General features: G+C 47.6%; 2 protein-coding genes across 2 annotated transcripts; both read left to right on the top strand.

The window, feature by feature from the left end:
• The first annotated feature begins 59,824 nt into the window (after positions 1 to 59,824).
• Positions 59,825 to 78,221, top strand: LOC144279965 (kallikrein-14-like). The gene is made up of 6 exons (XM_077841668.1): positions 59,825 to 59,870; positions 71,355 to 71,444; positions 74,414 to 74,579; positions 76,539 to 76,792; positions 77,466 to 77,602; positions 78,054 to 78,221. Exons 1-6 carry the CDS (start codon positions 59,825 to 59,827, stop codon positions 78,219 to 78,221), a joined length of 861 nt encoding a protein of 286 aa, XP_077697794.1.
• A 5,464-nt stretch (positions 78,222 to 83,685) lies between these two features.
• On the top strand, positions 83,686 to 102,085 carry LOC144279964 (kallikrein-14-like). The gene is made up of 6 exons (XM_077841667.1): positions 83,686 to 83,731; positions 95,220 to 95,309; positions 98,278 to 98,443; positions 100,403 to 100,656; positions 101,330 to 101,466; positions 101,918 to 102,085. The coding sequence occupies exons 1-6, from the start codon at positions 83,686 to 83,688 to the stop codon at positions 102,083 to 102,085; spliced, it is 861 nt and encodes a 286-aa protein (XP_077697793.1).
• Positions 102,086 to 130,386: the final 28,301 nt, after the last annotated feature.

Here is a 130,386-nt window from a genome sequence, read left to right as displayed (position 1 = left end):
GGTCCACACCCCCAAAGCTGCAGACTTAACTGAAAACAGCTCAGCAAGTGCTCCTGTCTCCAACACCCAGACGCCCAGCTCCCATTGGGATCCAAACCCCAAATAAATCCGTTTTACTCTGCATGAAGCTTATACTGGGTAAACTCATAAATTGCCGGCCCTCTATAACACTGATAGAAAGGTATGCACCATTGTTTGCTCCCCCAGGTATTAATCACTTACTCTGGGTCAATAAACAACAGTGATTTTTTTAAAAAAAGAACAGGAGGACTTGTGGCACCTTAGAGACTAACCAATTTATTTGAGCATGAGCTTTCGTGAGCTACAGCTTCATCGGATGAAGTGAGCTGTAGCTCACGAAAGCTCATGCTCAAATAAATTGGTTAGTCTCCTTTTCTTTTTGCGAATACAGACTAACACGGCTGTTACTCTGAAACCAGTGATTTTTTTAAGTATAAAAAGTAGGATTTAAGTGGTTCCAAGTAATAACAGACAGAACAAAGTAAATTACCAAGCAAAATAAAATAAAACCTTTACCTTTATCTCTGTCTTTCCTAAACAGCACATACCCTTCAATACCTGTAGTCCAGTCATGACTACTATTCCACCGTGTTTCTGTTATCCCTATAATATCCGGTTTCACTTCCTCCACCATTGCTCTAGTTCCTCCATTTTGTTACCTAGGCTCCTCGCATTAGTGTACAAACATTTTAATTTTCGCTGTTTGGCTTCTCTCACGTTCTTTACCCGATTAGGCACAGACATTCTACCACTAGTATCACCTATTGGACTGGTATGTACACTACCCTTCCTCATGTCCATTCTCCTACCCATGGCTGTATCCTTTCTTACTTTGTTTTCTTCCCTCTCAATGTTAAAATCCGGTGTGGACATTACCTGTACATGTCCCCCAAATTCCTAGTTTAAAGCTCTCTTAATCAGTTGTGCCAGACTCCATCCTAGAAGTCTATTTCCCTCCCTACTCACATGACTTATGAGGAGAGGCTGAGGGAACTGGGATTGTTCAGTCTGCAGAAGAGAAGAATGAGGGGGGATTTGATAGCTGCTTTCAACTACCTGAAAGGGGGTTCCAAAGAGGATGGATCTAGACTGTTCTCAGTGGTACCAAATGACAGAACAAGGAGTAATGGTCTCAAGTTGCAGTGGGGGAGGTTTAGTTGGATATTAGGAAAAACTTTTTCACTAGGAGGATGGTGAAACACTGGAATGCGTTACCTAGGGAGGTGGTGGAATCTCCTTCCTTTGAGGTTTTTAAGGTCAGGCTTGACAAAGCCCTGGCTGGGATGATTTAATTGGGGATTGGTCCTATTTTGAGCAGGGGGTTGGACTAGATGATCTCCTGAGGTCCCTTCCAACCCTGATATTCTATGATTCTATGAAGTCCATCTCGAGAGAACAGTCCCCTGTCCATGAATGCTTCCCAGTGGCCATACATTCCAAAGCCCTCCTTATAAGCAAAGGTGGTGGAGTAGCATTGTATATCAATGATGAGGTAGACTGTAAAGAAATAAGAAGGACGGAATGGATAAGACAGAGTCTGTCTGGGCAAAAATCACATTGGGGAAGAAAGCTACTAGAGCCTCCGCTGGGATAGTGCTTGGGGTGTGCTATAGACCGCCGGGATCCGATGTGGATGGATAGAGACCTCTTTAATGTTTTTAAAGAAGTAAATACTAATGGTAATTGCATGATCATGGGAGACTTTAACTTCCCAGATATAGACTGGAGGACAAGTGCTCGTAATGATAACAGGGCTCAGATTTTCCTGGATGTGATAGTTGATGGATTCCTTCACCAAGTAGTTGCTGAACCAACAAGAGGGGATGCCATTTTAGATTTAGTTTTGGTGAGTAGTGAGGACCTCATAGAAGAAATGGTTGTAGGGGACAACCGTGGTTCAAGTGATCATGAGCTAATTCAGTTCAAACTAAATGGAAGGATAAACAAAAATAGATCTGCGACTAGGGTTTTTGATTTCAAAAGGGCTAACTTTAAAAAATTAAGGAAATTAGATAAGGAAATTAGGATAGAGTGGAGGTTAAGGATAATTTAGTCATGGCCCAATATCTAAACAAATACTTTGCCTCAGTCTTTAATAAGACTAAAGAGAATCTTAGGGATAATGGTAGCATGACAAATGGGAATGAGGATATGGAGGTAAATATTAACACATCCAAGGTAGAAGCCAAACTCGAACAGCTTAATGGGAACGGGGGTCCCAGATTATCTTCATCCAAGAATATGAAAAGGAACTGGCACATGAAATTGCAAGCCCATTAGCAAGAATTTTTAATGAATCTGTAAACTTAGGGCTTGTATGTATGACTGGAGAATTGCTAACAATTAAGAAAGGAAAAAAAATGATCCGGGTAACTACAGGCCTGTTAGTTTGACATCTGTAGTATGCAATTCAAAAAATTTTTGAAGGAGAAAGTAGTTAAGGACATTGAGGTCAGTGGTAACTGGGACAAAATACAACATGGTTTTACAAAAGGTAGATTGTGCCAAACCAACCTGATCTCCTCCTTTGAGAAGGTAGCAGATTTTTTAGACAAAGGAAATGCAGTGGATCTAAATTACCTCAGTTTCAGTAAGGCGTCTGATACAGTTCCACATGGGGAATTATTAGTTAAATTGGATAAGATGGGGATCAATATGAAAATTGAAAGGTGGATAAGGAACTGGTTAAAGGGGAGACTGCAAAGGGTCACACTGAAAGGTGAACTGTCAGGCTGGAAGGAGGTTACTAGTGGAGTTCCTCAGGGATCGGTTTTGGGACCAATCTTGTTTAATCTTTTTATGACTGACCTTGGCACAGAAAGCGGGAATGTGCTAGTAAAGTTTGCAGATGACACAAAGCTGGGAGGCATTGCCAATACAGAGAAGGATGGGGATATCATACAGGAGGATCTGGATGACCTTGTAAACTGGAGTAATAGTAATAGGACGAAATTTAATAGTGAAAAGTGCAAGGTCATGCATTTAGGGATTAATAACAAGAATTTTTGTTATAAACTGGGGATGCATCAATTGGAAGTAACGGAGGAGGAGAAGGACCTCGGAGTATTAGTTGATCATAAGATGACTATGAGCCGCCAATGTGATATGGCCGTGAAAAAAGCTAATGTGGTCTTGGGATGCATCAGGCGAGGTATTTCCAGTAGAGATAAGGAGGTGTTAGTACCATTATACAAGGCCCTGGTGAGACCTCATCTGGAATATTGTGAGCAGTTCTGGTGTCCCATGTTTAAGAAGGATAAATTCAAACTGGAACAGATACAGAGAAGGGCTACGAGGATGATCTGAGGGAACGGAAAACCTGTCTTATGAAAGGAGACTCAAGGAGCTTGGCTTGTTTAGCCTAACCAAAAGAAGGCTGAGGGGAGATATGATTGCTTTCTCTAAATGTATCAGAGGGATAAATACCAGGGAGGGAGAGGAATTATTTAAGCTTAGTACCAATGTGGACACAAGAACAAATGGATATAAACTGGCCATCAGGAAGTTTAGACTTGAAATTAGGTGAAGGTTTCTAACCATCAGAGGAGTGAAGTTCTGGAACAGCCTTACAAGGGGAGCAGTGGGAGCAAAGGACATATCTGGCTTCAAGACTAAGCTTGATAAGTTTATGGAGGGGATGGTATGATGGGATAGCTTAAGTCTGGCAATTAATTGACCTTTGACTATTAGCAGTAAATATGCCCAATGGCCTATGATGGGACACTAGATAGGGTGGGATCTGAGTTACTACAGAGAATTCTTTCCTGGGTTTCTGGCTGGTGAGTCTTGTCCACATGCTCAGGGCTTAGCTGATCGCCATATTTGGGGTCGGGAAGGAATTTTCCTCCAAGGCAGATTGGCAGAGGCCCTGGGGATTCTTCACCTTCCTCTGCAGCATGGGGCATGGGTCACTTGCTGGAGGATTCTCTGCACCTTGAAGTTGTTAAACCACGAGTTGAGGACTTTAATAGCTCAGACATAGGTCAGGGGTTTGTTCCAGGAGTGGGTGGGTGAGATTCTCTGGCCTGCATTGTGCAGGTGGTCAGACTACATGATCATAATGGTCCCTTCTGACCTTAAAGTCTATGAGTCTAAAACACGCAAGTCTAAGCCTAATGTGTTAAGAAACTGAATACAAGTAAATCTCACCCTTATGTCTACACTTACGAAATTAGGTCGAAATTATAGAAGTCAGTTTTTTAGAAAGTGATTTTATACAGTCAATTGTGTGTGTCCCCACTAAGCATATTAAGTCGGCGGAGTGCGTCCACAGTGCTGTGGCTAACATCGACTTTCAGAGCGTTGCACTGTGGGTAGCTGTCCCACAGTTCCCGCAGTCTGAGCCGCCCATTGGAATTCTGGGTTAAGCTCCCAATGCCTGATGGGGCAAAAAACATTGTCACGGGTGGTTTTGGATACATGTCATCAGTCGCCCCTCCCGCCGTGAAAGCAACGGCAGACAATCGTTTCGCGCCTTTTTTCCGTGCAGGCGCCATATTGCTTTCAGCAAACAGTGCAATAGGGCTGCAAACCGTCATCATCGAATGACTGCTTCTGCGGGCACTCTGCTCTCCTGGTCATCTCACAGGTCCTCTATAAGACCATCGTCATCTGCGCTTCTGCTGCAACTCTGCTCGACTGCTCTTGTCTCACCATACCACGGCAAGCGTGCAGCCCTCTCAGCTGTTGTGTCCTGGCAGCAGACGGTGCAGAAGGTCTGCAAAACTGGTCATCCAACCACCGCTTCCCCTGCAACTCTGCTCTCCTGCAGACACCATACCACGGCAAGCGTGGAGCCCGCTCAGATCACCGTGGAAGTTATGAGCATTGTAAACACCTCACGCATTATCCTGCAGTATATACAGAACCAGAACCTGAAAAAGCAGGCGAGGAGGCGATGGCAGCACGGTGACAAGAGTGATGAGGACACAGACACAGACTTCTCTCAAAGTACAGGCCCCGGGAATTTAGCCATCCTGGTGGCAATGGGGCAGGCTCATGCCATGGAATGCTGATTCTTGGCCTGGGAAACAAGCACAGACTGGTGGGACAGCATAATGTTGCAGGTCTGGGATGATTCCCAGTGGCTGCAGAACTTTTGCATGTGTAAGGTTACTTTCATGGAACTTTGTGACTTGCTTTCCCCTGCCCTGAAGTGCAAGAATACCAAGATGAGAGCAGCCCTCACAGTTCACTTGCAAGTGGCGATAGCCCTCTGGCAGCTTGCAACGCCAGACAGCTACTGGTCAGCTGGGAATCAATTTGGAGTGGGCAAATCTGCTGTGGGGGCTGCTGTGATGCAAGTAGCCAACGCAATCACTGAGCTGCTGCTATCAAGAGTAGTGACTCTGGGAAATGTGCAGATCATAGTGGATGGCTTTGCTGCAATGGGATTCCCTAACTGTGGTGGGGCGATAGATGGAACGCATATCTCTATCTTGGGACCAGACCACCAAACCAGCCAGTACATAAACCGCAAGGAGTACTTTTCAATGGTGCTGCAAGCACTGGTGGATCACAAGGGACGTTTCACCAACATCAACGTGGGATGGCCGGGAAAGGTACATGACGCTCGCATCTTCAGGAACTCTGGTCTGTATGAACAGCTGCAGCAAGGGACTTACTTTCCAGACCAGAAAATAACTGTTGGGGATGTTGAAATGCCTATAGTTACCCTTGGGGACCCAGCCTACCCCATAATGCCATGGCTCATGAAGCCGTACACAGGCACACTGGACAGTAGTTAGGAGCTGTTCAACTATAGGCTGAGCAAGTGCGGAATGTGCATTTGGACGTTTAAAGGCGCGCTGGCGCAGTTTACTGACTCTGTTAGACCTCAGCGAACCCAATGTTCCCATTGTTATTACTGCTTGCTGTGTGCTCCACAATATCTGTGAGAGTAAAGGGGAGATGTTTATGGCGGGGTGGGAAGTTGAGGCAAATCGCCTGGCCGCTGATTATGTGCAGCCAGACACCAGGGTGATGAGAAGAGCACAGCAAGGCGCGCTGTGCATCAGGGAAGCTTTGAAAACCAGTTTCATGACTGGCCAAGCTACAGTGTGAAAGTTCTGTTTTTTTCTCCTTGATGAAAACCCACCCCCTTGGTTCATTCTACTTCCCAGTAAGCCAATTGCCCTCCCCTCCCCCCTTTGATCACTGCTTGTTTTTTCAAATTGTTGTTTCAAATTCATGCATTCTTTATTAATTCATCACACAAATAGGGGGATAACTGCCAAGGTAGCCTGGGAGGGGTGGATGAGGGGAGGAAGGAAGGACAAGGACACACTGCACTTCAAAACTTATTGAATGCCGGCCTTCTGTTGCTTGGGCAGTCCTCTGGGGTGGAGTGGTTGGGTGCCCGGAGGGCCCTCTCCGCTTTCTTGGGCATCTGAGAGAGGAGGCTATGGAACTTGGGGAGGAGGGCAGTTGATTACACAGGGGCTGCAGCGGCAGTCTGTGCTCCTGCTGCCTTTCCTTGCACCTCAACCATTCGCCAGAGCATATCAGTTTGATCCCCCAGTAGCCTCAGCATTGCATCCTGCCTCCTCTCATAACGCTGCTGCCACCTCTCCTGTTGCTCCAGCCACCTGTCCTCATGTTCATTTTGTGCATTCCTGGACTCTGCCATTGTCTGCCTCCACGCATTCTGCTGGGCTCTTTCAGTTTGGGAGGACTGTATGAGCCCCGAGAACATTTCATCGTGTGTGCGTTTTTTTCACCTTCTTATCTGCGCTAGCCTCTGGGATGGAGATACTAATGGCAGCGTTGAAACATTTGCAGCTGCAGGAGGAAAAAAAGGGAGAGTAAAATTGAAAAAGACACATTGGCCATTTAAAAGGAGGGGCTGATGTTTTCGGGTTAACGTGCAGCACAAACCCAACTAAACTCCCCCACATACCCAATTCTCTGGGATGATCGCTTCACCCCTCCCCCCACCACATGGCTAACAGCAGGGATGATTTCTTTTCAGCCAAAGGCAAACAGCCCAGCAGGAACGGCCATCTCTGAATGTCCCCTTAATAAAATTCCCCTATTTCAACCAGGTGACCATGAATGATAGCACTCTCCTGAGGATAACACAGAGAGATAAAGAACAGATGTTGCTTGAATGCCAGCAAATACTGGGACCACACGCTGCCATGCTTTCTTATGCAATGATTCCAGACTACCTGCTACTGGCCTGGTGTGGTAAAGTGTCCTACCATGGAGGACGCAATAAGGCTGCCCTCCCCAGAAACCTTTTGCAAAGGCTTTGGGAGTACATCCAGGAGAGCTTCATTAAGATGTCCCTGGAGGATTTCTCCTCCATCCCCAGACTTTTCCAGTAGCTGTACTGGCCGCGAATGCATCCCAAGTCTTCAAGGCAAATTAATCATTAAACATGCTTGCTTTTAAACCGTGTATTATATTTACAAAGGTACACTCACCAGAGCTGCCTTCTCTGCCTTCAAGGTCCAGGAGCCCAGGTTGGGAGGGTATTGGATCCAGGGTGATAAACAGTTCCTGGCTGTCAGGGAAAATGGTTTCTCCACTTGCCTGGTGTGCACTATCATCTTCCTGGTCCCCAAAATCCTCATCCCTGTTGCATGAGACTCCCCCTTGAAGGAGTCCACATACAGGTGAGGGGTAGTTGTAGGGGCACCCCCTAGAATTGCATGCAGCTCATCATAGAAGCATCATGTCTGGGGCTCTGACCCCGAGCGGGCATTTGCCTCTTTGGCTTTTTGAGCTCCTTAAGTTTCATGCGGCACTGCTGCAGGTCCCTGTTATAGCCTCTGTCATTCATGCCCTTGGAGCTTTTTGCAAATATTTTGGCCTTTTGTCTTTTGGAACGGAGTTCTGATAGCACGGATTCTTCTCCCCATACAGCAATCAGATCCAGTACCTCCCGTTCGGTCCATGCTGGAGCTCTTTTGAGATTCTGGGACTCCACAGTCACCTCTGCCGATGAGCTCTGCATGGTCATGCCACACTGGCCAAACAGGAAATGAAATTCAAAAGTTTGTGGGGCTTTTCCTGTCCACCAGGCCAGTGTATTCAAGTTGAGAGTGCTGTCCAGAGTGGTCACAATGGAGCACTCTCAGATAGCTCCCATAGGCCAATACCATCGAATTGCGTCCACACTACCCCAAATTTGACCCGGCAATGTTGATTTCAGTGCTAATCCCCTCATCAGGGAGGAGTATAGAAATCGATTTTAAGAGCCCATTAAGTCGACAAAAATGGCTTCATTGTGTGGACGGGTGCAGGGTTAAATCGATCTAACCCTGCTAAATTCGACCTAAACTTGTAGTGTAGACGTTAGAGATGTTCCAATAAGCTTCTTTCATAGACTAGACTCCTTCCTAGTCTGGGCCCAATCCTTTCCCAGGTACAATTCTTGTTAGTTCCAGCTCATGACTGGCAGCCCCCTTTGTTCTGTTCCACCCCCTTTTATAGATTTGGCACAAGGTGGGAATCCTTTGTCTCTCTCTGGGTTCCCACCCCTCCTTCTAAATGGAAAAGCACCACTGAATGCATCCGATGAAGTGAGCTGTAGCTCACGAAAGCATATGCTCAAATAAACGTGTTAGTCTCTAAGGTGCCACGAGTACTCCTTTTCTTTTTGCGAATACAGACTAACACGGCTGCTACTCTGAAACAGGTTAAAGATGGATTCCAGTATCGTGTGACAAGTTCACATGTTCTGTGAGCCTTTCTCCATTCTTTCAGGACTGGCCTGCAGCACGTATGCAGTGGAGGCTTGCAGGTAAACAGAGCCATCTACAGTCAATTGTCCTAGTCAATGGGAGCCATCAAGATTCCAAGCCACCATTAATGACCCACACTTTTCATAATTACAATAGGACCTCAGAGTTATACCTTATATTTCTATAGTTTCAGATCCAAGAATGATACATTCATACAAATAGGATGACCACACTCAGTAGATTATAAGCTTTGTAATGTTACCTTACAAAAGACCTTTTGCATGAAGCAGATTCCAGTTACATTATATTCATACTCATTAGCATATTTCCAAAGCAATGGCCCCTCCCTCTCCCTGTCGCACCTGGATGCACCCCCTTGGTGTTGGCTGCTGGGGCTGCAAGCAGGGGTTGAGCCCTGTCCCCTCTGGAGACAGCTGGGGCACAATGAGGGAGGATCAGGCGGACGGTGAGTTCCCCACCTTCCTAGGGATGGTTTGGCTCAGGCTTTGTGCTTCACCCCTGGGGTGACGGGGTGGCAGGTTCCGGCTGCATGGCAGCAGGCCCCAGGCTCCAGCCGCATGGCTTTGGGCTCCCTCCCCGTTCCAAGGCCATGGGCTCTGGCTGCGGGGCTTTGGGCTCTGCCCCCCTACCCCCACTCAGCCCTTGGCCCTGCAGCCTCCCCAGACCCCGCCATCCAGGTCTTGATTCGTCCCCTGGCTTGTCGGGGCTGAGGAAATCTGCTGTGAAAAGTGATACCTGTATGTTTGTTAAGAGCACTTTTCACAGCAGACTTACCAGCTAGTAGGGTTGCCAGGCGTCCGGTTTTCGACTGGAATGCCCGGTCGAAAAGGGACCCTGGAGGCGCCGGTTTGCACCGCCAACTGGGCCTTTAAAAGACCGGTCGACGGCGCAGCAGGGGCACGGGGCTAAGGCAGACTCCCTGCCTGCCCTAGCTCTGAGCGGCTCCTGGAAGTGGCCACCAGGTCCCTGCAGCCCCTGGGCAGCCAGGGAGGCTCCGGCTGCTGCCCCCATCCTGTGTGCCAGATCCGCAGCTCCCATTGGCTGGGAACCATGACCAATGGGAGCTGAGGGGGTGGTGCCTGCGGGTGCGGGGGCAGCGCGCTGCCAGGACCCCGCACCCCTAACCCCCTCTCGCACCCCAACCCCCTGCCCCAGCCCCCTCCTGTACCCCAAACTCCTCATCCCTGGCCCCACCCCGACCCCACCCCGACCCCACACCTCCAGTCGTAGCCATCACCCCATCCCACACCCCAACCCCCTGCCCCAGTCCGGAGCCCTCTCCTGCACTCTGAACCCCTCATTTCTTGGCCCACCCAGAGCCTGCACCCCCAGCCCAGAGCCCATACCCCTCACACCCCAACCCCCTGCCCCAGCCCAGAGTCCTCTCCTGCACCCCAAACCCCTCATCCCCAGCCCCACCCCGGAGCCTGCACCCCCAACTGGAGCCCTCACCCCCATCCTACACCCCAACCACCTGCCCCAGCCCAGTGAAAGTGAGGGTGGGGGAGAGTGAGCGATGGAGAGGGGGGGAATGCAGCGAGCTGGGCCTCGGAGAAGAGGTGGGGCAGGGGAGCCTCAGGGACGGGCTGGGGCAGGGGTGTCTGGTTTTGTGCAATTAGAAAGTTGGCAACCCTACTAGCTAGCAATAAATAAATTACAGTGATTTGGACGTGTCTATGCGCATAGTTATTTGTTTTTCCTAAAGCAAATAAAGTATTTTAGGGAAAAGTGCGAGAGTGGCCACCAGCAAGAGTCGGTGGCTCCACTCTGAGGCCACCACAAAACATGTCCTGAGAACCCCTGATCTGGACCATCCCGGGCAGGTGTTTGTCTAAGCGGCTCTTAAAAATTCCACAACCTCCTTAGACAATTTATTCCAGTGCTTAACTACCCTGACAGCTGGGAAGTTTTTCCTAATGTTCAACCTGCACCTCCCTCGCTGCAAATTAAGCCCATTGCTTCTTGTCCTCGTCTCAGAGGTTAAGGAGGACAACTTATTACCCTCCTCTTTATGACCACCTTTCACGTACTTGAAAACTGTTACCATGTCCCCTCTCACTCTTCTCTAGATTAAACAAACCCAATTTTTTCCAATCTTCCCTCCTCCGTCATGTTTTCTAGACCTTTAATTATTTCTGGTGCTCTCCTCTGGACTTTCTGCAATTTGTCCACATCTTTCCCGCAGTGCAGAAGACACAATACTGCAGCCGAGGCCACTTCTGCGCTGTGAGAACAGAAGAGTTACTTTTTGTGTCTTGCTTAAACCACTCCTGATAATACATCCCAGAACGGGGCGTTCGCCTTTTATGCAACAGTGTTACATCGTTGACTCTTACTCAGCTTGTGGTCCACTCTGACCCCCAGATCCCTTTCTGCCGGACTCCTTCCTAGACAGGCCTTTCCCATTTTGTATCTGCGCAATGGATTGTTCCTTCCTAACTATTGTACTTTGTATTTGTCCTTCTTGGATTTCGTCCTATTATTGCGGACCATTTCTCCAGTTTGTCCAGATCATTTTGAATTCTAATCCTGTGCTCCAAAGTACTCGTAACCCCTCCCCGGTTGGTATCGTCCGCAAACTTTATCTGTGTTCTCCCTATGCCATTATTCAAGTCAAATTCAAATCTGCTGGAGATATTGAACAGAACCAAACCCAGGACTGATCCCTGTCGTGATGCCCTTCCAGCAGGACTGTGAACCACTGATAACGACTCTCTGAGTCAGCTTTTCCTACCAGTCATGCTCCCACCTAATAACAGGTTGGTCTCGGCTGTGTTTCCCTGTAATGAATGGTGATGTTGGACAATTGGAGATGCGTAGAATAATTGCCACAAAAACAATTCAAGGGCTGGAGAAATGGTCCGACAGTGAAAGACGTAAAGAGCTCGGTCTGTTTAGCTCAGTGTGTTTCTCAATGACCGATCCGTGGCAGCCGCCTTTCCAGTCACTGAGATCTCCCTGACACAGGTTGGGAAGGCAGCAAGCCGGTCCCTAGTATCAGAGGTGCTGAATTCCCCAGCTCCTGGGGGGGTGCTCGACCCCCGCTCTGCCCCAGGCCCCACCCCCCTCCACCCCTTCCCCAAACCCTCACCTCCGCCCTGCCTCTTCCCGTCCCTGCCCCACCCCCACCCTATCCCATTCTTTCCCCTCCCCCACCTCTTCCTGCCCCCACTGAACAGCTGATTGCAGTGGGCCGGAGGCACTTGGAGGGTAAGGGAGAAGCTGATCCAATCCACGGGGCTGCTGGTGGGTGATGAGCACCCGCTCCCCCCCCCATGGGTGCTCAGCTCTGGTTAGCTGATCACAAAAATCAAAAGGTGACGATTATGGTAACGAGGCACCTTCAGGGGGGTAATACAGGTTACTGGAGTGATAGATGACAGGAGTTCAATCTGTTTAGCTTCACAAAGGGAAGGTTCAGGAGTGACATGATCCCCGTCTATAAGTACCTACATGGGGAACAAATATTTAATAACTGGTTCTTTGCTCTAGCCAAGAAAGGCCAGACACCATCCCATGACTGGAAGCTGAAGCCAGACTGTGGCAGATCGCTGACTCACCACCACAGCGCCTCCTGCCGGTCAGTCCAGGAATTAGCTCTTTTCCAACATTTGGAGCACCTTCTGCTAGCCGGTGTCTCACCTGCCACAAGCCCCGTGTCCCTCCCAGACCCCGGTGCCCCTTTCCCTTGGGGTTCTGCCCACAGCAGTACCCCCACACTCCAGGTCTCCCCTCCCAGGGAAACCCCCAACCTCTCACCCACCTTGCCTCTGTGGCTACCTCCAGCCGTCATCTAGCCCCCTTTCTCTGGGCAGACCGCAGTCTGTAATAGCTGCTCATCATTGGCAAGGGGGTTGGACCAGCTGCCTCTGCCCATCTCTGGGCTGCACCTCTGCAGCCCCAGTATCTCTTTAGCCTTAACAAGTTGCCTGGCTGGCACTCCCCAGCCCTGCTCTGTGTCCGGTACCCTGTGCTCCCGGGCAGCTAGATCCTTCCCACTCCAAGGCTGGAGTGAGACTGACTAGCCCCGCAGCTCTTTTATAGGGCCCAGCCTGGCCCTGATTGGCTGCCTCCCAGCCTTTTCCTATTGGCTCTCAGCCCCAGCCCTCTCCCAGGGCTCGCCTTTAACCCCCTCAGGGCCGGAGCGGGGTGACTGCCCCGCTCCACAGACATATTCAACTTAGAAATAAATTTCAAAATTTAACAGCACAGATCAATCACTGGAACAAACGCCGTGTGGAAGTAGTGGCTTGTCCATTTCTTGGTGTCTTCCACTGCAGACTGGATGACTTTCCGAAAGATACTGTAGCCAAATATAAGCTATTGGGCTGAATGCACAAGGAACTGGGTGACATGTTAGTGGTCTGTGTTATCCAGGTGGTTGAGTTAGAATATCTAGGGGTTCCTTGTGGCTGGAATAGGTCTGGATCAAAAGGCTGTGATCTCTGTGCAAACCAAAGTGGCCAAAATTATCTGAACTAAATTTGTTTTCTCTTTCCAAGAATGCAGTTTTGGGGAAATCTAAAATGTTCGAATTGCGTGAAATTTTTCCATTTTTTTGGACCCCGCCTCGCCCCCGCAAAAAGAAAAAAAATCAGAAAAGAAAAAAATGGTTTCATCTTGAAATTTTATTTTGGTTTGGCTGTCGGGACTGTGGGGAGAGGGAACGAACAATTCTAATTCCAAGCCAAACAGAAAGAGCAGAATCCACAGATAATACCATGCAGTGCCTAATACAATAGGATCCTGATCCAGGATGGGGGCTCCTTGGCGCTGCTGGAATAAGTGCTGAGCACAGGGGGTGGCCAAGCCCAGCCCCTCCAAGGGTCTTATGCACTCATTTCCATTTGTGATTCTCATCTGTGAGGCCTCTCCTGGCATTAGACACGTAAACACCTTTGATTTCTATGGCAGCGCAGCTCCTAAATACCATTGGGATCCATGGGAGTTAGGCGCCTAACACCATGGAGGATCTGGGCCTTGTCCTAAATAGGTGAGGGTGGGGCACATTCTAGCCAGGCACAAGGAGCCCAGAGAGTTATTCTGAGCATCTGCATAATGGAGTGTGACTGTCCTCACCCGTTTTGGTTCTGTACATGGGCAAGGCTTATGGGTGGGTAAAGCGGGGATGGGGTCAGGCCCATCTCTTCTTCCCTGGCCTGGCAAAGTGGCTAGGAGAGTCGTCAAACCGACGGCTCCTGCCCTGCTCCGGCGGGAGGATGTTTCACTGCGGGGAAGACTCAGAGGCCGCTGATCAAAATAGTCATAACGCTGAGGAGGAGGAGAACACTCACCCCCTGCCCCAGGTAGATCCTGGCAGCCTCAGAGAGTTTCTGCAGCACAGAATAATTCTCCGTCAGCCCACCCACCCTTGGAAAGGCGAGTCACTCCTGGATGGCTTGCCTGAGTCCTTGAAACGTACCGTCACCCCTTTTTGTCTGAGCACCTCGCCGAGATACGCAGCCTGGCAGGGTCATTCCTGTCAGGAGTCTGGGCTGTGCTTGGAAGAATCTTGTTTACTCACAGAAATACGTCCCCACAAGCCTGCTGTCCTGAGTGCAGCAGGCAGTTCCCTAGTTCTAAAATCCCCATGCCTGTTGCTCTAGCAGGCCCTATGCCCCAAAAGCTCTGCCTCTCTGTTTCCACCCACAGTCCCACTTGCAGCTTCTGCTCCTGGCTTCCTGCTTCCCGCGTGCACAGGCTGCAGCCGATCTCCTTACCCCCATGTTGGCTTCCAGAGAAACCCTTGAGCCCACATGGCTCAGCTCTGAGGCATCATGGACCTTGGCGGTAACTTCCTTTTCATGCAGCTCTCTCTGTACTGTACCATAATGGGGTTTGATTTCTCCTTCCATTGAGCTTGAAGCAGGGCGTTTGGAGCAGCTACTGGCTTAGCGGGTCCTGTGACTGTCTTTGGATCCAATATCCCCCTGAGCCAGCCATTTCAGCATAACCTGAGCACAGAGCTGAGCTCTGCAAACTTTGCTCTTTAGAGCCAGGAGGCAGTGTGGCCAAATGGATAGCACATCAGGCTGGGCCTTCAGAGACCTGAGTTTAGTGACAGTTCTTCCACTGGCCTGCTATGGGTCACATCACCTATCTGTGACTCAGTTTTCCCCCTCTGGCAAATGGGGTAATGATACATGAACTCCTTTGTACAGTGCTTAGAGATCTATGGGTGAAAAGTCCTCAGTAAGTATTTATTAATAACGCTGGGTAGGAAATCTGGTTTGTTTCCCAAGTATAAATTTCCACAGGAAAAACATTTCCTACTGGGAAATTCCAGGTTTCCCATGGGCAGTCTAGAAACAAGGGGAAATGGGTGACTTTCCACATTTTTGGAGTCTTTTCCTCCAGCGGGAAAACAGAAAATATGGAGGGGGAAACACCCACTTTTCACTTTTGAAACAGTCTCATGGTCAGATGATAACTACAGCTGGTCACGAAACCTGCCAATGGAACAGGTTTCTGTTGAAAGGTGGGGAGGGGAGACCCAGTATTTCAAAATGAGAAATGTCAGAAACACCCTCAAACTAGATTTCATTGGAAAATGAAAAAAAATCATCAAAAATGAACTTTTTTCTACAAAAAAACTAACAGAAAAAATCATTTTTGTTTAACTATGGAGACATAAAAATCCCTTCCTCCCAGGGGTGAGTGAAGTCCGTAAATATCTGGGAGATGATCTTGCCACTGCAGTGATGCAGGTCGCGCATGAGCATTTAGCCAGCCCTGTCCTGGGATCCTTTTCCTTATCCTTATCCCCCATCACCAGGGCATCTGGACACCTCACAACCTTCCTACCCAGCTGGGTCCCCCAGACCTTTTGCGAAGGTAGGACGCTGCCAGGCATGCTTTACAGCTGGAAAGCGACCATGAGTGTTTGGTACGACAGTAAGTGAATCACTCCAGGCCGGCTTGTGAGTCCAGGCCCCAGATGGGAGTGCGGTCTAGTGGTTAGAGCACTAGGGGGGCTGGAGGGCAGGACTCCCGGGTTCTATCCCTGGCTTGGGAAGAGGCATAGGGTCTAGTGGTTGGAGCACGAGGGGCTCCCTGACTGCTCCACATCTCCCATGATGCACCATAGGAGTTGTAGCTCAGCCAAGGACTCCGGCTCCCACAAGAGAAGGAGGGCATGACACAAGGAACTACAACTCCCAGAAGGCACCTTGGGAAGATGCACATTACAATTACATTACAATTTGCCTGGTGGACAATGGAAACATTGCAGCGCATCACAGGGAAAACGCTGATTTCACAGAAACTGCTTTTTTCTGCCCCAGAAATCGCTTTGATGGAAAATTCCCCTCCAGCTCCAGTTCTGATTTTAAATCCCAGCCTGCAGCAGTAACTAAAGTTGGAGTACGGCCCTCTCCTCCCACTGAGCTTGACACCCTTAACCTAGTGACATTTAAGCTACTCCCGATCACTTGCAGAAGCGTCTGGGAAATTGCAGGAGAGGCAATTCCAGCAGCCTTCACTAGGGGGCATTGTCTCCAGGAGAGGACAGGTGTTAGCAGATGCAAATATACAGCTTAGGTGTACGTCTCCTTAGGAAGCCAGGGAGGTCAGAGTGGGGAAGAGGAGAGGGTAACAGGCAGCTTTGGGAGAGGGGATGAAATGACGACTTTACAGGTCTCCATCTGTAGATCTCAAAGCACTTTACACTGGAGGGTCAATGTCATTATCCCGATGGGGAAACTGAGGCTCGGGGGGACAAAGTGACTTGACGGAGGTCAGCGGCAGAGCCAGGAATTCAATCCAGCTCTCCTGAGTAGAATTTTTCAATATCCCCTCCCCTTTTTCTGGGGGAGTGGGGGGGGGGCGGGAAATGCAGATTCAGGTCGACTGTGACATTTTGCAAATTCACGTCAGTTTCACTGAATCGCTTTGGTGGGGGAAAATCACAGACCTTACACAGGTTTAATTTCTGGCATTTTCTAAGCCAAACGTTTCCATGGTTTTGGAGTCAAAAGGCCTTTTCATTTCAAAATAGCCTTCACATTTCATTTCTGACCACACTTTGGACATCAAAAGGCTGAAATCGTTTTGTGTGACCCGAAATGATTTTTTGCTACATTTCGATTGGCTGAAAATGCTGAAACATTTGGCTGTTGGGCCGACCTGAAATTAATCTCCCCCTCCCACACGGTGGCTAGGACGAGAGCTAGGATAACACCCAACTGCAAAGCACTCGGACAGTGTAAGCTGATGTCGTGCATGTGGGATGTGTGGGGAAATCCACCACCCGGGTATGCACTGGGCTTTGCAACATTGTTCCATTGCACAGCCAGCGTGGGCACTGACAAGCGGCGCGTACAAAATATCAGCCTCCGTGCAGAGCATTGGGGTGGGATCCACTGGCCAAGGGTGTGATGGGACAGAGTTCCTTTCAGAGGTTTGCAGGCTCATACGTGAATCAACCTTCTGGAAGAGCTCCCGGTTAGGAATGCTGCAGCAGAGCTAATTAGAGTCAATTACAAGGTAATTACCCAGCCCTGGTATTAAAGGTGTGGTAGAAGCAGCTGGGAGCAACCCTGCCCAGTGCCTGTTTTCCTCCTCTACTTCTGGGAAGCTTTGAGCTGTCAATCAGCAGGGAGCAGACATGCTAAACCTGTGAAAAAAAGGCAGAAATTGGGCTTGGTTTTGGCTTACCTGGCTTGTAAGTTGCTTGTTGGATAGTTTTTGGCTTGTAGCCTATTGCTTGTTTGGCTTGTAGCTTGTTGCCTCTTTTTTTTTTTTTTGATCAGCTCCAGGCAAGCAGGGGCAAGGGTCAAGCAGAGGCCAGTGAGAGGGGAGAGAGTCAGGGGTGCACAGAGGGCCCACCACAGTCCCAGACTGCACGCCGGGGGGATCTCGTCACATAGAGCGTTGGGGTTCTTAGGGATTGGCTTGTTTTGGCCTTGTTTTGAAATGGGACTAGCTTGATTTTTGGCTGATTGTGAAAGTCGGGGGGCTTATTTACTGCGTGAACATTGGAAACTGTGGCAGGGAGCTGGTTTTGTTCACCATCAGATGGAGACAACAATGAAAGAGCCAGGAGCAGCTTTCAGGTCATGATCCGTCTAAGATGATTGTAAATGTGATGCAGATAAGCTGTCACCATCCTCAGGATGTCGGTAGCATCAGTGCCAGGTTTCATTAAGAAAAAAGAGAGTTTCTTGCCCTTATGGAGAAAAGCTTGAAAATGAGACCGCTCAGTCCTCCAGCACCAAAACTCAAAACAAAAGAGCCGGCGTTTATTTATTTTATTTTGGGGGGCCAATCTCACAATTTTTTGCAGCGGCCGTGCACCTCATTCTCACTCATGAGTCGATCTGAATTACCTGTCGCATCTGAAGAGCCGGCGTTGTCCTGGTTTTAAGACCATTCGGGACACAGAGAAGAATGGCACAGGGGCTGGATTGCAGAAACAACCCAGGTATTTAATTCAGTGGTCTCCAAACTGGGGTGCGCGCACGCCAAGGGGTGCGCAAGATGATCCCAGGGGGTGCACGGCAGCACGTCCACGGCTGGTGTTCCCTTCTGCCGGCCTGCCTGCGGCAGGTCTTCCATTCTTCTTCCATCGGCGGCGTTTCTGCGGCAGGTCTTCCGGTCTTCACCCTGGGGGCGTGCAAGCCAAAAAGTTTGGAGTTAGTTCGCAAACTAATGAATGGTTTCAGAGAGTTAGTCTGTATCATAGCACGTGAAAAGATGGGAGGGAAAATTACTTTTGTAGTGCTAATGAGTACAATGCAATCAAAGTGGCTCATTTCAAAATTTGATTGCACTGGCCTCGTTAGCACTACAAAAGTAATTTTCCCTCCCTGGTATTCACCCCCTCTTGTCAACCATTGAGAATAGGCCACTTCCACCTTATTTGAATTGGCTCCTTAGCACTGATCCTCCACTTGGTAAGGCAACTCCATCTTTTTATGTGCTACCATATATATTCTGCTTACTGTATTTTTCACTCCATGCATCCGATGAAGTGGGTTTTAGCCCACGAAAGCTTATGCCCAAATAAATTTGTTAGTCTCTAAGGTGCCACAAGGACTCCTCGTTATTTAAACTAATAAACGGTTTTCCCTGTAGAAGTCCCAGGATGATGGTTTTGTGCTCAGAGAGGAAGTGTCGTAAGGCTAGGAAGGATATGCTGAATTTTTTTATATGAAACGAAGAAGTCGAATCATTGCTTTCAGTACAAAGAGAAGTCAGGTTTAACTCAGAGCTTGTCTACATGGCAGGCTAACGCAATACAGGATTGTGATTTCTAAAGCACATTAATGTGTTGCATATTAATTGATCAGTGTAGACCCTACATAAAAGTGCACCCAAAATGGGTATATATGATAAAGTGCACTAGGGAACCCTTACTGCGCACCAGCAGGGTCGACCCAGACCAATTAATGCACAACTCGTTAGCCCGCTGTAGAAATCACACCCCTGTAACGCACATTTCCCACCGTGTAGAGAAGCCTTAAAGAATCTAGAGATGGTCATAATGTCGCATTTCCCTTCTATGGGCAATTCCAACATTTTGACGAGTGTTTTTGTTCCAATTCGGAATGTAAACAAAAAATCAAACTGTCCCGCAAAATGAAATCCCCCCCCCAAAAAAAATTCACTTTGGGCCAGTCAAAATGATAAAATTGAAAAGAGGAACACGATTAATTGTCCTCCAATGGTAGGATAAGGAATTGGCTTCGTTTCCATCCTTACTTCTACCCTGCTGCTGGCGGGGTGCTGCCTTCCGAGCTGGGTGCCCAGCCAACAGCTGCTGCTCTCTGGCCCCCCAGCTCTGAAGGCAGAGTAGAAATAAGGGTGGCAATACCGTGATCCACTTCAAATAATGTTGTGACCCCCCCACTGCAACTCCCTTTTGGGTCAGGACCCCCACATTTGAGAAACGCTGGGCTCTTCTGTGAAATCTGTATAGTATAGAGTAAAAGCACACAAAAGACCAGATTTCATGGGGGGAGACCAGATTTCATGGTCCGCGACATGTTTTTCGTAGCCGTGAATTTGGTAGGGCCTCACTTATAGCCTGGGATGAAGTCATCCCTCAACCTTCTCTCTGTTAAGCTAAATAGATTGAGCTCTTGGAGTCTCTCACTCTACGGCAGGTTTCTAACCCTTGAATCATTCTTGTGCCTCTTCTCTGAACCCTCTCCAATCGCGGGCACCAGAACTGGACACAGGATTCCAGCAGCGGTCGCACCAGGGCCAAATCCAGAGGTGAAATAACCTCTCTGTTCCCACTCGAGAGTCCCCTGTTTATGCATCCCCAGGATCGCATGATCTCTTTTGGCCATAGCATCACACAGGGAGCTTGTGTGTAACTGATTATCCACCACGACCCCCACCCCACCATCTTTTCCAGAGTCACTGCTTCCCAGGGACTTCCCAGTGCTGACATGGGGGGCAGCACTCTCTCCCCTCGGCAGGTCTGAGGGGTTGCTGTTTTACCTTCAGGGACGTTACTGGGCTTCGTGCAATCTGAAAACCCAACTCAGCGTGATCCCACGACAAAGCATGGGTCAAAATAACACACGCTTATCTGCTTCAGGACCACAGTCTACATTGGATGGTGGGTAGGAGGTGGGCATGGCACTGGGGAGACCCTGATTTCAGTCTGCGCCTAGTCCTTGTGGGAGGGTGCACATCAAACAGGATGTTGGGAAATTGGGGAAGGATCAGAGAAGAGCGACGGGAGTGATCCGAGGGCTGGAAAATCCGCCCGAGAGCTGGAGACTGAAGGAGCTTGATCTGTGCAGTTTCTCCCAGAGAAGGAGAAGAGGGAATTTGATCCCAGTCTGTCAGCACCTCCCTGGGGTGGAGATTTCTGGGAGCAGAGGGCTCATTAACCCAGCTGACAAGGGCAGAGTGAGAACCCATCGCTGGGGGTTGAAGCCAGACAAATCCAAACTAGAAATAAGGGGAAGATTTTCTCCAGGGAGGGGAATTGACCCTTGGAAGGACTGCCCCAGGGATGTGGCAGATTCTCCATCCCTCAGAGTCTTCCCATCAACATCAGGCATCTCTCTCTGAAAGCTCCGCTCTAACTCACCCACCAGATGTGGGCTTGAAATCTATGAAGGGGCAGAGTTAAGGGCACAGAAACAAGAAGTGTAGTGAACAGTACTCTAGCTCGACCCCCGATCTGGTCTGGAGGCCACTGTCCTCAGGTGACACTCAAGGGTTCAGACATCAGTTAGGCATCCACTGTCATCAGCAGTTAAAAAGAGTCACAGGTATCAAACGCTGCCCAGCAGCTGCAAGCCAGCCTGGAGTAGGGTTGCCAACCCTCCAGGAATTAAAGATCAGTCTTTAATTAAAGATTATGTTGTGTGATGGAACCTTCAGGAATACATGCAGCCCAAAACTGGCAACCCTAACCTGGAGTGGGTCATTTACTGTCGCACCAAACACTCAAGATCGCTTCCCAGCCATAGAACTGGTCTTGCAGAGTCCTACTTCAGCAAAGTGGGGGATTAACGCACGGGCCCATAGGGGCCTCGGCCAATCTGGGGCCCCCGTCAGAGTGCCGGAACCTGTGTAGAAGTAGGGGGGCCACCTGTGCCAGAACTGTGGCCTTGCCCCCCTGCTCCTCCCCTGCCCTCTAGGGCCCCGCCCCCTGGCCAGGCCGGAAGCCAGGGCTGGGCTGTGGTAAGAGCTGCCCAGGGAGTCCAGGCCCAGGCTGCGGGGAGCCCTGGACATTCCACCTGCCATAGGCCGGGGGCCAGGGCACCCACCATAGGCCAGGGACTGGGGCACCAAGGGTTGGTCCTCAGGCCGGTTTTGTTCAATATCTTCATAAATGATCTGGAGGATGGTGTGGATTGCACCCTCAGCAAGTTTGCAGATGACACTAAACTGGAAGGAGAGGTAGATACGCTGGAGGGCAGGGATAGGATACAGAGGGACCTAGACAAATTAGAGGATTGGGCCAAAAGAAATCTGATGAGGTTCAACAAAAGCAAGTGCAGAGTCCTGCACTTAGGATGGAAGAATCCCATGCACCTCTACAGACTAGGGACCGAACGGCTTGGCAGCAGTTCTGCAGAAAAGGACCTAGGGGTTACAGTGGACAAGAAGCTGGATATGAGTCAACAGTGTGCCCTTGTTGCCAAGAAGACCAATGGCATTTTGGGATGTCTAAGTAGGGGCATTGCCAGCAGATCGAGGGACGTGATTGTTCCCCTCTAATCGACATTGGTGAGGCCTCCTCTGGAGTACTGTGCCCAGTTTGGGGCCCAACACTACAAGAAGGATGTGGAAAAATTGGAAAACATCCAGCGGAGGACAACAAAAATTATTAGGAGACTGGAACACATGACTTATGAGGAGAGGCTGAGGGAACTGGGATTGTTTAGTCTACGGAAGAGAAGAAGGAGGGGGGATTTGATAGCTGCTTTCAGCTACCTGAAAGGGGGTTCCAAAGAGGATGGCTCTAGACTGTTCTCAGTGGTAGCAGATGACAGAACAAGGAGTAATGGTCTCAAGTTGCAGGGTGGGGAGGTTTAGGTTGGATATTAGGAAAAACTTTTTCACTCGGAGGGTGGTGAAGCACTGGAATGCGTTACCTAGGGAGGTGGTGGAATCTCCTTTCTTAGAAGTTTTCAAGGTCAGGCTTGACAAAGCCCTGGCTGGGATGATTTAGTTGGGGTTGGTCCTGCTTTGAGCAGGGGGTTGGACTAGATGACCTCCTGAGGTCCCTTCCAACCCTGATATTCTATGATTCTGTGAGAGCAGCCCCCGGCCCTTGTTCCTGCCCCCCTGTGTGTACCACCCAGGGCAGATGGAGGGTCCAGGGCTCCCTGGGTGGCTCTTACCATGGCCTGGCTCCAGCTTCCAGCCTGGCCAGGGAGTGGGGTCTTGGGGGGAAGAGGAGAAGCAAGGGGTGGGGCCCCGTGGCGAGCAGGGTATGGGGTGCCCCAAATGTTCTTTGTGCCCAGGGCCCCAATAAATCTCTCTCTGCCTCTGATAGGATCTGGGGGACCCTGCTGAGAAGGAATCTGGCCGGGTGGGCTGACAGGATGGCTAGGTAACGGGGAGCTGACCTGCTGGGAGCTCCCGTTAAGGGCTCAGAAAGGACAGATGGACCAGTGGTTAGAGTACTAGCTTTCCATTCCTTGCTCCATCACCGGCAGGGGAGCAGGCTCATCGCTGCAATGAAACATCCTTCCACCGGAGCAGAGAAGGAGCTCTCGGTGTGACGATGCTCCTATCCAATTCGCCAGGAGAGGGAGGAAGAGATAGGCATGACCATCCCAGCTCCACCCACCCAATAAGGTCCACCCATGTACAGAACCAAACTGGGGGGGGGCGGTCACACTCGATTTTGTGGATGCTCAAAATAACTTTCTCCTTGGGCTTGGTTAGAATGTGCCATGGGGCAAGCTGGGTTCCCCAAAAGAGGTCATGGAAGGTCTCTCTACTGGATGTCGAAGTGACACGTGTCATGCTAATCATTGCATGATGCACATATGGGAAAATGTGAGGAGATATAGACTCATCGACTTTAAGGCCAGAAGGGATCATCATGATCATCTCGCCTGACCTGCCGCACGTTGCAGGCCACAGAACCTCACCCACCCACTCCTGTAATACACCCCTAACCACTGGCTGAGTTACTGAAGTCCTCAAATCATGGTTTAAGACTTCAAGTTACACAGAATCCACCATCTACACTAGTTGGAACCTGGAAGTGGCCTGTGCCCCATGCTACAGAGGAAGGTGAGAACCCCTCTAGGGTCTCTGCCAATCTGACTTGGGGGAAAATTCCTTCTGGACCCCAAATCTGGCGATCAGTTAGACCCTGAGCATGTGGGCAAGACCAACCAGCCAGACACCTGGGAAAGAATTCTCTGTAGTAACTCAGAGCCCTTCCCATCTAGTGTCCCACTGGAGATATTTGCTGCTCACAGTCTCAGATCAGCTACATGGCATGGTTGGCAGTCTCGTCATACCAGCCCCTCCATAAACTTATCAAGCTCAGTCTTGCAGCCAGTTCGGTGTTTTGCCCCCACTGCTCCCCTTGGATGGCTGTTCCAGAACTTCATGGTGATGCTAACAGTTGTGTTCTGTAGGTCTGCAGCTACAAGCAGGTCACTCAAAGGTATCGTGTCTTGAGATAAACTTCTCCAGCCAGGGGGTGGCCTGCCGGAGCCCTGTGTACTGTGTGTTGTACAATAGAAGTCGATCGGCACACTAAGTCAAATGCTAACGAACAGTGGGTGGAGACTGCTGAAGGAAGAGGTAAACAGCAGGACTCTATTTACAGGTGAACCTCGAAGCTCTATTCTGGTATATTTGGGGTGCAGCGAGTCACCTTGGCATCCTTCCACCTTCAAAGAGAAGCTGCCAACCAGCTTGATCTTATGGAAGGGGCATCTCAGCCAACCTGGTTGCAAATGCTGGGGAAAGGACATGGGGCAAAAGCCATCTTGCCGGAGATGGGGGAACGTTTTGCGAGTGAGGTTTCCGCTATGATCCTTTGCCTCCCAAGTTCTTACTCTCTAGCACTTGGAGCTCTGTTCTTTGATCATAAACTTATTCTTTGCTTTCACACAGTGAAACATTTTTAAGTGCCATGGGTTACGGAGAGTGGGAAGCCTGACTTGAAGCTTGCGAGTGGGTCAGGATATCTCTATAGCCCAGGTGGTCTCCTAGGAGATGGGAAACCCACATTCAAATCCCTTCTTCACAGAAAGCAGAGGGGGGCACTGAACTCTGGGCCCCCATTCCCCAGATGAGAGTACTAACCACTGGGCTAATGGCCCACCAGCCTTCCACGGGGAACAAAATGCTTTAAGTGTCTAACATCAGAAGATGGCTTATAGAGGAGACTCATGCATGGAAATAGGTGCCTAAGACCCTCTGAGTGGCATGGTGTAGACCACCCCCCCCGTGCTCAGCATTTCCTATTACAGTAGCACCTTGGAGTGCCAGGCACAGATCAGGACCCCAGTCTGCTAAGCACTGTACATTGTTATTTATTAGGTGTATTACAGTAGAACCCATGAACCACATATTTGGGCTGGGACCCATTGCGCTAGATGCTGTACATTGTTATTTATTAGGTGTATTATGGCAGAGCCTAGGCGCCCCAGAGATAGACCAGGACCCATTGTGCTAGGTGCTGTGCATTGTTTATTGGGTGTATTACGGTAGCACCTAGGAGCCTCAGCCATGGGCCATGACCCCATTGTGTTAGGCGCTGTACATTGTCATTTATTAGGTGTATTATGGTAGAACCAACTCAACTCTTTCCTTTATCAGCCCACAGCACTATCAACACCGGCCTGGCACAGCACCAGTCTGGGATACTGGATGTGTGCGAGTTACTCAGAGCAGCTCCTTCCCAATACTGAGACCTGCGTGGCCCTCTCATTACAGGCAGTCATACCGGCGAGAAATTGCCCCATGTGGCTGCTGGGTGCAGCCAGTCGAAGGCTCCACCCAGCCCGTCTGGGTACAGCCAACATTCAGGGTTGCCAGGTCTCCTGACAGCTGGGGCTGTTCTCTAAGCCCCAGCAGCTGGAGTCCTGGGACTGGCCCAGAATCAAAACAAGACCTCGTGATTCCAAAAGAAAGCTTGAAAACATTACCTACATTCCCCTTAAAAGCCAAGAGAAGGCATGATTCAATGCTTTGCATCATCCAGTACTGGGGGAGACCTGCTCCACCCCCCAGCTACCTGTGTGACTCTCAACAAGGCACTCAGTCTCACGCTCTGCCTCAGTTTCCCTATCAGCACAATGGATAGAGTGGCTGGGATTTTTTTTTTTTTTTGCCCTAAAATGCCAAGGCATCAAAACGGAAACTGCTCCCAGGACAGGATCTGTCTGGGTGACGTTCCCAATGCCAAAAAAGTACGGGGGGGGGGGGGGAAAGGTGTGACTGTCAAACCATCCCGACAGGACGGGCTGTGACTGAATTTATCGAGGTTTTTTAATGGGTTGAAAAGGGCAAAAGCAAAACGGAGGCTTTAGAAATGGTTGCAATGAAATGTTTCAACTGACCCAACTCAAAATGGGTTTTTGTTTTCTTTTGTCGAATGAAGAAAAAACAGTCCCCTGATTTTTCACACTTGCTATTAGGTCACCCTACCCCGAACAAAGGGAGTAATAGCCCCTACCTTCTTCTCAGGGGAGTGCAAGGATAAATCGATTAAAGAATGTGAGGCGCCCAGATACCCTAGTGCTGGGGGCCAGATAAGGACCTAAAATGAACGGATGGAACCCGAGGGCAAATAAACAGAAAAAAAGCAATCTCACGATCAAGTCCAGAATCTCATCACTGACAGCGCTCAGTGGAAGGTGGGAGACCCCCTGCGGTGGCTGATGAGAGATAATCTGCCTCTCCCAAAAAAACACACCTTAATTCTCACCTTGCTCTCTTATAATTAGAGATTAAATCAAACCCTGAAAGAGGAAGTTTGATAGTCCCAGCCACTAATCTGTCTGCAGTCACGTACTGTGATAATTCCGGTTATTCCACTCCCTTCCTGAATCTTGTTATGGTTTTGGTTTCAACAGCTTCCTGTGGCAGTGGGTTCCACAGGTCAACTGCACGTTGCGTGAAAAATACAAGTCCTTTTATGGGCTTTGAACTCATAGATTTGTGGGGTACATCTACATTGCAATTAAAACCCAGCAGCATCACGTCTCAGAGCCCGGATCATTGGACTCGGGCTCACAGGCCTTGGGCTATGGGGCTAAAAATAGCAATGCAGACGTTCCCATCTGGGATGGAGCCCTGGTTCTGAGACCCACCCCCCACATGGAGGATCCTGCCCGAGCCTGAACGTCTACATAGCTGTTTTTAGCCCCACAGCCTGAGCCCTGTGAGCCTGAGTCAGCTGACCCAGGCCAGCAGCGGCCGTACTGGGGGATTTTCATGGCAATGTGGGCATACTCATATATTGTAAGGCCAGACAGGGCTCAGAGATCATCTAGTCTGGCCTCCTGCATAATGCTGGTTGGAGAAATTCACCCAGTTGCCCCTGCATGGAGTCCATTCCATAGCCAGCATTTTCCCAGGATGGCATCCGGGCAGCAATGGAAGCCATCGAATGATGGAGAATCCATCAGGGAACAGCTAATCAACCTGCACTGAGAAAAATTGGTGCCTTGTTCCTAACCGGAATGTGTCTATCTTTAATTTCCAGCCACTGGTTCTTGTTCTCTTTCTTTCACGAGCCCATCAGTACCTGTGATTTTCTTCTCGTGAAGATATGTACGCACCGTGACCAAGTCACCTCTGGCTCTGCTTTTTGATCAGTGGAACAAATCTAGCTCTCTCCCTCGCGCATGGTGTAGGCGGGGTTTATGCTAAAAAATGAGGTCAACCCAATTACAGTAACTTGTCACTTAAAGTCGTCCCGGTTAACATTGTTGTTACCTTGCTGATCAATCAGGGAACATGCTCGTTTAAAGTTGCACAGTGCTCCCTTCTAAGACCTGCTTTGTCCACCATTGCAGCTAACTGTGGGGTGGGGGGCAGGGGCTTGGAACCAGGGTGGACCAGCAGCCCCCCTGTCAGCTGCCCGCTCCCCTAAGTTCCTGTGCAGCAGCCGCCCATCAGGCTCCCAATTGCCGGCAGTTCAGCCGTCCCTGCCCACACGGCCCTGTGCTGCCCCTGCCCTCTGCCTTGGAGCTAACAGAAGAGGTGGGCTAATAGAAACATGACAGGGCTCAGGGCGGAGGGAGCTTCCTGGCAGCAGCTCCTGCAGTCCCAGCTTGCTGATTAACTTAACAAGGTAGTGTACTTAAGAGTGGGGTCAGGATACTTAAAGGGGAAATGCGCATCTCTCTCACACACACAGGGTGTGTCTCTCTGTCTGCCATGCTGTCTCCCCTCCCTTCGTTCTGAGTGTGAGGCTACATTAACAACAATGTGTTGACCCTTGGGGGCTGAGCCGAATGCGAGTTCATCATTTAGCAGTAAGGTATTCCCTGGGAAATATCCCAACCTCTGACTTCACCGCCTCAACCAAGCTTCACAATCATCATTGCTGTGTACAGTATTAAATTGTTTGTTTAAAACTTATACTGTGTGTGTGTGTGTGTATGTAGATACATAGATAGATAGATAGTCTTTTGTCTGGTAAAAAAAAAATTTCCCTGGAACCTAACCCCCCCCATTTACATTAATTCTTATGGGGAAATTGGATTTGCTTAACATCGTTTCGCTTAAAGTTGTGTTTTTCAGGAACAGAACAACCACGTAAAGTGAGGAGTTACTGTCTGTCGTTCAGGGATGTGTGAAAAATCCACACCCCCGAGTGAGGTAGTGAAGCCAACCTAACCCTCCATGTAGACAGCTCTAGGTTGATGGAAGAATTCTCCCATCTACCTAGCTCCTGCATTTCGGGGAGATGGATTGACTATGCCAATGGGCTGACCCCTCGCTGGAGCATTTCAAGTGTAGACAAGCCGTCAGGCCCTTCTTCCCCCCAAGTCCTTGTGGCTCATCTCTGCCCTCCCCTCCGATTCTCCATCTCCCTTTTTTCCCCTTGTCCTCGTGCAAGGAGACAGAGCGGAAGGTTCAGGGAGTCGCTTTCGGCAATGGAGAAGGAGCCATTCCAAGGGTTAAATCCTGCCGGGTTCCCCTGCAGAGGACAGAGGCGGGAACAAAGGCTGGCTTGTTCCTGGGACTCCCTGGGATCCAACCTACCGAAGGCAGGAGCATGAGGGTGGAGGGAGCCACCTGGCTGTCAACACATAGGGCAGTTCCCCAAATACGGCAATCACGTTGACTCACAGGGACAGCCCATTTCCCTGCCATAAAAAGTGGCCCATCCCCGAGGATCCTGAGCTCTGTCCAAGACACAACCGCCAGAGCCTCTTCCGCTCCCGAGGGCCCCACACCAGGAGCTACAGGTGAAGCAGGGCCAGTCCAGCCCCTGTTGTCGGGATGCCTGGCTGGGGGGTGGGTGGATGGGTTATGGTGGCAGGGTGGAAAGGAGATAGCTGTGGTTTGGAAACTGATGTAGGGTGGTGACTTGGGGCATTTCACTGTTATTGGGGTGATTAGGGGCTGCCAGGGCATCACTCCATTATTGGGAGGATTATGGGGCATCTCTCAGCTTTCAGGGGACAATAGGGTAACGTGTGGGTATTGTTTTGTTATTGGGGATGATAATGGGGTGCCAAGGAGCACTGCTGTATTATTGGGGGGATTATAGGGAATGGCAAGGGGCACTCAACGAAGACAGATGGCTTGGTACTTCGGCTGCTCAGCTGATACATCTCTGGTCTGCCGCTGCCTCCCTGTAGGACCTTGGCCTAATCGCTTAGTTTCCCCATCTGTACAATGGGGATTGTAGCTCTGCCCTGCTCACCAACAAATTGTGGGGATAAATAGGGTAAAGATTGGGAAGTGCTTGGATACTACTGTAATGGGGGCCAGATAGCACCTTAGATCTATTAATTTCTCTGTTATTAAGCTGGTTATGGGGAGTTTTCCCTCCTCTGTTATTGGGGTGACATGTTAGAAGGGGAACTAGTAGGAGAGGGGTGAGCTCAGTCCAGCTCATGGAAATCTTTGTCATCTTGAGATTTAGTTCCCCCAACAGATCAGATCTTTCCATGGAACTTGTCCCTGGGGGCGACTGGGACCGGGTGAAAGTGGAAGATGCAGCTGAGTTGGGGGAGACTGGGTCCCCATTGCCAACAGATGATCACAGTGCATTTCCCCTCCCCATGTCGGGCAGTGCTATCATCTCCTGGTACAGGCAGGGCAGCCGAGGTGCAGAGAAACCGCTTGCTCATGGGAGCCGTGGAAGAACAGGGACTCAAGCCTGGCTTTACTGAATCCTAAGCGTGCACCTTCCCTGCGAGGCATCCGTCGTCCTCTAGATGCCCATGGCCAACGATTTCCTTTCTATCTCTTTCCCTGCAGTAAAGCCAGTGACTCCGACGACCGTATCCATTGCCACAACTGCCATGGAGCTGCTGGTCATCGCGATGCTGGTAGTCGGGGCAGCCACAGGTAGGAAAAAGAATCACGCAAGAAGCCAAAGTTGGGTTGGGTGAGAAGGTTCTGCAGTTTCACTACAGGCCCTTTTTTGACAGTTTTAATCATTTGTATTGAGGTAAAGCCTAGAAATGCCAGTCACTGACCAACCTCCTGCTCTCCTGAGCATGTGTACACCAAGCCTGGGAGAATTTTCACGAGAACAGCAAAAGGCACCACCCTGACCCCAGGGCTATTCCTTTGCAAAATTTCAAGTCCCTGCTATCAAGGCACTAGAGCACTTCAAAAAGTGGTTGGAGAATTGTTTGAACATTGCAGAAATGACCTATCATTCCTGAACCTCATTCTTGGAAATGGCTGAACTGGATCTTTCCAGAGGACGTTCAGAGAGCAAGCGTGGAAAATCTCAGCCTGAAGAGTTAAAGTTTGGCAAAGCTTTCAGCCACTGAAAACAGGGTTTGATCATGGAAAGTGTTAGGTAACCAATGCCGCCTACAATAGATTATCATCCCTGCCTGAGCAAGCTGGTTTGATATGTAAATTTTGCCTACCCAAATATTCAGCTCAAGCAAATTGTACACATCATCAGCGGAGAACACCAGCTGGCCTGCGACTATCCAATCCAAAAAACAAATAATTATTTCTGCTCCTCCCACCCTAAATAATTTGACTTAAAAAAAAAAAAAGTAATTGAAACCTGAAACATTCTGATCTGGAAACGCTGCCGCAATGCTTCATGGGAGTTGTAGTATGGGTGCTTGAGGCTCCCATCCTTCTTTACTGGCAACCTCTTTGGTCAGACTACATCTCCCATGATACACCACTCATGGAGAGGGAAGGTGATGGTATTATGGGAGTCTCTGGCTGTGACGCATCATGGGAGATGTAGTCCTTCTGTGTTGCATGGCTTATAGAGGAAAATGGGGCACCAAACTGCAGCATCGCAGAAGCATGCCAACAGTATTTCCAAATAAAAAAAAAAAAAATTTCCACAGGAATTGAAAAGCTTTGTTTTGTTGAAATCCTGATTGTCCATTAAAACAGTTTCTATCCATCCCTGATGATGATGCCCTGGCTAGCTCGTCTGCAGGGATAAGATCCAGGACCCAATGTGTAAAACCACGAGCCTTTCCTCTCTAATGAAAATATCCGGTTCCATGCACCTATAGATTTGTGAGTGCAGTTGGGCAGGAACTAGAATCTTCTGTGAGACATTCTGTGATTTTGAAATTTATTTTCATTCCAAATCAGAACTACACCAACAAATTTTGACATTTTCAGATGAAATTTTCAAAAAAATACTTCTGATCAATTAAAATGTTTAATTTTGATACACTTGAGGTGTTTAGTTCCAATTTTTAATTTGTAAGGAATTAAAATAAATTAAATAAGGTTGTAAAATAGCTAAACAAATTGTCATTTCAAAATGAAAATTGAAACGTTCCATTCTGATCATGTCCATTTCTTTCCAAAGGAGATCTCGTTGAAATAGACATGTTCCCTGTGAAATGTCTCCATTTTGACAAAATGGCATTTTCTGTAGGAAAAAACTGTTCCATTGGAAATTTTCCAACCAGCTGTACTCCTGAGCTTCTATCCTCTGGTGTAGCTATTATGTAGGGACTCTGGTCTAGTGTGGCATGCACTAGATATGCCAATTTTTGTGGGGAAAATCGCTTGATGACATCTGTGAGAACACAACGCATGGGATAATAGTGCTGCTGTTGGATGTGCAATGGAAGTGGACCATGAATGGTGAATCTAAAGAACTGAAAAGACTATTGGACTATGCAGCTCAGCTACAATATTCTGCCTTTTTTTTTTTTTTTTTTTGCAAAATTTGCAAAATGGGCTAGGGCAAAGACTGCAGCTGGAGATATGTATCATTAGCATCCAGAGTCTTCACAGACGCGGTCTCCAAATGCATACCACTTGAGAAAGAAAGTCTAGGAAATCTTACTTGGTCTTGAAGCTTCTCCCAGCTGTGTCTATGGATCATTCGTGATCGAAATAACCTATTTCAAAGCTGAGTGCCATCTCAAATCCCAGCTCAAATCACGTTTCAGAATTATGATTCCACTGTTGAATTTGTATCAGGAAGTCAAATAATTGTGGGATGATGTTTTTTCCAAGATCTAAATGAGACCCGTCAAGGCCAGGCTCCAGAAGCCAACTCCAAGGTTGACTTCCACATCAACCTACTCAAATGGTGTGTCACCTCACATGTGGGATATGTGATCAAGTGCAACTGCAGAGATACTGGAGTCCATGATGAATACTCTACATTCTGGATGGAAAACACATTTCATGCCTAAACATTATGCCATATTGTCAGGGTTCTGTCCCCACTCTGAACTCTAGGGTACAGATGTGGGGACCCACATGAAAGATCCCCTAAGCTTATTTCTACCAGCTTAGGTTAAAAACTTCCCCAAGGCACGAATATCTATTTGTCCTTGGACTGAGGTATGCTGTCACCACCAAGTGATTTAGACAAAGAATCAGGGAAAGGACCACTTGGAGTTCCTATTCCCACAAAATATCCCCCCAAGCCATACCCCTTTGCCTGGGGAGGCTTGAAAAATAAACAAGGTGAGCACAAACGAGACCCTTGGGTTTGTAGGACACTAAAAACCCAAAGGTTTCAGAGTAGCAGCCGTGTTAGTCTGTATTCGCAAAAAGAAAAGGAGGACTTGTGGCACCTTAGAGACTAACCAATTTATTAGAGCATAAGCTTTCATGAGCTACAGCTCACTTCATCGGATGCACAAAGTGGAAAGTACAGTGAGGAGATTTTATACATACACACAGACCATGCAAAATATACATTGTAAGGAGAGTGATCACTTAAGATGAGCTATTACCAGCAGGAGGTTCTGGTGGGGGGAGAGAAAACCTTTTGAAGTGATAATCAAGGTGGGCCATTTCCAGCACATTTCCAGGAGTTATCAAGAACGTCTGAGGAACAGTGCGGGGGGTGGGAGGGGGGAAGGAATAAACAAGGGGAAATAGTTTCACTTAGTATAATGACTCAACCGCTCCCAGTCTCTATTCAAGCCTAAGTTAATTGTATCCAATTTGCAAATTAATTCCAATTCAGCAGTCTCTCGTTGGAGTCTGTTTTCGAAGTTTTTTGTCGAAGGATAGTCACTTTGAGATCAGAAATCGAGTGTCCAGAGAGATTGAAGTGTTCTCCGACTGGTTTATGAATGTTATAATTCTTGACATCTGATTTGTGTCCATTTATTCTCTTACATTCTTAAACTATTTCCCCTTGTTTATTCCTCCCTCCCCCCCCCCCCCCACTGTTCCTCAGGTGTTCTTGTTCACTCCTGGAAATGTGCTGGAAATGGCCCACCTTGATTATCACTTCCAAAGGTTTTCTCTCCCCCCACCCCACTCTCCTGCTAGTAATAGCTCATCTTAAGTGATCACTCTCCTTACAATGTATATTTTTCATGGTCTGTGTGTATGTATAAAATCTCCTCACTGTACTTTCCACTTTATGCATCCGATGAAGTGAGCTGTAGCTCATGAAAGCTTATGCTCTAATAAATTGGTTAGTCTCTAAGGTGCCACAAGTACTCCTGTTCTTTTTTAAAAAACACAAACAGATTCTTAAAAAACAGAACTTTATTATAAAGAAAAAAAAAGTAAAAGAAGCACCTCTGTAAAATCAGGATGGAAGGTAATTTTACAGGACAATCAGATTAAAAACACAGAGGATTTCCCTCTAGGCAAAACTTAAAAGTTACAAAAACCAGGATAAACCTCCATCTAGCACAGGGAAAATTCACAAGCTAAACAAAAGATAAACTAATGCATTTCCTTGCTTTACTTACAATTTTCGTAATCCAGATGTTTAGTTCAAGTAGGGCTTTGGGAGATGTATTTTCCCTGTCCTGATTCCTCGCTGACTCGGAGAGAACCAACAAAGAGAACAAAGCAAAAACCTTCCCCCACAGATTTGAAAGTATCTTCTCCCCTTATTGGTCCTTTTGGTCAGGTGCCAACCAGGTTACCTGAGCTTCTTAACCCTTTACAGGTAAGGAGGGATTTTATGATACCCTTAGCTGTATGTTTATGACACATATAAGCCTGCAGTGATGGATAATGTTCTCCTCAAAGGGAAGCATGTTAAGCTTCCATTTATCCTCAGGGGAAAAAAACAGGATCTTAAATTTCATTCATGAAGGACACATAGGCATGGGAAATTGCCAAAGGAATGAGCAAATCTAAGTCAATGGTGAGTATATGTTAAAGACTCCCAATCCACAGACGTTCTGAGCATGTTAGACTGGTTCCTTACCAACAAGGAGAAATCGGTAGCAACTCTTGAGATGGAAGGCAGTTTGGGGAGAAGTCATCACGAAAAGAAAAATTTCATGACACGAAAGAAAGGAAGGAGTGAGGGCAGCAGACTAAGGAGAATGGACTTCAAAAAAGTAGACTTTAAGAAGCTCAGTGAACTGGTACGTAAGATCCCATGAGAAGAAAATCTAAGGGACGAAGGAGTTCAGGAGACTAGGCTGTTTCTCAAGGAGATAATATTAAAGGCACAATTGCAAAACTATCCCAGTGAACAGGAAAGATAGGAAGCATAGTAAGGGACCAATCAGGCTCCATCAGGAGCAATGTAATGACCTGAAAATCAGAAAGGAGTTCTACAAAAAATTGGAAATATTGACAAATTGTTAAGGAGGAGAACAAAAGAATAGCACAAGTATGTAGGGACAAAATCAGCATATTTAAGGCACAAAATGAGTTAGCAAGGGATATAAAAAGCAATAGGAAGAGGTTCTTTAAATACATGGGGAGCAAGAGAAAGAGGAAGGAAAGTGGAGGTCCTCTACTCAGCAGGGAAGGAGAGCTAGTAACTCATGACATCAAGAAAACTGAGCTGTTTAATGCCTATTTTGCTTCAGTCTTCACTAAAAAGGTTAATGGAGACCAGATACTCAACACAATTAATATTATCAACCAGGGGGAATAAACTCAAGCCAAAACAAGGAAAGAACAGGTTAAAGAATATTTAGCTAAGTTAGATGTATTCAAGACAGCAGGGCCTGATGAAATTCACCCTTGGATACTTAAGAAATTAGCTGAAGCAATCTCAGAACCATTAGCAATTATCTTTGAGCACTCCTGGAGGACAGGTGAGGTCCCAGGAGACTAGAGAAGGGCAAACATAATTCCTCTCTTTAAAAAGGGGAACAAAGAGGACCCAGAAAATTCCAGACCAGGTAGCCTAACTTTGATACCTGAAAAGATACTGCAACAAATTATTGAACAATCCATTTGTAAGCCCCTGGAAGACAATAGGGCTATATGGAATAGCCAGCATGGATTTGTCAAGAATGAATTGTGGCAAATCAACCTAATTTCCTTCTTTAAAAGGGTTACTGGCCTATTAGATGGGAGAAAGTAGTGGATGAACTATATCTTTATTTTAGAAAGGCTTTTGACACAGTCCCCCATGACATCCCCATAAGCAAGCTAGGACAATGTGGTCTAGATGAAATTACTAGAAGGTGGGTGCGCAACTGGTTGAAAGACCATACTCAAAGAGTAGTTATCAATGGTTCACTGTCAAACTGGGCGGGGGGTGTATCTAGTCATGTCCCACAGGGCTCAGTCCTGGGTCTGGTACTATTCAATATTTTAATTAATGATTTGGATAATGAGTGGAGAGTATGCTGATAAATTTATGGGTGACACCAAGCTGAGAGGGGTTGCAAGCACTTTGGAGGACAGGATTAGATTTCAAAATGACCTTGACATATTGGAGAATTGGTCTGAAATTCGTATGAAATTCAGTAAAGACAACTACAAAGTAGTTTTCAGAAGGAAAAATCAAATGCGCAAAATGGGGAATAACTGGCTAGGTGACAGCACTGCTGAAAAGGATCGGGGGGTGACAGTGGAGCACTAATGGAATACGAGTCAGCAGTGTGATGCAGCTATGAAAAAGCCCAATGTCATTCTGGAGTGTATTAACAGGGGAGTGCCATATGAAAGACATGGGAGGTAATTGTTCTGCTCTACTTGGCACTGGTGAGGCCTCAGTTGGAGAAATGTGTCCACTTCTGGGCAACCACACTTTAGTAAAGACGTGGACAAATTGAAAGAGTCCGGAGGAGAGCAACAACAATGATCAGAGGTTTAGGAAACCTGACCTGTGAGAAAAGGTTAAAATAACTGGGCATGTTTAGTCTTGAGAAAGGAAGACTGAGGTCGGACCTAAGAACAATCTTCACACATGTTCAAGGCTGTTATCAAGAGGCCGGTGATCAATTGATCTCCATATCTGCTGAAGGAAGGACAAGAAGCAATGGGCTTAATCTGCAGCAAGACAGATTTAGGGTAGATATTAGGAAAAACTTCCTAACTCTCAGGATAGTTAAGCTCTGGAATCAGCTTCCAAGGAACCCCCATCACTGGAAGTTTTTAAGACCAGGTTGGACAAACACCTGTCGGGGATGGTCTAGGTTTTTTGTGGGGGTCCTGCCACAGTGCAGGGGATTGGACTTGACGACCTCTGGAGATCCCTTCCAGTCCCATATATCTATGACACTGCGATCTTGTCAAAACCAAAAGGTTCTGATCAACCTGAAATGGGTTCCCCCCCCCCCGCACTAGAATATGTTTCATGGGAAATATTGGGGGCACACTTGGCCCCTATCCCTGGCAGCCGAAGCTGCCACCTCCTCAGCCGGGCTTTCGCTCAGGCAGCGACCCGGAGTGGCTGGCATGAGAAGCAGCTGGTCCCGCGCCTTCTGCTCCCCACCCGGGATGGGGGCCGAGCATGCCAGGGGGCAGGCACATCGGGGAAGAACGGAGCCTCTCTCCCTCCCTCCTAGCAGGCCAAGCAGAAATCTTGGGGGGAGGGCGCTTGACCCCGCACGCCCCCCTACATGTTGCCTATGAATACATCCCTATCTCTACCGCAAATACCTCTCCGGGTACAACCTCGGATCGCCTTGGGCGAGTGTGTGAGTGGCGGCTCATGGTCATCCTGCCATGGGCCAATCCGTAGGGACATGGCTGCTGCCCACCCCACCCCCTGCCCTGCTTTCAGCTGACGTTTGCCACTCTCCATTGCAGCCCCAGATCCCCAGGGACACCGGGTCATCGGAGGGAGAGACTGCATCACTGGCTCCCGTCCCTACCAGGTGGCTCTCCTGAGGAATGGCCGCATCTACTGCGGCGGGAGCCTGATAGCCCCGAAGTGGGTGCTGACTGCTGCACACTGCCGCTTACGGAGCACGTAAGTCAGTGCGGGGGTGGAGGGAGAGAGGGTGATGCATGGGAATAACGCATGGCCCCAGTCCTTATCTTCCTCCTTGGTGTCCCCCTTCTGTACCCAGGTCTCCCTCTGCACCCCCGAATCCCCTGCCCCATACTCCTCCCTTTTTTTTCCAGCCCGCAAATCGTGTTTGTGGCTCCTCTCTGCACCCTCTGCGGTTTTCCAGCATCCTTGTTCAGATGTGCCCACCCCAGCACGGACGCAGCATGCCAGCATCGGTCTCCCCAGCGGCGTGTGCAGAGGGAAACCCGCCTCCACGCTCGCCAGTGTTAGGCCTTGTAGCATCCCACCAGCGGCTCATGGGCAGGTGCTCTAGGAGCTGATGGAATGGAGCGGAGCTCCGGGAAATATTTTCCCTTGACTCCAGCCTGATGCTCTTGGTTCTCAACTGGGGGGCTCTGCAGCCCGCTGCTGGTTTCACGGGGTCTGCGGCGCCCTGTGGCTGAAGCCCTGAGCCCTGGCGCACCCCGGAAGGCTGAAGCCCTGAACCCTGGCACACCCTACAGGGCTAAAGCCCCAAGTCTCCCTGTGATGCTCCCCCCTCCCTGGGGTGCAAACTGGAACTGGGGTACTGCTGAGCCCTCTGTTTTACCAGTCTGGGTTCCCTCTCACACTGTGATGTTGTGACAAGCTGCAAAGCCCGCCAAGCTTGTCCTCACACCAACATCCACAGGCAGGGGTCACACCGATGCTTCCCTGAGTCATAGCAGGGGCCATTAGCCATATCCTAGCTAGAACATCTTCAGGAAGGACCATCAAGTGTGGACAGGCTACTTCCATGGTCCATTGTGAGTTACGCATTCTTTGATGGGCCACTCAACTTGAATAGTCCCTTCACAATGTGCTGGCCAGACTAGAAGCAAACTGCCTTGAGGGTGTTACCCCAGGAGCAAACACTTTTGAAATACAGATACATAGTCAATATTCATAACTCCAGATACAAAAATGATACATGCCTACAAACAGGATAATCATATTTAGCAAAGCATACATTTTCCATGGACACCGCACATGACATATGTGGTACAAGATGCATCATAATTATGTCATACCCATATCATAATCATATCACTATGGTGACTATGGGGTGCAGAGTGTCCCCACCCTGCAGCTGAAGACTGGAGCCCTGAATGGAGAGGGGTGGGGGGTGGGGCTCTGGAAAATACTCAGTGAGAATTTAATCCCTGGAATGAATCCCTGGTGTTCTGCAGAAGGAGAGTGGCCGAAAAATTGAAAGCGATTCAGGCTGCTTTTTTAGAGCTCTGTAATTACTGCAAATCCTGCAGATAGATCTGTCCTTCCCCTCCCCTCCTTTTCTCCTAACTCTCTTTGTGTGTTAGGATGAAGCTGGTATCTTTGTTGTGTAAGCAGAGTCAGGTTGAGCTCTACCCTGACATCTGGAGGGGAGTTGTGGAAAAGGACTTCAGGAGCTGATCTCATTGGCATGAGCACACCCACCCCGCCTAGCATGATGGGACTGCTTGCCCAAATGGTCACTTTGGCTGCTGTGGGATCCCCAGTCTCTTTGTTATTGGGGCAGGAGTAATAAAGCGTTGTTATTCTGGTTATGTGAATCAAGGACAGTAGAACTGTACCTGGCATTTTATGACGGAGGGACTTGCCCTCGACTAAGTAGCATTCGGGCCAGGAATCCATAAACTGAGAAAATCCATAAACTGAGAAATATTTCCTCCTCATGTGTGGGACTTTGAGAGTTTGAGAGTCTAAGACAATGTCTTATCACCCACAAGGTGATCCTTCTACTGTCCTTGATTCACATAACCAGGATAACAACCCTTTATTACTCCTGCCCCAATAACAAAGAGACTGGGGATCCCACAGCAGCCAAAGTGACCATATGGGCAAGCAGTCCCATCATGCTAGGCGGGGTGGGTGTGCTCATGCCAACGAGATCAGCCCCTGAAGTCCTTTTCCACAACTCACCACCAGATGTCAGGGTAGAGCTCAACCTGACTCTGCTTACAGTTGTATTTGGAAAACTAATTAAAACATATAAATAATACGTTAAAAATTGCAATATCGCATGTCGACATTTTCAAAACGTTTCCATTTTCAATTTGAGACTTTTTCTTTCAAACTGCCCAGTTAGTTTATTTTCAGCAATGTCTCATGATGACTGAAATGAAATTTTCTCCCACGACTTTTTGATTCACTGGAAAATTCGAAACTCTTTGACCCAGATTTACTCTTTGCAGTTCTCAGTGCTCCCGCACATTGGTTTAACTTGGTATGAGCACGCCACAGTAACACCAGGACAAGGCAAGAGTAAAAATAACCATGTTAAGAGGGTCCCAAAAGTAGGATGAGCAGATAGCAAGTGTGAAAAACCAGGACACTTTTGTTCAGGGAGGGAGGTAAAGTTGCACAAACCTTTTATATTGGGACGATCTCGACATTATTGGAACAACTGGTCAGCCCCACTCAAAAGCCAAGGACAAGGAATTCACGATCTTTGGTGAAAACTGCAGCTTTGATAACATCAAAATGTCCCACAAATTCAGAACGAGTTTACCAAATTGTTCATTTCAGCGTGTAAAACCAGGTGCAAGAAATAGTAGTGTCAGCAACAGTGGCGAAGAATGTGTGGAAGCTCACTATTCAGATGGAGAAAACTAACAAAGTGTGCTGTGTACATGTGGCATGAGAACAAAGCATGAGATGTACAGGAATTGGGCCTGAAAATAACCGGACCAACCATAAAGTGCATGATATGTAAAATGGAGGATGCATGCATCAGAATAGGGTTAAACTTGTATATAAAGTAACCAATACTTGTATTCTTTGGATCTGTGGTATGCCCTGTACTCCCCTCCCCGCCCTTGACACAGGACTCTGACCAACTCTGTGAAGTCTAAGTGTATGCCAAGAAAAACACGAGATTGGACGAGACTGGAGTGAAACCGAGTTCTCGGTGAACAAAGTTGATGAGATCTCGGAGACTACCCCAACATCGAAAAATCCATTATTGGCCCAATTCTAGTTGCTTGCCCGATATGACCTTTGAATTGCCGCCCACTGATCTCTTCCTCTGTCCTCTCTCCATGCAGCTCCCTGCAGGTGCATCTGGGGGATTATAATCTACGAGTGAACGAAGGCACAGAACAGATACGAAGAATCCGCAGCTTCTTCGTGCATCCAGAGTATAACTTCCGCCGACATGACAACGACTTCATGCTTCTGGAGTTGGATGCACCAGCTCAACTCAACCGCTACGTGAACACGATCAACCTGGCTACCCGTTGTGCCTCTCCTGGAACACGATGTGTCGTGTCAGGATGGGGCACTATCAGGTCCCCCCAAAGTATGGCATGCTGGGGTGTAGAGGGGAGGGGTTGAGGTTGGGCTCAGCTTGGTGAGGGGGTGGAAGCTCTTTAAGAAGACCTCGTTAATGGGCTGTCAAGGGTTCTTGGCTTCTCCTGGGAGAAATTTTTCAACAGAAATGATTTGTAGTGAGAAATGCAGCTTTGACACCACCAAACTGTCCCACACAGGGGGGAGGGATAGCTCAGTGGTTTGAGCATTGGCCTGCTAAACCCAAGGTTGTGAGTTCAATCCTTGAGGGGGCCATTTGGGATCTGGGGCATAAATTGTGGATTGGTCCTGCTTTGAGCAGGGGGTTGGACTGGATGACCTCCTGAGGTCCCTTCTAACCCTGATATTCTATGATTCTTTTCAGAAAAAAATATTCTGAAAATAGTCAAAACTTTGCATTTGAAAACACGGGGACACAATGGCTTGGGTTTCTTTCTATTCAAAATGTTTCCTTCAGATGTTTCCTTTTGTTTTCAAAACAATTTAAAAGCATTACAGACGTGCTTCAGATCACAATGAAATATAGTATAACTTGAAATACTGGATTTAAATAGAAGGATTTGTTTGACCTGAGATGAGGATTTTTTTCTGGCTTTTCTGTTCATCAAAAATTTCCCTTTTTGGAAAAGGAATGTGGCCAGATCCCAGCGGGGATCAATCGGCCATCGCTCCGTTGGAGTCAATCGGGCCAGATCCCAGCTGGGGTCAATCGGCCGTCGCTCCGTGGAGTCAATTGGGCCAGATCCCAGCTGGGGTCAATCGGCCGTCGCTCCGTTGGAGTCAATCGGGCCAGATCCCAGCTGGGGTCAATCGGCCGTCGCTCCATTGGAGTCACTGGGTCTATGCCAGTTTACATCAGTGGAGGGTCTTACCCTAACTTTTCTTCGCTTGCACTGTGTACCCTACCCATGAACTGCTGTTTTTCTGTCGTTGCCCAGATTTGTTCCCAGACGTCATGCGGTGTGCAGATGTCTCTAGCGTCAGCCAGGCCAGGTGCCAGGAAGGCTACGGGGCCAAAATCACGGAGAACATGCTCTGTGCTGGTGTGGAACAGGGCGGCGTAGACTCGTGCCAGGTAAGGGGGCATCCCGGAGAGCGGGGTCGGTGCTGGGTGTCAGAGCTCACACAGCTCAATACTCTTTATCTCCTACGACGTGCAAACCTTTCTCAGCCTGCTCCTGAGGGGCCATCGTCACTCAGGCCCTCGCCCCAGCCAGCCTTCGTGCCCCATGAAAGAGCAGCCGATCTGCCCTCCGGCCGCACCGAGCCCTAAGGGCTGGGCTTCATCCAGTTCCTGGGCCTGTCTGATCCCCAGCGCAGGTGTAAGAAGCTCAGACCACCTGAACCCATTTCTGCTCTTAAACCCTTCCTGTGTCTGTGTGTGTGCCTGCCGCCCCCTGCTGGAGGGGATGGGCCCTGCTCTGTGTGTGTGTGTGGGCGCTGGGGGCATGGCTGCGTTTTGCTCATTGTGCCATGTTGTCTCCGCAGGGGGATTCAGGAGGCCCACTGGTCTGCAACGGGCAGCTGCAAGGTGTGGTCTCCTGGGGGTCCGCTGTCTGTGCCCTGCCGGGACGGCCCGGGGTCTACGCCAATGTCTGCAAAGCTGTCCAGTGGGTGAGGAACACCATAGGGAGGAGGTGCCCCATATTGGACTGAGAGCTCACAGCACGTCCCGCCTGCCACAATAATCCACCAAGCACACGCCTCAGCCACGCCTCTCCCCATCTCGCTGCGGCACCCAGGGAGTGCTGATCTGGGTCAGACTAGGATGGGGGCACTGCGGTGGGACCAGCCCAAAGCAGCCAATGGTTATGAGCCAGGCCTAACCAAATCCTGAGACTGGGTTAAAAATGTGGGACTGGTTTAAAAATCATGAATCAGCCTGAAGATTGTGAGATTGCTTTAAAAATCACGAGATCAGCATTAAATGACTGAGACTGCGTTAATAGATCACGAGATTGGCTGAAAAGTCATGAATCAGCCTGAAGTTCACAGGAGCGCGTCAAAAATCGAGAGGTTGTCTTTCAAAATTGTGAGATTGGATTAAAAATTATGAGCCGGGTTTTTAACTGCACTAAATCACGCCCAGGTCTTTGATCTGGTCTCTTGCATTGGTGCAGGTGGCGTACGCGGCTATAACTGCTCTGACGTCACCAAGTCTGACGTCCCGTGGAGTTCAAGCTTCATCGTGAAGTGCTACAGAAACATAGCTAGAGCAAAGGCCCGCCTGTAGCATAGACAAACCCTGGGAGTTCATGTTCGGCTGATTATCCACCACAGCCCCCAAATCTTTCTGACAGTCACTGCTTCTCTGGGTGGAGTCCCCCATCCTCTATGTCTGGCGGACATTCTGTGTTCTGAGACAGACGCCATTTACATCCCCACGAGACTCAGGGGAAAACTGCAAGACCTGGCAGTGGTGAGACTCAGCGACCCAAATCTCCCATGAATTTATGACACGTCTCATGAAGGTGGGTTTGTTTCTTAAAGCCTCGAGTTCCTGAGTCACGTGACTCTGTGAGAATCTGAGCTTTTACTGAAAAAAGTCACTTTCTAGACCTAGGCTTTGGGGAAGGAAAACTGGGGAACTGACCCTTAGAGGCTCCAAAAACAGTGAATAAACAAACCCTAGTGGTTTTGTTTTGTTTTTCACATCTTGTGATTTTTTTAAGCCAATCTCACAATTTTGCATGGGTCCATACTTGCCAATTTTGAACTCTTTGGGTAAGAGATACAGTGGAGTCGCATATTACACGGGGGTTAGGTTCTAAAGTCAGCGTGTAAGGCGAAAATCATGTAAAGTCAAAATTACCCTTGAAAATCCCTTAAATTGCCCATAAAGTACAGTATACTGTACATGGTTTTGTGTCTACAACCCTGTACAGTAATATATATAAATGTACAATGTATACAGTAATGTGCAATATATAATAAAGAGTACATATATATCTGTATGTATATATATATCTTCTTACTATATGTTCCATTCTATGCATCTGATGAAGTGAGCTGTAGCCCATGAAAGCTTATGCTCTAATAAATTTGTTAGTCTCTAAGGTGCCACAAGTCCTCCTGTTCTTTTTTGCGGATACAGACTAACATGCCTGCTACTCTGAAATATGATCATCTCAATTTCTTTCCAAACAAAATGTTGTTGAAATCAACACATTCCCTGTGAAACGTTTCCATTTCAACAAAATGTCGTTTTCTGAAGGAAAACTCTTCCACTGGACATTTTCCAACCAGCTGTACCCCTGAGCTTATACCTGTGGTGTAGCTATTAGATAGAGACCCCTTGCTAGTGCACTAGATATGCCAACTGTCTTGGGGGAAATTGATTGACAACATCTCTGATAACACAACTCTTGGGATAATATTGCTGCTGCTGGATGTTGAAGGGAAACGGGCCATGGAGGATGAATCTGAACTGAAAACAGTTTGGCCTGTGTTTATCAGCTACAATATTTACTCCTGGGGGAATTCTACACCAAAAAAAAATATAAAAATTCTGCACCAAAAATTAAAAATTCTGCACACAATATTTTAAAATTCTGCATATTTTATTTGTCAATATAACACAATATAATCACATTAGTTTCAATTATTTTGGTAATTTATTTCAAAATACCTGTCAGCAAGTATGTCTGTAACAAAACAGACAACAAAAAAGATTCAGGAAATGTCTTTTTGTCAAATAGGTTCCTTCCAAGCCATATAAATACAGATCTTTGAGTAATTCATTTAAACTACAATACAGAACCATATTTCCTGCCCCCCACCCCCCCACTCAGAAGCAGTGCAAAGGCTTGGGGGAGTCAGGGATATCGGAGGAACTGAAGGAGAGGGAAGGAGCCTGCAAGTGAACGTGTAAGGCAGCGTTTCCCAAACTGTGTTCCGCATGATGTGAATAGGGGTTCCGTGAAAGAATCATAATTAAAAAAAAGGGTCTTGCACTTGATTTTTGTACTACTTTTAGATGCACTTTCCAGTTAGAAATGGCTCGTTCAAGATATTTTAAATTTCTATTTCTATATTTTGCAAAATATAATTTTACAGTCCTGTATTTTTAATTTCGGGGGTTATTACAGGGGGTCGTCAGGGCTTGATGTCAGTCCAGGAGACGGAGGTGACGGAGAGCTTGGGTGACAGAGAGCGAGTTGTAGATGAAGTGGTTGGCTCTGGTTCAGCTTGAGAAGTTGATCACGTAGGCTCATTTGTTGCTGGTTGTTTTTCCTTGAAAAACATGGTGATCAGCAACTGTCGCTGTTGTCTCTTGAGCTGGTCAAACATTTCTTGATATGATCTCAAATCGTCCGTAATACTACGTGTGATTTTGAGGCTTCGTTCCATAGAGGGATCGTATTCAGAAATTAAATCATTCAAGCGTTTTGCTGCTTGGAACACTTCAGCAAATTTATGAAGGTTCCAACTTGCTGGCTCTTCCTGTTTGTTGTCATCTTCTTCATCTTCTGTAGACGATTTTATCAGTTCCTCTAACTCTTCCTTAGTCAATGTTTCTCTATGGCTCTCAATTAATTCTTCAATTTCTTCCTCAAGGGTGTCGACGAAGCCATCATCATCCACTTGCCTGGCCACCTGAACAATGCGTTTCACTTCTTTGTCAATGGTCAGGAAACCGTTAAAATCATTCACACATTCTTTCCATAGGTTTCGCCAACATGCATTGACTGTTTCAGGCTTGATTGCATCCATTGCATGTTTAATATAAGTGATGCAATCAGCAGTGTTGAAAGACTTCCAGCACTCCATCACGTTAAGATTGGGATCAGCATCTATAGTGCTACGTATCCGTGAGAACATAGGCCTTGCGTACGTGGCCTTGAAACAGCGAATCAGGCCTTGGTCGAGAGGTTGGAGGATGGAGGTGGTATTGGGGGGGAGAAAGACGACTTCAATGTCGTTATGCCCAAACCGGAGTGCCGCAGGGTGGCCAGAAGCATTTCTACGATCAGCAACACTTTAAAGTCAAGTCCTTTCTCTTGGAGGTACTGCTTGACCTCCGGAATGAAACACTTGTGGAACCAAACCAGAAATAATGCTGCCCTTTGCCCTTTTTAAAAACCAAGCCTTTTTATTTGATTGCCAGAACACAGGCAGGAGATCTTTGTTCTTGCCTTTTAGGGCACGGGAATTTGCAGCCCTGCAGAGCAAGCCCGGCTTTATTAAATGCCCAGCCGCATTGCCACAAAACAACACAGTCACATGGTCTTTAGCTGCTTTGAAGCCAGGGGCTTGTCTTTCTGATTTCGAAGTGTGGTTGGGCATTTTTTTCCAGAAGAGCCCAGTCTCGTCAGCATTAAAAACTTGTTCTGGAAGATAGCCCTTTTCTTCTGTGATTTTCTTTAATTGTTCGGGGTAGACTTTTGCTGCCTCTTCATTGGCAGATGCAGCTTCACCAGGAGTCTGCACGTTTTTGAGGTCGAAGCGGTTCCTAAAACTGTTAAGCCAACCTTGGCTGGCTTTGAATTCCTTCTCATCAGAAGGCTGTCCCTCTTCAGCGGGAGGTTTGAACAGAGCATAGAGGCTAAGAGCCTTTCTCGCACCGTGTTGCCATCGATAGGCACATGTTTACGGTTCATGTCTTCCCGCCATAAGTTTAATGCCTTTTCAGTCTTCACTAAAGTCTTACCACGCACCTGGCTTGTCACCTGAGCACTTTATTGGAGCACTTGATGCTACGGCTTAACAAATTTCTCTCTCTTGAATCTTGATGGCATGAATGCTAGATTGGTTGCGGCCATATTCACGTGCCACGTTGGAGACTGACATACCGTCTCTCAATAAGTCCAACACAGCCAGTTTTTCCTCCAGCGTTGGAACAGATCGCTGTTTCTGCAGCTGAGCACCAGATGAAGTAGTTGGCTTGCGTTTAGGGGCCATGTTGTACGAAAAATACGTATCTTTAAACACTAGAATCACACTCAGCGTGGCGAGATGCTCACACTATGAGAGGCACATGGGAACTGAGACTGACTGAGGGAACAGCAGATTCACGTCTCCCATCTCATGCTCACTCCGGGGCATACGCTCATTGAGTGGAATGGTGGGCGGAACCGCCCGCACTATTTACAGGCATCTTGTTATTTTTCTTTTTTTTTTGCTGAGCCCGTATAGTTGAATTCGCATAAATTAAATGCACGGATGATGCAACTCACCTGTACTAGTGACAAGGGATGGAAAAAGCGCTGACTGATCCTAGAGAAGAAGCTGTGACAGAGGAGAGATTGACAAAGGGTGAGACAGTTTATGCTCATAAACCACACCTGGTTGGAAAATAAGGCTCCCAGTCCATGTTGAAACGTTACGTTTCTTTAATGAAAGCATGTCATTTCTATAATCCTGCATCTTGGCCAGGGGTTAGACAGGAGGCCCCTTGCGGTGACTTCTAAGCCTCTGATACTACAATACTGTGATAATGTCAAAAACCTTTAACGCCAAGTGTGTACATAACAGAAGCACCCAAAAGAGGACAGGTGTTTAGAAATGTGTCACCTTTTCTAGCACACTCAGCGGAAGAGGGCTCAGGGAACAAACCAGAATCTTTAGCCTGCTTCTTTGAACATTAATCTGATCCTGAATAAGTAATGTACGACGTACTATGTTAAAGTTCTATTGTAACTTTGCCTTAATAAAATGTTTCAGAAAAGCAAAAACAAATGTTTCATGTCAGCATTGTCATTTTGAGTAATTGAGTTTTGACTTTGATATTACATTAAACTATGAAATCTAAGATCCTGGGGGAAACTTTCTAACTCTAAGCAGAGTTTAGCACTGGAAGAGGTTACCTGGGATGGTGGTGAAATCTTCATCGTTGGAGGTGTTTAAGAACAGGTTACAGAGTAGCAACCGTGTTAGTCTGTATTCGCGAAAAGAACAGGAGGACTTGTGGCACCTTAGAGACTAACCAATTTATTTGAGCATAAGCTTTCGTGAGCTACAGCTCACTTCATCAGATGTTCTTTTTAAGAACAGGTTAGACATTCACCTGTCTGGGATGGTCTAAATGTACCAAATGCTGCCTCAGCGCGGGGCAGGGACTTCACTAAATGATCTTTCAAGGTCCCTTCCATCCCTACATTTCTATGATTTTATGGATAGCATAGAATACAGGGGGATGGGTAGGTGGGTGGATGGATGAATGAATGGATGAGTGGGTGGAGGAGTGATAGGGTGGGCGGATAGATGGATCCTGCATGGACATGATGTAGAAATAGTTTGGTCACATTTGAGATCTCTTCCATCCCAACAGTTCTGTGGCTGTATCGACTATATAGAATATAGAATATTAAATATATTATTAAAATTAATATTTTAATGTCACATAAAGGCCTAGAAGAAATCAATCAAAATGATCGAGTCAAAACAAATATTAGAACCTTATTGAAAAGAATTGTTTTCACATCACCAAAACAAGACGATCATTTTGGCTTTTTCCCATCAAAAATATCAAAATTGACACTGACAATTCGGCAGATAACGGATTCTTCTGTTCACTGGCAATTTTGGAACAAAAAATCATTTGGGGTCAACCAAAACATTTTGTTTGACCTGCAACTAAACATTTCATTTGGACGTTGAATATTTATAAACATTTTAATTTTTTTAAAATAAAAGTTAAAGGATATTTCTAAACAAAAAGTCATTGGGAAGTGAAAACTGGGAAATGTTTTGTTTGGAAATTTTTGAAACAAAATATTTTGATTTTTTTGGAGTATTATTTTTTCAGCTAAACAATTCAGCAAAACTGACATGACAGTCTTCCATGAAATGGTAGCCAGTTACTGCTGGTGGACCTGCAGGTGGCCAATAAATCCAATCTGGGATCCACGGATTCCACCACAGTGGGGCAGACGGTTCCCAGTGGAAGCGGCGGATCTGGATTATTGAGTCGGGCCGCACGGCATTCTTTCCTCCTTTCCCATTTCTCCATTTCCTGTTGTCTTCCTTGGGTCTCGTAACGGTGGGATCCTTCCCACAAGGTCCTTCTCCATTTCAGTCGGTGAAGGGCTTGGGTTTCCCATAACCCCTCAATGGCAGAGCAGGCGGACGAAGAGACAATTTCTCTCAATTTCGATGATGGCAGATGAAGGGTATAGTAGGATGGCAATCTCCTCTCACCTCGGTTTCCTGGCATTTGGATGAAGACCCTCATTCTGCCAAGCACCGCATGGACCCTGGTGTGCAAGGGCATCTCCATGCAGGGGCACTGGAACAGGCAGGGCCAAGGGGCCATGGCCCTCCCAGTTTCTACTGCCATTGTGGGGCATTTTCCTGGTTTATACAGGTCCCTGGTGAGATGGGCTAGTGAAAGGATCTGAGTCCTGGCTCCCACTTCCTTTCCCCAGAAGCCTGCCTGACCTCCAGGGCTCCCCTTCCATCTCCTGTGTGGCAGAGTCCTCGTAACCCCAACAGGGCTGGGCCCAGGATTCCTGGGGGGGCTCCACCCCCAACCTTGTCGTGGTCACTTAGGGAGGGGCCAGGGTGTCCCCACTCTGGGGTGCTCTCTGCACACTGGTGCTTCCCTGACCCCCTGATCATTACATACAGGTCAAAGCAAAGACTATTTATTACACAGCAACCAATTTAAAAAATTAAGGGAAAAATGGGAAAGGTGAAAGGAAAACCTGTCACGCCGCTCTGTGGCATGGGGACGTCACAGCCAGCCTCTCTGGGATGTCAGGGCAGTTCAGCCTGTTCCTCACACGTCCCAGGCCCCTTCCCAGGCCCTGGCTGTGCTGATGCTGTGGGTCGGACACTTGCTCTGGCGGTGGTCACACGCCCTCAGGCTCTGGGTGGCAGGACACTTCTTCCCAGTGTCAACCCCCCCATCGAGGTTACGATCCCCCTCCCAGTCTGGCCTGCCAGACCTCTTGACTGGGGGCGTCTCCCTGTGCTGGGCCCACTGCCCAGGGTCCCCCTCACGCTCCCCAGCTGCTCATTGCACCTGGCTCCGGACGGCTCCAGCTCCAGCTCCACAATGCCTCAGCTCGACTCTGCCTCAGCACGGCTGCTGCTGCTGCTCTGCCGCCAGCCTCCTGGGCTGCTTTTCTGGCCCCTCTGGCTCCGGTTCCTGCACCTCTTTTCCCAGCACTGACCTGCTCCCTGGGCTGCTTCTCTGCTTCTCTGGCTGGCGCGGCCCTGCTCCCCAGCTCAGCTAGGGCCTCTGTCTCTCCGCTTAGCTCAGCCCCACTCTGTCTGACCCAGGCAATTCCAGCTCACAGGGAGGATGGGACCCTCCTGACTCCCTCATTGGCCTGTCAATCTCAGGGTCCTGATTTCGATCAACCCTTCCCCTTCCTTTTAGTCCTGGGAGCTAGCCAACCAAAATCCCCACTGAGTTTTAGTAAGGGGCCAACAGTCCCCTTACACCAGGAAGAGGAAGAGGAAGAGGATGAAGAAGGAACACGCTCCATAACAGGGTGGAAGGTTCAGGGAGTCGCTTTCGGCAATGGAGAAGGTGCCGTTCCAAGGGCTAATTCCTGTCAGGATCCCCAGCACAAGACAGAGTCAGGAACAAAGCCTTGTTCCTGCAACTCCCCCGGATAAAACGTACTGGAGCATGAGGGCGGAGGGAGTTGCCTGCATGCTGACATGTGGGGCAGCTCCCAAGATATGGCAATCACATTGACTCACAGGGACAGCCCATTTCCCCAGCATAAAAATGGCCCATCCCAAAGGATCCTTACTTTTGTCCAAGACACAACCGCCGGAGCCTCTTCTGCTCCCGAGGGCCCTCCACCAGGAGCTACAGGTGAAGCAGGGCCAGTCCAGCCTCTGTTGTTGGGATGTCTTGTTGGGGGGCGGGTCATGGTGGTGGGGTGAAAAGGAGATAGCTGTGGTTTGGGGAGCAACATAGTGTGGTGGACTGGGACATCATGCTGTTATGGGGGTAATTATGGGCTGCCAGGGGGCATTGCTCCATTTTGGGGATGTTGATGGGAGGGAGTTAGGGCTCTGCTCTGTTATTGGGGGTGATTATGAGGTACGAGGAGGTATTGCTCTTTTATTGGGGAGATTACGGGCTGGAATGGGGAAATTAATGAAGACGTTTGGTGGTTTGGCTGCTCAGCTGGTACTTGGAAGACATGGCTTCTAATCTCTGTTCTGCTGCTGCATCTCTGTAGAACCTTGGCCCAATCACTTATCCGCTCTATGCCTCACTTTCCCCATATGTACAATGGGGATCATAGTCCTGCCCTGCCTCACCAAGGAGCTGTGTGGATAAATAGGTCAAAGACTGGGAGGTGCTCAGATACTACCATAATGAGGGCAGATAACACTTTAGTTAATTTCTCTGTATTTAAGCTGGTCATGGGGGTTTCGCCTTCCTCTGTTATTGGGGTGACATGTTAGAAGAGAAACTAGTGGGAGAGGGGTGAGCTCAATCCAGCTCATGGAAATTTTGGTCATGTGGGTTGAGTTTAGTTCCCTCCCTTCCTCCCCTCCTCAGATCAGATCTTTCCATGGAACATGCCCCTGGGGGTGACTGGGACCGGGCAAAAGTGGAAGATGGAGCTGAGTTGGGGGAGACTGGGCCCCCATTGCCAACAGACGATCACAGTGCATTTCCCCTCCCCATGTCGGGCAGTGCTATCGTCTCCTGGTACAAGCAGGGTAGTGGAGTTTCAGAGAAACCACTTTCTTTTGAGAGCCTGTGGAAGAACAGGGACTCAAGCCTGGCGTTTCTGAATCCTAAGGGCGCACTTTCCCCGCGAGGCATCTGTCTTCCTCTAGATGCCCGTGGCCAACGATTCCCTTTTGATCTCTTTACCTGCAGTAAAGCCAGTGACTCCGACGACCGTATCCTTTGCCACAACCGACATGGAGCTGCTGATCATCGCAATGCTGGTAGTCGGGGCAGCCGCAGGTAGGAAGAAGAGTCAAGCGAGAAGCCACAGTTGGGTTGGGTGAGAAGGTTCTGCAGTTTCACTGCAGGCCCTTCCAGGAATGTCTCAGAGACTTTGCTGATAAGCCTGGAGCCCCGAATGGAGGGGGGCTTGTGGGGACCTCCAGGAATTTAAGCCCTGGAACAAACACCTGTCATTCCACAGAAGGGGAGAGCTTGAAAAACTGAAAGCAATTCAAGCTGCTTTTTTAGAGCTCTAAGAAGAAAAGGAGGACTTGTGGCACCTTAGAGACTAACCAATTTATTTGAGCATAAGCTTTCATGAGCTACAGCTCACTTCATCGGATGCAAGCTCTGTAAGCTCTTTAGAGCGCTGTAATTCTGCAGGTCCTGTGGATAGATCTGTCCTTCCCCTCCCCTCCTTTTCTCCTAACTCTCTTTGGCTATTCCGATGAAGCTGGTATCTTTGTTGTATTTGGAAAAACTGATTAAAACGTATAAATAATACGTTAAAAATCGCAATGTCTCGTGTTGGCATTTTTGAAACTTTTCGATTTTTCCATTCGCAACTTTTTCTTTCAAAGTGCCCTGTTAGTTTATTTTCAGAAATATTTTGCGACAGCTGAAACAAACTATTGCCGCCCCATTTTTCGATTCGCTTGAAAGCACAAAACTCTTAGACCCAGATTTGAAATTCTCAGTGCTCCTGCACATCGGTTTAATTTGGCATGAGCGGGCCACAGTGACCCAGGACAAGGGAAAAATAACTGAATTAAGTTGGTCCCATAAGTGGTTGAGGAGATAGCAAGTGTGAAAAATTTCAGGGGTGGGGTATATTTGGATATATAAGACAAAGCCCCTAATATTGGGACAATGCTGATATTATTGGGATGTCTGGTCACCCTACCCAAAAGCCAAGGAGAAGGAATTCATGATATTGGTGAAAACTGCAGCTTTGATAACACCAAAGTGTCTCACAAATTAAGGGCAAAGTCATCAAATTGTTCATTTCAGCTGTGTAAAACCAGGTGTAAGAAACAATAATGTCAGCAAAATGTGCTGTGTACATGTGGCATGAGACCAAAGCATGAGATGTACAGGAACTGGGCCTGAAAATAACCAGGCCAACCATAAAGAGCATGATATCATGTAAAATGGAGGACGCACGCATCAGAATAGAGTTAAACTTGTATATAAAGTAACCAATACTTGTATTCTTCAGATCTGTGGTATGCCCATAGCCACCCCTTACAAGTGACTCTGATCAATTCTGCGGAGTGTATGCCAAGAAAAACACGAGATCAGACGAGATTGGAGTCAAACTGAGTTCTTGGAGAACTAAGAAGATGAGGTCTCGGAAGCTACTCCAGCATTGAAAATCCATTATTGGCCCAATTCTAGTTGCTTGCCCGCTATGATCTTTGAATAGCTGCCCATTGATCTCTTCCTTTGTCCTCTCTCCATGCAGCTCCCTGCGGGTGCATCTGGGGGATTATAATGTAAGGGTGAAAGAACCCACAGAACAGATACGAAGAATCCACAACTTCTTTGTGCACCCCGAATATAACGTCTTGCCTTTTGACAACGACTTCATGCTTCTGGAGCTGGATAAGCCCGCTCGTCTTAACCGCTATGTGAACACGATCAAGTTGGCTACCCGTTGTCCCTTTCCTGGAACACGATGCAGTGTGTCGGGATGGGGCACCATCAAGTCCCCCCAAAGTATGGCGTGCTGAGTGTAGAGGGAGGGGTTGAGGTTGGGCTCAGCTTGGGGAGGGGGTGGAAGCTCTTTAAGGAGACCTTGTTAATGGGCTCACAAGGGTCTTTGGCTTCTCCTGGGGGAAAATTTTCATCCAAAATGATTTTTAGTGGACAACTCAAGTTCGACAACACCAAAGTGTCCCATAAATTCGGGGCGTTTTTATTCATTTCAGAAAAAAAATTCAGAAAAAAGTGAAAACTTTGCATTTTGAAAACACAGGAAGACAGTGGCTTGATTTTTGTTCTATTTGAAACATTTCCTTTTGAAATTTCCTTTCCTTTTGTATTCAAAACCATTTTAAAACGTTACAGATGTGCTTCAAATCACAAAGAAATATTATAATATGACATGAAATACTGGATCTAAATGAAACAATTTGTTTTTTTGGCTTTTCCGTTCATCAAAAATTTCCTTTTTCGGAAAATGAACGTGGCCAGATCCCAGCTGGTGGAAATCGGCCGTCGCGCCATTGGAGTCAATGGGGCCAGATCCCAGCTGGGGTCAGTTGGCTCTAGCTCCTTTGGAGTCACTGGATCTATGCCAGTTTATACCAGTTGAGGGTCTTACACCAAATTTTCCTCTCTTGCACCTTGTTCCCTGCTCATGAGCTCCTGTTTTTCCGTCATTGCCCAGGGCAGTCCCCAGCCATCCTGCAGTGTGCAAATCTCTATAGCGTCAGCCAGGCCAGGTGCCAGGACGTTTACTGGGGCCTGATCACGGAGAACATGTTCTGTGCTGGTGTGGAACAGGGCGGCATAAGCACGTGCAAGGTAAGGGGGCATCCCGGAGAGAGGGGTCGGTGCCGGGTGTCGGAGCTCACACAGCTCAATACTCTTTATCCCCTATGACCTGCAAACCCTTCTCAGCCTGCTCCTAAGGGGCCGTCGTCACTCAGGCTCTGGCCCCAGCCAGCCTTCGTGCCCCGTGGAAGAGCAGCCGATCTGCCCTCCGGCCGCACCGAGCCCTAAGGCCCAGTCCCTGGGCCTGTCTGATCCCCAGCGCAGGTGCAGCCAACCGAACCCATTTCTGCTCTTTAAACCCTTCCTATCTGTGTGTCCCTGCCGCCCCCTGCTGGAAGGGATGAGCTCTGTGCATGTGTGTGTTCTTGTGTCTGTGTGACCCTGCTTCCCCCTGCTGGAGGGGATGGGCCCTCCTCTGGGGGGGTGTGCACACGGGGGGGCATGGCTGTGTTTTGCTGATGGCTTTGCATTGTCTTTGCAGGGGGATTCAGGAGGCCCACTGGTCTGCAATGGGCGGCTGCAGGGCGTGGTCTCCTGGGGGAAGTCTGTCTGTGCCCTGCCGGGACAGCCCAGAGTCTTCGCCAATGTCTGCAAAGCTGCCCAGTGGGTGAAGAACACCATAAGGAGGCAGTGCGCCAGACTGGACTAAGAGCTCACAGCACGTCCTGCCTGCCGCAATAACCCACCAAACATACGCCCCAGCCACGCCTCTCCTCATCTCACGGCGGCACCTGGGGGTTGCGGAATGGGGTGGGGGGAGGTGGCCTGGGTGGGATTGGGGTGGTGGAGCTGCGGTTGGACCAGGCCTGACAAAATCCTGGGACTGGGTTAAAAATGCACAGCTGGTTTGAAAAGCATGAATGAGCCTTGAGATTGTGAGATTGCTTTAAAACCTCATGAATCAGCCTGATGTTCACAGGATTGTTTCAAAAGTCAAGAGATTGGCTCTAAAAATCATGAGATTGGATTAAAAATTATGAGCCTGGTTTTAAAATGCCCTAAATCGCGCCCAGGTCTTTGTTCTGGTCTCTTGCATTGACGGGGGTGGCGTACGCGGCTATAACTGCTCTGACGTCACCAAGTCTGACGTCCCATGGAGTTCAAACTTTGTCACACGGTGCTACAGCAACATAGCTACCATGCCTGTCTAAATGTACTGAATGCTGCCTCAGCACAGGGCATGGATTTCACTAGATGCTCTTTCAAGGTGCCTTCCATCCCTACATTTCTATCACTTTATGGGTAGCACAAAATAGAGAGAGATGGGTAGGTGAGTGGATGGATGAGTGGGTAGGTTAACATGAAATCATGAGAAAATGAGAACAGCCAGACTGAGTCAAACCAAAGGTCCATCTAGCCCAGTATCCTGTCTTCCAACAGTGGCCACTGCCAGGTGCCCCAGAGGGAATGAACAGAACAGGGAATCATCAAGGGATCCATCCCAGGTCACCCATTCCCAGCTTCTGGCAAACAGAGGCTAGGGACACCATCCCTGCCTATCCTGGTTAATAGCCATTGATGGACCTATCCTCTGTGAATTTAACTAGCTCTTTTATGAACACTGTTATAGTCTTGGCCTTCACAACATCCTCTGGCAAGGAGTTCCACAGACTGACTGCACATTGTGTGAAGAAATACTTCCTTGTGTTTGATTTAAACCTGCTGCCTATTAATTTCATTGGGTGACCCCTAGTTCTTGAGTTATGAGAAGGAGTAAATAATGCTTCCTTATTTATGGATGGATAGATAGATCCTGCATGGACATGTGGAAATGGCTAGGTGACACTGGAGGTCTTTTCCATCCCTACATGTCTATGATTCTATTGACTATATAGAATATTAAATATATTATTAAAATTAGTATTCAATGTCACATAAAGGTCTAGAAGAAATCAATCAAAATAATCAAGTTGAAACAAAATTTTGGAACCTTATTCAAATAAATCGTTTTCACATCATCAAAACAGATTTTTCCCATCCAAAATATCAAAATTGACACAGAGAATTGGGCAGAAAATGGATTTTTCTCTTCGCTGGCAATTTTGGGAAAAAAATCATTTGGGATCAACCAAAACATTTTGTTTGATCTGAAACTAAACGTTTCATTTGGACATTCAGCATTTTTAAACTTTTTTTTTTCAAATTAAAAGTTAAAGGAAATGTATAAACAGTCATTTGGAAGTGAAAATTGGGAACTGTTTTGTTCGGAAATTTTAGAAACAAAATGTTTTGATTTTTTTGGATTTTTTGGGGCGGTGTGTGTTATTTTTTGATGGAAACAATTCAGCAAAATTGACACATTCATCTTCTATAAAATGATAGTCAGTTATTACTGGTGGGTCCACCAGTGGCCAATAAGAGCAGCCCAGATTATTGAGTCGGGCTGCCACACATTCTTTCCTCCTTTCCCGTTTCTCTGTTTCCTGATGTCTTACTTGGGTCTTGAAACGCTGGGATCCTTCCCACAAGGTCCTTCTCCATTTTAGTGGGTGGAGGGTTTGGGTTTCCCATATGTCCTCAACGACAGAGCAGGCAAACAGAGAGACAGTTTCTCTCAATGGCTGAGAAGACAGATGAAGGCTACAGAAGGATGGCGATCTCTTGGTTTCCTGGTGTTTGGATGAAGACCCTCATCCTGCCAAGCACTGTGTGGACACTGGTGTGGAACGGCATTTCCACACAGGGTCCCTGGGGTGGGGGGGCGGGGGGCCATGGGGCTATGCCCTCCCACTTTTTACTGGCCGTAAGGGTGAGCAACAATGGTGAGCAACAGAGAGGAATGAGAGAGTGTTGGGATTTATGGGGGGAAGAGGTGGTGCGAAGGCGAGGCCTCAGGGGGAAGGAGCAGGACTAGGCCGGGAGATTGGGGGAAGGGGTGGTAAGCGGGCGGGAGATCAGGGGAAGGGGCGGCACGGGGGAGGGGCCTCAGGTGGAAGGGGAGGCTCAAGGGCGGAGCCACTGTTGAGACATGGGTGGCCCCCACTTTTAGGGAGCTTCTGTTGCCCCAGTCTCCACATTAAAAGAAATCGCGTATGTCGTCAGATGTTCGGCTGTGTGGGTGTGTTCTCTCTGCGTGCTGCACTGGCTCTGGGCAGATAGCCCATAAAGCAGGCTCCGATCAAATTTCCCAGTGAGACCACAAAACTCGGTTTTCAGCGAACGCGCCCAGCCAGCTTTATTGTCGACAAAGCATGGTAACAGCACCTGGCAGACTCTATGAGGATACTAAGACGTGTATGCCCTTGACAATGGATGCAGCTCAGTCAGTGGTAGGACCTTCCACTGCCCCCTTGGCCGGCCAAAGACACTGCCTCTGAGATACATCTTTATACACAGATACAAACAAAAAACTTATTGCCCCGACGTATCAGGGTGCCACCCTCTGATGTATTAGGGCGCCAACCATTACCTTGTACATATTGGTTTGATCAAAACATCTCGATCCATCATGCTGTCATCCTGACCTTATCCTTCAGATGGATCACGGTGTTCTTGTTATCTTTGGAGAATGTGTTTGGTATAAAGGTGTTCTGGGATCATCTTTCTGGCATGTGTTTGTGGATATTTTCTTGCGCCTAACATTACTTAGGAATGTGTCTTTTTGCAATATCAGCCCTGGTCTTGCCAGACTCTGTGAGCGGGGCCTGCCTCTTTCTCACAACTTAACATTGCTTTATATCAGTAAAGTTCTGACTACTTTAGCCCAGGTCTCAGGCCTCATACCAGGCCTCTGATACATGGGCTTATGTTTCAGGCCCTCCTCTTACTATAGCACACTGCTGTAGTATTCCACATTCATATCCATGTCCAAGTCCTGTGGTGATCGGTGAAGGGACAGCGATGACCAGAAGCTCCTAGTCAGTGACCAGCACACAGGCTGCGGCTGTCAGAGGGCCATTTTTGCATTTGAATGGAGGCAGGCCTGCAACTCAGCAGCCGGAAAGCAACTGAGGAGCTGTTTTTACGGCCCACTCCGCTCCCCTGCATGAGCAGGACATGGGCAGTCTGACCTAGAGCTCAAAGCAGGAGTTGGGAAATCAGGCCAGGCTACGTATCGGGAGGTCAGAGTCCGAGGCAGGCCCAAGAGCAAACCCAGAGTCGAGTGTTGGGAGGCAGGTTCTGGTTACCAGGAGATCAGAGGTAGGAGCCAAACTTGAGAGCAGAACCAGGGATCAATACCCAGAGTTACGCCGGGTCAGGATACCAGAAAGAGGATGAGGGTGAGGAAAAGGAAGGCACACACTCCACAGCAGAGTGGAAGGTTCAGGGAGTCACTTTCGGCAATGGAGAAGGTGCCGTTCCAAGGGCTAAATCCTGCCAGGTTCCCCTGCAGAGGACAGAGGCGGGAACAAAGGCTGGCTTGCTTCCACAGCTCCCCGGGATCCAACCTACTGAAGCCAGGTGTTTGAGGGCAGAGAGAGTCGCCTAGATGCCGATACGTGGGGCAGCTCCCCAGATACGGCAATCACGTTGACTCACAGAGACAGCCTATTTCTCTGGCATATAAAGTGACCCATCCTGGAGGATTCTTAGTTTTGTCCAAGACATAACCGCTGGAGCTTGTCCTACTCCCGAGGGTCCCCCACCAGGAGCTCCAGGTGAAGCAGGGCCAGTCCAGTCCCTGTGCTTGGGATGCCTGGCTGGGGCATCAGGGCGCTGGGGTGGAAAGGAGATAGCTGTGGTTTGGGGAGCAACATAGGGTGGTGGCTTGGGGCATCTTGCAGTTATTGGGGTGATTATGGGCTGCCAGTGGGATCACTCTGTTTTCGGGGTATTAATGGGATGAAATGGGGGCTCTGTTTTGTTATTGGAGGTGATTATGAGGTACGAGGGGGCATTGCTCTATTATTGGGATGATTATGGGTTGTGACAGGGCATTGCTCTTTATTGGGTGTGACTATCATAGAATCATAGAATATCAGACTTGGAAGGGACCTCAGGAGATCATCTAGTCCAAACCCCTGCTCAAAGCCGGACCAATCCCCAATTTTTTTTGCCCCAGATCGCTAAATGGCCCCCTCAAGGACTGAACTCACAACCCTGGGTTTAGCAGGCCAATGCTCAAACCACTGAGCTATCCCTCCCCCAAATGGATATGAGGGGGCATTTCTCTGTTATTGGGATGATTATGGGATATGAGGGGCATTGCTGTGTTATTGGGGGTGATTATGGGGTACAAGAGGGCATTGCTCTTTATTGGGGGTGATTATGGGTTACGAGGGGGCACTGCTCTGTTATTGGGGTGATTGTGGGGTGCAACACGGCATTTATCTGTTATTGGGGATGATTATGGTGTCCTAAGGTGCATTGCTCTGTTATTGGGGGGATTATGGGGTGGAATGAGGCACTCAGTGAAGATGGATGGCTTGGCAGTGTGGCTGCTCAGCTGGCACTTGGAAGACATGGCTTCTAATCTCTGGTCTGCTGCTGCATCCCTGTCGGACCTTGGCCCAATCGCTTAGCCTCTCTGTGCCTCAGTTTCTCACTCTCTACAATGGGGATCATAGCACTGCCCGGCCTCACCTGTGGGGATAAATAAGGTAAAAATTGGGAGGTGCTCGGATACTACTGTAATGGGGGCCAGATACCACCTGAGATCTATTAATTTCTCTGTTATTAAGCTGGTCGTGGGCTTTCGCCCTCCTCTGTTACTGTTAGAAGGAAAACTAGGGGGAGAGGGGTGGGCTCAGGCCAGCTCATGGAAATCGTTGTCATCTGGCTTGACTTTTAGTTTCTCTCCCCATCCCTGCCAACAGATCAGATCTTTTCATGGAACATGCCCCTGGGGGTCACTTGGACCAGGCTGAAGTGGAAGATGGAGCTGAGTTGGGGGAGACTGGGCCCCCATTGCCAGCAGATGATCACAGTGCGTTTCCCCTCCCCATGTCGGGCAGTGCTATCATCCTCCTAGTACAGGCGGGGCAGCCAAGGTGCAGAGAAACCGCTTGCTCATGGGAGTTTGTGGAAGAACAGAGACTCAAGACTGACTTTCCTGAATCCTAAGTGTGCACCTTCCCCACGAGGCATCCATCCTCCTCAAGATGCCAGTGGCCAACGATTCCCTTTTGATCTCTTTCCCTGCAGTAAAGCCAGTGACTCCGACGACTGTATCCAACCACCATGGAGCTGCTGATCATCGCAATGCTGGTAGTCAGGGCAGCAGCAGGTAGGCAAAAGAGTCAAGCGAGAAGCCAAAGTTGGGTTGGGTGAGAAGGTTCTGCAGTTTCACCACAGGCCCTTCCAGGAATGTCTCAGAGATGTTGCTTAAGACAGGTTCCTGCTCATGAAGAGCGAAGTTCCTGGCAGTCCCATTATCAGTTCCACAAGTTGCAAAAGGGAATTAATGCATTCAGGCCTTAGCTCTGATTATTCTTTATTGTTTGACGAGCAGGCAGGGAGCCATGATTTCACAATTTGTTTGCGTCCTGAATCACGGCAGAAGGAAAGGGAGGGTGGTGAAGCACTGGAATGGGTTACCTAGGGAGGTGGTGGAATCTCCATCTGTCAAGGTTTTTTCCCTACTCTGTACTCTAGGGTACAGATGTGGGGACCTGCATGAAAGACCCCCTAAGCTTATTCTTACCAGTTTAGGTTAAAACTTCCCCAAGGTACAAACTTTGCCTTGTCCTTGAATAGTATGCTGCCACTACCAAGAGTTTTAAACAAAGAACAGGGAAAGAGACCACTTGGAGATGCCTTCCCCAAAAATATCCCCTCCCAAAGCCCTACACCCCCTTTCCTGGGGAAGGCTTGATAATAATCCTCACCAATTGGTGAACACAGACCCAAACCCTTGGATTTTAAGAACAATGAAAAATCAATCAGGTTCTTAAAAGAAGAATTTTAATTAAAGAAAAGGTAAAAGAATCACCTCTGTAAAATCAGGATGGTAAATACCTTACAGATTCAAATCAGATTCAAACACAGAGAATCCCTCTAGGCAAAACTTTAAGTTACAAAAAGACACAAAAACAGGAATATACATTCCCTCCAGCACAGCTTATTTTACAAGCCATTAAACAAAAGAAAATCTAAAGCATTTTCTAGCTAGATTACTTACTAACTTTACAGGAGTTATAAGGCTGCATTTCTGATCTGTTCCCGGCAAAAGCATCACACAGACAGACCAAACCCTTTGTTCCCCCCCTCCAGATTTGAAAGAATCTTGTCCCCTCATTGGCCATTTTGGATCAGGTGCCTGCAGGGTTACCTTAGCTTCTTAACCCTTTACAGGTGAAAGGATTTTGCCTCTGGCCAGGAGGGATTTTATAGCACTGTATAAAGAAAAGTGATTACCCTTCCCTTTACATTTATGACACCATCCTTAGAGGTTTTTAAGGTCAGGCTTGACAAAGCCCTGTCTGGGATGATTTAGTTGGGGCTTGGTCCTGCTTTGAACAGGGGGTTGGACTAGATGACCTCCTGAGGTCCCTTTCAACCCTGAGATTCTATGATTCTATGAAAGAATTTTGAAATTTCCCACAAAATAAAATGTTTTGGGGGAAAAAAATAAATCTGCTTCACTGAGATTTCAATGTCTTTGAGTTTAAAGCATATATAAAATATATAACTTTTAGAGAGCATCATTTCTAATATAATGTTAATTCTTTTAAGAAAAATGAGAAAACAAAAAATTATTTAAAGAAAATCAAATCAAAATGGCCCTTTCCGATAATGTCCAACGCTCTGGTCAGACTGCCTATGCCCTGAAGCACCATGCACCTTTTGGTGAGGAAAAGTTAGTGCATCATGGGAGTCCCTGGCTGTAAGCATCATGGGAAATGTAGTTTGATTGTGGAACTCAGGCCTCAGAGGAGACCACTTCATTTCAATCTTTTTTTTAAATGAATTTGCATCACAATCAACACATTCCTTTGGAAATTTTAAACTTTGACAAAATGCCATTTTCCAATGAGAAAACGTTCCATCTGAAAAAGTTTGATCGTTTTAATTATTTGTATTGTGGTAAAGCCTAGATACACCAGTCACTGAGCAAGGTCCTGCTCTCATGAGCACGTATAAATTGTGATTTCCAGAGATTTATAATTTAACCAAGTCTGGGGGAGTTTTCATGAGAACAGCAAAAGGCACCTCTCTAACCCCAAGGCTATTCCTTTGCAAAATATCAAGTCCCTACTACCAAGGCACTAGAGCACTTCAAAAAGTGGTTGGAGAATTGTATGAAAATTGCAAAAATGACCTATCATTCCTGAACCTCATTCTTGGAAATGGCTGAACTGGATCTTTCCAAAGCACGTTCAGAGAGCAAGTGTGGAAAATCCTAGCCTGAAGAGTTAAAGTTTGGCGAAGCTTTCAGCCACTGAAAACAGGGTTTGATCATGGAAAGTGTTTGGTAACGTTGACTCTAGGTGTTGTTACCAATACGGCCTACAATAGTTTATAATCCCTGCCAAAGGAAGTTGGTTTTACATGTAAATTCTGCCTTCCCAAATATTCAGCTCAAAGAAATTGAGAACATCATTAGTGGAGAATACCATTTACCCTGCGACTGTCCAATCCAAAAAAACAAATTATTTCCACTTCTCCCCACAAAAAAAATTGACTTTTCAGGAAAAAAAAAAAGAAATTTGAAACATTTTGATCTGGAAAAGCTGGCACAATGCTTCATGGGAGTTGTAGTATGTGGGCTTGAGGCCCCCATCCTCCTCCAATGGCCAAGTTCTGTGGTGAGACTACAACTCCCATGATACATCGCTTATGGTGAGGGGAGCTGATGGAGTTATGGGAGTCCCTGGTTGTGATGCATCATGGGAAATATAGTCCCTCTGTGGAGCACGGCCTATAGAGGAAAATGGGGCACCCAAACTGCAATACCACAGACGCATGCCAGCAGTATTTCCAAATAAAACTATTTTGGGTTTGGGGTGTTTCTGTCCATCCCTGTTAATGATGCCCCAGCCACCTCGTCTGCAGGGATAGGACACAAGACCTCCATGTGAAAAACCATGAGCCTTTCCTCTCTGAATGAAAGGATCAAACTCCATGCACCTGCAGATTCATGAGGGCAGTTGGGCAGGAACTGGAATCTTTTGTAATACATTCTGTGATCTTGAAATTTATTTTCATTCCAAAATGGAACAACCCTGGTGAGTTTTGAAATTCCCAGCAAGTTGAAATATTCCCAAAAAGAAATCTTTGTTTCTCATCAGTGGAAATGTTTCATTTTGATACCATCAGAGCGCTTCATTCCCATTTTCAATTTGTAAAGAATTAAAATACATTCAATAAGATTGTAAAATATTGAAACAGAAAGTCATTTCAAAATGAAAATTGAAACGTTCCAATCTGATAATCTCAAAAAGAACAGGAGGACTTGTGACACCTTAGAGACTAACAAATTTATTAGCGCATAAGCTTTCGTGGGTTACAGCCCACTTCATTGGATGCACAGAATGGAACATATAGTAAGAAGATAGATATATATATATATATATATATATATATACATACAGAGAAGGTGGAAGTTGCCATACAAACTGTAAGAGGCTAATTAGTTAAGATGAGCTATTATCAGCAGAAAAAAAACTTTTGTAGTGATAATCAAGATGGCCCATTTAATCAGTTGACAAGAAGGCGTGAGGATACTTAATTTAGGGAAATATACTCAATATGTGTAATGACCCAGCCACTCCCAGGCTCTATTCAAACCCAGGCTAATGGTATCTAGTTTGCATATTAATTCAAGTTTTTTTCTCCTGCCGATAATAGCTCATCTTAATTAATTAGCCTCTTACAGTTTGCATGGCAACTTCCACCTTCTCTGATGTGTGTGTGTGTATATATATATCTATATATCTATATATATCTATATATATATCTTCTTACTATATGTTCCATTCTATGCATCCGACAAAGTGGGCTGTAGTCCATGAAAGCTTATGTTCTAATAAATTTGTTAGTCTCTAAGGTGCCACAAGTCCTCCTGTTCTTTTTTGCACATACAGACTAACACGCCTGCTACTCTGAAATCTGATCATCTCAATTTCTTTCCAAACAAAATGTTGTTGAAATCAACACATTCCTTGTGAAACGTTTCCATTTCAACAAAATGTCGTTTTCTGAAGGAAAACTCTTCCACTGGACATTTTCCAACCAGTTGCACCCCTGAGCTTATACCTGTGGTGTAGCTATTAGATAGAGACCCCTTGCTAGTGCACTAGATATGCCAACTGTCTTGGGGGAAATTGATTGACAACATCTCTGATAACACAACTCTTGGGATAATATTGCTGCTGCTGGATGTTGAAGGGAAACGGGCCATGGAGGATGAATCTGAACTGAAAACAGTTTGGCCTGTCTTTATCAGCTACAATATTTACTCCTGGGGGAACTCTACACCAAAAAAAAATATAAAAATTCTGCACCAAAAATTAAAAATTCTGCACACAATATTTTAAAATTCTGCATATTTTATGTCAATATAACACAATATAATCACATCAGTTTCAATTATTTTGGTAATTTATTTCAAAATACCTGTCAGCAAGTATGTCTGTAACAAAACAGACAACAAAAAAGATTCAGGAAATGTCTTTTTGTCAAATAGGTTCCTTCCAAGCCATATAAATACAGATCTTTGAGTAATTCATTTAAACTACAATACAGAACCATATTTCCTGCCCCCCACCCCCCCACTCAGAAGCAGTGCAAAGGCTTGGGGGAGTCAGGGATAACGGAGGAACTGAAGGAGAGGGAAGGAGCCTGCAAGTGAACGTGTAAGGCAGCGTTTCCCAAACTGTGTTCCGCATGATGTGAATAGGGGTTCCGTGAAAGAATCGTAATTAAAAAAAAGGGTCTTGCACTTGATTTTTGTACTACTTTTAGATGCACTTTCCAGTTAGAAATGGCTCGTTCAAGATATTTTAAATTTCTATTTCTATATTTTGCAAAATATAATTTTACAGTCCTGTATTTTTAATTTCAGGGGTTATTACAGGGGGTCATCAGGGCTTGATGTCAGTCCAGGAGACGGAGGTGACGGAGAGCTTGGGTGACAGAGAGCGAGTTGTAGATGAAGTGGTTGGCTCTGGTTCAGCTTGAGAAGTTGATCACGTAGGCTCATTTGTTGCTGGTTGTTTTTCCTTGAAAAACATGGTGATCAGCAACTGTCGCTGTTGTCTCTTGAGCTGGTCAAACATTTCTTGATATGATCTCAAATCGTCCGTAATACTACGTGTGATTTTGAGGCTTCGTTCCATAGAGGGATCGTATTCAGAAATTAAATCATTCAAGCGTTTTGCTGCTTGGAACACTTCAGCAAATTTATGAAGGTTCCAACTTGCTGGCTCTTCCTGTTTGTTGTCATCTTCTTCATCTTCTGTAGACGATTTTATCAGTTCCTCTAACTCTTCCTTAGTCAATGTTTCTCTATGGCTCTCAATTAATTCTTCAATTTCTTCCTCAAGGGTGTCGACGAAGCCATCATCATCCACTTGCCTGGCCACCTGAACAATGCGTTTCACTTCTTTGTCAATGGTCAGGAAACCGTTAAAATCATTCACACATTCTTTCCATAGGTTTCGCCAAGATGCATTGACTGTTTCAGGCTTGATTGCATCCATTGCATGTTTAATATAAGTGATGCAATCAGCAGTGTTGAAAGACTTCCAGCACTCCATCACATTAAGATTGGGATCAGCATCTATAGCGCTACGTATCCGTGAGAACATAGGCCTTGCGTACGTGGCCTTGAAACAGCGAATCAGGCCTTGGTCGAGAGGTTGGAGGATGGAGGTGGTATTGGGGGGGAGAAAGACGACTTCAATGTCGTTATGCCCAAACCGGAGTGCCGCAGGGTGGCCAGAAGCATTTCTACGATCAGCAACACTTTAAAGTCAAGTCCTTTCTCTTGGAGGTACTGCTTGACCTCCGGAATGAAACACTTGTGAAACCAAACCAGAAATAATGCTGCCCTTTGCCCTTTTTAAAAACCAAGCTTTTTATTTGATTGCCAGAACACAGGCAGGAGATCTTTGTTCTTGCCTTTTAGGGCACAGGAATTTGCAGCCCTGCAGAGCAAGCCCGGCTTTATTAAATGCCCAGCCGCATTGCCACAAAACAACACAGTCACATGGTCTTTAGCTGCTTTGAAGCCAGGGACTTGTCTTTCTGATTTCGAAGTGTGGTTGGGCATTTTTTTCCAGAAGAGCCCAGTCTCGTCAGCATTAAAAACTTGTTCTGGAAGATAGCCCTTTTCTTCTGTGATTTTCTTTAATTGTTCGGGGTAGACTTTTGCTGCCTCTTCATTGGCAGATGCAGCTTCACCAGGAGTCTGCACGTTTTTGAGGTCGAAGCGGTTCCTAAAACTGTTAAGCCAACCTTGGCTGGCTTTGAATTCCTTCTCATCAGAAGGCTGTCCCTCTTCAGCGGGAGGTTTGAACAGAGCATAGAGGCTAAGAGCCTTTCTCGCACCGTGTTGCCATCGATAGGCACATGTTTACGGTTCATGTCTTCCCGCCATAAGTTTAATGCCTTTTCAGTCTTCACTAAAGTCTTACCACGCACCTGGCTTGTCACCTGAGCACTTTATTGGAGCACTTGATGCTACGGCTTAACAAATTTCTCTCTCTTGAATCTTGATGGCATGAATGCTAGATTGGTTGCGGCCACATTCACGTGCCACGTTGGAGACCGACATACCGTCTCTCAATAAGTCCAACACAGCCAGTTTTTCCTCCAGCGTTGGAACAGATCGCTGTTTCTTCAGCTGAGCACCAGATGAAGTAGTTGGCTTGCGTTTAGGGGCCATGTTGTACGAAAAATACGTATCTTTAAACACTAGAATCACACTCAGCGTGGCGAGATGCTCACACTATGAGAGGCACATGGGAACTGAGACTGACTGAGGGAACAGCAGATTCACGTCTCCCATCTCATGCTCACTCCGGGGCATACGCTCATTGAGTGGAATGGTGGGCGGAACCGCCCGCACTATTTACAGGCATCTTGTTATTTTTCTTTTTTTTTGCTGAGCCCGTATAGTTGAATTCGCATAAATTAAATGCACGGATGATGCAACTCACCTGTACTAGTGACAAGGGATGGAAAAAGCGCTGACTGATCCTAGAGAAGAAGCTGTGACAGAGGAGAGATTGACAAAGGGTGAGACAGTTTATGCTCATAAACCACACCTGGTTGGAAAATAAGGCTCCCAGTCCATGTTGAAACGTTACGTTTCTTTAATGAAAGCATGTCATTTCTATAATCCTGCATCTTGGCCAGGGGTTAGACAGGAGGCCGCTTGCGGTGACTTCTAAGCCTCTGATACTACAATACTGTGATAATGTCAAAAACCTTTAACGCCAAGTGTGTACATAACAGAAGCACCCAAAAGAGGACAGGTGTTTAGAAATGTGTCACCTTTTCTAGCACACTCAGCGGAAGAGGGCTCAGGGAACAAACCAGAATCTTTAGCCTGCTTCTTTGAACATTAATCTGATCCTGAATAAGTAATGTACGACGTACTATGTTAAAGTTCTATTGTAACTTTGCCTTAATAAAATGTTTCAGAAAAGCACAAACAAATGTTTCATGTCAGCATTGTCATTTTGAGTAATTGAGTTTTGACTTTGATATTACATTAAACTATGAAATCTAAGATCCTGGGGGAAACTTTCTAACTCTAAGCAGAGTTTAGCACTGGAAGAGATTACCTGGGATGGTGGTGAAATCTTCATCGTTGGAGGTGTTTAAGAACAGGTTACAGAGTAGCAACCGTGTTAGTCTGTATTCGCGAAAAGAACAGGAGGACTTGTGGCACCTTAGAGACTAACCAATTTATTTGACCATAAGCTTTTGTGAGCTACAGCTCACTTCATCAGATGTTCTTTTTAAGAACAGGTTAGACATTCACCTGTCTGGGATGGTCTAAATGTACCAAATGCTGCCTCAGCGCGGGGCAGGGACTTCACTAAATGATCTTTCAAGGTCCCTTCCATCCCTACATTTCTATGATTTTATGGATAGCATAGAATACAGGGGGATGGGTAGGTGGGTGGATGGATGAATGAATGGATGAGTGGGTGGAGGAGTGATAGGGTGGGCGGATAGATGGATCCTGCATGGACATGATGTAGAAATAGTTTGGTCACATTTGAGATCTCTTCCATCCCAACAGTTCTGTGGTTGTATCGACTATATAGAATATAGAATATTAAATATATTATTAAAATTAATATTTTAATGTCACATAAAGGCCTAGAAGAAATCAATCAAAATGATCGAGTCAAAACAAATATTAGAACCTTATTGAAAAGAATTGTTTTCACATCACCAAAACAAGACGATCATTTTGGCTTTTTCCCATCAAAAATATCAAAATTGACACTGACAATTCGGCAGATAACGGATTCTTCTGTTCACTAGCAATTTTGGAACAAAAAAATCATTTGGGGTCAACCAAAACATTTTGTTTGACCTGCAACTAAACATTTCATTTGGACGTTGAATATTTATAAACATTTTTATTTTTTTAAAATAAAAGTTAAAGGATATTTCTAAACAAAAAGTCATTGGGAAGTGAAAACTGGGAAATGTTTTGTTTGGAAATTTTTGAAACAAAATATTTTGATTTTTTTGGAGTATTATTTTTTCAGCTAAACAATTCAGCAAAACTGACATGACAGTCTTCCATGAAATGGTAGCCAGTTACTGCTGGTGGACCTGCAGGTGGCCAATAAATCCAATCTGGGATCCACGGATTCCACCACAGTGGGGCAGACGGTTCCCAGTGGAAGCGGCGGATCTGGATTATTGAGTCGGGCCACACGGCATTCTTTCCTCCTTTCCCATTTCTCCATTTCCTGTTGTCTTCCTTGGGTCTCGTAACCGTGGGATCCTTCCCACAAGGTCCTTCTCCATTTCAGTCGGTGAAGGGCTTGGGTTTCCCATAACCCCTCAATGGCAGAGCAGGCGGACGAAGAGACAATTTCTCTCAATTTCGATGATGACAGATGAAGGGTATAGTAGGATGGCAATCTCCTCTCACCTCGGTTTCCTGGCATTTGGATGAAGACCCTCATTCTGCCAAGCACCGCATGGACCCTGGTGTGCAAGGGCATCTCCATGCAGGGGCACTGGAACAGGCAGGGCCAAGGGGCCATGGCCCTCCCAGTTTCTACTGCCATTGTGGGGCATTTTCCTGGTTTATACAGGTCCCTGGTGAGATGGGCTAGTGAAAGGATCTGAGTCCTGGCTCCCACTTCCTTTCCCCAGAAGCCTGCCTGACCTCCAGGGCTCCCCTTCCATCTCCTGTGTGGCAGAGTCCTCGTAACCCCAACAGGGCTGGGCCCAGGATTCCTGGGGGGGCTCCACCCCCAACCTTGTTGTGGTCACTTAGGGAGGGGCCAGGGTGTCCCCACTCTGGGGTGCTCTCTGCACACTGGTGCTTCCCTGACCCCCTGATCATTACATACAGGTCAAAGCAAAGACTATTTATTACACAGCAACCAATTTAAAAAATTAAGGGAAAAATGGGAAAGGTGAAAGGAAAACCTGTCACGCCGCTCTGTGGCATGGGGACGTCACAGCCAGCCTCTCTGGGATGTCAGGGCAGTTCAGCCTGTTCCTCACACGTCCCAGGCCCCTTCCCAGGCCCTGGCTGTGCTGATGCTGTGGGTCGGACACTTGCTCTGGCGGTGGTCACACGCCCTCAGGCTCTGGGTGGCAGGACACTTCTTCCCAGTGTCAACCCCCCCATCGAGGTTACGATCCCCCTCCCAGTCTGGCCTGCCAGACCTCTTGACTGGGGGCGTCTCCCTGTGCTGGGCCCACTGCCCAGGGTCCCCCTCACGCTCCCCAGCTGCTCGTTGCACCTGGCTCCGGACGGCTCCAGTTCCAGCTCCACAATGCCTCAGCACGGCTGCTGCTGCTGCTCTGCCGCCAGCCTCCTGGGCTGCTTTTCTGGCCCCTCTGGCTCCGGTTCCTGCACCTCTCTTCCCAGCACTGACCTGCTCCCTGGGCTGCTTCTCTGCTTCTCTGGCTGGCGCGGCCCTGCTCCCCAGCTCAGCTAGGGCCTCTGTCTCTCTGCTTAGCTCAGCCCCACTCTGTCTGACCCAGGCAATTCCAGCTCACAGGGAGGATGGGACCCTCCTGACTCCCTCATTGGCCTGTCAATCTCAGGGTCCTGATTTCGATCAACCCTTCCCCTTCCTTTTAGTCCTGGGAGCTAGCCAACCAAAATCCCAACTGAGTTTTAGTAAGGGGCCAACAGTCCCCTTACACCAGGAAGAGGAAGAGGAAGAGGATGAAGAAGGAACACGCTCCATAACAGGGTGGAAGGTTCAGGGAGTCGCTTTCGGCAATGGAGAAGGTGCCGTTCCAAGGGCTAATTCCTGTCAGGATCCCCAGCACAGGACAGAGTCAGGAACAAAGCCTTGTTCCTGCAACTCCCCCGGATAAAACGTACTGGAGCATGAGGGCGGAGGGAGTTGCCTGCATGCTGACATGTGGGGCAGCTCCCAAGATATGGCAATCACATTGACTCACAGGGACAGCCCATTTCCCCAGCATAAAAATGGCCCATCCCAAAGGATCCTTACTTTTGTCCAAGACACAACCGCCGGAGCCTCTTCTGCTCCCGAGGGCCCTCCACCAGGAGCTACAGGTGAAGCAGGGCCAGTCCAGCCTCTGTTGTTGGGATGTCTTGTTGGGGGGCGGGTCATGGTGGTGGGGTGAAAAGGAGATAGCTGTGGTTTGGGGAGCAACATAGTGTGGTGGACTGGGACATCATGCTGTTATGGGGGTAATTATGGGCTGCCAGGGGGCATTGCTCCATTTTGGGGATGTTGATGGGAGGGAGTTAGGGCTCTGCTCTGTTATTGGGGGTGATTATGAGGTACGAGGAGGTATTGCTCTTTTATTGGGGAGATTACGGGCTGGAATGGGGAAATTAATGAAGACGTTTGGTGGTTTGGCTGCTCAGCTGGTACTTGGAAGACATGGCTTCTAATCTCTGTTCTGCTGCTGCATCTCTGTAGAACCTTGGCCCAATCACTTATCCGCTCTATGCCTCACTTTCCCCATATGTACAATGGGGATCATAGTCCTGCCCTGCCTCACCAAGGAGCTGTGTGGATAAATAGGTCAAAGACTGGGAGGTGCTCAGATACTACCATAATGAGGGCAGATAACACTTTAGTTAATTTCTCTGTATTTAAGCTGGTCATGGGGGTTTCGCCTTCCTCTGTTATTGGGGTGACATGTTAGAAGAGAAACTAGTGGGAGAGGGGTGAGCTCAATCCAGCTCATGGAAATTTTGGTCATGTGGGTTGAGTTTAGTTCCCTCCCTTCCTCCCCTCCTCAGATCAGATCTTTCCATGGAACATGCTCCTGGGGGTGACTGGGACCGGGCAAAAGTGGAAGATGGAGCTGAGTTGGGGGAGACTGGGCCCCCATTGCCAACAGACGATCACAGTGCATTTCCCCTCCCCATGTCGGGCAGTGCTATCATCTCCTGGTACAAGCAGGGTAGTGGAGTTTCAGAGAAACCACTTGCTTTTGAGAGCCTGTGGAAGAACAGGGACTCAAGCCTGGCGTTTCTGAATCCTAAGGGCGCACTTTCCCCGCGAGGCATCTGTCTTCCTCTAGATGCCCATGGCCAACGATTCCCTTTTGATCTCTTTACCTGCAGTAAAGCCAGTGACTCCGACGACCGTATCCATTGCCACAACCGACATGGAGCTGCTGATCATCGCAATGCTGGTAGTCGGGGCAGCCGCAGGTAGGAAGAAGAGTCAAGCGAGAAGCCACAGTTGGGTTGGGTGAGAAGGTTCTGCAGTTTCACTGCAGGCCCTTCCAGGAATGTCTCAGAGACTTTGCTTAATACAGGTTGCTGCTTATGAAAATCCAAGTTCCCAGCAGTCCTGTTATCAATTTCATGGGTTGCGAAAGGGAATTAATATGTTCAGGCCTCGTCTCTGATTATTCTTTATTGTTTGTAGTTCAGGCAGGTAGCCATGAGTTCACAATCTGTTTTCATCCCAAATCAGGAGAGAAGGAAAGAATTTTGAAATTTCCCACAATAGAAAATGGTTTTTGGGGAAACAAATAAATCTGTTTCACTCAGATTTCGATGTCTTTAAATTTAAAGCATATGTAAAAAAATATAACTTTTAGAGAGCATCATTTCTAATATAATGTTAATTCTTTTAAGAAAAATATGGAAACAAAAATTATTTAAAAAAAGAAAAACAAATCAAAATGGCCCTTTCTGATAATGTTCAGTGCTCTGGTCAGACTGCCAATCTCATGAAGCAGCATGCACCACTTGGTGAGGAGAAGTTTATGCCTCATGGAAGCTTCTGGTTGTGAGGCATCATGGGAGATGTAGTTTGATTGTGGAGCCCAGTCCATTCAGGAGACGGCTTTGTTTTAAACTATTTTTAAAGAATTTGCATCACAACCAACACATTCCCACAGAAATTATCAACTTTGACAAAATGGCATTTTCCTATTGGAAAACGTTCCATCTGAAAAAGTTTGACAATTTTAAATATTTTGTGACAGGGTCAGGCCAGATGGCTACAGGAAAGTAGTGGAAGGTAGATACATTACCCCCAGATTAAGCAGGTCCCTTTTCCCTGGGTAAAATAACAGGGACTATTCCAGAACAATCAGGAACCTGCTAGAACCAGTTAAGGCAGGCAGGCTAATTAGGACATCTGTAGCCAGTTAGGAAGCTACTAGAACCAGTTAAGGCAAGTAGGCTAATCAGGGCACCTGGTTGAAAGAAAGACCTCTTTTCAGTTAGAGAGAGGCGCGTAGGAGTTGGGAGTGGGAGGACGTGCTGCTGGAGGACTAAGGAATGCAAATGCCATCAGGCATCAGGAAGAAGGTCCTGCAGTGAGGACAAAGATGGTGCTGGGGGAGGTCATGGGGAAGTGGCCCAGGGAGTTGTAGTTGTCACATAGCTGTTACAGGAGACATTGTAGACAGCTGTGATCCACAGGGCCCTGGGCTGGAACCCGGAATAGAGGGCGGGCCCAGGTTCCCCCCAGGCCCCTCCCCCCCACTCCCTATTTGACACAAGAGGAGTTGACCTGGACTGTGAGTCATATCAGAGGGGAAGGTCTCTGGCCTGTCCCCGACCAACCTGAGGGCTGCCATGACCCTTTGAGGTGAGCAAATCAGCCGGAAAGCGCAGGACCCACCAAGGCAGAGGAGGAACATTGTCACAATTTCTACTGCGGTCGTAGGTGCCAACTCCGTGGGTTCTCTGGGGCTGGAGCATCCACAGGGAAAAATTAGCGGGTGCTCCAGACCCACCGGCAGCCAAGCTCCCCCCTCCTCGCCTCCTTCTCCCAAGCCAAGCACACTGTGTCCCTGCTTCTCCCCCTCCCTCCCAGTGCTTCCCGCCCCCCGCCCCACCACCTAACTGCTGTTTGGCGGCACTTAGGACTTTCCAGGAAGGAGGGGGAGCAGTGGAGATGCGGTGCACTCAGGAGAGGAAACAGAGAAAAGGCAGGGCAGGGGCAGGGACTTGGGAGAAGGGGGTGGAATGGGGGTGTGAAGGGGACGGGGACTTTGGGGAAGGGGTGGAATAGGGGCAGGGCCAGGGGCGGTGTTGGGGGTCGAGCACACACTGGGCAGAGGAGAAGTTGGTGCCTATGATTGCGGTAAAGCCTAGAAACAGCAGTCACTGACCAACCCCTGCTCTCCTGAACATGTGTAAATTGTGTTTTCCAGAGGTTTATAATTTGACCAAATCTAGGTGAATTTTCATATGAACAGCAAAAGGCACCTCCCTGACTCCAGGGCTATTTCCTTGCAAAATTTCAAGTCCCTGCTGCCAAGGCGTTAGAGCACTTTAAAAAGTGGTTGGAAAATTGTTTGAACATTAAAAAGTGAAGGGTCCTCCTGTCCAGTCCCTGCTACCATGAGCAACTCTGTAGCAGAAATGTATTGAGCTCCATCTTCAAACTCAGGAGGCTTTCATAGAATATCAGGGTTGGAAGGGACCTCAGGAGGTCATCTAGACCAACCCCCTGCTCAAAGCAGGATCAATCCCTAATTTTCCCCCCAGATCCCTAAATGGCCCCCTCAAGGATTGAATTCACAACTGTGGCTTTAGCAAGCTAATACTCAAACCACTGAGCTATCCCTCCCCCCATATCCCGGCCCCCCTGCTCCTGTTCCACAACTTACTTCCTTCGATGGTTAGTAACCGTCTTCTAATCTCAGCCTAGATTTATCCATGGTGCTTGTCCCCATTTGTTCTTGTGCCAACGCTGGTCTCCACCTCCTGTAGATCTTCTCCCTCCCTGGTGTTCCCCCCCCCCACACACACACACACACTCTGTAATTAGAGAGAACAATCAGATGCTGGCTTGGCTTCCTTTTAGGTTAAACCAGCCAAGCTCTTTCCATCTCCCCTTGTAAGATCGGCCCTTTGTTCCCCTGACCATCCTAGCACCCTTCTCAACACCTGTTCCAGTTGGAATTCCTCTTTCTGGAACACGGGTGACGGGAATTGGAGGTTTTTGCAGTGGCATTAATGCCTAACTATCCCTACTGGAAATAGAGCCTGGTACATCGCCTGGTACAACCTCCGATCGCCTTGTGTTTTTCCACGGCCACGGGGGAGCAGCAGCTCATGGTCATCCTGCCACCGGCCAACCTGTTTGGACATGGCTGATGCTTGCCCCTCCCCCTGCCCTGAATTCAGCTGACATTTGCCACTCTCCATGGCAGCCTCAGACCCAGAGGAAAGCAGGATCATTGGGGGGAGAAACTGCGACTTCGGCTCGCGGCCCTACCAGGTGGCTCTCCTGAGGAACAGACGTGTCATCTGTGGTGGGAGCCTGATAGCCCGGAAGTGGGTGCTGACTGCTGCACACTGCGGCAGACGAGGGATCAGGTAAGTCAGTGCAGGGATGGAGGGAGAGAGGGTGATGCCTGGGAATAACCCACATCCCCAGCCCTTATCTTCGCTCTTCGTGTTCCCTATCCATGCCCAGGTCTCCCTCTGTACCCCTGAATCCGCAGCCCCATCCTCCTCCCTTTTTTCCCAGCCCACAAATCGTTTTTGTCGCTCTTCTCTGCACCCTCTGCGGTTTTCCAGCATGCTCGTTCAGATGTGCCCACCCCAGCACGGACGCAGCACGCCAGCATCGGCCTCCCCAGCGGCGTGTGCAGAGGGAAACCCACCTCCACGCTCACCAGCGTTAGGCCTTGTAGCATCCCACCGGCAGCTCATGTGCAGGTGCTTTAGGAGCTGATGGAATGGAGCAGAGCTCCGGGAAATATTTTCCCTTGACTCCAACCTGATGCTGCTGGTTCTCAACTAGGGGGTCTGTGGCCCCCTGCTGGTTTCAGGGGGTCCATTGGGCCCTATGGCTGAAGCCGGGAGCTCTGAACCGTGGTGCACCCTACGGGGCTGAAGCCCTGAGTCCCGGGGCCTCCCAGAGCGGTGAAGCTACAAGCCCTGGCGACCCAGCGGGGCTAAAGCCCAAGTGCACCCATCCCACAGTGGAAGCCTGGAGCCCCGAATGGAGGGGGGCTGTGGGGACCTCCAGGAATTTAAGCCCTGGAACAAACACCCGTCATTCCACAGAAGGGGAGAGCTTGAAAAACTGAAAGCAATTCAAGCTGCTTTTTTAGAGCTCTAAGAAGAAAAGGAGGACTTGTGGCACCTTAGAGACTAACCAATTTATTTGAGCATAAGCTTTCATGAGCTACAGCTCACTTCATCGGATGCAAGCTCTGTAAGCTCTTTAGAGCGCTGTAATTCTGCAGGTCCTGCGGATAGATCTGTCCTTCCCCTCCCCTCCTTTTCTCCTAACTCTCTTTGGCTATTACGATGAAGCTGGTATCTTTGTTGTATTTGGAAAAACTGATTAAAACGTATAAATAATACGTTAAAAATCGCAATGTCTCGTATTGGCATTTTTGAAACTTTTCGATTTTTCCATTCGCAACTTTTTCTTTCAAAGTGCCCTGTTAGTTTATTTTCAGAAATATTTTGCGACAGCTGAAACAAACTATTGCCGCCCCATTTTTCGATTCGCTTGAAAGCACAAAACTCTTAGACCCAGATTTGAAATTCTCAGTGCTCCTGCACATCGGTTTAATTTGGCATGAGCGGGCCACAGTGACCCAGGACAAGGGAAAAATAACTGAATTAAGTTGGTCCCATAAGTGGTTGAGGAGATAGCAAGTGTGAAAAATTTCAGGGGTGGGGTATATTTGCATATATAAGACAAAGCCCCTAATATTGGGACAATGCTGATATTATTGGGATGTCTGGTCACCCTACCCAAAAGCCAAGGAGAAGGAATTCATGATTTTGGTGAAAACTGCAGCTTTGATAACACCAAAGTGTCTCACAAATTAAGGGCAAAGTCATCAAATTGTTCATTTCAGCTGTGTAAAACCAGGTGTAAGAAACAATAATGTCAGCAAAATGTGCTGTGTACATGTGGCATGAGACCAAAGCATGAGATGTACAGGAACTGGGCCTGAAAATAACCAGGCCAACCATAAAGAGCATGATATCATGTAAAATGGAGGACGCACGCATCAGAATAGAGTTAAACTTGTATATAAAGTAACCAATACTTGTATTCTTCAGATCTGTGGTATGCCCATAGCCACCCCTTACAAGTGACTCTGATCAATTCTGCGGAGTGTATGCCAAGAAAAACATGAGATCAGACGAGATTGGAGTCAAACTGAGTTCTTGGAGAACTAAGAAGATGAGGTCTCGGAAGCTACTCCAGCATTGAAAATCCATTATTGGCCCAATTCTAGTTGCTTGCCCGCTATGATCTTTGAATAGCTGCCCATTGATCTCTTCCTTTGTCCTCTCTCCATGCAGCTCCCTGCGGGTGCATCTGGGGGATTATAATGTAAGGGTGAAAGAACCCACAGAACAGATACGAAGAATCCACAACTTCTTTGTGCACCCCGAATATAACGTCTTGCCTTTTGACAACGACTTCATGCTTCTGGAGCTGGATAAGCCCGCTCGTCTTAACCGCTATGTGAACACGATCAAGTTGGCTACCCGTTGTCCCTTTCCTGGAACACGATGCAGTGTGTCGGGATGGGGCACCATCAAGTCCCCCCAAAGTATGGCGTGCTGAGTGTAGAGGGAGGGGTTGAGGTTGGGCTCAGCTTGGGGAGGGGGTGGAAGCTCTTTAAGGAGACCTTGTTAATGGGCTCACAAGGGTCTTTGGCTTCTCCTGGGGGAAAATTTTCATCCAAAATGATTTTTAGTGGACAACTCAAGTTCGACAACACCAAAGTGTCCCATAAATTCGGGGCGTTTTTATTCATTTCAGAAAAAAAATTCAGAAAAAAGTGAAAACTTTGCATTTTGAAAACACAGGAAGACAGTGGCTTGATTTTTGTTCTATTTGAAACATTTCCTTTTGAAATTTCCTTTCCTTTTGTATTCAAAACCATTTTAAAACGTTACAGATGTGCTTCAAATCACAAAGAAATATTATAATATGACATGAAATACTGGATCTAAATGAAACAATTTGTTTTTTTGGCTTTTCCGTTCATCAAAAATTTCCTTTTTCGGAAAATGAACGTGGCCAGATCCCAGCTGGTGGAAATCGGCCGTCGCGCCATTGGAGTCAATGGGGCCAGATCCCAGCTGGGGTCAGTTGGCTCTAGCTCCTTTGGAGTCACTGGATCTATGCCAGTTTATACCAGTTGAGGGTCTTACACCAAATTTTCCTCTCTTGCACCTTGTTCCCTGCTCATGAGCTCCTGTTTTTCCGTCATTGCCCAGGGCAGTCCCCAGCCATCCTGCAGTGTGCAAATCTCTATAGCGTCAGCCAGGCCAGGTGCCAGGACGTTTACTGGGGCCTGATCACGGAGAACATGTTCTGTGCTGGTGTGGAACAGGGCGGCATAAGCACGTGCAAGGTAAGGGGGCATCCCGGAGAGAGGGGTCGGTGCCGGGTGTCGGAGCTCACACAGCTCAATACTCTTTATCCCCTATGACCTGCAAACCCTTCTCAGCCTGCTCCTGAGGGGCCGTCGTCACTCAGGCTCTGGCCCCAGCCAGCCTTCGTGCCCCGTGGAAGAGCAGCCGATCTGCCCTCCGGCCGCACCGAGCCCTAAGGCCCAGTCCCTGGGCCTGTCTGATCCCCAGCGCAGGTGCAGCCAACCGAACCCATTTCTGCTCTTTAAACCCTTCCTATCTGTGTGTCCCTGCCGCCCCCTGCTGGAAGGGATGAGCTCTGTGCATGTGTGTGTTCTTGTGTCTGTGTGACCCTGCTTCCCCCTGCTGGAGGGGATGGGCCCTCCTCTGCGGGGGTGTGCACACGGGGGGGCATGGCTGTGTTTTGCTGATGGCTTTGCATTGTCTTTGCAGGGGGATTCAGGAGGCCCACTGGTCTGCAATGGGCGGCTGCAGGGCGTGGTCTCCTGGGGGAAGTCTGTCTGTGCCCTGCCGGGACAGCCCAGAGTCTTCGCCAATGTCTGCAAAGCTGCCCAGTGGGTGAAGAACACCATAAGGAGGCAGTGCGCCAGACTGGACTAAGAGCTCACAGCACGTCCTGCCTGCCGCAATAACCCACCAAACATACGCCCCAGCCACGCCTCTCCTCATCTCACGGCGGCACCTGGGGGTTGCGGAATGGGGTGGGGGGAGGTGGCCTGGGTGGGATTGGGGTGGTGGAGCTGCGGTTGGGCCAGGCCTGACAAAATCCTGGGACTGGGTTAAAAATGCACAGCTGGTTTGAAAAGCATGAATGAGCCTTGAGATTGTGAGATTGCTTTAAAACCTCATGAATCAGCCTGATGTTCACAGGATTGTTTCAAAAGTCAAGAGATTGGCTCTAAAAATCATGAGATTGGATTAAAAATTATGAGCCTGGTTTTAAAATGCCCTAAATCGCGCCCAGGTCTTTGTTCTGGTCTCTTGCATTGACGGGGGTGGCGTACGCGGCTATAACTGCTCTGACGTCACCAAGTCTGACGTCCCATGGAGTTCAAACTTTGTCACACGGTGCTACAGCAACATAGCTACCATGCCTGTCTAAATGTACTGAATGCTGCCTCAGCACAGGGCATGGATTTCACTAGATGCTCTTTCAAGGTGCCTTCCATCCCTACATTTCTATCACTTTATGGGTAGCACAAAATAGAGAGAGATGGGTAGGTGAGTGGATGGATGAGTGGGTAGGTTAACATGAAATCATGAGAAAATGAGAACAGCCAGACTGAGTCAAACCAAAGGTCCATCTAGCCCAGTATCCTGTCTTCCAACAGTGGCCACTGCCAGGTGCCCCAGAGGGAATGAACAGAACAGGGAATCATCAAGGGATCCATCCCAGGTCACCCATTCCCAGCTTCTGGCAAACAGAGGCTAGGGACACCATCCCTGCCTATCCTGGTTAATAGCCATTGATGGACCTATCCTCTGTGAATTTAACTAGCTCTTTTATGAACACTGTTATAGTCTTGGCCTTCACAACATCCTCTGGCAAGGAGTTCCACAGACTGACTGCACATTGTGTGAAGAAATACTTCCTTGTGTTTGATTTAAACCTGCTGCCTATTAATTTCATTGGGTGACCCCTAGTTCTTGAGTTATGAGAAGGAGTAAATAATGCTTCCTTATTTATGGATGGATAGATAGATCCTGCATGGACATGTGGAAATGGCTAGGTGACACTGGAGGTCTTTTCCATCCCTACATGTCTATGATTCTATTGACTATATAGAATATTAAATATATTATTAAAATTAGTATTCAATGTCACATAAAGGTCTAGAAGAAATCAATCAAAATAATCAAGTTGAAACAAAATTTTGGAACCTTATTCAAATAAATCGTTTTCACATCATCAAAACAGATTTTTCCCATCCAAAATATCAAAATTGACACAGAGAATTGGGCAGAAAATGGATTTTTCTCTTCGCTGGCAATTTTGGGAAAAAAATCATTTGGGATCAACCAAAACATTTTGTTTGATCTGAAACTAAACGTTTCATTTGGACATTCAGCATTTTTAAACTTTTTTTTTTCAAATTAAAAGTTAAAGGAAATGTATAAACAGTCATTTGGAAGTGAAAATTGGGAACTGTTTTGTTCGGAAATTTTAGAAACAAAATGTTTTGATTTTTTTGGATTTTTTGGGGCGGTGTGTGTTATTTTTTGATGGAAACAATTCAGCAAAATTGACACATTCATCTTCTATAAAATGATAGTCAGTTATTACTGGTGGGTCCACCAGTGGCCAATAAGAGCAGCCCAGATTATTGAGTCGGGCTGCCACACATTCTTTCCTCCTTTCCCGTTTCTATGTTTCCTGATGTCTTACTTGGGTCTTGAAACGCTGGGATCCTTCCCACAAGGTCCTTCTCCATTTTAGTGGGTGGAGGGTTTGGGTTTCCCATATGTCCTCAACGACAGAGCAGGCAAACAGAGAGACAGTTTCTCTCAATGGCTGAGAAGACAGATGAAGGCTACAGAAGGATGGCGATCTCTTGGTTTCCTGGTGTTTGGATGAAGACCCTCATCCTGCCAAGCACTGTGTGGACACTGGTGTGGAACGGCATTTCCACACAGGGTCCCTGGGGTGGGGGGGCGGGGGGCCATGGGGCTCCTCCCACTTTTTACTGGCCGTAAGGGTGAGCAACAATGGTGAGCAACAGAGAGGAATGAGAGAGTGTTGGGATTTATGGGGGGAAGAGGTGGTGCGAAGGCGAGGCCTCAGGGGGAAGGAGCAGGACTAGGCCGGGAGATTGGGGGAAGGGGTGGTAAGCGGGCGGGAGATCAGGGGAAGGGGCGGCACGGGGGAGGGGCCTCAGGTGGAAGGGGAGGCTCAAGGGCGGAGCCACTGTTGAGACATGGGTGGCCCCCACTTTTAGGGAGCTTCTGTTGCCCCAGTCTCCACATTAAAAGAAATCGCGTATGTCGTCAGATGTTCGGCTGTGTGGGTGTGTTCTCTCTGCGTGCTGCACTGGCTCTGGGCAGATAGCCCATAAAGCAGGCTCCGATCAAATTTCCCAGTGAGACCACAAAACTCGGTTTTCAGCGAACGCGCCCAGCCAGCTTTATTGTCGACAAAGCATGGTAACAGCACCTGGCAGACTCTATGAGGATACTAAGACGTGTATGCCCTTGACAATGGATGCAGCTCAGTCAGTGGTAGGACCTTCCACTGCCCCCTTGGCCAGCCAAAGACACTGCCTCTGAGATACATCTTTATACACAGATACAAACAAAAAACTTATTGCCCCGACGTATCAGGGTGCCACCCTCTGATGTATTAGGGCGCCAACCATTACCTTGTACATGTTGGTTTGATCAAAACATCTCGATCCATCATGCTGTCATCCTGACCTTATCCTTCAGATGGATCACGGTGTTCTTGTTATCTTTGGAGAATGTGTTTGGTATAAAGGTGTTCTGGGATCATCTTTCTGGCATGTGTTTGTGGATATTTTCTTGCGCCTAACATTACTTAGGAATGTGTCTTTTTGCAATATCAGCCCTGGTCTTGCCAGACTCTGTGAGCGGGGCCTGCCTCTTTCTCACAACTTAACATTGCTTTATATCAGTAAAGTTCTGACTACTTTAGCCCAGGTCTCAGGCCTCATACCAGGCCTCTGATACATGGGCTTATGTTTCAGGCCCTCCTCTTACTATAGCACACTGCTGTAGTATTCCACATTCATATCCATGTCCAAGTCCTGTGGTGATCGGTGAAGGGACAGCGATGACCAGAAGCTCCTAGTCAGTGACCAGCACACAGGCTGCGGCTGTCAGAGGGCCATTTTTGCATTTGAATGGAGGCAGGCCTGCAACTCAGCAGCCGGAAAGCAACTGAGGAGCTGTTTTTACGGCCCACTCCGCTCCCCTGCATGAGCAGGACGTGGGCAGTCTGACCTAGAGCTCAAAGCAGGAGTTGGGAAATCAGGCCAGGCTACGTATCGGGAGGTCAGAGTCCGAGGCAGGCCCAAGAGCAAACCCAGAGTCGAGTGTTGGGAGGCAGGTTCTGGTTACCAGGAGATCAGAGGTAGGAGCCAAACTTGAGAGCAGAACCAGGGATCAATACCCAGAGTTACGCCGGGTCAGGATACCAGAAAGAGGATGAGCGTGAGGAAAAGGAAGGCACACACTCCACAGCAGGGTGGAAGGTTCAGGGAGTCACTTTCGGCAATGGAGAAGGTGCCGTTCCAAGGGCTAAATCCTGCCGGGTTCCCCTGCAGAGGACAGAGGCGGGAACAAAGGCTGGCTTGCTTCCACAGCTCCCCGGGATCCAACCTACTGAAGCCAGGTGTTTGAGGGCAGAGAGAGTCGCCTAGATGCCGATACGTGGGGCAGCTCCCCAGATACGGCAATCACGTTGACTCACAGAGACAGCCTATTTCTCTGGCATATAGTGACCCATCCTGGAGGATTCTTAGTTTTGTCCAAGACATAACCGCTGGAGCTTGTCCTACTCCCGAGGGTCCCCCACCAGGAGCTCCAGGTGAAGCAGGGCCAGTCCAGTCCCTGTGCTTGGGATGCCTGGCTGGGGCATCAGGGCGCTGGGGTGGAAAGGAGATAGCTGTGGTTTGGGGAGCAACATAGGGTGGTGGCTTGGGGCATCTTGCAGTTATTGGGGTGATTATGGGCTGCCAGTGGGATCACTCTGTTTTCGGGGTATTAATGCGATGAAATGGGGGCTCTGTTTTGTTATTGGAGGTGATTATGAGGTACGAGGGGGCATTGCTCTATTATTGGGATGATTATGGGTTGTGACAGGGCATTGCTCTTTATTGGGTGTGACTATCATAGAATCATAGAATATCAGACTTGGAAGGGACCTCAGGAGATCATCTAGTCCAAACCCCTGCTCAAAGCCAGACCAATCCCCAATTTTTTTTGCCCCAGATCGCTAAATGGCCCCCTCAAGGACTGAACTCACAACCCTGGGTTTAGCAGGCCAATGCTCAAACCACTGAGCTATCCCTCCCCCAAATGGATATGAGGGGGCATTTCTCTGTTATTGGGATGATTATGGGATATGAGGGGCATTGCTGTGTTATTGGGGGTGATTATGGGGTACAAGAGGGCATTGCTCTTTATTGGGGTGATTATGGGTTACGAGGGGGCACTGCTCTGTTATTGGGGTGATTGTGGGGTGCAACACGGCATTTATCTGTTATTGGGGATGATTATGGTGTCCTAAGGTGCATTGCTCTGTTATTGGGGGGATTATGGGGTGGAATGAGGCACTCAGTGAAGATGGATGGCTTGGCAGTGTGGCTGCTCAGCTGGCACTTGGAAGACATGGCTTCTAATCTCTGGTCTGCTGCTGCATCCCTGTCGGACCTTGGCCCAATCGCTTAGCCTCTCTGTGCCTCAGTTTCTCACTCTCTACAATGGGGATCATAGCACTGCCCGGCCTCACCTGTGGGGATAAATAAGGTAAAAATTGGGAGGTGCTCGGATACTACTGTAATGGGGGCCAGATACCACCTGAGATCTATTAATTTCTCTGTTATTAAGCTGGTCGTGGGCTTTCGCCCTCCTCTGTTACTGTTAGAAGGAAAACTAGGGGGAGAGGGATGGGCTCAGGCCAGCTCATGGAAATCTTTGTCATCTGGCTTGACTTTTAGTTTCTCTCCCCATCCCTGCCAACAGATCAGATCTTTTCATGGAACATGCCCCTGGGGGTCACTTGGACCAGGCTGAAGTGGAAGATGGAGCTGAGTTGGGGGAGACTGGGCCCCCATTGCCAGCAGATGATCACAGTGCGTTTCCCCTCCCCATGTCGGGCAGTGCTATCATCCTCCTAGTACAGGCGGGGCAGCCAAGGTGCAGAGAAACCGCTTGCTCATGGGAGTTTGTGGAAGAACAGAGACTCAAGACTGACTTTCCTGAATCCTAAGTGTGCACCTTCCCCACGAGGCATCCATCCTCCTCAAGATGCCAGTGGCCAACGATTCCCTTTTGATCTCTTTCCCTGCAGTAAAGCCAGTGACTCCGACGACTGTATCCAACCACCATGGAGCTGCTGATCATCGCAATGCTGGTAGTCGGGGCAGCAGCAGGTAGGCAAAAGAGTCAAGCGAGAAGCCAAAGTTGGGTTGGGTGAGAAGGTTCTGCAGTTTCACCACAGGCCCTTCCAGGAATGTCTCAGAGATGTTGCTTAAGACAGGTTCCTGCTCATGAAGAGCGAAGTTCCTGGCAGTCCCATTATCAGTTCCACAAGTTGCAAAAGGGAATTAATGCATTCAGGCCTTAGCTCTGATTATTCTTTATTGTTTGACGAGCAGGCAGGGAGCCATGATTTCACAATTTGTTTGCGTCCTGAATCACGGCAGAAGGAAAGGGAGGGTGGTGAAGCACTGGAATGGGTTACCTAGGGAGGTGGTGGAATCTCCATCTGTCAAGGTTTTTTCCCCACTCTGTACTCTAGGGTACAGATGTGGGGACCTGCATGAAAGACCCCCTAAGCTTATTCTTACCAGTTTAGGTTAAAACTTCCCCAAGGTACAAACTTTGCCTTGTCCTTGAATAGTATGCTGCCACTACCAAGAGTTTTAAACAAAGAACAGGGAAAGAGACCACTTGGAGATGCCTTCCCCAAAAATATCCCCTCCCAAAGCCCTACACCCCCTTTCCTGGGGAAGGCTTGATAATAATCCTCACCAATTGGTGAACACAGACCCAAACCCTTGGATTTTAAGAACAATGAAAAATCAATCAGGTTCTTAAAAGAAGAATTTTAATTAAAGAAAAGGTAAAAGAATCACCTCTGTAAAATCAGGATGGTAAATACCTTACAGATTCAAATCAGATTCAAACACAGAGAATCCCTCTAGGCAAAACTTTAAGTTACAAAAAGACACAAAAACAGGAATATACATTCCCTCCAGCACAGCTTATTTTACAAGCCATTAAACAAAAGAAAATCTAAAGCATTTTCTAGCTAGATTACTTACTAACTTTACAGGAGTTATAAGGCTGCATTTCTGATCTGTTCCCGGCAAAAGCATCACACAGACAGACCAAACCCTTTGTTCCCCCCCTCCAGATTTGAAAGAATCTTGTCCCCTCATTGGCCATTTTGGATCAGGTGCCTGCAGGGTTACCTTAGCTTCTTAACCCTTTACAGGTGAAAGGATTTTGCCTCTGGCCAGGAGGGATTTTATAGCACTGTATACAGAAAAGTGATTACCCTTCCCTTTACATTTATGACACCATCCTTAGAGGTTTTTAAGGTCAGGCTTGACAAAGCCCTGTCTGGGATGATTTAGTTGGGGCTTGGTCCTGCTTTGAACAGGGGGTTGGACTAGATGACCTCCTGAGGTCCCTTTCAACCCTGAGATTCTATGATTCTATGAAAGAATTTTGAAATTTCCCACAAAATAAAATGTTTTGGGGGAAAAAAATAAATCTGCTTCACTGAGATTTCAATGTCTTTGAGTTTAAAGCATATATAAAATATATAACTTTTAGAGAGCATCATTTCTAATATAATGTTAATTCTTTTAAGAAAAATGAGAAAACAAAAAATTATTTAAAGAAAATCAAATCAAAATGGCCCTTTCCGATAATGTCCAACGCTCTGGTCAGACTGCCTATGCCCTGAAGCACCATGCACCTTTTGGTGAGGAAAAGTTAGTGCATCATGGGAGTCCCTGGCTGTAAGCATCATGGGAAATGTAGTTTGATTGTGGAACTCAGGCCTCAGAGGAGACCACTTCATTTCAATCTTTTTTTTAAATGAATTTGCATCACAATCAACACATTCCTTTGGAAATTTTAAACTTTGACAAAATGCCATTTTCCAATGAGAAAACGTTCCATCTGAAAAAGTTTGATCGTTTTAATTATTTGTATTGTGGTAAAGCCTAGATACACCAGTCACTGAGCAAGGTCCTGCTCTCATGAGCACGTATAAATTGTGATTTCCAGAGATTTATAATTTAACCAAGTCTGGGGGAGTTTTCATGAGAACAGCAAAAGGCACCTCTCTAACCCCAAGGCTATTCCTTTGCAAAATATCAAGTCCCTACTACCAAGGCACTAGAGCACTTCAAAAAGTGGTTGGAGAATTGTATGAAAATTGCAAAAATGACCTATCATTCCTGAACCTCATTCTTGGAAATGGCTGAACTGGATCTTTCCAAAGCACGTTCAGAGAGCAAGTGTGGAAAATCCTAGCCTGAAGAGTTAAAGTTTGGCGAAGCTTTCAGCCACTGAAAACAGGGTTTGATCATGGAAAGTGTTTGGTAACGTTGACTCTAGGTGTTGTTACCAATACGGCCTACAATAGTTTATAATCCCTGCCAAAGGAAGTTGGTTTTACATGTAAATTCTGCCTTCCCAAATATTCAGCTCAAAGAAATTGAGAACATCATTAGTGGAGAATACCATTTACCCTGCGACTGTCCAATCCAAAAAAACAAATTATTTCCACTTCTCCCCACAAAAAAAATTGACTTTTCAGGAAAAAAAAAAAGAAATTTGAAACATTTTGATCTGGAAAAGCTGGCACAATGCTTCATGGGAGTTGTAGTATGTGGGCTTGAGGCCCCCATCCTCCTCCAATGGCCAAGTTCTGTGGTGAGACTACAACTCCCATGATACATCGCTTATGGTGAGGGGAGCTGATGGAGTTATGGGAGTCCCTGGTTGTGATGCATCATGGGAAATATAGTCCCTCTGTGGAGCACGGCCTATAGAGGAAAATGGGGCACCCAAACTGCAATACCACAGACGCATGCCAGCAGTATTTCCAAATAAAACTATTTTGGGTTTGGGGTGTTTCTGTCCATCCCTGTTAATGATGCCCCAGCCACCTCGTCTGCAGGGATAGGACACAAGACCTCCATGTGAAAAACCATGAGCCTTTCCTCTCTGAATGAAAGGATCAAACTCCATGCACCTGCAGATTCATGAGGGCAGTTGGGCAGGAACTGGAATCTTTTGTAATACATTCTGTGATCTTGAAATTTATTTTCATTCCAAAATGGAACAACCCTGGTGAGTTTTGAAATTCCCAGCAAGTTGAAATATTCCCAAAAAGAAATCTTTGTTTCTCATCAGTGGAAATGTTTCATTTTGATACCATCAGAGCGCTTCATTCCCATTTTCAATTTGTAAAGAATTAAAATACATTCAATAAGATTGTAAAATATTGAAACAGAAAGTCATTTCAAAATGAAAATTGAAACGTTCCAATCTGATAATCTCAAAAAGAACAGGAGGACTTGTGACACCTTAGAGACTAACAAATTTATTAGCGCATAAGCTTTCGTGGGTTACAGCCCACTTCATTGGATGCACAGAATGGAACATATAGTAAGAAGATATATATATATATATATATATATATATATATATATACATACAGAGAAGGTGGAAGTTGCCATACAAACTGTAAGAGGCTAATTAGTTAAGATGAGCTATTATCAGCAGAAAAAAAACTTTTGTAGTGATAATCAAGATGGCCCATTTAATCAGTTGACAAGAAGGCGTGAGGATACTTAATTTAGGGAAATATACTCAATATGTGTAATGACCCAGCCACTCCCAGGCTCTATTCAAACCCAGGCTAATGGTATCTAGTTTGCATATTAATTCAAGTTTTTTTCTCCTGCCGATAATAGCTCATCTTAATTAATTAGCCTCTTACAGTTTGCATGGCAACTTCCACCTTCTCTGATGTGTGTGTGTGTATATATATATCTATATATCTATATATATCTATATATATATCTTCTTACTATATGTTCCATTCTATGCATCCGACAAAGTGGGCTGTAGTCCATGAAAGCTTATGTTCTAATAAATTTGTTAGTCTCTAAGGTGCCACAAGTCCTCCTGTTCTTTTTTGCACATACAGACTAACACGCCTGCTACTCTGAAATCTGATCATCTCAATTTCTTTCCAAACAAAATGTTGTTGAAATCAACACATTCCTTGTGAAACGTTTCCATTTCAACAAAATGTCGTTTTCTGAAGGAAAACTCTTCCACTGGACATTTTCCAACCAGTTGCACCCCTGAGCTTATACCTGTGGTGTAGCTATTAGATAGAGACCCCTTGCTAGTGCACTAGATATGCCAACTGTCTTGGGGGAAATTGATTGACAACATCTCTGATAACACAACTCTTGGGATAATATTGCTGCTGCTGGATGTTGAAGGGAAACGGGCCATGGAGGATGAATCTGAACTGAAAACAGTTTGGCCTGTCTTTATCAGCTACAATATTTACTCCTGGGGGAACTCTACACCAAAAAAAAATATAAAAATTCTGCACCAAAAATTAAAAATTCTGCACACAATATTTTAAAATTCTGCATATTTTATGTCAATATAACACAATATAATCACATCAGTTTCAATTATTTTGGTAATTTATTTCAAAATACCTGTCAGCAAGTACGTCTGTAACAAAACAGACAACAAAAAAGATTCAGGAAATGTCTTTTTGTCAAATAGGTTCCTTCCAAGCCATATAAATACAGATCTTTGAGTAATTCATTTAAACTACAATACAGAACCATATTTCCTGCCCCCCACCCCCCCACTCAGAAGCAGTGCAAAGGCTTGGGGGAGTCAGGGATAACGGAGGAACTGAAGGAGAGGGAAGGAGCCTGCAAGTGAACGTGTAAGGCAGCGTTTCCCAAACTGTGTTCCGCATGATGTGAATAGGGGTTCCGTGAAAGAATCGTAATTAAAAAAAAGGGTCTTGCACTTGATTTTTGTACTACTTTTAGATGCACTTTCCAGTTAGAAATGGCTCGTTCAAGATATTTTAAATTTCTATTTCTATATTTTGCAAAATATAATTTTACAGTCCTGTATTTTTAATTTCAGGGGTTATTACAGGGGGTCATCAGGGCTTGATGTCAGTCCAGGAGACGGAGGTGACGGAGAGCTTGGGTGACAGAGAGCGAGTTGTAGATGAAGTGGTTGGCTCTGGTTCAGCTTGAGAAGTTGATCACGTAGGCTCATTTGTTGCTGGTTGTTTTTCCTTGAAAAACATGGTGATCAGCAACTGTCGCTGTTGTCTCTTGAGCTGGTCAAACATTTCTTGATATGATCTCAAATCGTCCGTAATACTACGTGTGATTTTGAGGCTTCGTTCCATAGAGGGATCGTATTCAGAAATTAAATCATTCAAGCGTTTTGCTGCTTGGAACACTTCAGCAAATTTATGAAGGTTCCAACTTGCTGGCTCTTCCTGTTTGTTGTCATCTTCTTCATCTTCTGTAGACGATTTTATCAGTTCCTCTAACTCTTCCTTAGTCAATGTTTCTCTATGGCTCTCAATTAATTCTTCAATTTCTTCCTCAAGGGTGTCGACGAAGCCATCATCATCCACTTGCCTGGCCACCTGAACAATGCGTTTCACTTCTTTGTCAATGGTCAGGAAACCGTTAAAATCATTCACACATTCTTTCCATAGGTTTCGCCAAGATGCATTGACTGTTTCAGGCTTGATTGCATCCATTGCATGTTTAATATAAGTGATGCAATCAGCAGTGTTGAAAGACTTCCAGCACTCCATCACATTAAGATTGGGATCAGCATCTATAGCGCTACGTATCCGTGAGAACATAGGCCTTGCGTACGTGGCCTTGAAACAGCGAATCAGGCCTTGGTCGAGAGGTTGGAGGATGGAGGTGGTATTGGGGGGGAGAAAGACGACTTCAATGTCGTTATGCCCAAACCGGAGTGCCGCAGGGTGGCCAGAAGCATTTCTACGATCAGCAACACTTTAAAGTCAAGTCCTTTCTCTTGGAGGTACTGCTTGACCTCCGGAATGAAACACTTGTGAAACCAAACCAGAAATAATGCTGCCCTTTGCCCTTTTTAAAAACCAAGCTTTTTATTTGATTGCCAGAACACAGGCAGGAGATCTTTGTTCTTGCCTTTTAGGGCACGGGAATTTGCAGCCCTGCAGAGCAAGCCCGGCTTTATTAAATGCCCAGCCGCATTGCCACAAAACAACACAGTCACATGGTCTTTAGCTGCTTTGAAGCCAGGGACTTGTCTTTCTGATTTCGAAGTGTGGTTGGGCATTTTTTTCCAGAAGAGCCCAGTCTCGTCAGCATTAAAAACTTGTTCTGGAAGATAGCCCTTTTCTTCTGTGATTTTCTTTAATTGTTCGGGGTAGACTTTTGCTGGCTCTTCATTGGCAGATGCAGCTTCACCAGGAGTCTGCACGTTTTTGAGGTCGAAGCGGTTCCTAAAACTGTTAAGCCAACCTTGGCTGGCTTTGAATTCCTTCTCATCAGAAGGCTGTCCCTCTTCAGCGGGAGGTTTGAACAGAGCATAGAGGCTAAGAGCCTTTCTCGCACCGTGTTGCCATCGATAGGCACATGTTTACGGTTCATGTCTTCCCGCCATAAGTTTAATGCCTTTTCAGTCTTCACTAAAGTCTTACCACGCACCTGGCTTGTCACCTGAGCACTTTATTGGAGCACTTGATGCTACGGCTTAACAAATTTCTCTCTCTTGAATCTTGATGGCATGAATGCTAGATTGGTTGCGGCCACATTCACGTGCCACGTTGGAGACCGACATACCGTCTCTCAATAAGTCCAACACAGCCAGTTTTTCCTCCAGCGTTGGAACAGATCGCTGTTTCTTCAGCTGAGCACCAGATGAAGTAGTTGGCTTGCGTTTAGGGGCCATGTTGTACGAAAAATACGTATCTTTAAACACTAGAATCACACTCAGCGTGGCGAGATGCTCACACTATGAGAGGCACATGGGAACTGAGACTGACTGAGGGAACACCAGATTCACGTCTCCCATCTCATGCTCACTCCGGGGCATACGCTCATTGAGTGGAATGGTGGGCGGAACCGCCCGCACTATTTACAGGCATCTTGTTATTTTTCTTTTTTTTTGCTGAGCCCGTATAGTTGAATTCGCATAAATTAAATGCACGGATGATGCAACTCACCTGTACTAGTGACAAGGGATGGAAAAAGCGCTGACTGATCCTAGAGAAGAAGCCGTGACAGAGGAGAGATTGACAAAGGGTGAGACAGTTTATGCTCATAAACCACACCTGGTTGGAAAATAAGGCTCCCAGTCCATGTTGAAACGTTACGTTTCTTTAATGAAAGCATGTCATTTCTATAATCCTGCATCTTGGCCAGGGGTTAGACAGGAGGCCCCTTGCGGTGACTTCTAAGCCTCTGATACTACAATACTGTGATAATGTCAAAAACCTTTAACGCCAAGTGTGTACATAACAGAAGCACCCAAAAGAGGACAGGTGTTTAGAAATGTGTCACCTTTTCTAGCACACTCAGCGGAAGAGGGCTCAGGGAACAAACCAGAATCTTTAGCCTGCTTCTTTGAACATTAATCTGATCCTGAATAAGTAATGTACGACGTACTATGTTAAAGTTCTATTGTAACTTTGCCTTAATAAAATGTTTCAGAAAAGCACAAACAAATGTTTCATGTCAGCATTGTCATTTTGAGTAATTGAGTTTTGACTTTGATATTACATTAAACTATGAAATCTAAGATCCTGGGGGAAACTTTCTAACTCTAAGCAGAGTTTAGCACTGGAAGAGATTACCTGGGATGGTGGTGAAATCTTCATCGTTGGAGGTGTTTAAGAACAGGTTACAGAGTAGCAACCGTGTTAGTCTGTATTCGCGAAAAGAACAGGAGGACTTGTGGCACCTTAGAGACTAACCAATTTATTTGACCATAAGCTTTTGTGAGCTACAGCTCACTTCATCAGATGTTCTTTTTAAGAACAGGTTAGACATTCACCTGTCTGGGATGGTCTAAATGTACCAAATGCTGCCTCAGCGCGGGGCAGGGACTTCACTAAATGATCTTTCAAGGTCCCTTCCATCCCTACATTTCTATGATTTTATGGATAGCATAGAATACAGGGGGATGGGTAGGTGGGTGGATGGATGAATGAATGGATGAGTGGGTGGAGGAGTGATAGGGTGGGTGGATAGATGGATCCTGCATGGACATGATGTAGAAATAGTTTGGTCACATTTGAGATCTCTTCCATCCCAACAGTTCTGTGGTTGTATCGACTATATAGAATATAGAATATTAAATATATTATTAAAATTAATATTTTAATGTCACATAAAGGCCTAGAAGAAATCAATCAAAATGATCGAGTCAAAACAAATATTAGAACCTTATTGAAAAGAATTGTTTTCACATCACCAAAACAAGACGATCATTTTGGCTTTTTCCCATCAAAAATATCAAAATTGACACTGACAATTCGGCAGATAACGGATTCTTCTGTTCACTAGCAATTTTGGAACAAAAAAATCATTTGGGGTCAACCAAAACATTTTGTTTGACCTGCAACTAAACATTTCATTTGGACGTTGAATATTTATAAACATTTTAATTTTTTTAAAATAAAAGTTAAAGGATATTTCTAAACAAAAAGTCATTGGGAAGTGAAAACTGGGAAATGTTTTGTTTGGAAATTTTTGAAACAAAATATTTTGATTTTTTTGGAGTATTATTTTTTCAGCTAAACAATTCAGCAAAACTGACATGACAGTCTTCCATGAAATGGTAGCCAGTTACTGCTGGTGGACCTGCAGGTGGCCAATAAATCCAATCTGGGATCCACGGATTCCACCACAGTGGGGCAGACGGTTCCCAGTGGAAGCGGCGGATCTGGATTATTGAGTCGGGCCACACGGCATTCTTTCCTCCTTTCCCATTTCTCCATTTCCTGTTGTCTTCCTTGGGTCTCGTAACCGTGGGATCCTTCCCACAAGGTCCTTCTCCATTTCAGTCGGTGAAGGGCTTGGGTTTCCCATAACCCCTCAATGGCAGAGCAGGCGGACGAAGAGACAATTTCTCTCAATTTCGATGATGACAGATGAAGGGTATAGTAGGATGGCAATCTCCTCTCACCTCGGTTTCCTGGCATTTGGATGAAGACCCTCATTCTGCCAAGCACCGCATGGACCCTGGTGTGCAAGGGCATCTCCATGCAGGGGCACTGGAACAGGCAGGGCCAAGGGGCCATGGCCCTCCCAGTTTCTACTGCCATTGTGGGGCATTTTCCTGGTTTATACAGGTCCCTGGTGAGATGGGCTAGTGAAAGGATCTGAGTCCTGGCTCCCACTTCCTTTCCCCAGAAGCCTGCCTGACCTCCAGGGCTCCCCTTCCATCTCCTGTGTGGCAGAGTCCTCGTAACCCCAACAGGGCTGGGCCCAGGATTCCTGGGGGGGCTCCACCCCCAACCTTGTCGTGGTCACTTAGGGAGGGGCCAGGGTGTCCCCACTCTGGGGTGCTCTCTGCACACTGGTGCTTCCCTGACCCCCTGATCATTACATACAGGTCAAAGCAAAGACTATTTATTACACAGCAACCAATTTAAAAAATTAAGGGAAAAATGGGAAAGGTGAAAGGAAAACCTGTCACGCCGCTCTGTGGCATGGGGACGTCACAGCCAGCCTCTCTGGGATGTCAGGGCAGTTCAGCCTGTTCCTCACACGTCCCAGGCCCCTTCCCAGGCCCTGGCTGTGCTGATGCTGTGGGTCGGACACTTGCTCTGGCGGTGGTCACACGCCCTCAGGCTCTGGGTGGCAGGACACTTCTTCCCAGTGTCAACCCCCCCGTCGAGGTTACGATCCCCCTCCCAGTCTGGCCTGCCAGACCTCTTGACTGGGGGCGTCTCCCTGTGCTGGGCCCACTGCCCAGGGTCCCCCTCACGCTCCCCAGCTGCTCGTTGCACCTGGCTCCGGACGGCTCCAGCTCCAGCTCCACAATGCCTCAGCACGGCTGCTGCTGCTGCTCTGCCGCCAGCCTCCTGGGCTGCTTTTCTGGCCCCTCTGGCTCCGGTTCCTGCACCTCTCTTCCCAGCACTGACCTGCTCCCTGGGCTGCTTCTCTGCTTCTCTGGCTGGCGCGGCCCTGCTCCCCAGCTCAGCTAGGGCCTCTGTCTCTCCGCTTAGCTCAGCCCCACTCTGTCTGACCCAGGCAATTCCAGCTCACAGGGAGGATGGGACCCTCCTGACTCCCTCATTGGCCTGTCAATCTCAGGGTCCTGATTTCGATCAACCCTTCCCCTTCCTTTTAGTCCTGGGAGCTAGCCAACCAAAATCCCCACTGAGTTTTAGTAAGGGGCCAACAGTCCCCTTACACCAGGAAGAGGAAGAGGAAGAGGATGAAGAAGGAACACGCTCCATAACAGGGTGGAAGGTTCAGGGAGTCGCTTTCGGCAATGGAGAAGGTGCCGTTCCAAGGGCTAATTCCTGTCAGGATCCCCAGCACAGGACAGAGTCAGGAACAAAGCCTTGTTCCTGCAACTCCCCCGGATAAAACGTACTGGAGCATGAGGGCGGAGGGAGTTGCCTGCATGCTGACATGTGGGGCAGCTCCCAAGATATGGCAATCACATTGACTCACAGGGACAGCCCATTTCCCCAGCATAAAAATGGCCCATCCCAAAGGATCCTTACTTTTGTCCAAGACACAACCGCCGGAGCCTCTTCTGCTCCCGAGGGCCCTCCACCAGGAGCTACAGGTGAAGCAGGGCCAGTCCAGCCTCTGTTGTTGGGATGTCTTGTTGGGGGGCGGGTCATGGTGGTGGGGTGAAAAGGAGATAGCTGTGGTTTGGGGAGCAACATAGTGTGGTGGACTGGGACATAATGCTGTTATGGGGGTAATTATGGGCTGCCAGGGGGCATTGCTCCATTTTGGGGATGTTGATGGGAGGGAGTTAGGGCTCTGCTCTGTTATTGGGGGTGATTATGAGGTACGAGGAGGTATTGCTCTTTTATTGGGGAGATTACGGGCTGGAATGGGGAAATTAATGAAGACGTTTGGTGGTTTGGCTGCTCAGCTGGTACTTGGAAGACATGGCTTCTAATCTCTGTTCTGCTGCTGCATCTCTGTAGAACCTTGGCCCAATCACTTATCCGCTCTATGCCTCACTTTCCCCATATGTACAATGGGGATCATAGTCCTGCCCTGCCTCACCAAGGAGCTGTGTGGATAAATAGGTCAAAGACTGGGAGGTGCTCAGATACTACCATAATGAGGGCAGATAACACTTTAGTTAATTTCTCTGTATTTAAGCTGGTCATGGGGGTTTCGCCTTCCTCTGTTTTTGGGGTGACATGTTAGAAGAGAAACTAGTGGGAGAGGGGTGAGCTCAATCCAGCTCATGGAAATTTTGGTCATGTGGGTTGAGTTTAGTTCCCTCCCTTCCTCCCCTCCTCAGATCAGATCTTTCCATGGAACATGCCCCTGGGGGTGACTGGGACCGGGCAAAAGTGGAAGATGGAGCTGAGTTGGGGGAGACTGGGCCCCCATTGCCAACAGACGATCGCAGTGCATTTCCCCTCCCCATGTCGGGCAGTGCTATCATCTCCTGGTACAAGCAGGGTAGTGGAGTTTCAGAGAAACCACTTGCTTTTGAGAGCCTGTGGAAGAACAGGGACTCAAGCCTGGCGTTTCTGAATCCTAAGGGCGCACTTTCCCCGCGAGGCATCTGTCTTCCTCTAGATGCCCGTGGCCAACGATTCCCTTTTGATCTCTTTACCTGCAGTAAAGCCAGTGACTCCGACGACCGTATCCATTGCCACAACCGACATGGAGCTGCTGATCATCGCAATGCTGGTAGTCGGGGCAGCCGCAGGTAGGAAGAAGAGTCAAGCGAGAAGCCACAGTTGGGTTGGGTGAGAAGGTTCTGCAGTTTCACTGCAGGCCCTTCCAGGAATGTCTCAGAGACTTTGCTTAATACAGGTTGCTGCTTATGAAAATCCAAGTTCCCAGCAGTCCTGTTATCAATTTCATGGGTTGCGAAAGGGAATTAATATGTTCAGGCCTCGTCTCTGATTATTCTTTATTGTTTGTAGTTCAGGCAGGTAGCCATGAGTTCACAATCTGTTTTCATCCCAAATCAGGAGAGAAGGAAAGAATTTTGAAATTTCCCACAATAGAAAATGGTTTTTGGGGAAACAAATAAATCTGTTTCACTCAGATTTCGATGTCTTTAAATTTAAAGCATATGTAAAAAAATATAACTTTTAGAGAGCATCATTTCTAATATAATGTTAATTCTTTTAAGAAAAATATGGAAACAAAAATTATTTAAAAAAAGAAAAACAAATCAAAATGGCCCTTTCTGATAATGTTCAGTGCTCTGGTCAGACTGCCAATCTCATGAAGCAGCATGCACCACTTGGTGAGGAGAAGTTTATGCCTCATGGAAGCTTCTGGTTGTGAGGCATCATGGGAGATGTAGTTTGATTGTGGAGCCCAGTCCATTCAGGAGACGGCTTTGTTTTAAACTATTTTTAAAGAATTTGCATCACAACCAACACATTCCCACAGAAATTATCAACTTTGACAAAATGGCATTTTCCTATTGGAAAACGTTCCATCTGAAAAAGTTTGACAATTTTAAATATTTTGTGACAGGGTCAGGCCAGATGGCTACAGGAAAGTAGTGGAAGGTAGATACATTACCCCCAGATTAAGCAGGTCCCTTTTCCCTGGGTAAAATAACAGGGACTATTCCAGAACAATCAGGAACCTGCTAGAACCAGTTAAGGCAGGCAGGCTAATTAGGACATCTGTAGCCAGTTAGGAAGCTACTAGAACCAGTTAAGGCAAGTAGGCTAATCAGGGCACCTGGTTGAAAGAAAGACCTCTTTTCAGTTAGAGAGAGGCGCGTAGGAGTTGGGAGTGGGAGGACGTGCTGCTGGAGGACTAAGGAATGCAAATGCCATCAGGCATCAGGAAGAAGGTCCTGCAGTGAGGACAAAGATGGTGCTGGGGGAGGTCATGGGGAAGTGGCCCAGGGAGTTGTAGTTGTCACATAGCTGTTACAGGAGACATTGTAGACAGCTGTGATCCACAGGGCCCTGGGCTGGAACCCGGAATAGAGGGCGGGCCCAGGTTCCCCCCAGGCCCCTCCCCCCCACTCCCTATTTGACACAAGAGGAGTTGACCTGGACTGTGAGTCATATCAGAGGGGAAGGTCTCTGGCCTGTCCCCGACCAACCTGAGGGCTGCCATGACCCTTTGAGGTGAGCAAATCAGCCGGAAAGCGCAGGACCCACCAAGGCAGAGGAGGAACATTGTCACAATTTCTACTGCGGTCGTAGGTGCCAACTCCGTGGGTTCTCTGGGGCTGGAGCATCCACAGGGAAAAATTAGCGGGTGCTCCAGACCCACCGGCAGCCAAGCTCCCCCCTCCTCGCCTCCTTCTCCCAAGCCAAGCACACTGTGTCCCTGCTTCTCCCCCTCCCTCCCAGTGCTTCCCGCCCCCCGCCCCACCACCTAACTGCTGTTTGGCGGCACTTAGGACTTTCCAGGAAGGAGGGGGAGCAGTGGAGATGCGGTGCACTCAGGAGAGGAAACAGAGAAAAGGCAGGGCAGGGGCAGGGACTTGGGAGAAGGGGGTGGAATGGGGGTGTGAAGGGGACGGGGACTTTGGGGAAGGGGTGGAATAGGGGCAGGGCCAGGGGCGGTGTTGGGGGTCGAGCACACACTGGGCAGAGGAGAAGTTGGTGCCTATGATTGCGGTAAAGCCTAGAAACAGCAGTCACTGACCAACCCCTGCTCTCCTGAACATGTGTAAATTGTGTTTTCCAGAGGTTTATAATTTGACCAAATCTAGGTGAATTTTCATATGAACAGCAAAAGGCACCTCCCTGACTCCAGGGCTATTTCCTTGCAAAATTTCAAGTCCCTGCTGCCAAGGCGTTAGAGCACTTTAAAAAGTGGTTGGAAAATTGTTTGAACATTAAAAAGTGAAGGGTCCTCCTGTCCAGTCCCTGCTACCATGAGCAACTCTGTAGCAGAAATGTATTGAGCTCCATCTTCAAACTCAGGAGGCTTTCATAGAATATCAGGGTTGGAAGGGACCTCAGGAGGTCATCTAGACCAACCCCCTGCTCAAAGCAGGATCAATCCCTAATTTTCCCCCCAGATCCCTAAATGGCCCCCTCAAGGATTGAATTCACAACTGTGGCTTTAGCAAGCTAATACTCAAACCACTGAGCTATCCCTCCCCCCATATCCCGGCCCCCCTGCTCCTGTTCCACAACTTACTTCCTTCGATGGTTAGTAACCGTCTTCTAATCTCAGCCTAGATTTATCCATGGTGCTTGTCCCCATTTGTTCTTGTGCCAACGCTGGTCTCCACCTCCTGTAGATCTTCTCCCTCCCTGGTGTTCCCCCCCCCCCACACACACACACACTCTGTAATTAGAGAGAACAATCAGATGCTGGCTTGGCTTCCTTTTAGGTTAAACCAGCCAAGCTCTTTCCATCTCCCCTTGTAAGATCGGCCCTTTGTTCCCCTGACCATCCTAGCACCCTTCTCAACACCTGTTCCAGTTGGAATTCCTCTTTCTGGAACACGGGTGACGGGAATTGGAGGTTTTTGCAGTGGCATTAATGCCTAACTATCCCTACTGGAAATAGAGCCTGGTACATCGCCTGGTACAACCTCCGATCGCCTTGTGTTTTTCCACGGCCACGGGGGAGCAGCAGCTCATGGTCATCCTGCCACCGGCCAAGCTGTTTGGACATGGCTGATGCTTGCCCCTCCCCCTGCCCTGAATTCAGCTGACATTTGCCACTCTCCATGGCAGCCTCAGACCCAGAGGAAAGCAGGATCATTGGGGGGAGAAACTGCGACTTCGGCTCGCGGCCCTACCAGGTGGCTCTCCTGAGGAACAGACGTGTCATCTGTGGTGGGAGCCTGATAGCCCGGAAGTGGGTGCTGACTGCTGCACACTGCGGCAGACGAGGGATCAGGTAAGTCAGTGCAGGGATGGAGGGAGAGAGGGTGATGCCTGGGAATAACCCACATCCCCAGCCCTTATCTTCGCTCTTCGTGTTCCCTATCCATGCCCAGGTCTCCCTCTGTACCCCTGAATCCGCAGCCCCATCCTCCTCCCTTTTTTCCCAGCCCACAAATCGTTTTTGTCGCTCTTCTCTGCACCCTCTGCGGTTTTCCAGCATGCTCGTTCAGATGTGCCCACCCCAGCACGGACGCAGCACGCCAGCATCGGCCTCCCCAGCGGCGTGTGCAGAGGGAAACCCACCTCCACGCTCACCAGCGTTAGGCCTTGTAGCATCCCACCGGCAGCTCATGTGCAGGTGCTTTAGGAGCTGATGGAATGGAGCAGAGCTCCGGGAAATATTTTCCCTTGACTCCAACCTGATGCTGCTGGTTCTCAACTAGGGGGTCTGTGGCCCCCTGCTGGTTTCAGGGGGTCCATTGGGCCCTATGGCTGAAGCCGGGAGCTCTGAACCGTGGTGCACCCTACGGGGCTGAAGCCCTGAGTCCCGGGGCCTCCCAGAGCGGTGAAGCTACAAGCCCTGGCGACCCAGCGGGGCTAAAGCCCAAGTGCACCCATCCCACAGCGGAAGCCTGGAGCCCCGAATGGAGGGGGGCTGTGGGGACCTCCAGGAATTTAAGCCCTGGAACAAACACCCGTCATTCCACAGAAGGGGAGAGCTTGAAAAACTGAAAGCAATTCAAGCTGCTTTTTTAGAGCTCTAAGAAGAAAAGGAGGACTTGTGGCACCTTAGAGACTAACCAATTTATTTGAGCATAAGCTTTCATGAGCTACAGCTCACTTCATCGGATGCAAGCTCTGTAAGCTCTTTAGAGCGCTGTAATTCTGCAGGTCCTGCGGATAGATCTGTCCTTCCCCTCCCCTCCTTTTCTCCTAACTCTCTTTGGCTATTACGATGAAGCTGGTATCTTTGTTGTATTTGGAAAAACTGATTAAAACGTATAAATAATACGTTAAAAATCGCAATGTCTCGTATTGGCATTTTTGAAACTTTTCGATTTTTCCATTCGCAACTTTTTCTTTCAAAGTGCCCTGTTAGTTTATTTTCAGAAATATTTTGCGACAGCTGAAACAAACTATTGCCGCCCCATTTTTCGATTCGCTTGAAAGCACAAAACTCTTAGACCCAGATTTGAAATTCTCAGTGCTCCTGCACATCGGTTTAATTTGGCATGAGCGGGCCACAGTGACCCAGGACAAGGGAAAAATAACTGAATTAAGTTGGTCCCATAAGTGGTTGAGGAGATAGCAAGTGTGAAAAATTTCAGGGGTGGGGTATATTTGCATATATAAGACAAAGCCCCTAATATTGGGACAATGCTGATATTATTGGGATGTCTGGTCACCCTACCCAAAAGCCAAGGAGAAGGAATTCATGATTTTGGTGAAAACTGTAGCTTTGATAACACCAAAGTGTCTCACAAATTAAGGGCAAAGTCATCAAATTGTTCATTTCAGCTGTGTAAAACCAGGTGTAAGAAACAATAATGTCAGCAAAATGTGCTGTGTACATGTGGCATGAGACCAAAGCATGAGATGTACAGGAACTGGGCCTGAAAATAACCAGGCCAACCATAAAGAGCATGATATCATGTAAAATGGAGGACGCACGCATCAGAATAGAGTTAAACTTGTATATAAAGTAACCAATACTTGTATTCTTCAGATCTGTGGTATGCCCATAGCCACCCCTTACAAGTGACTCTGATCAATTCTGCGGAGTGTATGCCAAGAAAAACATGAGATCAGACGAGATTGGAGTCAAACTGAGTTCTTGGAGAACTAAGAAGATGAGGTCTCGGAAGCTACTCCAGCATTGAAAATCCATTATTGGCCCAATTCTAGTTGCTTGCCCGCTATGATCTTTGAATAGCTGCCCATTGATCTCTTCCTTTGTCCTCTCTCCATGCAGCTCCCTGCGGGTGCATCTGGGGGATTATAATGTAAGGGTGAAAGAACCCACAGAACAGATACGAAGAATCCACAACTTCTTTGTGCACCCCGAATATAACGTCTTGCCTTTTGACAACGACTTCATGCTTCTGGAGCTGGATAAGCCCGCTCGTCTTAACCGCTATGTGAACACGATCAAGTTGGCTACCCGTTGTCCCTTTCCTGGAACACGATGCAGTGTGTCGGGATGGGGCACCATCAAGTCCCCCCAAAGTATGGCGTGCTGAGTGTAGAGGGAGGGGTTGAGGTTGGGCTCAGCTTGGGGAGGGGGTGGAAGCTCTTTAAGGAGACCTTGTTAATGGGCTCACAAGGGTCTTTGGCTTCTCCTGGGGGAAAATTTTCATCCAAAATGATTTTTAGTGGACAACTCAAGTTCGACAACACCAAAGTGTCCCATAAATTCGGGGCGTTTTTATTCATTTCAGAAAAAAAATTCAGAAAAAAGTGAAAACTTTGCATTTTGAAAACACAGGAAGACAGTGGCTTGATTTTTGTTCTATTTGAAACATTTCCTTTTGAAATTTCCTTTCCTTTTGTATTCAAAACCATTTTAAAACGTTACAGATGTGCTTCAAATCACAAAGAAATATTATAATATGACATGAAATACTGGATCTAAATGAAACAATTTGTTTTTTTGGCTTTTCCGTTCATCAAAAATTTCCTTTTTCGGAAAATGAACGTGGCCAGATCCCAGCTGGTGGAAATCGGCCGTCGCGCCATTGGAGTCAATGGGGCCAGATCCCAGCTGGGGTCAGTTGGCTCTAGCTCCTTTGGAGTCACTGGATCTATGCCAGTTTATACCAGTTGAGGGTCTTACACCAAATTTTCCTCTCTTGCACCTTGTTCCCTGCTCATGAGCTCCTGTTTTTCCGTCATTGCCCAGGGCAGTCCCCAGCCATCCTGCAGTGTGCAAATCTCTATAGCGTCAGCCAGGCCAGGTGCCAGGACGTTTACTGGGGCCTGATCACGGAGAACATGTTCTGTGCTGGTGTGGAACAGGGCGGCATAAGCACGTGCAAGGTAAGGGGGCATCCCGGAGAGAGGGGTCGGTGCCGGGTGTCGGAGCTCACACAGCTCAATACTCTTTATCCCCTATGACCTGCAAACCCTTCTCAGCCTGCTCCTAAGGGGCCGTCGTCACTCAGGCTCTGGCCCCAGCCAGCCTTCGTGCCCCGTGGAAGAGCAGCCGATCTGCCCTCCGGCCGCACCGAGCCCTAAGGCCCAGTCCCTGGGCCTGTCTGATCCCCAGCGCAGGTGCAGCCAACCGAACCCATTTCTGCTCTTTAAACCCTTCCTATCTGTGTGTCCCTGCCGCCCCCTGCTGGAAGGGATGAGCTCTGTGCATGTGTGTGTTCTTGTGTCTGTGTGACCCTGCTTCCCCCTGCTGGAGGGGATGGGCCCTCCTCTGCGGGGGTGTGCACACGGGGGGGCATGGCTGTGTTTTGCTGATGGCTTTGCATTGTCTTTGCAGGGGGATTCAGGAGGCCCACTGGTCTGCAATGGGCGGCTGCAGGGCGTGGTCTCCTGGGGGAAGTCTGTCTGTGCCCTGCCGGGACAGCCCAGAGTCTTCGCCAATGTCTGCAAAGCTGCCCAGTGGGTGAAGAACACCATAAGGAGGCAGTGCGCCAGACTGGACTAAGAGCTCACAGCACGTCCTGCCTGCCGCAATAACCCACCAAACATACGCCCCAGCCACGCCTCTCCTCATCTCACGGCGGCACCTGGGGGTTGCGGAATGGGGTGGGGGGAGGTGGCCTGGGTGGGATTGGGGTGGTGGAGCTGCGGTTGGGCCAGGCCTGACAAAATCCTGGGACTGGGTTAAAAATGCACAGCTGGTTTGAAAAGCATGAATGAGCCTTGAGATTGTGAGATTGCTTTAAAACCTCATGAATCAGCCTGATGTTCACAGGATTGTTTCAAAAGTCAAGAGATTGGCTCTAAAAATCATGAGATTGGATTAAAAATTATGAGCCTGGTTTTAAAATGCCCTAAATCGCGCCCAGGTCTTTGTTCTGGTCTCTTGCATTGACGGGGGTGGCGTACGCGGCTATAACTGCTCTGACGTCACCAAGTCTGACGTCCCATGGAGTTCAAACTTTGTCACACGGTGCTACAGCAACATAGCTACCATGCCTGTCTAAATGTACTGAATGCTGCCTCAGCACAGGGCATGGATTTCACTAGATGCTCTTTCAAGGTGCCTTCCATCCCTACATTTCTATCACTTTATGGGTAGCACAAAATAGAGAGAGATGGGTAGGTGAGTGGATGGATGAGTGGGTAGGTTAACATGAAATCATGAGAAAATGAGAACAGCCAGACTGAGTCAAACCAAAGGTCCATCTAGCCCAGTATCCTGTCTTCCAACAGTGGCCACTGCCAGGTGCCCCAGAGGGAATGAACAGAACAGGGAATCATCAAGGGATCCATCCCAGGTCACCCATTCCCAGCTTCTGGCAAACAGAGGCTAGGGACACCATCCCTGCCTATCCTGGTTAATAGCCATTGATGGACCTATCCTCTGTGAATTTAACTAGCTCTTTTATGAACACTGTTATAGTCTTGGCCTTCACAACATCCTCTGGCAAGGAGTTCCACAGACTGACTGCACATTGTGTGAAGAAATACTTCCTTGTGTTTGATTTAAACCTGCTGCCTATTAATTTCATTGGGTGACCCCTAGTTCTTGAGTTATGAGAAGGAGTAAATAATGCTTCCTTATTTATGGATGGATAGATAGATCCTGCATGGACATGTGGAAATGGCTAGGTGACACTGGAGGTCTTTTCCATCCCTACATGTCTATGATTCTATTGACTATATAGAATATTAAATATATTATTAAAATTAGTATTCAATGTCACATAAAGGTCTAGAAGAAATCAATCAAAATAATCAAGTTGAAACAAAATTTTGGAACCTTATTCAAATAAATCGTTTTCACACCATCAAAACAGATTTTTCCCATCCAAAATATCAAAATTGACACAGAGAATTGGGCAGAAAATGGATTTTTCTCTTCGCTGGCAATTTTGGGAAAAAAATCATTTGGGATCAACCAAAACATTTTGTTTGATCTGAAACTAAACGTTTCATTTGGACATTCAGCATTTTTAAACTTTTTTTTTTCAAATTAAAAGTTAAAGGAAATGTATAAACAGTCATTTGGAAGTGAAAATTGGGAACTGTTTTGTTTGGAAATTTTAGAAACAAAATGTTTTGATTTTTTTGGATTTTTTGGGGCGGTGTGTGTTATTTTTTGATGGAAACAATTCAGCAAAATTGACACATTCATCTTCTATAAAATGATAGTCAGTTATTACTGGTGGGTCCACCAGTGGCCAATAAGAGCAGCCCAGATTATTGAGTCGGGCTGCCACACATTCTTTCCTCCTTTCCCGTTTCTCTGTTTCCTGATGTCTTACTTGGGTCTTGAAATGCTGGGATCCTTCCCACAAGGTCCTTCTCCATTTTAGTGGGTGGAGGGTTTGGGTTTCCCATATGTCCTCAACGACAGAGCAGGCAAACAGAGAGACAGTTTCTCTCAATGGCTGAGAAGACAGATGAAGGCTACAGAAGGATGGCGATCTCTTGGTTTCCTGGTGTTTGGATGAAGACCCTCATCCTGCCAAGCACTGTGTGGACACTGGTGTGGAACGGCATTTCCACACAGGGTCCCTGGGGTGGGGGGGCGGGGGGCCATGGGGCTATGCCCTCCCACTTTTTACTGGCCGTAAGGGTGAGCAACAATGGTGAGCAACAGAGAGGAATGAGAGAGTGTTGGGATTTATGGGGGGAAGAGGTGGTGCGAAGGCGAGGCCTCAGGGGGAAGGAGCAGGACTAGGCCGGGAGATTGGGGGAAGGGGTGGTAAGCGGGCGGAAGATCAGGGGAAGGGGCGGCACGGGGAAGGGGCCTCAGGTGGAAGGGGAGGCTCAAGGGCGGAGCCACTGTTGAGACATGGGTGGCCCCCACTTTTAGGGAGCTTCTGTTGCCCCAGTCTCCACATTAAAAGAAATCGCGTATGTCGTCAGATGTTCGGCTGTGTGGGTGTGTTCCCTCTGCGTGCTGCACTGGCTCTGGGCAGATAGCCCATAAAGCAGGCTCCGATCAAACTTCCCAGTGAGACCACAAAACTCGGTTTTCAGCGAATGCGCCCAGCCAGCTTTATTGTCGACAAAGCATGGTAACAGCACCTGGCAGACTCTATGAGGATACTAAGACGTGTATGCCCTTGACAATGGATGCAGCTCAGTCAGTGGTAGGACCTTCCACTGCCCCCTTGGCCGGCCAAAGACACTGCCTCTGAGATACATCTTTATACACAGATACAAACAAAAAACTTATTGCCCCGACGTATCAGGGTGCCACCCTCTGATGTATTAGGGCGCCAACCATTACCTTGTACATGTTGGTTTGATCAAAACATCTCGATCCATCATGCTGTCATCCTGACCTTATCCTTCAGATGGATCACGGTGTTCTTGTTATCTTTGGAGAATGTATTTGGTATAAAGGTGTTCTGGGATCATCTTTCTGGCATGTGTTTGTGGATATTTTCTTACGCCTAACATTACTGATGTAAGCAGTGTCAGGATGAGCTCCACCCTGACATCTGGTGGTGAGGTGTGACAAGTTGTGGAAAAGAACTTCAGGGGCCGATGTCATTTGCATAGGCACACCCACCACGCCTAGAATGAGACCATAGCTGCTCAAATGGTCACTTTGGCTGCTGTGGGATCCCCAGCGTCTCTGTTATTGGGGCAGGAAGAATAAATTGTTATTACCCTGATTATGGGAACTGTGCTTGGAACTGTACGTGGCCTTTTGTTATGATGGAGGGATTCACCATCAACTAAGTAGCACTCGCTAGCCAAGGGTCATGGGTTCCAAAACTGTGTGACTAGAGAGAGGCTGGGGATAAGTATTAATACTTGGTGGCATGGGCCCCTTGGTGAGGGTCTTACATGCTAATTGCACTTCCTCCTCTCTCCACTGTGGAATATCAGAGCTAATTTTGATTCCATTAGAAGTCTAGTTATAGGCTGCTGAGCTCACTTTGGGCTGACAGTGCACCAGCACTGGGGCTCCCCTACTACAAGCTGAAATCACCTAAGAGCTGAAATCACTGAGTGTTGTGTTAAGTAGTGGGAGCCTGAAGATATATTGTGGAGCAGTTTGTGGGACGGCTGGTGAAGCAGTTCGACGCGGAGCAGTGTGTGGATGGCAGGAGCTGCTTGTGGGTCGTGGAGCTGAGCGAAGGAGTTCGTGGGGCGGCTGGCAGAGCGGAGCGCAGCGGAGCGAAGGAGTTCGTGGGGCGGCTGGCGGAGCGGAGCGCAGCGGAGCGAAGGAGTTCGTGGGGCAGCTAGCGGAGCGCAGCGGAGCGAAGGAGTTCGTGGGGCGGCTGGCGGAGCGGAGCGCAGCGGAGCGAAGGAGTTCGTGGGGCGGCTGGCGGAGCGGAGCGCAGCTGAGCGAAGGAGTTTGTGGGGCGGCTGGCGGAGCGGAGCGCCGCTATGGAGCTATGGGGCGGTCAGCTTCAGATCATGTAAGGTGCCTCTTACCCCCGTCCCATTTCCACCCAGGTTGGGAGGTAAAGCTCCGCAGATAAACTTTCGAACTCTGGGGCTGCCCTGACCAGGGACAGAGACTTTTGGGGCATTGGACTTTTGGGACTTTGGGTGATTTGGGGTTGCTGGACTCAAGAACCAAAGGGAAAAGGGCATGCCCCAATTTGCCTGGGGTGGGTTTTTTTTATTCATGGGTTGTGTTATGAATCCTGTTGGTGGTGTTTCCCCAACATAATGCCACATTGTTTCTCTCTGTTATTAAAAGGCTTTTGCTACACTCGGACTATGTGCTTGAGAGAGGGGAAGTATTGCCTCTTGGAGGCGCCCAGCGGCGGTGGTATATATTTGTCCCAGGTCACTGGGTGGGGGCTCGAGCCGGTTTGCATTGTGTTATTGGAATGGATCCCCTAGATATTGAACCCAGCCCTTCTTGCTGCCAACTCTGATGGGCAGAAGGGTTACATTTTTGGGGGCTCGTCCGGGATAGCCTGGGTCAGTACCCCTCGCAAGCACCTGTTGAGTGATCCACTACATTGGGAAACAATTTATATTTTTTTGTTTTGTTTTGTTTGTGCTTATATTTTGAGGAAATTACTGTTTGTATAATGGCTAATATGTCAGGTTTGTTGGGCCCTGGCTCAGCAGCTTCTAGCTCAGGGACTGCAGCCTCGGCTGATGATTGGACAAAAGCTCTGGGGCAAATATTGGAAAAGGTTGTGCTGCCCCATGCTGAGTCAGACTCTTGTCGTAAGTTAAGATTATTTGCTGGGGAGGAGGAGTTTGAACCCTGGTTAGAGCATACCACTGAAATGCTGCAAGAGTGGGCCGTACCAGATGCAGAAAAGCGAAGATGCCTTATAGAGAGCCTTGGCGGCCCAGCATTAGATGTGATTCGCACCCTGAAGCTCATTGACCCTGGGGTCAGTGTGAAGGACTGCCTAGAGGCCCTTGAACACAACTTTGGGAGCGTAGAGGGCCCTGAAGACAGCTACTGTAAGTTCCTTAATTCCCGACAACAAAAGGGCGAGAAGGCTTCAGCCTACATACAGAGACTGGAGAGACTGCTTCAGAGAGCTGTCATGAGGGGAGCAGTGACTGCTGAGCAGATGGATCAGACCAGACTGGCTCAAGTTGTAAGAGGAACTCAGTATCAGAACCCGATTCTACTTCATCTCCAGCTAAGAGAACGACGGGAACATCCCCCAAGTTACTCCCAGCTGATAAAAGAGGTCCGAGAGGAGGAAGAAAGGCAGGCTGCCAGTGAGTTTTGGGAAGCCCAAACATCGGAGCCAGGCAGCACAACACCACTGCAAACGGCCAGTGTACTGATGGTGAGCACCAGAGAGGAACTTGCCCAACAAATGCAGGTCCTGACGGAACGGATAGCTGAGCTGCAAAGTACCGTTGACCGAGTTAAGACTTCCAGGAATAAGAAGCCTCAAACTGTGGCGATTGAGAAGCCCGCACTTAGAGCCACCATCCCCCCCAGGCGAAGGGGAAAAGGTCAATTCTTCTGCTACCGATGTGGTCAGGATGGACACAGTGTTGCCAAGTGCCGTAATGAAGAAAACCCCTCCTTAGTGTATGGAAAGCTGAGGATCAGTTGGGAGAGATCCGGTAGCTGCCAGAGGGTCTGGGGACGGGGACCCCCCAGGTCTGCAGGATTTGAAGATTCCCCCAGAAAAGACTGTCCAGCTGGGATCCCTGCAGGACTGATAGGGCCTCGAGCAGAGGTCATGGTGAGGATTGAAGGGGTGGAGTGTAAAGCAGTGCTTGACACTGGATCTCAAGTGACTATTATATTTCAGTCATTCTACCAACAGATGCTTAGGCACCTGCCTATACAGCCACTGACTGGCCTTGGCCTGTGTGGCCTCAGCATGGATGAATACCCCTATCAAGGGTATGTCATAGTGCACCTGGAATTCCCAGAGGAGGTTGCTGGGGTAAGAGAAGAGGTAGACACAGCTGCCTTAATATGCCCTGACCCTAAAGGGACTTCTGATGTGTCTGTGCTGATAGGGACCAACTCCAGTCTCTTCAAGGTACTCGCGGATTACTGCAGAAGGCGGGCTGGAGACCAATACCTGAATACCCTGATGATCCATACGCTTTGTGCTGAAGCCTATAGGAAAATTGAGAGCGCTAAAAGGGACACATCTGAGCTACCGCTTGGGGCACTGAAGTACGCGGGCACAACCCCCTTAGTAGTGCCTGCAAGGACAGAGCAAGAAGTGCTGGTCATGAGCACCTGGCTGAAAGGCAGTAAAGGGACGTTAGCAATGATAGAGCAGCCGATGGGAGGAGAGCTCCCTGAAGGAGTGCTGGTCCCCAGTGGAGTCATAACCCTACCTGCTGACGCCCAGGAAAGGGTGACTATACTGATTGCTAATGAAACGAGTCGTGATGTTGTTGTGAAGCAAGGACAAAAGATAGCAGACCTCTTTGAGCCTGAGTCGATTGTAAAACCCCAGTGTGAAACTCAAGTTCCGACAATAGACCCAGCAAAGTTTGACTTTGGAGATTCACCAGTGTCCGAGGACTGGAAAGATCGCCTGAGGAAGAAACTTTGTGAAAGATCCAAGGTGTTCTCACTGCATGAGTGGGATGTGGGATGTGCAAAAGGAGTAGAGCACAATATCAGACTACATGACTCTCGACCTTTCAGGGAGAGATCTAGGAAGATTGCTCTCTCTGAGATGGAAGATGTGCGACATCATCTTCAGGAGCTGGCTGCGAATGGCATCATTACAGAGTCCCGCAGCCCATACGCCTCACCCATTGTGGTAGTCCGCAAAAAGAATGGGAAAATCCGGATGTGTATTGACTACCGCACCCTAAACAGCCGTACTGTGGTCGACCAGTACACTATGCCTCGAGTGCAAGATGCCTTAGACTGTTTGCTGGGAAGCCAGTGGTTCTCTGTGTTGGATCTTCGAAGTGGATACTACCAGATCCCTCTGGGAGAAGAAGATAAGGAGAAGACAGCCTTCATCTGCCCATTAGGGTTTTATCAGTTCGAACGCATGCCCCAAGGGATTTCTGGAGCACCTGCCACCTTTCAACGTCTCATGGAGAAAGTTGTGGGAGACATGAATTTACTGCAAGTGTTAGTTTATTTGGATGACCTGATTGTGTTTGGAAGAACCTTAGAGGAGCATGAAGAAAGACTTCTTAAAGTGCTTGATAGGTTGGAGGATTATGGTCTGAAGCTTTCAATTGACAAATGCCAGTTCTGCAGAACCTCAGTGAAGTATGTGGGTCACATTGTGTCCCAAGAAGGTGTGAGTACTGATCCTAATAAAATAGGAGCACTCACTACATGGCCACGTCCAAGTAACTACAGAGAACTCAAGACCTTTCTTGGATTTAGTGGCTACTACCGCAGATTTGTGAAAAACTATGCTACGATTGTAAAGCCTCTGAATGATCTTACCAGGGGACATCAGTCCAGCAAGAACAAATCTAAGTCCAAGAATAAGGGGAGGTCCCCAAAGCCTCCTGTGCAGAGACACAATGGCCCCTTTGCACCATTTGGGCCACGGTGGGATGAGAGATGTGAAAGGGCTTTTCGAGAAATCATTACTTGCCTAACTCATGCTCCAGTCCTAGTTTTTGCTGACCCAAGCAAACCATTTATCCTGCATACTGATGCCAGTTTGGAGGGTCTGGGAGCAGTCCTGTACCAGGAAGTGGAAGGCAAATGTAAACCTGTAGCCTTTGCCAGCCGAGGATTGTCTGATAGTGAAACTCGCTATCCCACCCACAAGCTGGAATTTTTGGCCTTGAAATGGGCCATCACTGAGAAATTTCGAGACTACTTGTATGGTGCTCAGTTCCAGGTGTGGACAGACAACAATCCACTGACTTATGTGTTAACAAGTGCTAAGCTGGATGCTACAGGGCAGAGATGGGTGGCCGCCTTGGCTAGCTATGAGTTCAGCATTCAGTACCGATCAGGGAGAAGCAATGTAGATGCAGATGCATTGTCCAGGCGTCCGCAGGCTCCAGAAGTTGCTGTGATACCCATAGATGGAGTGAGAGCTATTTGCAGTGTGAGTCGCCGAGAGCCAGAGGCCCGTGAGGGCTTTCAGGGATGTGTTGCAGAAGCTTTGGGCCTGCCCCCTGAATGCATGCCTTCTGCTTCAGTGAACTATATTGCATTAGACCAATCTCCTTTGCCCATGCTCAATGCGGCTGACTGGCAAGAAGCCCAGCGGCAAGATATTGACATTCGTGATACACTACTTGCCAAAAGGGAGGGGCGAAGCCCAGCTGCGGTTGTCCCACCTAACCCGGAGGGTAAACTACTATTGAGAGAATGGACCAAACTAAAACTGATTCAGGGAGTGCTACACCGAATGACCACTGACCCTTTACAAAAACAACGAGCACAACTAGTACTGCCAAAAAAGTACAGAGCCCTGGCCATGAGGGCCCTGCATGATGACTTTGGGCATTTAGGGATGGAGAGGACCCTGGAACTTATTCGTAGTAGGTTCTATTGGCCCCGAATGGCTGAAGATGTTCGCAGGAAATGCGAGACTTGCGCTCGATGTGTTCAAAGGAAAACTCTGCCCATGAGGGCTGCATATCTCAAGAACATCACCAGCAACAAACCTTTGGAGTTGGTATGCATTGATTTCTTGTCTGTAGAGGTAGACAAGAGGAATGTTGGAAACATTCTAGTAGTGACTGACCATTTTACACGGTATGCACAAGCATATCCCACACGTGATCAGAGGGCCACCACCGTTGCTCGAGTATTGTGGGACAAATATTTCTCAGTCTATGGATTCCCGGCTCGGATACACTCTGATCAGGGGCGGGATTTTGAGAGTCACCTTCTGAAGGAGGTGCTGAAGATAGCAGGAATTAAAAAGTCTAGGACAACGCCTTATCACCCCCAAGGTGATCCTCAGCCAGAGAGGTTCAATCGAACCCTATTAGATATGTTGGGAACTTTGCGACCAGAGCAGAAGGCAACCTGGAGCCAGCATGTCGCATTTCTGGTGCATGCCTACAATGCCACAAAGAACAATGCGACGGGAGTCACCCCATATCTCTTGATGTTTGGGCGAGAACCAAGATTACCCATAGACTTGTGCTTTGGTGTATCAGAGGATGGAGATAGCTATGAAACTCATCAGCAATATGTATCCCGACTAAGAGAAAAGCTGCGGGATGCTTATCGCTTAGCTACCGCTGCGGCTCGGAAGAACGCAGACCGCAACAAACATCGATATGATGCTAGAGTGCGTTCGCAGGAGCTCCAGCCGGGGGACAGAGTCCTGCTGCGAAATTTGGGTATTGCTGGCAAACACAAGATAGCTGACAGATGGAAGGCAATACCTTACCTGGTGATGGAAAAGCTGGGAGATCTGCCAGTCTACAAGATCAAACCTGAAGACGGTCCAGGGCAAATAAAGACGGTGCATAGAAACCTTTTGCTCCCTGTGGGGGAATTGGTAAGCACCCCTTATGAGATGGGCCACGGCAGGGCCGCCGGGCAGAACAGAGGTGCTAGACCAAAGCCGCCATCCAACACAGACAGTGGGCCCCCTGCAGCTAACTTACCCCTATTCTACACATCTGAGAGTGAGTCTGAGGAGGAAGACACAACCCTGGTGTATCCTGGGATGGAGACAAGATTTCAGTCTCGATCAGCTGAACCAAACGAGAGTTTTCCCTCTTCCGCCCTAAACCCAATGGCGGAACTATTTAGGCCCCTTTCTGATACCCCGGTGCTGCTGATGAGACCCCCCTGTGATGACACACACAGGTTACTGGACAATGGGGACAGACAGGTAGAGGATGTCCTGGGCACCTTGGACCCTCCAGCATTAGAACTAGGAGTGCAGGGGCCTACGCCAGTAGCCGAGGGACCCTCCAGGGAAGCCTCTCCATCCGTCACTCAAGAGGATGTTCCCCCTACCTCGGCAACAGAGATTCTCAATAGATGAGACAGGGTGATAAGACCAGTGAAACGGTTAACTTATGATGCACCTGGGGTGACTAGTGAGGAGCCAATACATTTAGCACACAGGCTTGTGGAAGCTAAAGTGGGCTTCCTGAGGCCCTTTGGAGGAAACCAATGAGTTGGTATAAAGGGAGTGTGATTTGTCGGGACGACAAAGTCTCGGCTGGGGGGAGGATGTAAGCAGTGTCAGGATGAGCTCCACCCTGACATCTGGTGGTGAGGTGTGGCAAGTTGTGGAAAAGAACTTCAGGGGCCGATGTCATTTGCATAGGCACACCCACCACGCCTAGAATGAGACCATAGCTGCTCAAATAGTCACTTTGGCTGCTGTGGGATCCCCAGCGTCTCTGTTATTGGGGCAGGAAGAATAAATTGTTATTACCCTGATTATGGGAACTGTGCTTGGAACTGTACGTGGCCTTTTGTTATGATGGAGGGATTCACCATCAACTAAGTAGCACTCGCTAGCCAAGGGTCATGGGTTCCAAAACTGTGTGACTAGAGAGAGGCTGGGGATAAGTATTAATACTTGGTGGCATGGGCCCCTTGGTGAGGGCCTTACATGCTAATTGCACTTCCTCCTCTCTCCACTGTGGAATATCAGAGCTAATTTTGATTCCATTAGAAGTCTAGTTATAGGCTGCTGAGCTCACTTTGGGCTGACAGTGCACCAGCACTGGGGCTCCCCTACTACAAGCTGAAATCACCTAAGAGCTGAAATCACTGAGTGTTGTGTTAAGTAGTGGGAGCCTGAAGATATATTGTGGAGCAGTTTGTGGGACGGCTGGTGAAGCAGTTCGACGCGGAGCAGTGTGTGGATGGCAGGAGCTGCTTGTGGGTCGTGGAGCTGAGCGAAGGAGTTCGTGGGGCGGCTGGCAGAGCGGAGCGCAGCTGAGCGAAGGAGTTCGTGGGGCGGCTGGCGGAGCGGAGCGCAGCGGAGCGAAGGAGTTCGTGGGGCAGCTAGCGGAGCGCAGCGGAGCGAAGGAGTTCGTGGGGCGGCTGGTGGAGCGGAGCGCAGCGGAGCGAAGGAGTTCGTGGGGCGGCTGGCGGAGCGGAGCGCAGCTGAGCGAAGGAGTTTGTGGGGCGGCTGGCGGAGCGGAGCGCCGCTATGGAGCTATGGGGCGGTCAGCTTCAGATCATGTAAGGTGCCTCTTACCCCCGTCCCATTTCCACCCAGGTTGGGAGGTAAAGCTCCGCAGATAAACTTTCGAACTCTGGGGCTGCCCTGACCAGGGACAGAGACTTTTGGGGCATTGGACTTTTGGGACTTTGGGTGATTTGGGGTTGCTGGACTCAAGAACCAAAGGGAAAAGGGCATGCCCCAATTTGCCTGGGGTGGGTTTTTTTTATTCATGGGTTGTGTTATGAATCCTGTTGGTGGTGTTTCCCCAACATAATGCCACATTGTTTCTCTCTGTTATTAAAAGGCTTTTGCTACACTCGGACTATGTGCTTGCGAGAGGGGAAGTATTGCCTCTTGGAGGCGCCCAGCGGCGGTGGTATATATTTGTCCCAGGTCACTGGGTGGGGGCTCGAGCCGGTTTGCATTGTGTTATTGGAATGGATCCCCTAGATATTGAACCCAGCCCTTCTTGCTGCCAACTCTGACGGGCAGAAGGGTTACACTTAGGAATGTGTCTTTTTGCAATATCAGCCCTGGTCTTGCCAGACTCTGTGAGCGGGGCCTGCCTCTTTCTCACAACTTAACATTGCTTTATATCAGTAAAGTTCTGACTACTTTAGCCCAGGTCTCAGGCCTCATACCAGGCCTCTGATACATGGGCTTATGTTTCAGGCCCTCCTCTTACGATAGCACACTGCTGTAGTATTCCACATTCATATCCATGTCCAAGTCCTGTGGTGATCGGTGAAGGGACAGCGATGACCAGAAGCTCCTAGTCAGTGACCAGCACACAGGCTGCGGCTGTCAGAGGGCCATTTTTGCATTTGAATGGAGGCAGGCCTGCAACTCAGCAGCCGGAAAGCAACTGAGGAGCTGTTTTTACGGCCCACTCCGCTCCCCTGCATGAGCAGGACGTGGGCAGTCTGACCTAGAGCTCAAAGCAGGAGTTGGGAAATCAGGCCAGGCTACGTATCGGGAGGTCAGAGTCCGAGGCAGGCCCAAGAGCAAACCCAGAGTCGAGTGTTGGGAGGCAGGTTCTGGTTACCAGGAGATCAGAGGTAGGAGCCAAACTTGAGAGCAGAACCAGGGATCAATACCCAGAGTTACGCCGGGTCAGGATACCAGAAAGAGGATGAGGGTGAGGAAAAGGAAGGCACACACTCCACAGCAGAGTGGAAGGTTCAGGGAGTCACTTTCGGCAATGGAGAAGGTGCCGTTCCAAGGGCTAAATCCTGCCAGGTTCCCCTGCAGAGGACAGAGGCGGGAACAAAGGCTGGCTTGCTTCCACAGCTCCCCGGGATCCAACCTACTGAAGCCAGGTGTTTGAGGGCAGAGAGAGTCGCCTAGATGCCGATACGTGGGGCAGCTCCCCAGATACGGCAATCACGTTGACTCACAGAGACAGCCTATTTCTCTGGCATATAAAGTGACCCATCCTGGAGGATTCTTAGTTTTGTCCAAGACATAACCGCTGGAGCTTGTCCTACTCCCGAGGGTCCCCCACCAGGAGCTCCAGGTGAAGCAGGGCCAGTCCAGTCCCTGTGCTTGGGATGCCTGGCTGGGGCATCAGGGCGCTGGGGTGGAAAGGAGATAGCTGTGGTTTGGGGAGCAACATAGGGTGGTGGCTTGGGGCATCTTGCAGTTATTGGGGTGATTATGGGCTGCCAGTGGGATCACTCTGTTTTCGGGGTATTAATGGGATGAAATGGGGGCTCTGTTTTGTTATTGGAGGTGATTATGAGGTACGAGGGGGCATTGCTCTATTATTGGGATGATTATGGGTTGTGACAGGGCATTGCTCTTTATTGGGTGTGACTATCATAGAATCATAGAATATCAGACTTGGAAGGGACCTCAGGAGATCATCTAGTCCAAACCCCTGCTCAAAGCCGGACCAATCCCCAATTTTTTTTGCCCCAGATCGCTAAATGGCCCCCTCAGGGACTGAACTCACAACCCTGGGTTTAGCAGGCCAATGCTCAAACCACTGAGCTATCCCTCCCCCAAATGGATATGAGGGGGCATTTCTCTGTTATTGGGATGATTATGGGATATGAGGGGCATTGCTGTGTTATTGGGGGTGATTATGGGGTACAAGAGGGCATTGCTCTTTATTGGGGTGATTATGGGTTACGAGGGGGCACTGCTCTGTTATTGGGGTGATTGTGGGGTGCAACACGGCATTTATCTGTTATTGGGGATGATTATGGTGTCCTAAGGTGCATTGCTCTGTTATTGGGGGGATTATGGGGTGGAATGAGGCACTCAGTGAAGATGGATGGCTTGGCAGTGTGGCTGCTCAGCTGGCACTTGGAAGACATGGCTTCTAATCTCTGGTCTGCTGCTGCATCCCTGTCGGACCTTGGCCCAATCGCTTAGCCTCTCTGTGCCTCAGTTTCTCACTCTCTACAATGGGGATCATAGCACTGCCCGGCCTCACCTGTGGGGATAAATAAGGTAAAAATTGGGAGGTGCTCGGATACTACTGTAATGGGGGCCAGATACCACCTGAGATCTATTAATTTCTCTGTTATTAAGCTGGTCGTGGGCTTTCGCCCTCCTCTGTTACTGTTAGAAGGAAAACTAGGGGGAGAGGGATGGGCTCAGGCCAGCTCATGGAAATCTTTGTCATCTGGCTTGACTTTTAGTTTCTCTCCCCATCCCTGCCAACAGATCAGATCTTTTCATGGAACATGCCCCTGGGGGTCACTTGGACCAGGCTGAAGTGGAAGATGGAGCTGAGTTGGGGGAGACTGGGCCCCCATTGCCAGCAGATGATCACAGTGCGTTTCCCCTCCCCATGTCGGGCAGTGCTATCATCCTCCTAGTACAGGCGGGGCAGCCAAGGTGCAGAGAAACCGCTTGCTCATGGGAGTTTGTGGAAGAACAGAGACTCAAGACTGACTTTCCTGAATCCTAAGTGTGCACCTTCCCCACGAGGCATCCATCCTCCTCAAGATGCCAGTGGCCAACGATTCCCTTTTGATCTCTTTCCCTGCAGTAAAGCCAGTGACTCCGACGACTGTATCCAACCACCATGGAGCTGCTGATCATCGCAATGCTGGTAGTCGGGGCAGCAGCAGGTAGGCAAAAGAGTCAAGCGAGAAGCCAAAGTTGGGTTGGGTGAGAAGGTTCTGCAGTTTCACCACAGGCCCTTCCAGGAATGTCTCAGAGATGTTGCTTAAGACAGGTTCCTGCTCATGAAGAGCGAAGTTCCTGGCAGTCCCATTATCAGTTCCACAAGTTGCAAAAGGGAATTAATGCATTCAGGCCTTAGCTCTGATTATTCTTTATTGTTTGACGAGCAGGCAGGGAGCCATGATTTCACAATTTGTTTGCGTCCTGAATCACGGCAGAAGGAAAGGAAGGGTGGTGAAGCACTGGAATGGGTTACCTAGGGAGGTGGTGGAATCTCCATCTGTCAAGGTTTTTTCCCCACTCTGTACTCTAGGGTACAGATGTGGGGACCTGCATGAAAGACCCCGTAAGCTTATTCTTACCAGTTTAGGTTAAAACTTCCCCAAGGTACAAACTTTGCCTTGTCCTTGAATAGTATGCTGCCACTACCAAGAGTTTTAAACAAAGAACAGGGAAAGAGACCACTTGGAGATGCCTTCCCCAAAAATATCCCCTCCCAAAGCCCTACACCCCCTTTCCTGGGGAAGGCTTGATAATAATCCTCACCAATTGGTGAACACAGACCCAAACCCTTGGATTTTAAGAACAATGAAAAATCAATCAGGTTCTTAAAAGAAGAATTTTAATTAAAGAAAAGGTAAAAGAATCACCTCTGTAAAATCAGGATGGTAAATACCTTACAGATTCAAATCAGATTCAAACACAGAGAATCCCTCTAGGCAAAACTTTAAGTTACAAAAAGACACAAAAACAGGAATATACATTCCCTCCAGCACAGCTTATTTTACAAGCCATTAAACAAAAGAAAATCTAAAGCATTTTCTAGCTAGATTACTTACTAACTTTACAGGAGTTATAAGGCTGCATTTCTGATCTGTTCCCGGCAAAAGCATCACACAGACAGACCAAACCCTTTGTTCCCCCCCTCCAGATTTGAAAGAATCTTGTCCCCTCATTGGCCATTTTGGATCAGGTGCCTGCAGGGTTACCTTAGCTTCTTAACCCTTTACAGGTGAAAGGATTTTGCCTCTGGCCAGGAGGGATTTTATAGCACTGTATACAGAAAAGTGATTACCCTTCCCTTTACATTTATGACACCATCCTTAGAGGTTTTTAAGGTCAGGTTTGACAAAGCCCTGTCTGGGATGATTTAGTTGGGGCTTGGTCCTGCTTTGAACAGGGGGTTGGACTAGATGACCTCCTGAGGTCCCTTTCAACCCTGAGATTCTATGATTCTATGAAAGAATTTTGAAATTTCCCACAAAATAAAATGTTTTGGGGGAAAAAAATAAATCTGCTTCACTGAGATTTCAATGTCTTTGAGTTTAAAGCATATATAAAATATATAACTTTTAGAGAGCATCATTTCTAATATAATGTTAATTCTTTTAAGAAAAATGAGAAAACAAAAAATTATTTAAAGAAAATCAAATCAAAATGGCCCTTTCCGATAATGTCCAACGCTCTGGTCAGACTGCCTATGCCCTGAAGCACCATGCACCTTTTGGTGAGGAAAAGTTAGTGCATCATGGGAGTCCCTGGCTGTAAGCATCATGGGAAATGTAGTTTGATTGTGGAACTCAGGCCTCAGAGGAGACCACTTCATTTCAATCTTTTTTTTAAATGAATTTGCATCACAATCAACACATTCCTTTGGAAATTTTAAACTTTGACAAAATGCCATTTTCCAATGAGAAAACGTTCCATCTGAAAAAGTTTGATCGTTTTAATTATTTGTATTGTGGTAAAGCCTAGATACACCAGTCACTGAGCAAGGTCCTGCTCTCATGAGCACGTATAAATTGTGATTTCCAGAGATTTATAATTTAACCAAGTCTGGGGGAGTTTTCATGAGAACAGCAAAAGGCACCTCTCTAACCCCAAGGCTATTCCTTTGCAAAATATCAAGTCCCTACTACCAAGGCACTAGAGCACTTCAAAAAGTGGTTGGAGAATTGTATGAAAATTGCAAAAATGACCTATCATTCCTGAACCTCATTCTTGGAAATGGCTGAACTGGATCTTTCCAAAGCACGTTCAGAGAGCAAGTGTGGAAAATCCTAGCCTGAAGAGTTAAAGTTTGGCGAAGCTTTCAGCCACTGAAAACAGGGTTTGATCATGGAAAGTGTTTGGTAACGTTGACTCTAGGTGTTGTTACCAATACGGCCTACAATAGTTTATAATCCCTGCCAAAGGAAGTTGGTTTTACATGTAAATTCTGCCTTCCCAAATATTCAGCTCAAAGAAATTGAGAACATCATTAGTGGAGAATACCATTTACCCTGCGACTGTCCAATCCAAAAAAACAAATTATTTCCACTTCTCCCCACAAAAAAAATTGACTTTTCAGGAAAAAAAAAAAGAAATTTGAAACATTTTGATCTGGAAAAGCTGGCACAATGCTTCATGGGAGTTGTAGTATGTGGGCTTGAGGCCCCCATCCTCCTCCAATGGCCAAGTTCTGTGGTGAGACTACAACTCCCATGATACATCGCTTATGGTGAGGGGAGCTGATGGAGTTATGGGAGTCCCTGGTTGTGATGCATCCTGGGAAATATAGTCCCTCTGTGGAGCACGGCCTATAGAGGAAAATGGGGCACCCAAACTGCAATACCACAGACGCATGCCAGCAGTATTTCCAAATAAAACTATTTTGGGTTTGGGGTGTTTCTGTCCATCCCTGTTAATGATGCCCCAGCCACCTCGTCTGCAGGGATAGGACACAAGACCTCCATGTGAAAAACCATGAGCCTTTCCTCTCTGAATGAAAGGATCAAACTCCATGCACCTGCAGATTCATGAGGGCAGTTGGGCAGGAACTGGAATCTTTTGTAATACATTCTGTGATCTTGAAATTTATTTTCATTCCAAAATGGAACAACCCTGGTGAGTTTTGAAATTCCCAGCAAGTTGAAATATTCCCAAAAAGAAATCTTTGTTTCTCATCAGTGGAAATGTTTCATTTTGATACCATCAGAGCGCTTCATTCCCATTTTCAATTTGTAAAGAATTAAAATACATTCAATAAGATTGTAAAATATTGAAACAGAAAGTCATTTCAAAATGAAAATTGAAACGTTCCAATCTGATAATCTCAAAAAGAACAGGAGGACTTGTGACACCTTAGAGACTAACAAATTTATTAGCGCATAAGCTTTCGTGGGTTACAGCCCACTTCATTGGATGCACAGAATGGAACATATAGTAAGAAGATATATATATATATATATATATATATACATACAGAGAAGGTGGAAGTTGCCATACAAACTGTAAGAGGCTAATTAGTTAAGATGAGCTATTATCAGCAGAAAAAAAACTTTTGTAGTGATAATCAAGATGGCCCATTTAATCAGTTGACAAGAAGGCGTGAGGATACTTAATTTAGGGAAATATACTCAATATGTGTAATGACCCAGCCACTCCCAGGCTCTATTCAAACCCAGGCTAATGGTATCTAGTTTGCATATTAATTCAAGTTTTTTTCTCCTGCCGATAATAGCTCATCTTAATTAATTAGCCTCTTACAGTTTGCATGGCAACTTCCACCTTCTCTGATGTGTGTGTCTGTATATATATATATATATATATATCTTCTTACTATATGTTCCATTCTATGCATCTGACAAAGTGGGCTGTAGTCCATGAAAGCTTATGTTCTAATAAATTTGTTAGTCTCTAAGGTGCCACAAGTCCTCCTGTTCTTTTTTGCACATACAGACTAACACGCCTGCTACTCTGAAATCTGATCATCTCAATTTCTTTCCAAACAAAATGTTGTTGAAATCAACACATTCCTTGTGAAACGTTTCCATTTCAACAAAATGTCGTTTTCTGGAGGAAAACTCTTCCACTGGAAATTTTCCAACCAGTTGCACCCCTGAGCTTATACCTGTGGTGTAGCTATTAGATAGAGACCCCTTGCTAGTGCACTAGATATGCCAACTGTCTTGTGGGAAATTGATTGACAACATCTCTAATAACACAACCCTTGGGATAATATTGCTGCTGCTGGATGTTGAAGGGAAACGGGCCATGGAGGATGAATCTGAACTGAAAACAGTTTGGCCTGCATTTATCAGCTACAATATTTACTCCTGGGGGAATTCTACACCAAAAAAAATATAAAAATTCTGCACCAAAAATTAAAAATTCTGCACACAATATTTTAAAATTCTGCATATTTTATTTGTCAATATAACACAAGATAATCACATCAGTTTCAATTATTTTGGTAATTTATTTCAAAATACCTGTCAGCAAGTATGTCTGTAACAAAACAGACAACAAAAAAGATTCAGGAAAAGTTTTTTTTGTCAAATAGATTCCTTCCAAGCCATATAAATACAGATCTTTGAGTAATTCATTTAAACCACCAATATAGAACCATATTTCCTGCCCCCCACCCACCCACTCAGAAGCAGTGCAAAGGCTTGGGGGAGTCAGGGATAATGGAGGTACTGAAGGAGAGGGAATGAGCCTGCAAGTGAACCTATAAGGCAGTGTTTCCCAAATTGTGTTCCGCACGATGTGAGTAGGGGTTCCATGAAAGAATCGTAATTAAAAAAAAGGGTCTTGCACTTGATTTTTGTACTACTTTATATGCACTTTCCAGTTAGAAATTGCTAGTTCAAGTTATTTTAAATTTCTATTTTTGCTTTGTTTTGTAATATAAAATATATTTGAGCATAAATAACGCAATTTTTTATTTGAAAACAAAATGACTACAAAATAATATTAGAAGTGTTCCATAAATATATACCAGGTGTTCCGTGGCCTAAAAAGTTTGGGAAACACTGCTGTAGGGTTTCTGGGTGTGGGTGGGAGAAATATGGAACAAGTTTTTTGGGGCAACAAGGAGGGATTGTTAGGGAGCCACCCCCATACAGACCCTGACTGACCCCTAGCCTCTCCCATTCAGTCAGGCACATCTGACCCTGTCCCCATGTGTCCCTCCACCCCCCCTCAGACATCCTATCCCCCCATCCTCAGGTGGCCCTGCATCCCACTCAGCCACCCCCATATGTCCCTGCACTCCCTCTCCCATGCCCACGTTTCCCTGTGCCCCCTGTCCCCATCTGTCCCAGAACCCCCTCAGACAGCCCCTTCCCCCTTCCCCATGTGTCCCTGTGCCGCCACTCAGCCACCCCCTCCCCCATGTGGCCTTGCACCCCCTCCCCCAATCCCCATGTGGCCTTGTACCTCCAATCCCATTCAGCCCCTGCCCCAGTCTGTCCTCCCCCAATAGCCCTTATGAACTCCAGTCTCTGACCCCCCTCCCCCAGCAGCCCCATGTGTCCACCCAGTTTTTCCCCCCATATCTCCTCTCTCCTGACCTGGTCCCACCGGTGCTGTGAAGAAAGCAACCTCTTTCCTTCCCTGTCCCAGCTGGGGCTTGATCAGGAACAGCTGCTCTGCTCTAGTGCCACAGCAGTCCTTGGTGGGCAAAAGGCAGAACTGCAGCAACTTTCTGGCAGAAGATATTTTCTGCAGAAAAAAATTATGTGTGCACACATGAATTCTGCTCGTTCCCTGTGGCGAGGATTCCCCCACGAGTAAATATTCTGCTTTTCTGTGCAAAAATTTGCAAGATGGGCTAGGGGACAAAGACTGCAGCGGGGGAGCTGTAGCATTAGCACCCAGAGTCTTCACAAATGCAGACTACAAACGCACACCGCTTGAGAAGGAAAGGCTGAGAAATTTTTCTTGGTCTCCAAGCTTCTCCCACTGTGTCTATGGATCGTTTGTGATCAAAATAACCTATTTCAAAGCTGCGTGCCATCTCAGATCCCAGCACTCACACTTCAGAATTATGATGCCACCATTGAATTCGCTTCAGGAAGTCAAATAATTGTGGGATGATGATGCTTTGTCCGAGATCTGAAACGAGATCCATCAAGGCCAGGCTTCAGAAACCAGCTACAAGGTTGACCTCTATATCAACCTACTCAGATGGTGTGTTGTCTTGCATGTGGGACATATGGGCAGACGCAACCGCAGAGGAAGAGACACTGGATTCAATAATACATGCTCTACATCCTGGATGGGAAATGCATTTCATGCCTAAACACTATGCTGTAGAATCCTGCAGTGATGGATAATGTTCTCTTCAAAGGGAAGTGTGTTAAGCTTCCATTTATCCTCAAGGGGGAAAAACAGGATCTTAAAGTTTATTCATGAAGGACACATAAGCATGGGAAAATCCCATGGGAAGAAAATCTAAGGGAAGAAGGAGTTCAGGAGTGCTGGGAGTTTCTCAAGGGGACAATATTGAAAACACAGCAGCAAATTATCTGGATGAGAAGGAATGATAGGAAGAATAACAAGAGGCCAATAGGACTCCATCAGGAGCAATTTAAGGACCTGAAAATCAGAAAGGAATTCTACAAAAAGTGGAAATCTGGACAAACTGCTAAGAAGGAAAACAAAAGAATAGCCACAAGCATGAAGGGATCTAAGGCACAAAATGAGTTAGCAAGGGATATAAAAAGCAATAAGAAGATGTTCTTTAAATACATTAGGAGCAGGAGAAAGACCAAGGAAAGTGGAGGCCCTTTATTTGGCAAGGAAAGAGAGCTAATAACTGATGACATCGAGAAGGATGAGCTGTTTAATGCCTATTTTCCTTCAGTCTTCACTAAAAGGGTTAATGGTGTCCAGATAGTCAAAACAATTAATATTAACAACCAGGGGGAAGGAACTCAAGCCAAAACAAGAAAAGAACGGGTTAAAGAATATTTAGCTAAGTTAGATGTATTCAAGTCAGCAGGGCCTGATGTAATGTCCTGGGGTCCTTAAGGAACTAGCTGAAGCAATCACAAACTAGCTGAAGCAATCACAACTAGCTGAAGCAATTTGACCGTGTGCTTGATTGGTTGTTTGAAAAGGGCAGGAACTGGGAGTGCTTTGTTCCAGGTGAGCCTTAAGTGGGCCTGACTATAAAAAGCCAGTCAGCTGCGAACCAGCTGAGCAGCGAACAGCACAGCAGCTAACAGAAGGAGTTCGCCTGGGGAGAGCCCGCTTAGGCTTACATCTTGCCGAAGTCTCTGAGTAATTACTACAACTCCTGAGGAAGCTTGTAGATGGAAGGTAATATGGATGGGGGGTGTTCAGCTGTTGTGACCTGCACTGGATGTGCCATGTTTGTCTTTCTTCCACAGGATAGAAGCAACTTTGTCTGTACAAAGTGCAAGCTGATCGCCATATTGGAAGAGAAGGTTCAAGGTCTGGAGCAACAGGTATCGACCCTGCGTTGCATAAGAGAAACTGAAGATTTCCTGGACAGACGTCAGGATATGCTTCTACGGGCACAAGGTTCTGAAGATTCAGAGCAGGCTGCACTGCAAGGACAGGAGGATGGTGACAAAATTTGGCATCATGTGACCTCCAGAAGAAAAAAGGGGAACATCCATGTACCAGCAACTCAGATACAGGTGAGTAACCGTTTTCATGTTCTCTCCACAGGTACTAATGCGGAGAGTGGACCAGATGATACGTCTGAGGGAAGGGAGCAGAAGGAGACTCTGCCGATTGAAGGCATGAGATGCACTGTCCTAGGGATGGGGGTTCCACGACCACCGCTCCCAAGAGAAGGAGCCGGGTGGTGGTCGTCGGGGACTCTCTCCTCAGGGGGACTGAGTCATCTATCTGCTGCCCCGACTGGAAAAACTGAGAAGTCTGCTGCTTGCCAGGAGCTAAGATTCACGATGTGACGGAGAGACTGCCGAGACTCATCAAGCCCTCGGATCGCTACCCCTTCCTGCTTCTCCACGTGGGCACCAATGATACTGCCAAGAATGACCTTGAGTGGATCACTGCAGACTACGTGGCTCTGGGAAGAAGGATAAAGGAGTTGGAGGCGCAAGTGGTCTTCTCGTCCATCCTTCCCGTGGAAGGAAAAGGCCTGGGTAGAGACCGTCGAATCGTGGAAGTCAACAAATGGCTATGCAGGTGGTGTCGGAGAGAAGGCTCTGGATTCTTTGACCATGGGATGGTGTTCCATGAAGGAGGAGTGCTAGGCAGAGACAGGCTCCACCTAACGAAGAGAGGGAAGAGCATCTTCAGAAGCAGGCTGGCTAACCTAGTGAGGAGGGATTTAAACTAGGTTCAATGGGAGAAGGAGACCAAATCCCTGAGGTAAGTGGGGAACTGGGATACCGGGAGGAAGCACAAGCAGGAGCGCGTGAGAGGGGAGGGCTCCTGCCTCATACTGAGAAAGAGGGGCAATCAGCGGGTTATCTCAAGTGCCTATACACAAATGCACAAAGCCTTGGAAACAAGCAGGGAGAACTGGAAGTCCTGGCAAAGTCAAGGAATTATGATGTGTTTGGAATAACAGAGACTTGGTGGGATAACTCACATGACTGGAGTACTGTCATGGATGGATATAAACTGTTCAGGAAGGACAGGCAGGGCAGAAAAGGTGGGGGAGTTGCATTGTATGTAAGGGAGCAATATGACTGCTCAGAGCTCCGGTATGCAGAAAAACCTGCAGGAAAACCTGAGAGTCTCTGAGAGTCTCTGGATTAAGTTTAGAAGTGTGAGCAACAATGGTGATGTCGTGGTGGGAGTCTACTATAGACCACCGGACCAGGGGGATGAGGTGGACGAGGCTTTCTTCCGGCAACTCGCAGAAGTTACTAGATCGCAGGCCCTGGTTCTCATGGGAGACTTCATTCACCCTGATATCTGCTGGGAGAGCAATACAGCGGTGCAAAGACAATCCAGGAAGTTTTTGGAAAATGTAGGGGACAATTTCCTGGTGCAAGTATTGGAGGAACCAACTAGGGGCAGAGCTTTTCTTGACCTGCTGCTCACAAACCGGGAAGAATTAGTAGGGGAAGCTAAAGTGGATGGGAACCTGGGAGGCAGTGACCATGAGATGGTCGAGTTCAGGATCCTGGCACAAGGAAGAAAGGAAAGCAGCAGAATACGGACCTTGGACTTCAGAAAAGCAGACTTTGACTCCTGCAGGGAACTGATTGGCAAGATCCCCTGCGAGAATAACATGAGGGGGAAAGGAGTCCAGGAGAGATGGCTGTATTTTAAAGAATCCTTATTGAGGTTACAGGGACAAACCATCCCGATGTGTAGAAAGAATAGTAAATATGGCAGGCGACCAGCTTGGCTTAACAGTGAAATCCTTGCAAAAAAGAAGCTTACAAGAAGTGGAAGGTTGGACAAATGACCAGGGATGAGTATAAAAATATTGCTCAGGCATGCAGGAGTGAAATCAGGAAGGCCAAATCACACCTGGAGTTGCAGCTAGCAAGAGATGTTAAGAGTAACAAGAAGGGTTTCTTCAGGTATGTTAGCAACAAGAAGAAAGTCCAGGAAAGTGTGGGCCCCTTACTGAATGAGGGAGGCAACCTCATGACAGAGGATGTGGAAAAAGCTAACGTACTCAATGCTTTTTTTGCCTCTGTCTTCACGAACAAGGTCAGCTCCCAGACTACTGCACTAGGCAGCACAGCATGGGGAGGAGGTGACCAGCCCTCTGTGGAGAAAGAAGTGGTTTGGGACTATTTAGAAAAGCTGGATGAGCACAAGTCTATGGGGCCGGATGCGCTGCATCCGAGAGTGCTAAAGGAATTGGCTGATGTGATTGCAGAGCCATTGGCCATTATCTTTGAAAACTCATGGCGATCGGGGGAAGTCCCGGACGACTGGAAAAAGGCTAATGTAGTGCCCATCTTTAAAAAAGGGAAGACGGAGGATCCGGGGAACTACAAGCCAGTCATCCTCACCTCAGTCCCTGGAAAAATCATGGAGCAGGTCCTCAAGGAATCAATTCTGCAGCACTTAGAGGAGAGGAAAGTGATCAGAAACAGTTAGCATGGATTCACCAAGGGCAAGTCATGCCTGACTAATCTAATTGCCTTCTATGATGAGATAACTGGTTCTGTGGATGAAGGGAAAGCAGTGGACGTGTAGTTCCTTGACTTTAGCAAAGCTTTTGACACGGTCTCCCACAGTATTCTTGCCAGCAAGTTAAAGAAGTATGGGCTGGATGAATGGACTATAAGGTGGATAGAAAGTTGGCTAGATTGTCGGGCTCAACGGGTAGTGATCAATGGGTCCATGTCTAGTTGGCAGCTGGTATCAAGTGGAGTGCCCCAAGGGTCGGTCCTGGTTTTGTTCAATATCTTCATAAATGATCTGGAGGATAGTGTGGACTGCACCCTCAGCAAGTTTGCAGATGACACTAAACTGGGAGGAGAGGTGCATACGCTGGAGGGTAGGGATAGGATACAGAGGGACCTAGACAAATTGGAGGATTGGACCAAAAGAAATCTGATGAGGTTCAACAAGGACAAGTGCAGAGTCCTGCACTTAGGACGGAAGAATTCCATGCACCGCTACAGACTAGGGACCGAATGGCTAGGCAGTAGTTCTGCAGAAAAGGACCTAGGGGTTACAGTGGACGAGAAGCTGGATATGAGTCAACAGTGTGCCGTTGTTGCCAAGAAGGCCAATGCCATTTTGGGATGTATAAGTAGGGGCATTGCCAGCAGATCGAGGGACGTGATCGTTCCCCTCTATTCGATACTGGTGAGGCCTCCTCTGGAGTACTGTGTCCAGTTTTGGACCCCACATTACAAGAAGGATGTGGAAAAATTGGAAAGAGTCCAGCGGAGGGCAACAAAAATGATTAGGGGACTGGAACACATGATTTATGAGGAGAGGCTGAGGGAACTGGGGATGTTTAGTCTACGGAAGAGAAGAATGAGGGGGGATCTGATAGCTGCTTTCAACTACCTGAAAGGGGGTTCCAAAGAGGATGGCTCTAGACTGTTCTCAGTGGTAGCAGATGACAGAACAAGGAGTAATGGTCTCAAGTTGCAGTGGGGGAGGTTTCGGTTGGATATTAGGAAAAACTTTTTCACTGGGAGGGTGGTGAAACACTGGAATGCGTTACCTAGGGAGGTGGTGGAATCTCCTTCCTTAGAAGTTTTTAAGGTCAGGCTTGACAAAGCCCTGGCTGGGATGATTTAGTTGAGGATCGGTCCTGCTTTGAGCAGGGGGTTGGACTAGATGACCTCCTGAGGTCCCTTCCAACCCTGATATTCTATGATTCTATTCTATGATTCATAAATCACGGCTGGGACTCCCATTCCAAGGGGAATTCAGACATTTCAAGGTCATGGGAAGAATCCGTTGTGCAGGGATGGCAAAGCTGAAATTTCTTAATGCCCGATGTGGAAAAAATGCCCCCGAAATGTTTTGCTCATGTTGAAATGTTACATTTCTATCATAAAAGATTGTCATTTCTATAGTCCTGCATGAAATGATAGCCAGTTACTGCTGGTGGATTCGCAGGTGGCTAATAAGAATACAAGAATGGCCATACTGGGTCAGATCCAAAGGTTCATCGAGCCCAGTATCCTGTCTTCCGACAGTGGCCAGTACCACGTGCAGCAGAGGGAATGAACAGAACAGGTGATCATCAAGCGATTCATCCCCTGTCGTCCATTCCCAGCTTCTGACAATCAAAGGCTAAGGACACCATCCTTGCCCATCCTATCTAATAGCCATTGATGGACCTGTCCTCCAGGAACTTATATAGTTCATAGTCTTGGCCTTCACAACATCCTCTAGCAAGAAGTTCCACATGTTGACTGTACATTGTGTTTGTTTTAAACCTGCTGCCTATTAATTTCATTTGCTGTTGTGTTATGAGAAGGAGTACATAACACTTCCTGATTTATTCTCTCCACACCCATCAGGATTTTATAGACCTCGATCATATCCCCCCTTAGTCGTCTCTTTTCCAAGTTGAAAAGTCCCAGTCTTATATTAATTAATTTATCTAAAATTAATAATAAATCTAAAAAATTAATTAACTAAAAATTTATTAATAAATTAATAAATCTAAAAAATTATGCTCTCCTCATACGGCAGCCGTTCCATACCCCCTAATAATTTGTGTTGCTCTTTTCTGGACCTTTTCTAATTCCAATATATCTTTTTTGAGATGAGGTGACCACATCTGCATGCAGTATTCAAGATGTGGGCGTACCATGGATTTATATAGAGGCAACATGATATTTTCTGTCTTATTATTTATCCCTTTCTTAATGATTCCCAACATTCTGTTTGCTTTCTTGACTGCTGCTGCATATTGAGTAGATGTTTTCAGAGAACTATCCACCATGACTCCAAGATCTCTTTCTTGATTGGTAACAGCTAATTTAGATCCCATCATTTTATATGTATAGTTGGGATTATGTTTTCCAGTGTGCATTACTTTGCATATATCAACACTGAATTTCATCTGCCATTTTGTTGCCCAGTCACCCGGTTTTGTGAGATCCTTTTGTAGCTCTTCGCAGTCTGCTTGGATCTTAACTATCTTGAGTAGTTTTGTATCATCTGCAAACTTTGCCACCTCACTGTTTACCCCTTTTTCCAGATTGTTTATCAATATGTTGAACAGGACGGGTCCCAGTACAGACCCCTGAAAACTGACCGCTTATTCCTACCCTTTGTTTCCTATCTTTTAACCAGTTACCAATCCGTGAGGGAACCTTCCCTCTTATCCCATAATAATACCAATATCAGAGCCACAGATCTTATCACAGTGGGGCAGACGGCTCCCAGTGGAAGGGTCGGATCCGGATTATTGAGTCGAGCTGCACGGTATTCTTTCCTCCTTTCCCATTTCTCCATTTCCTGTTTTCTTCATTGGGTATCGTAACGCTGGGATCCTTCCCAAAAGGTCCTTCTCCATTTCAGTGTGTGGAGGGCTTGGGTTTCCCTAACTCCTCAACGGCAGAGCAGGTGGACAAAGAGACAATTTCTCTTGATGTCTGTAGAGACCGATGAAAGCTGCAGCAGGTTGGCGATCTCCAATCACTTCGGTTTCCTGGTGCTTGGATGAAGACTCTCATCCTGCCAAGCACCGTGTGGACATTGATGTGCAATGGAGTCTCCATGTTAAAAGAAATCACTCACAAGCGTCTTCCATATTCACATCCAAGTCCTGAGGTGATTGGTGAAGGGAGTGGGACAGCGATGACTGGAAACTCATAGTCACCCGACCAGCATGCAGGTGGCAGCTGTCAGAGGGCCATTTTTGCATTTGGACAGAGGCAGCATGCAACTTGGCAGCTGGAACTGCGACTGAGCATCCCTTTTAGGGCCCACTCGCTCCCCTGCATGGGGAGGGCGGGTCACGAGCAGGACATGAGCAATCTGACCTAGTGCTCAAAGCAGGAGTTGGGAAATCAGGCAAGCCCATGTACCAGGAGGTCAGAGTCTGATGCAGGCCCGAGGGCAAACCCAGAGTGGAGTGTTGGGAGGCAGGGTCTAGTTACCAGGAGATCAGAGATAGGAGCCAAACTTGAGAGCAGAACCAGGGATCAACATGCAGAGTCAGGCTGGGTCAGGATACCAAGAACAGGAAGAGGGCGAGGACAAGGAAGAGGAAAAGGATGAGCTAGAGGAAGGCACACACTCCAGAGCAGAATGGATCCCAGCTGCATGGACATCTTCCTGTTCCTGTGCTGGGTTTAAATAGGGGCCGAGAACCAATCAGGGCTCCCCAATGTTTTGCCAATCAGCTCCCAGGATTGGAGCCCTGTGACTTCAGCTCCTAATCTGAGCGTTCTTAGCAGGTCCCTGGGTGGCAAGTTGGAATCTGCTAGCACCAGAGACCCCTGAGGACCTGGGCTCAAGCTGCTAACATCAGGCTGGAAAAGGTGCCCTAACCTAAACATAGTCCTCTTTGCCTCCCTCAACTGGATAGCTGTGTTCAAAGGGAACATGGGAAGTTTTACCATTTCTGCTGATTATAGTGATAACAACTACAGAGACGAGGTGGCTGAGGTTATATCTTTTATTTGACCAACCTCTGTTGATGAAAGAGACAAGCATTCGAGCTTACACAGAGCCTTTCTTCTTGAGAGCTGGGAAAGGCCCCTCAGAAAGTCACTGCTAAATACGAGGTGGACCAGATTGTTTAGCCTAAGCAGTTAACACACATTGCAAGAGACCATTTAAGTTGAAGTAGACAGCTAAGCCCTTTGCAGTCACAAGAGAAAGGCGGGTCAGTGGGTTACAGATTGTTGTAATGAGCCAGACATCCAGTGTCTTTACTGAGGCCATGTCGAAACACAATTGAGTCAACCTAACT

Source organism: Eretmochelys imbricata, chromosome 24 (assembly GCF_965152235.1).
Source record: "Eretmochelys imbricata isolate rEreImb1 chromosome 24, rEreImb1.hap1, whole genome shotgun sequence".
Taxonomy (NCBI): Eukaryota; Metazoa; Chordata; order Testudines; family Cheloniidae; genus Eretmochelys; species Eretmochelys imbricata.
Note: the sequence above shows the minus strand (reverse complement) of the source record. Positions and strands in the feature narration are given on the sequence as shown.

What these genes read in the sequence shown, in the direction of transcription:
- LOC144279965 (XM_077841668.1), top strand. Translation starts at nt 59,825, where the DNA reads ATGGAGCTGCTGATCATCGCAATGCTGGTAGTCAGGGCAGCAGCAG. An exon ending in GGTAGTCAGGGCAGCAGCAG is followed by an intron (nt 59,871 to 71,354) that starts GTAGGCAAAAGA and finishes CTTTACCTGCAG; the next exon opens with TAAAGCCAGTGACTCCGACG. An exon ending in GCGGCATAAGCACGTGCAAG is followed by an intron (nt 77,603 to 78,053) that starts GTAAGGGGGCAT and finishes TTGTCTTTGCAG; the next exon opens with GGGGATTCAGGAGGCCCACT.
- LOC144279964 (XM_077841667.1), top strand. Translation starts at nt 83,686, where the DNA reads ATGGAGCTGCTGATCATCGCAATGCTGGTAGTCGGGGCAGCAGCAG. An exon ending in GGTAGTCGGGGCAGCAGCAG is followed by an intron (nt 83,732 to 95,219) that starts GTAGGCAAAAGA and finishes CTTTACCTGCAG; the next exon opens with TAAAGCCAGTGACTCCGACG. An exon ending in TGCGGCAGACGAGGGATCAG is followed by an intron (nt 98,444 to 100,402) that starts GTAAGTCAGTGC and finishes CTCTCCATGCAG; the next exon opens with CTCCCTGCGGGTGCATCTGG.